This window comes from Vigna angularis, chromosome 2 (assembly GCF_016808095.1).
Source record: "Vigna angularis cultivar LongXiaoDou No.4 chromosome 2, ASM1680809v1, whole genome shotgun sequence".
Taxonomy (NCBI): domain Eukaryota; kingdom Viridiplantae; phylum Streptophyta; class Magnoliopsida; order Fabales; family Fabaceae; genus Vigna; species Vigna angularis.
This window is the reverse complement of record NC_068971.1, coordinates 28,214,247-28,358,425: the sequence shown is the minus strand read 5'-3', so window position 1 is coordinate 28,358,425 and position 144,179 is coordinate 28,214,247. Positions and strand designations below refer to the sequence as shown.

At 33.5% G+C, this 144,179-nt stretch overlaps 7 protein-coding genes and 3 long non-coding RNA genes across 22 annotated transcripts in view; 5 read left to right on the top strand and 5 right to left on the bottom strand.

The window, feature by feature from the left end:
- LOC108329346 (protein ANTHESIS POMOTING FACTOR 1) overlaps positions 1-5,623 on the top strand; it is an 18,332-nt gene extending 12,709 nt beyond the window's left edge. The window contains exon 11 of one of the 5 annotated variants that reach the window (XR_008247211.1): positions 5,223-5,361. Coding sequence is in view for 2 of the 5 variants with exons in the window: in XM_052873542.1 (XP_052729502.1) it covers positions 4,221-4,517 (297 nt within the window). In the remaining 3 variants the exon portion in view is untranslated. Of the gene's footprint in view, positions 1-4,220; positions 4,630-5,222 lie in introns of those variants that run through there. The other 4 variants (XR_008247212.1, XM_017563516.2, XM_052873543.1 and 1 more) reach the window with 4 other exon arrangements.
- A 2,386-nt stretch (positions 5,624-8,009) lies between these two features.
- On the bottom strand, positions 8,010-9,061 carry LOC108327808 (P24 oleosin). The gene has a single exon (XM_017561521.2). It carries the CDS (start codon positions 8,937-8,939, stop codon positions 8,286-8,288), a length of 654 nt encoding a protein of 217 aa, XP_017417010.1. The 5' UTR covers positions 8,940-9,061; the 3' UTR covers positions 8,010-8,285.
- A 33,560-nt stretch (positions 9,062-42,621) lies between these two features.
- On the top strand, positions 42,622-45,824 carry LOC128195560 (uncharacterized). Its single transcript, XR_008247210.1, has 2 exons — positions 42,622-42,705; positions 45,227-45,824. It is a non-coding gene; the product is annotated as an uncharacterized LOC128195560 (long non-coding RNA).
- LOC108328620 (LOB domain-containing protein 25) lies at positions 43,385-45,216 on the bottom strand. Of its 4 annotated transcripts, XM_052873541.1 has the most exons (3): positions 45,149-45,186; positions 44,927-45,062; positions 43,385-44,127 (listed from the first exon to the last, which is right to left on the bottom strand). In XM_052873541.1, the coding sequence occupies exon 3, from the start codon at positions 44,117-44,119 to the stop codon at positions 43,631-43,633; it is 489 nt and encodes a 162-aa protein (XP_052729501.1). In that variant the 5' UTR covers positions 44,120-44,127; positions 44,927-45,062; positions 45,149-45,186; the 3' UTR covers positions 43,385-43,630. The 4 variants fall into 4 exon arrangements, with proteins under 4 accessions (XP_052729501.1, XP_017417993.1, XP_052729500.1 ...); XM_017562504.2 differs by lacking the exon at positions 44,927-45,062 and having other exon boundaries at positions 45,149-45,216; XM_052873540.1 differs by lacking the exons at positions 44,927-45,062; positions 45,149-45,186 and adding an exon at positions 44,567-44,894.
- A 20,397-nt stretch (positions 45,825-66,221) lies between the features above and the next one.
- On the bottom strand, positions 66,222-83,617 carry LOC108327682 (uncharacterized). Of its 4 annotated transcripts, none has more exons than XM_017561366.2 (24): positions 83,280-83,595; positions 82,648-83,160; positions 82,018-82,521; positions 81,388-81,891; positions 80,758-81,261; positions 80,128-80,631; positions 79,498-80,001; positions 78,868-79,371; positions 78,627-78,741; positions 77,772-78,253; positions 77,524-77,668; positions 74,576-75,057; positions 74,315-74,459; positions 73,132-73,634; positions 72,863-73,004; positions 71,838-72,562; positions 71,416-71,713; positions 69,332-69,504; positions 68,898-69,180; positions 68,550-68,722; positions 68,178-68,460; positions 67,534-67,812; positions 67,111-67,286; positions 66,222-66,940 (listed from the first exon to the last, which is right to left on the bottom strand). In XM_017561366.2, the coding sequence occupies exons 1-24, from the start codon at positions 83,547-83,549 to the stop codon at positions 66,464-66,466; spliced, it is 8,688 nt and encodes a 2,895-aa protein (XP_017416855.2). In that variant the 5' UTR covers positions 83,550-83,595; the 3' UTR covers positions 66,222-66,463. The 4 variants fall into 4 exon arrangements, with proteins under 4 accessions (XP_017416855.2, XP_017416856.2, XP_052729494.1 ...); XM_017561367.2 differs by having other exon boundaries at positions 71,838-72,559; positions 83,280-83,594; XM_052873534.1 differs by lacking the exons at positions 66,222-66,940; positions 67,111-67,286; positions 67,534-67,812; positions 68,178-68,460 and having other exon boundaries at positions 68,614-68,750; positions 83,280-83,615.
- Positions 67,161-68,942, top strand: LOC128195559 (uncharacterized). The gene is made up of 2 exons (XR_008247209.1): positions 67,161-67,300; positions 68,530-68,942. It is a non-coding gene; the product is annotated as an uncharacterized LOC128195559 (long non-coding RNA).
- Positions 83,618-83,716: 99 nt separating the features above from the next.
- LOC128195557 (uncharacterized) lies at positions 83,717-101,581 on the bottom strand. Of its 3 annotated transcripts, XM_052873536.1 has the most exons (17): positions 101,342-101,581; positions 97,283-97,592; positions 97,001-97,179; positions 96,614-96,857; positions 96,302-96,430; positions 95,737-95,958; positions 95,200-95,372; positions 94,725-94,998; positions 94,211-94,386; positions 93,794-94,061; positions 87,293-87,690; positions 87,025-87,169; positions 86,202-86,677; positions 85,945-86,089; positions 84,873-85,285; positions 84,602-84,743; positions 83,718-83,854 (listed from the first exon to the last, which is right to left on the bottom strand). In XM_052873536.1, exons 1-17 carry the CDS (start codon positions 101,381-101,383, stop codon positions 83,754-83,756), a joined length of 3,837 nt encoding a protein of 1,278 aa, XP_052729496.1. In that variant the 5' UTR covers positions 101,384-101,581; the 3' UTR covers positions 83,718-83,753. The 3 variants fall into 3 exon arrangements, with proteins under 3 accessions (XP_052729498.1, XP_052729496.1, XP_052729497.1); XM_052873537.1 differs by lacking the exon at positions 87,025-87,169 and having other exon boundaries at positions 86,202-86,662; positions 87,523-87,690; positions 101,342-101,580; XM_052873538.1 differs by lacking the exons at positions 93,794-94,061; positions 94,211-94,386 and having other exon boundaries at positions 83,717-83,854.
- Positions 95,816-96,610, top strand: LOC128195558 (uncharacterized). The gene is made up of 2 exons (XR_008247208.1): positions 95,816-95,952; positions 96,377-96,610. It is a non-coding gene; the product is annotated as an uncharacterized LOC128195558 (long non-coding RNA).
- Positions 101,582-130,557: 28,976 nt separating the features above from the next.
- Positions 130,558-132,312, top strand: LOC108327868 (F-box protein At5g51380). The gene has a single exon (XM_017561590.2). The coding sequence runs from the start codon at positions 130,708-130,710 to the stop codon at positions 132,088-132,090; it is 1,383 nt and encodes a 460-aa protein (XP_017417079.1). The 5' UTR covers positions 130,558-130,707; the 3' UTR covers positions 132,091-132,312.
- A 9,099-nt stretch (positions 132,313-141,411) lies between these two features.
- LOC108328416 (germin-like protein subfamily 1 member 7) lies at positions 141,412-142,285 on the bottom strand. Its single transcript, XM_017562282.2, has 2 exons — positions 142,143-142,285; positions 141,412-142,054 (listed from the first exon to the last, which is right to left on the bottom strand). Exons 1-2 carry the CDS (start codon positions 142,258-142,260, stop codon positions 141,504-141,506), a joined length of 669 nt encoding a protein of 222 aa, XP_017417771.1. The 5' UTR covers positions 142,261-142,285; the 3' UTR covers positions 141,412-141,503.
- Between the last annotated feature and the right edge of the window lie 1,894 nt (positions 142,286-144,179).

Here is a 144,179-nt window from a genome sequence, read left to right as displayed (position 1 = left end):
TACAATGTTGTACAATGTTTATTGGCCTGCAACCTCATTCTAAGTTGTGCCCTCGAAAAAAGCTTCTTCAATTGTCTCAAAGCTTCACCTTTATCCATGAGCTCTCTTTTAACAACTTCTACTCTTACTTCCCTTGGTACAACTCGCACTATTTTTGGGGTTGATGCCGATAAACAACTTCAAATGGCACTGTACCTATTGAGTCATGAAATGTGGTGTTGAACCAAAATTCTGCCCATGGTATCCATGTCGTAATAAAAAATTGCAAATAAGTGTTAAGGCATCTTTTAGTCACTTCTGTCTGTCCATTTTATCGAGGATGATATGTTGTACTCATTTTCAATGAAGTCTCCTGCATTTTGAAAAACTCCTTCCGAAATGAGCTCATGAACATTGGGTCCCTATCACTCACCACTAAATTAGGAATGCCATGGAGCCTCACTACTTCCACAAAAGCTTCAGCAATCATCATAGCACTGTAAGAATGCTTCAATTGCACAAAATGGGTGTATTTAGTTAAACGGTCTACAACTACCAATATAGCTTCAAATCCACTAGATCTCGGTAATCTTGTAATGAAGTCCATGCTTAAGTCTCCGGAATTGGGAAGGGCTACAGTAGTCCTCCCGGGGATGTAGAGATGTATTTTTGCCTTTGACAAGTATCACAGGCTTGGACAAATTTGAGAAACTCCACACTTATACGTGAAATGTGTGAAACTGAGTGCCCTGCTTGGGGGGAGGCATGAAACTCTTCTAACAGATTTGGGATCCAATAGGAATTCTAAGCAAGCTCCAATCTTCTCTTGTATAGAAGAACTTCACACTTGTACATTAGCCCAGTGGAGACCTTATCATTGTTTCCTTGTTGCAACTCCTCTATCACTTTCCTCCACTTATTATCTTCATGCACTTTTGTCACCAGCTATTGGCAGTCCAACCAAACAGGGGTATATATCATACTCTTCAATTCTGATTCCTCAACTTTTCTTGACAAAGCATCAACACCTTATTCTTATTTCTAGGTTTGTACACTATCTCGAAATTAAAATCCAAAAGTTTGTGACGGAATTTTGTTGAATTTTATTTGTAATTCGCTGCTGCAAAAACTGTTTAAGACTCTTTTGGTCGTAAACGTTAAATTTCCTCCATATTAAGTAGTGCCTCCAATGTTGAATGGCTAAAGCAACAACCATTAACTCCCTTTCATATGATGACCTTGATACGTTCTAAAGCTCAAGGCTTTGTTGAAATACGATACAGGTCTTCCATCTTGCATTAAAATTGCCCTATTCCAACTCCTGACGTGTCATACTCCAACGTATTCTTTTTCGAAATCTGGAAGGCATAATACTGGTTCTGTAGTGATTTTTCTTTTTAGCTCTTCATACGGCTTCTGAGCTTCACTCCACCCAAAACTCTTTTTCTTGCTAAACCATCGAGTGGCCTTGCAATTTTACATTAATTACTAATGAATTTTCAGCGGTATCTCATAAGGCCAAGGAATCCGCGAACTCCTTTCATGTTTTTCGGTATGGGCCACTACACTGCTCACCTTTTCCGGATCAACAGTAAATTTGTGAATAGAGATTATGTGTCCTAGATACTCCACCTTCTTGATGTCAAAACTACAGTTGTCCTAGTTGGCATATAACTGGTGTTGTCTCAGAATTTCAAGCATCTTAATTAATTGCTGCAATGTTCTTCCCATCCCCTGTTGTAAATAAGAATGTCATAAAAAAAACACTAGGACTTCTTTCCTAAACAAGTCTTTAAAAACCTCATTCATGAGATATTGAAATGTCGAGGGTGCATTCATGATGAGCCCGAAGGCATTACAAGATATTTGTAATGACCTTCGTGAGTTTGAAATGTTGTCTCGTGTATATCTACGTTAATAGTCTTGGTGACGTTCATCAATCTACCCTTTGCTATGGGATTTGCAACTTGTAGATTACAAATTTGCGCTTTGATTTCGTCATAGAGTCTGAGTTAAATGAGAAATACTGCTCTTCATGAAGCCTGGGCACTTGTTCAATTAATAACTCAAATCGACTTATGTACTCCTCCATGGTCCGTGTCTGATGAAGGGTAGTCAGTTGATCAAAGACACTCCCTTCTCCCATTCCTCCATACTTGTCCAACAACTCTTTCTTCAGTTCATCCCATGTCAAATCAATGTCATCTTTCAATAGAAAGTTGAAGTGTATCGATCCTTCCATGAACTATTGAGTGAGGTTCACTCTCACAACTTCACTGGTTTCTTGTACCTTGATATCCAGTCAGCAAGGTCTTCCCGACTAAACATTGGGACTTCTATTCTTTTCACTGATTGATGGAACTCAGTGAGTTAATCCCCTTCTAAGGATTTCAACCCAGATGAGGTTCTCCCAGTGTTCATTTTTTAGCGTCTTTTGAGCCAACAAAGCCCTCTCCGACCTTGTTCATACTTTTGCTAAAGCTTCAAGTCATAAACTCCTTCAATTTTGATTGATTATCCACCACTTCATTCCTCATTAATTCTATTGTATTTTGATTCTGAATCCTTTGAAGACGGATCTCCTCCATTACTGCTTTCATATTCGTCAGTTCTTGTTTAACGAGATCAACTTGTGATTTCATTGCGACTACCTTTTTTCTCCTTGTTCCCTTTCTTCCTTGGTGGCACTCATTGATCGGTAAAGGGTATATGGAAGGTCGAACCAATTGTTACAGATTCACACCACACAACAAGCAACGAAAGAGAATAGGGGAATGAAATATAAGACAAATCTGAGATTTATTGGCAAAAGAAGAAAATACAACAAGATAACCAATCTTATTGTCGGGAGCAAGTCTCCTTTAGAGTAACCAACAAGGTTTCTCTATTCAACAAAACAACAAAAGAACCACACCCCTTGACTCCACACCTGATACTAATAACAAAAAATCATTCCCCCTCTTTCTCCTCGAACTAACTATTCTAGATCACGTCATTACCCTTGCTCTTCTTTCTCATATATACCCCTCCGCATCTTGAACTGTGCTTCATGGGCTAGAAGCTCGCTGTGCCCGTTTGCTCTTTGGGTCCTATCAAGGAGCGACATTGCTTTGGTGAGAGGAAGGCGGCGTCTGGACATCACCCACCTAGCATTATAGCACAGAGAATGCGTATGTGGTGGTGAGTGGAGCTGATTCAACCTTCGAGACTGACAAAGTTGGTCGTTGCTTGGAGAGATGCTCCAGATCTAGTGGTTACCGAAGTTAACTGTGACAATGGACTGGTGGCGGACAATGACAAGTGGTATACAATGGTGGAGACTTTGCAAGACAAGAAAGAGGCTACCGAGCATAACCGACCAATCTTATACCAACATGAAATAAATAAAAGAGATCACCTCTCTTATGTTCTCACAAACTTATGTTCTCATATAAACGCTGAGTAGAGAGAAGCATGATAGTTGAATCACGAATCTTATCGCATATAAGAGAACTTATTTTTTACATCGCAAATTGTTTCACATATTAAATAGTAGGATTTATAAACATTCAAAAAATGTAACATACAAGACATGCAAACATGTAAAGATGTAATTAATAATAACAACCATATTAAAAAAGATTGGTTGTATAGTGGTTAAATTGAGTTAATATTATAATGGTTGGATGCTCAGTAACGGATAAAAGGGACACAGTGGTTGCGAATGCTGTTCATCCGTAAAAAAGAAAAAGAAAACTGGAGATTGAAGATCGAAACTCTAATGTGGTTATGATACCATACAGTACCATATAGAAAGGTATATTTGTTGAATGTATTGTAGGTCTATTGCATACCGCACAATATTTATTTATATTAATTTATATAATCAATTATATAAATTTATACTTAATAATCAGGAATCAATCGTCTTAATTTTTTTAAAATATGTAACTATTAATTTTTTACAAATTTGTATCAGTTAATTACGTCTAACGGGATTGGCTTAGGATGTATGACCCAACTCTTCTGTTAAATGAAAAAAGAAGAATGTGTTGATAAATATTTGTGCCAAAGAGAGTAAGAAAGAAAGATGACAGTTTTTAGTGTAGTGGCAGTTTTTAGAGTTTCCTTTTTTAATTTTGTTAGGTGCTCTTATAATTTCCAGAGTCACCCTTTTTTTTGTGTATTAGTAATTTTAGAGCGAATCACCATTTACTAATTGGGCTTTAAAATGTCTTGAACAAAATGGGTTAAAATTTCAGGTTAAGAACGGGTTCAAATTCCAACCCACTAAAAGTCGTAGGGTTGTCTATCCTTGCTCACGTACACACACGAGACTAACGTTGAGGTCCTGCCACCGCGCCAGATACGTTGATGACATAAGAGTCGTCGCCGTGAGTAGCCACCGAGGGACGCATTGTTGTCGCAATGTCTTTCGGCTTCTTCTCGCTCATCACTGGAGGAATTGCACCGCTAGGCAGCGAGAGGGGTCACCGCGAGAGGCGCCGTCGCGAGAGTCGCTACAGCAAGAGAGCCGTGAGAGGTGCCACAACGAGTAGCATCTCTACCAATGAATGCTACGATTCGGGGCGATTCATGCAATTTGGAGATCGAATCGTACTATACGAACACGATACAGGAGCCAAAACGAGTCTTCAAGCGATTCGTATCGTGTAGGTGAAGATTCGTATCGTATAGTATCATATTATACTTACTACCATGAGTGTAAAGTCAAAGGACAAAACTAGAGTTCTAAATTCAATTCATAAGTAGAACACATAGCAATGTTCCAATAAAAAGTAGACGAGAAAATAAAATGAGCTTAAATTAAGAGATTACAATTTTATGGTTTAGGGTAATGTTCCAATAAAAATAGATGAGAATAAAAGATTGAGCTTAAAATTAAGAGATTGCAATTTGTACCAATATTTTTGATAAAATTCAAAAGAAAAACAAATACAATAATGAAGGGATCAAATCAAAGTATACTAAGAAAATAAAAATATGTAGTATTGAAGATCACATTTATTTATACATAAAAATTATCAGTAAAAGTCCTAAGGTCACAAGTAGGTAAACTATTTATACATTTGTTTTGCATTGTAAAAAAAATAAATTCTCTATCTTTAATAAACTTCAAAACAACATTATTTGGCAGGGTACATAATTTGTCAATAAAAAAGAAGTCACTTTAAACCAGTATTTTATATTTTATCAATGTATTAGCGCGAAATATGACAAGCATCTGGTTTTCTTCCATGCAGGTGGCAAGTTGGAGCAGCTCTATTGGCGTGCCTTCGTGCTTGAAGTGGGCGCCTCGCAGAGCCATGTTCGCTGCAGCTTCAAGTGTTCTCACGTTTTGGATACCTAATAATGATTCAAAGTTGAAAACTGATAATGGTGGTAATGACGCTGAAGGTGGATCTCAACCCCAAACACTTCTCCATTGAACTGAATATTTCCTTCCTCTCCCACCCCGCGACAATTTTGTTTGGCTGTTGTATCAAGAAATCAACTACGGCCTTGTTAATTTCGTAAGCTTTCTAGTCTGGTTTCCTTTCTTGAAAATTTTGTGATGCTTGAGGATGTCGCCCATTGTAAATTCCATCACTGAATGCAATTTATTTTGTTTAATGTCTTAACTACATTGAATGTTCTTTGATTAGACATTTTTTTCCTAGAACACTCTAGGGTCTTTCACATTTTAAACACGTTTTAACAAGATAACGTGGCTAAGTTTTGTCCGTTAGGGCTGCTTTTTATCACTATCCGGAAGAACTTTTATAAAGTTTAAAACATTAACTCTTGTGGCGGATCTTGCGTGGAAGATCTTTTAAGCTTTTGATTAAACTTCAAAACATCAAAACTTTTAGGTTTATAAACGATTTTGTCTTTAACCTACCTTACTTGGGAGGACTTTTCTCACTCGCTCATCTGCTCATCTTCATGTACTTCCTTAAATGTCCAGCCTGATAGTATGTCTAGGTTTTGATGGTACCGTCAATACTTCCTACTGTCAGCATTCCTTAGGATTGGATTCTTACTTAGCGGTCTTCCAAAATCTTGGCCCTTGAAGTGATTAGCGGTGTATACCAGTTAAACTTGGGTTCCTTGGGAAGATCCCTAGGCTTTGGACCACCTCCTACATCTCCTTGGTTGAACAACTTCTTACCTTCCCTTCGTTCCCTCTACACGGATGAAGCAATTGCCTTGCTTGTTGCCCCTTGCTTAAAATGTGCATCTCCTCTATACGCATGAATTAAGCTGCCCTTTCTTGCAACTCACATGGTTTTTGGGGTCTGGCATACATACTATCTACAAATGGGTCAGCCCTCAAGGCTATTAACAAACTATTCAATACAAATTCCTTACTCACCTCATTTACCTATCGAACGGTCTTGTTGTAATGGTCCGTGAAGTCTTTTAGCGATTCATCCTTACCTTGCTTAATGTTTATCAATGTAAGATAAATAAGGCTTTGAACTCGTCTGGACGCATACTATTGGCTAAACAAATTTGGTGTGGTGTTGAAGTAATTCATTGTGTTTAGTGGTAATGTATAAACCATGCCAATGCCTCCCATTTTAGAGACAGAAAATGCCTTGCACCATACCGTGTTGCTGGATGAGTAAAAAACTATTGCATTTTCCGGATCGGTTAATTCGTCATATTTCTCAAACACGGGGGCATCTTTTTTAGCATTGGTGCCTCCATTATCATAGTCGTGAACGGTGCAAACCCTTTGCCTGATTTGCTTGGACCGAACAGGTGGTCCTAGTTACAACACTGCTTGCTTCCTACCCTGTTTTGCCTTACTCTTCTATCTGACCATTCTCCCTCTAGGATCATGAGTAAGTGATATTGACTACCGGGTGGATTGTTCTCTCTGTCCAACAGTATGCTCTACTCTTTGTTTTTGTATAATACCTTCTTTGTATTTCTAGCATTTGTTTATGCATCTCTCGAACTAACTTCATTGGATCTTCATTGGATCTGGTTACTCTGCCATACTTCTTGTGGTTGCCATAAGGTTTCTTCTCTCGTTCTCGGGTCTCACGATGGTGTCAAAATGTTTCTATTTTAAGGGGCTGAGAATCAGTACTCCTTTTTCTGTATCCTGAGTCTTAATCACCAAATATGCTAATTGCTGCTCAAGGATTGATTGGTCTGCATCAGGGTTAACCTATAGAAAATTAGACCATGATATTTTAACAACTTTTTTTAATAATTTTTTGACAACATTAGACCATGATATTTTAACAACTTTTTTTAATAATTTTTTGACAACAGACGATGTGTTATTGGTCAGTATATTTGGAACGGATCAATCACAGTTGTTAAAAAATTTAAAAAATTGTCAAAAAGAGTATTTTCCTATAAAATTCTCTAACCTATCTAAAAAACTTTTTATATTTCCAATTTTAATTTTTCTAAATGGAATAAAGATTATTATATATATCAAAACAGTACTAAAAACAACTTTTTAAATGATTTTTCAGAAAACTCAAATATTTATAAAAAAGTAAAACCTAATTCTAAAAATTTAGAAACTAATTAAAACTGAAAGAAATTTTATTAAAGAAAAAAAAAGAAAAATGGAAGGTTAACATGGCCCAACCATATTTTAATAAGCATTAACAGTCTTTTTGTTACCGTTTAGTCAAGATGATCGATCGTTCGGTCATATCAGAATGGTGAGTCACGGGGAAATGTCCAACGTCTCGGCCGGTCAGGGTGATCAGTCACAGCCTGAAATAATGTGTGAAATAATGGGTCCAAAAAAAGTTCGGCCTGAAAACTCAGCCCGAAAAGTCATCAGTCTTAGATTATGGTTGTTAGTTCAAGGTTGACCGGATAATAATTGATATTTCTGCATCTCAAAGCTTGTGCTGAAAAGATGTTAGTGGCAAATCTAAAGGGTTTCTGGTTAAAGTGCTATTCAGTTAAGAAAACTTTCTTAGGTGGAATCTGTACGTGCTTTGATTTTTATTATGCTAAAATAATTAACAAATCTGTTTAAAATTATCGTTGTTTTAGAAGAAAGAAAGCGATAACCAAGGCAAAACAAATTTCACATTGAACTCAACAGTGAAGTGAAGACTACAGAACACATTTCCAGCGTCCATATACACCAGAGTGGCAACTAGTAGTACCCCTTTATATGGCATGAACCAAAGTACATCCCTCTACAAACCAAGCTAGACAACAAAAACTACAAACCAAGCCAGACAACAAAACACAGACCTACATACAATAACTGAAGACACAGCACTGACAAGTGCAAACCAAGAGGTACATTATTATTTCCGGACATAAACCGCATCATATCACATTACTAAGTCTGTTGTGGCTGTTGCTGTTAGTGGTGTTCTCTTCATCTCCTTTGCATCTTTTGCTTCCTGCGGACTCTTTTCCTTTGCATCCTGAGCCTTGTTCTGTATATCCTGCCCAACTTCCTTTGTCTTCTGCCCCACTTCCTTTGCCTTCTGCCCCACGTATTCTGCAGCATCCGCCAGCTGATGCTTCGCCGCTACGGCCAGGTTCACCGGCACTGGCCCCTGGCTCTCCCGGATGTAATTCAAGATCCACGAGAACGACGACACAGCCGTCAGCTCGAAAGCTCCCGCCGTCAAAAACCCCGCCACTGCCAGCCCGATTACCATGGTAGCTGGAACCAGAATTGGGCTGAACAGAATGAAAAGCGGGATCGCCACCGCCAGCCCAGTTAAAGTTCCTGCCAGAGTAAGTCCGGTCAGAAGAAGGAGGACGCCACCGACTGGAAGGCCGAAGACAACAGCGAGGATCTGGGAGGCGGAGGGAACTCTCTCGGCAGGGTAAGAACCAGTCTTACCTCCAGATTCATAAAACTGTGGGGGAACACCAGCACGCTCATATCGAGGTCCAGGAGCGACACCAGCTTCGTAGCTTTGGGTTGTGGTGTGGACCTGGACATGGTGGGGTGCTTGTGTGCGAACACTCATGATGGATGGTGAAGTTTTGAGTAACAATGAAGAAGATTCAAAAGATCAGGAATAATAAGTCTTTCTAGAGAAAGATTAGGACTTGTGTATTCGCGTTACTGAGAGAGAGAGACAGTGTCAGAGGTGGTCTTATAGAGAAAAGTGAGGGCTGCTTTTCTTGACACGTACATGATACATGGTGCGTAGAGGTTTTGCATGAGGAACAGGTTTCATTCTGCCCTCGACTGTCCAGCGCATAAATACTGACAAACAATGAGAAGAATAATATTATTTTTCTTACAACTTATATAACTATGAGAATTTAATTTTCATTTTCATATTTTAGTTTAATTTTATTTTCACCCTTAAATATAATTGGGATAAATTTGTTTCCCATATTTTAAATTTCAGTATACATTTTTGAAAGTGACCAATTTGATCTTCTAGCTGGTCTTTAAAGTTCTAAGAGTTTGACTTCAGCTAATACCATTAATTCATCGTGATCATCAAATTTTTAGACCATGTATCACATAATTTAATATGAAAATTGAGAAATTTATTAAAGATAACGTATTATTGAAAAAAATGCAATTCAACTTCAAACAGAGTAGGTTACGAGATAGAGTGAAAATTATATTGTAAGATGAAAAGAAGTAAGCAATGTTGAAAGTTTAAGGCGTGCAGGTATATTTGTGGAAGGAGGAAATAATTTTTGTGAGGCCACGAAGGTGTGGTGCAGAGAGTTGGTGTGTTGTGCGCGTTAGAGGCAAACAAGTGCCAAGTTTGGGTTTGGCTGTTGTCCAACATGCATGCAAGTATCCAATGTGGGCTTCCCTCGTAAATAATAGGTTATCTGCATTACTCCGGTCGGTTTGTACTGCCTCCGTATTTGTTAGCGGTTATAACAATAATTCCATATACTTAAATTAATTTAAATATTATTTAACATATATCTGATGGTAGAAAATATTCTATTCAACTTTCCAATAATTCTTAATTTTTTTATTTTTTGAGATTTTTCTGAAATATAAAGATTGACAACTTTAGAGATTATCACTTGTATTGTCATTAAGTATAAAATTTCATACTTCAACTCGGAATATAAAGATTGATAACTTTATCACATATTCAAAAGGTAATAAGATGCTTACGCAAAAGTCAATAACATGTATACACAAAAATCAATAACATGTATATATTCAAAAGCCAACAACATGCGAATCCAAAAGTCAACAACATACAAATTCGAAAATTAATAGCATCATATTCAAAAGTTAATAACATGCATATCTAAATGTCAAAAACATACATACCGAAAAGCCAATAAAATGCATAGACAAAAACTTTTAAACAACAATGCTACCCTTCTTAACGGATTACAAACGTAGTGGAGAAATTGGAGGAGTGGAAAACGCAAAAAAAAGATGCCCAAAACGCAAGAAATCGCCGCCTAAGGAAACGAGCAAAACTGCACCAAAACATAGCGAAAACTCATTTTAATCGGTTCAAATGGAAGATAATCCATCAAAGACTAATTTAATCGAAGTAAAAGTAAGTTTAAACAGTCCAAAAGAGAATAAACGAACCTGAAAATGCAAACGCGAGACAAATTGCGAGGAGGAAGATGATGAATAGTGCGCGTAACTGCCCCGAGTTTGTGCAAATGTAATAAAACAGCCTTAGACATCGGGGCCCTCCCCCATTGTACGTATATAGAGACATCAAACGTCCGACATATGGGGCCCGAACATCTATGTGTATTTAAAAAATTAATTTTGGCGAAGGCTATATACGTCCGATATATGGGACCCGGACGTCTGTAGGGACATCAGACGTCCGACATAGGGGCCCGGACGTCTAAAGCAATGGAACATGACAACTTTTGTCCTACCTATCAGGTCATTAGGCATCTGACATAGGGGCCCAGACGTCTATAGAGACATCATATGTACGACATAGGGGCCCGGACATCTATACTGCGAAATAAAATGACTTTTGGTATTCTTTGCCACCATCAAACGTCCGACATAGGGGTCCGAACGACTAAAGTAAATGGAACAGGACACCTTTTCACCTACCTATCACGTCTTTAGGCGTCAGGGCCCGGACGTCTATAAAGACATTAGACGTCCAACATAGGGGCCTGGACGTCTACACTGCGAAAATAAAATGACTTTTGGTATTCTTTGCCACCATCAGACATACGACATAGGGGACCACCCTGGTCGGACGTCTACAACATTAACTTATTTATAGAAGTGCCACCGGTTATTTTTTACGTGAGATATTCGAGGGTCGGACGTCCAAAGAGTGACATTAAATGCCTTTTCTGAACTAATGCGAGGGCTTTTGTCATTCAAAGACAAGAAAATGGTGTTTTTTTATCTGATTTTCGTTGGAAGAGAAAACCTAGTCGTCGGATGACTACAAATTTTTGTAACGTTGGACAACTTTGATAAGTTTGAGCTTCTTGTTAACTATTAGATTATGTTGAAGTTTTGATAACTAATATGTAACACATAATTCTTTAGTTTGATATGTGGAATCGTTGATTGAAGATATGTACTTAGAGATATGTCATGCATGATTACTATTTTTTATTTATGATGATAAATTTGTTTGGAAATTTTGGTACAATTATGTGTTAAGTTAGAGGCATTGAGTGTTATGAGAAAATAAAGCATGAAAATTGTATATCTTATTCAATAATAAAGAGAGAGTACAATTTATATATATAGTTGTTTAAAACAATATAAAAATAGAATATAAATATAAAAACATAATATAAATATATGAACAAATATGAACGTAAAATAAATTAAATCCAATACCCCCCTCAAGCTGCAGCATATATATCCTTAATGCTTAGCTTGGACAACAAAGATTGAAATTGTGCTGGATGCAAAGCTTTAGTATGAATGTCAAATGGGCAGGAGTTTAATTACACCAGCTTGAACTTTATCCCTTATGAGATGACAATCAATTTCAATATGCTTTGTCCTCTCATGCATGGCTGGATTCTGTGCAATTTGTATAGCAAATTGATTATCACAAAACAGAGGAACTGATTGTGGTAGAGGTTGTTTCAAATCATGGAGCAAATACAAAAGCCATTGAATTTCACATGTTGTGGAAGCTAAGGCTCTATATTCTGCTTCGGTTGATGATCTAGATATAGTACCTTGCTTCTTGGATTTCCAGCTGATTAATGATGCACCATAGAACACATTAAAACCAGTCACAGACCTTCTAGTGTTATGGCAAGCAGCCCAATCAGAATCATTAAAAGCCTTGAGATCATGTTTTGTGTTGGAGGGAAAGAATAATCCTTGTCCTGGATTATTCTTGATATATCTCAGGATCCTTATTGCTGTTGCATAGTGATCTTCCAAAGGATTGGAAAGAAATTGATTGAGAGTAATAACGAAACATAAATCTGGTCTTGTGTTAGTTAAATATAACCTGCCAAGAAGTCTTCTATAGGCATGCACATCTGAATAGGGTTTCCCTTTTGTCTTGGAAAATTTTTGTGCCTAGCTATATGGGAGTAGAAACAGGTTGACATCCCAACAATCCTGCATCTTCTAGTAACTTTAGAGCATACTTCCTTTGTGACAAATTAATGCCCTGTTGAGATCTTGCAATTTTTAAGCCCACAAAATACTTGAGTTGGCCTAGGTCTTTAATATTAATATTTGCATTCAACAGAGCCTTCACAGTTTGAATTTCCTGGATGTCATCACCTGCCAAGACTATATCATTTACATAAACAAGTAAGATGGTAATATAAGCAGAATCACTTTTGACAAAAAGTGAATAATCTGATTTTGATTGTATGTAGCCCAAAAAGAGTAAAGTAGTTGTTAACTTGTAATTCCATTGTCTAGAGGCCTGTTTGAGTCCATATAAAGACTTTAACAACTTGCAAACTTGTCTTGGTTTTTCAGTTTTGTAGCCAAGAGGAAGAGACATGCATACTTCTTCATCTAGATCCCCATGTAAAAAGACATTATTTACATCTAATTGATGTAAATACCAATTTTTGGAAGCTGCTAAAGCCAGAACCAATCTTACTGTTGTGAGTTTGACAACAGGTGAAAAATTCTCAAGGTAATCTAAGCCTTGTTGTTGTGTGTAGCCTTTGGCTACTAACCTTGCCTTGTATCGTTCAATACTCCCATCAACATGCCTCTTTATTTTGTATACCCATTTACATGCGATAGGTTGCTTTCCATAAGGTAGATCAGTCAAAACCCAAGTTTTGGTATTTTCTAAAGCTACAATTTCTTGATCCATGACATTTCTCCAACAATCATGTTTGATGGCTTGGTTATAGGTTTTAGGTTCACTAACTTGGGAAAGATTAATGACATATGATTTATGAGGAGATGATAATGCATCATATGAGAGATATGAAGAGATAAGATATAAGGTACCTGTAGATAACTGAGTGGCGGAAGAAGTAGATAACATGTTGCAATGATAGTCCTGCAGATAAGATGGTTTATGTTTTGGCCTGGTTGATTTCCTTTGTAGAATAGGAGTGGCAGGTTCAACAGAAACAGGTTCAGAAGAAAAAATAACAGGGTCAGAAACAATAGAAGGAGGAGATGTAGGTGGTAAAGAGGGTTGATCAATAACTTTTGAGAAAAAAGATGATGGAGTTGAAAAAATTTTAGTGACAAAATCCAAGAAATTTTGTGTATCAATAGGTGAGTGTTTGTCACTAGTAAGAAAAGAAAATATGTTTTCATAAAATACTACATTCCTTGACAGAAAAATTTTCATAGAGTTGAAATCTAACAAAAGGTAGCCTTTCACTCCTTTTTTAAAATCAAGTAAAACACATTTTCTTGCACGTAGTTGAAATTTTGTTTTATGAGCTTCAAGAGTTGAAGCATAGAAAAATGAGCTAAAAACTCGTAAGTAAGTAATGTCAGGTTTAACATTGTGTAACAACTGAGATGGAGAAAAATATGTCAAAACTTTGGAAGGTAAAATATTAATGAGTTCCGCAGCATAACGAACAGCTAAAGACCAGAAATTATGGGCAAATGAGATTGAAACATTAAAGATCTAGCAACATTGAGAATGTGTTGATGTTTTCTCTCAACGACTCCATTTTGTTGAGGTGTTTCAACACAAGATAATTGATGTTGTATCCCTTTTTGTCTATAAAAATTTGTCATTGCAAACTCATTACCATTATCTGATCTAACAGCTTTTACATCAATGCCAAATTGTTTTTTGATATAAGAAACAAAGACAATAAGTTGTGATCTTGTATCTGATTTACTTGTCATCAATTTAATCCATGTATATCTAGACATATCATCCACTATAGTTAAGAAATATTTGAAACCAACAGAAGAGGTACAATAGGGCCCCCAAATATCAACATGAATTAAATCAAAAGGAGCTTTTGAAATAGTAGTACTTAATTGAAAAGGTAATTTTCTTTGCTTAGAATAGTGACAAGTATCACAGTGAGTGTATTTTGTATCAGGTAAAATGGCATACATGTTACGTAATTTGATATAACAAGAAAAAGAAGGATGTCCTAGTTTAGAGTGCCAAATATCTATAGAGTTAAGTCTTATTGTAGACCAAGCAATATAATTCTCAAGAGTAATAGAAGTTGGTGAACCAAGGGATGTGGATGCAGGAACTATAATGATATACAAGCCATCTCTTTCTTCAGTTTTCCCAATCATCTGCAGGGTTGACTTGTCCTGTATTTCACATGGAAATTCAGAAATGGTAATTTTACAAGATAGAGATTTAGTTAACTTTGTGACCGAAATAAGATTATTGACCGAAAAATTAGGAACAAACAAGACATTATGTAAAGTAAGGTGTGGGCCAAGAGAAACTGTGCCAGAAAAAAGAGCAAATGAAGAGTTCTTGTTGGGTAGTGATACTGTAATTGGTGAGATTCTATGATAAGAAATAAAATGAGACAAAGAACTAAATATATGATCAGTAGAACCTGTGTCTAGAATCCATTGGGAATAGATATTACCTTGATCCTGAGAAGAAGTGAAAACATTATGAGAACTTACTATACCGGTAAAATGTGTGACTATGGGATTAGATTGAGGAAGAAGTGTCAATAGACCATGAATTTGCTCTTGAGAAAGTCCTAGAGTTGAGGAATGTGACTGTACCTGAGAATTATTAGAAGAAAGAACAACTGCAGAAGCCATTGAATTTTACAACCTCAAATTGAACAAAAATTGCACAACTTGAACCTCTGGAAACTCCTCCAAATTCCTCAAAAATCAATCTAGGGCTACGAGTGATTAAAGCACCCAATTGTTTTTCATTGAAAACCCTAGAAAGTAAAGTCCAAACATGAAACATAACAATGCGAGGGTAACAGAAGGAGTAGCCATAGAAGGAGAAGAAATTGTAGGAAAGCCAAGATTGAAAGGTAGAAGATGAAGATCTTGGCAGTAACAGAATTGGTTGCGGAAGAACGTGATCAAGAATGAATTTTCTTCTGATACCATGTTATGAGAAAAGAAAGGATGAAAATTGTATATCTTATTCAATAATAAGAGAGTACAATTTATATATATAGTTGTTTAAAACAATATAAAAATGAAATATAAATATAAAAATAAAATATAAATATATGAATAGATATGAACGTAAAATAAATTAAATCCAATATTGAGAGTTATTTAAATGGTATAATCTATGCAATGTTTTATGGTATGATGGTAATATATGTGGATGATTGGATAAGATTAAATTAGGTAATGTGGTTATTGCATTAGAAGTGTGTGTCTCAAGAAGAAGGGACGGATCCCTTGAAGTCTCTAGGTGTAAGCTTGGGCAAACCGTATAGATCTCACATGTAAATTCTCTGGGAGAGTGTTGGAGAATGGTTGACATGGTGAAGCTATACCAGGTTAGACTTCACTGAATTACTAAAATAAGAGTAATGCGAAGTGTACTCTATTCAAAGACTCCAAGGAGTATGAAGGAAGAGTTAGTTTGGCTTTAGGGTGAGCTGGCTTGGGTGGTAAACTACATGCGAGAAATTTGTTGTTGTTGGTATCCAACGTTGAGACCACATAGAAGGATGCGATTTTTGGTATGAGATAACCAAGTTTGTGAATTAATATATGATATAATGTCTTGGGTTGTAATATCTTGAGAGAGATAGTATCCAATTTGTTTTAATTTTATTGAAAGTTGGTGTTTTGTTTATGATTTGCTCAAAACCTTGCATATGTGTGTGTATGTGACTACGATGATCATATTTTATATGGGAGCATATGTTAGTGCAAATGAAGGTTTGGATGCACAGAAGTGAGAAGCATAAGGTCGTAGTGGGAAGATAATGTTTTCTTTATTTGATAATAAATCAGATTATGTATTCTGGAACTTTTTATATTCATTGTTAAAGGTTATTATAGGTTATTATGGATATTAGAAGTTGGAACTTATTTTGAAGGATTCAATAAATATATTTGTTTCAGTTAAGTGTTACGTTACACTTTAATGTTGTTATAAGAGTTGTGAATTAAAAGTTTTTGAAATTCATGAATTTTACAAAGGAATTTAGTAGCATTCTCTATGGGGTGTTACAAAAAGGTGGTTGCATGTTGAACAAATTTTTGTCGCTTAAAATCTCAACAAACCTAAATTTCCCACTAATGTAGTATAGGGACAACCTAGGGTCTAATCCGTGGACTTGGTACTTATTAAGCTAGAATTGTAGAATTAAGCCTATTTTATTTATTTACTAAAACTATCTAAAACTAGATGGGGAAAAAAATTAAATCTAAAGAAAGAAACTAAAAGACTATGCAATGCATGATACTTAATATAGATCGATGCATAATGCAGATGTGAACCTAAGCTGGAATGAAGGAATAATATGTGTATCAATTAAAATGCAATGCCAATGAAGCAATGACTATGATGAAACAGAAACTAAACTACTAAGCAACTAATAAAAAGAAAACTAAACTAATGAAAACTGCTACTCGTGCAATTCAATGACAAAATCCAAACCTAAATCTATGAATGACTAAAATAAGCAAAAGAAACTAAAATGGAAAACTAGGAATAGATGCAAACAGAACATAAATGCTAAATGCACACTATCTATATAAATGATCTAGAAATCAAAAGAACTCAATTTAATAAATATAAAACTTCATATAACAGAACCAATTAAAAGGAAACAAGGGATATCAACATTCAAACTAACCTAAGATCTACTCAACATTGATACAAAGAAATTCAAATGGAAACAAAACTAAGAACATTAGGTAAAAGCAAAATTCCGGGGCAAATGTGCATTAGACTAGACAAAGAATCTCAATTACTCTCAGAAAGACATTCTGAAAAGTTAAGCCCTCTTTGGGGTCTTTTTAGTTCATAGAACTTACAGTGGTAATTCTCATTCAATCATCCAATTTTATGCACATCTAACTCAGAATTACAACTTTAACCAGAGATATTAGAACCTATCTACAATACACAACCCAAATGAAAATATCTTATACTAAGTTCAACAAGAACAACCAAAACTCAATGAACATATCAAAGCAAAACGTAAATTCAGAAAAGTAAATCAAATTGAACAAAATAGATGCGAGAAACATAAAGGTAAGAGATAAAAATCAAACAATAGCAGTGCTGGAAATTTAAAGGTGCAAAGAGAAACGTAAATTGAAAAGAATTTAGAAAGATCAATTTTCATTAAGAACTGGAAATCAAAAGTACAAATACCAGAGTCAAAGATTCCATCGTCTGTCACCCAATGAAGAGATCAAAGAACCCCATCGAAGCAAATATCAAAGTTTCTACTTCTATGAAAACAGTAAATCTAAAACTAAAGCGAGAATTTGTAAAAACCTAGTCTAAGTATAGTGTATGTCACCCACTACATGTCTAAACCTAAGAATGGTGCCTGTCACCCACCACTCGTGCTTTACAAAGTTACAAAACCTCCCTTTTATAGGGAAAGTTCAAAGGCAGAAAAAGAAAAGAAAGAAAGAAAGGGGGAAGAATCAATTACAACTTTGGAAGCTTCTCGAATCAATCTTCAACTGACTCTAACCTCTCTTCTCTTTAACCGTAAACCGCTTCTCGGTTCGATCAGCATTCTGGTCCGATCAGTTTCTGGGCCTGCTTCCGTTGGGCCTTGGAGCTTGCGTTTGGTTCTGCTCTACTTCTTCTCTTTTCGGAGGGTTACTCCCTACACCACCACACATTGCTCCCTACACCACCACACTTTTTTTAAATTCCAAAACTATCCTTTATATTTTAAAATATCCTACACTTCCTCCATTTCTCTTGAACGGATGTCGACATCTGTTGAAGAAAAAATTCTTCAATGGATGTGCCACATCCGTTTAGTTTTTTTTTTTAAGTTTTTAGTTTTTCTAAGTTTTTAAATTAATATATAAATATTATTTAATTTTTTTTAAAATTATTACTTAATTATTTATAAATTAATTTTATTTTATTTAATAAAATAATTATTATTAATTTAATTTATGTATTATTATTTTAAATAATAATTAAAATACTTTTTAAAAATTTATTAAAACGGATATGGATGTTACCACATCCGTGAAGTTTTTTTCTTTTTAAAGTTTTTATTTTTTTATTTTATTATATTTTAAATTAATATATAAATATTATTTAATTTTTTTAAAATTATTATTTAATTAATTATAAATTAATTTTATTTTATTTAATAAAACGGATGTGACAACATTCATGAAGTTTTTTCTTTTTAAATTTATAGTTTTTAATTTATTATATTTTAAATTAATATATAAATATTATTTAATTAATTTAAAATTATTACTTAATTATTTATGAATTAATTTTATTTAATAAAATAATAATAATTATTTTAATTTATATATTATTATTTAAATAATAATCAAAATAGTTTTAAAAAATGTATTAAAACGGATGTGGCAATCTGTTAACGGATGTCGCCACATCCGTTGAAGGTGAAACGGATGATGACATCCGTTTTAGAGAAGGGCAAAATTGGTGTGGGATGGTGCAGGGAGCATTCGGTGGTGGTGGAGGGAGCAACTGCCCTCTTTTCGCAAGAACCCTGGCCATGAGTGAGAGAGTTGGGAGAAAGCCCTAAATTGATTTAAGCCTCCCTGCGTAGAATGAACTCGAGAAAGAAAACCCTGTCAGCTTTGCCTCTTTGCAACAGTATGAAACGTTGTGTTTCATTAAACTTCACTCTAAAAAGGCTTCAGCCCATTCCAACGCCAAGCCTTATTCAGCCACTGCCAGCCCACTTTGCTCCATTTCAGCCCAATCAACCGAAGACTTGATCTGTAGAAAAAAAATAGGATTTTAAACAGCAAAAAGAAAAGATAAAAGCCTAAAAAATTATTTATTTTTTTCTGAATATTTTTCTAAAAGAGAAATTACCTAATTATTTAAAAACCTATTTTATTTAACTAAAAAGAAAAAAAACACCATTTTTACAAAACTCTAAAATTAAAGAAAAATCTAAAAACTATCCTAATTCTAGAAAATAAGAAGTTAAAAGAAACTAAAATTACCTTCTAAACACAGAAAAATAGGCAAATTTAGAGAGTTAACATTGCACCACTGGGCTACTAAGTCACCAAATATAAGTGGTGTTGTCACCACTTGAACCCTGGTTCAAGATAAGACTTTGGAGCTTAAGAACACTCTAAGCTATCTTAGCTCGAGAATGGTTGAATTTGGTAGCATCCTCTGCGGGGTGTTACACAAGGTGGTCGCGCCACTTAGGGTACTAAGCAACCCAAGATTAGTGGTGGTGTCGCCACTAGAACCTTAGTTCAAGGTAATGATTGGAAGCTCAAGAACAGTCTAAGTTATCTTAACCCTGAATGGTTAAAGCATAATAACTTTACTATTCAAATCTTCAACCATTTACAAGTGGTGGGTAGACCGTTAACACTCCTTTTTTCTCTTTTTTCCTTCATAAAAATCTCATTTTAGTTTAAATTAGTTTGTAAATTTCTAGAATTATGTTAGATTTTAGATTTTGTATAAAAATTTGAGTTTTCTAAAATTTGAATTAAAAAGTTGTGAAATTTCAATTAAATTATAATTCTTGTTTCTTTTTGAAAAATAAAAATATAGAGTAAATTGAGTTTTGTGTTGATAGGTTCCATGTTTTACAATTTAGACTTTAACTTTTCTCTAATTTTTAATTCTTGCAAATAGGCCCCTAGTCAAGGAGGCTTATTTGGGAAAATTCAAGGTGTTGACCCATGTGCTCTTGAGCCCACAACACACAACTATTGGAAACCTAATTAGACATAGTGAAACATGCAACACGGACCCATGGTGCTTGGAGGTCTTGAGCTAGCTACAAGTGGTGTTAGACAAAACCAACCAAATCAAAAGCATTGAACATATTCATTGGCTTGAAGTCACGACCTACGCTCAAGATTTCCATATTTTCTAATTCCATAAAAAAAGGGGGCGTTTTGGAGATAGAGATTTCCTTATTTTCTAATTCCATAAAAAAATGAGGTGTTTTGGACATAGAGTTGGGACCACAAGCAACACCTTTATTTACCTTTTTCTTCCTTTTTTTTTTGTAATTTTTCCTCATTCTTAGAGTAGAGGAGAAGAAGGGTTTGGAGCGAGTTTAGTTTTCTTTTGTTCGTCTTCATCTCTTCTCCTCAAAAGGTCTTGAAGAAGTTCAACAACAAGATAGATTCTTCTCAGCATCGTCAACACAAAGCGACCAAGAGAAGGTGGATTTTATTGGGTACAAGAAGATTGCGCAATTTGCCTCCAAGATCACAAAGAGACCGGAAAGGTTCTTTGAGTAATATTCCTTGTACTTAATTTCAATTCTTCGAACATGTTCACTATACACTCCTCTTCTTTGAAAAAAAATCTATCTTTTTTAGTTTTTTATTCAATTATTTGAAATGTTCATTCTTTTAAGTTTTCTTGTGCGGTTTATTTTCTAGCATCTTTAATTCTCTTGTTCTTGCAAATTTAGATTTGTTAAGACAAGATCGTCTATAAGACACTGCCTAACACTTTTTGAAGTTTAACAAACAATGATAAGCGAAATGAGTATTTGACAAATTGTAATCCCTATAAAAATAATATTGTTGAATGAAAGACATGTATGAAACATGTGTTACAACATCTTACTGAACAAAGAAAAAGTTTCAGTAAACACGCTAGGACCAAATGATCCTATTAATAGTAGACATACTATTAAAAGATGTATTACTATGAGAAGGTCAATGCATGATAATTCAATAAATGCGTTATCAAATGGTTTTTTAGTAATTGTGCTATCATGACAACAAACGCATTATTAAATGATATCTTTGCTAAATGCACTCCTTCAATAGCTTGCAAAATAATCCAACATGTGATACACAATGTTTTTGGTAAACACGCTAAAATTGTAAACAATGCTCTAAAAACATTATGTTGAAAAAAACTTTCTTAAATGCGCTCTCACACTAAAGAAAGATTACTAAATGAAGCACTGTTAAGTAAACGTTTGGTAAAGGCTAAATAATGAAATCCTTATGAATCAATACTTGGTATATTGTCAAAACTGCTTAAACAATTTACAAAGTTGTTTTTCAACATGCAATGTAAAGCATTAAATGCACAACATTTCAAAAAAAAAGTAATAAGAAAAAGGACATATCTGGCAGCACACATTTCTACTCTACTTTGTACATATGCCTATTACGAGTATCGACCTGATCCATCATGATCAACATTCATGGAATGTTCTCTCAATCAAAAGTCGTGCAAAGGAGATCGTACAATCTACTTTGGATAAAGTATTGCAAAAAACATGTTAGCTTTAACACATTGACATCAACCTATGGCTGCTATCTACAAAAATGCTATGAAGATCCGAGGTTTAAAGACAAGCATTGTCCAACGGATCTTTTCCTATGAAGCCTATAAATAGAAGAATCCTTGGAAAGAAGAACAAGAAGGATAAACACACGAAAACTGAAAAGATCAAAGAAAAACTCTTACTCGTGTAAGAAAAAAAATTCGCTAAAAATATACTTCGAAGCTTCATGGAGTCATAAGCTTACAATTGTAATAAGAGAGAGAATCCTACAATGTCGATTACATTGAGTTGTATTGTAAAAACATCATCTTTGTGAGAGTTATCGTCTAAGACTTATAAATAATCTGAATGATTCTACATTCTGAAGTGATGGAAGAACACTCGAAGAAGAGGCCGATTAGAGCTACGTGAGCTGGATTGAGGCTCCTAGAAGCTTCCTCAACAAAGAACGCAGTGAAAAAAAAGAATGAGAGCTCTAGATAGAGAACGGATTCGAAGGAACACAGTAGAAAACCCTAGCTCGAAGTTTGTTTGGAGTAAGATCAAGGTTTGGTGGTTGGAGACAAAACAAACGGTGCAAAACCTTAAATGATGAAGGAACCCTAGGTAAACTGGTTAATAGGTGGAAAAAGTAAAATTATCTGGTAGAGATGAGGAAGAAACGAATAAAAGGCATTTAATCGGGGCAAAGGTGGATTTATTCGGTTAAAAACGAAGTAAAAGGAGAAAGAAGGAAGAAACCCTAGCAGAGGATTTGCGATTGGCTAATGGATCGGTGGAAAACCTAGTTGATAATAGAAACCCTAGGTACGAAGGTTGAATACTCGCGAGGTAGTGAAAGCTTTGCAAAGGTGGGTTTTGGTGCTACTATGATGATGAAGTGGTTCGCGAACGGAGGAACTCTCGAGAGAAGATGTTGAGGTCTCGAGACCGTGAACGAAAATGAAATTTGATTTGAGATGCATCAGCTCGTGAGAGGAGTGAATGAAGAGAATTCAAACACTTGGTGATTAACTCAGTTGAGTTAAACGCCTACTAGACAATGTAACAGATGTTACTAGGATTGTCTAGTGGAAACCAGGAGTGGGTGTGATGAAAGAAGCTCCAAGCTCCAAGCTCAAGCAACTCCATAACTCAAAGTGACGCAGCAGAATGAATTGATGAAGGAAAAGGAGGTGCACGCCATGTGTTTGATGAAAGGTTCAGCAAAGGTTTAGTGAGTGTATGAGGTTTCTCAATCTCAGAAACTCTTCCAAAAGGAAAGGAAGCTAGAGGAGGAAGTGCAGAATAAGCACAAAGAAGTGAACTCTGAAAGATAAACCTGGAGAATTCTCAACAACGTTTCTTTATCAAATGTAAAGTTGGAAATTACAAAAGGGGAGAGTCTCTCTTTTATATGTGAAGATAGGACTCTTAGGCCTTGCTAAGCTTCTCTAATCACAAAAGAAGAGTACTAGGTACGCTTCAGAGCTTGGGCTACAAGTCTCAAACGAAACACATTAAAAACGTGTTTAAAAGTGTAAAAGCTGTCAAAAATGGCTGAGCTCAGGAAGGTTGTGGCTAGGCGCCCTGCATAATCCAGAAGGCAATTTTGCCTTGCAATCTCAATCCGGAAGCCACTGGATGCAATCTAGAAATGATGTTTTCTTCTCCATTTTTGACCTCCTTTGCTTCCTTTAGCTTAGCAAGCCTCCTAGGATGCATAAGCATGGTTTCCAACCTTTATTTGTGACCTACAAAACAATGTAAATGTTATTTAGCAAAGCAAATCCATCTAAGACTTAGATAAGAAAAGAACTTTAGAAATCCTTATTCCATTTCCCTTTCTTTAGTCTTAGTTTAAGTTGTTACTTCTTGGATGGAAAGTCCTTAAAAGAGTTGTCATCATTCCCTCCCTCTTTAAAAACGATTTGTCCTCAAATCGGGAACAAAGAAAGAAGCACAACTCTGGTTTTTGTTTTCCTCCTGGATCAAAATTATATCTATAAAAGATAGCAAAAATTAGTATGATTAAGAAGATGTATGCAAAGATAAGTAGACAAGATGAAAGCCTTTTGACAAAATTTTTATTAGAAAGAGTCTTGGCCTTTAATTTATTTTTGGTTTCACTTTGTTTTGAACATTCCCCATGATGAAATAAAAAAAAGGGATGGTTTTGAAAAGAAGAGTCAAGGTATTTACCTGTTAATGAAGAATTTAACAAAATGTATACCTGTTTCTTCTCTTGAGAAGGTTGCTTTTCCAACCTATGTTCTTTCTGTTCTTTCCTTTTCAATTTTCATTTTTATTTTTATTTCATCCTCTTTCACTTGTTCAAGTGTAAGAGGAATTAATGTGATTTTATTTCCCTTGTGGAGAAAAGTTATTTTGTTGATGTAACCATCATGAGTGGAGTTATGATCATATTGTCATGGCCTACCAAGTAATACATGCCCAGCATCCATTGGAACAACATCACATAAAACATTTTATTCATAGTTACTAATGGATACTGGTATGGTTACTTAAGTTTTAATTATTATTTCTTCATCCTCTTTGATCCACTGAAGCTTGTAAGGCTTAGGATTAGGAATAGTAGGTAAGGACAATTTATCTACCACTATAGAACTACAACAATTGCAAGAAGAACCACTATCCACAATTAATGAACAAGGGTTTTCAAAAATTTTGCATCTTGTTCAGAATAGGTTCTCCCGTTGTGATTGTTCTAGTTCTTTAGATTGACTTCCAACAAGTCTTCTTACTAATAACAATTCTCCTTCACAAGGCAAGGCTTCTTCCTCAGATATGGAAGTATCTGAGTCAATAGAAGAATCCTCATCTTCACTTTGATGTTCTAAGAGATAAGTAGACCTTTTGTTAGGACACTCAGATGAATAATGTCCTCTCTCTCCACACTTAAAACATTTAGTCTCTCTACCCCTTTTTTCCCTTGAAGATTATTTGTGAGAGGTATTTCTTTATTTCTCTCTTTCTTTTCCTCTTTCCCTCTCTTTCTCTTTTTCTCTTTCTTTTTCTCGAGGTTCTTCATACCTCATTTGACTACCCTCCCTCTTAGGATCTTTCTTATACTCGGAGGAGGTGGTAGGTAATTCCTTTTAGTGGAAGTTTTTCTTCTATTTTACTCTTCCACTCTCACACATAGCTGAACAAATTCATTCAGCTCGAAGTAAGGTAAGAGTTCTACCTTATCACGAATCTCATAGTTGAGACCACTTTGAAACCTAGCTATGGTGAATCTTTCTTCTTCCTTAATTCCAGCCCGTAACATGAGTAACTCCATCTTTTGTCGATATTCCTCGACACTTATGTTTCTTTGTTGGAGTCTATGGAGCTTGTCCATGATCTCCCTAGCATAATATGCTGGAACATGTCTTCGATGCAAGGCCGCCTTTAGTTCATTCCAATAATGGATGGTGTATTCTTGTCACATCTTTTGTTCTCTGATCAAAGATGTCCACCAATATAAAGTTGCGCCTTGGAAGGTCAAAGTTGCTAAGGTAACCCTCTAGCATCATCAATGTGGTAGTAGTAAAAAATTTGTTCCACCTTCATCTCCCACTCAAAATATTCCTCTACATTGTCTCGGCCATAAAAGGGGGAAAGATCAAGTTTAGGCTCCATATGATGATCCCTATGATTGTGGTGTCTTCTAGGTGGCTGTTGATAGTAGTCATACTGATGACTACCACAAACATCCTTCACTCCTCCATTCCGCTGCGTCTATTCTGAGTCTAGAAGAGAAAAATTTGATGCAGGTTTTGCAAACTGGAAACTCTCGATCAATGCTCTAAGCTTATTTAATCAAAGCTAGACAATGTTTCATTGCTTTATATGATCAATATATAGCTAGCAAATGCACTTAACACAAATTAAAACGAAAAATGAAAGCTGAACATAATCAAACACGTAATGACAGACTTGAAAACTGCACAAAAATCACTAAGGAAAGGTGAAAGCACACACACAACAATAATAACACGAACATAAGTCAAAACAGAAGTGAGAAAAAAAAATCAAAACACAAACAATGTTGAACAGCACAAGACAAAAATGAAGAACTAAGTAAAACGTGACTTAGCTCTTGTAGACAAGAGTGGACGTGCTGACTCTGACTACCAAATGATGGAAGCAGCTCCAAGCTCCAAGCTTCAAGCTCAAGCAGCTTCATGACTCAAAGTGACGCAACAGAATGAATTGATGAAGGAAAAGGAGGTGCACACCATGTGTTTGATGAAAGGTTCAACGAAGGTTTGGTGAGTGTATAAGGTTTGTTAAGCTTAGAAAGTCTTCCAAAAGGGAAGGAAGTTAGAGGAGGGATTGCAGAATAAGCACAAAGAAGTGAACTCTGAAAGATAAACCTAGAGAATTCTCAACAGCATTTCTTTATCAAATTCAAAGTTGGAAATTACAAAGGGGAGAGCCTCTCTTTTATAGGTGAAGAGAGGACTCCATTTCAGGCCTTGCTAAGCTTCTGTAATCACAAAAGAAAAGTGTTAGGTATGCTTCAGAGCTCGGGCTACCAGTCTCAAACGAAACACATTAAAAATGTGTTTAAAAGTGTAAAAGCTGTCAAAAATGGCTGAGCTTAGGAAGGCTATGGCTAGGCGCCCTGCACAATCCGGAAGGCAATTTTTCCTTGCAGTCTCAATCCGGAAGCCACTGGATGCAATCCGGAAATGATGTTTTCTTCTCCATTTTTTACCTCCTTTGCTTCCTTTAGCTTAGCAAGCCTCCTAGGATGCATAGGCATGGTTTCCAACCTTTATTTGTGACCTAAAAAACAATGTAAATGTTATTTAGCAAAGCAAATCCATCTAAGACTTGTTAAGACCTCGGCAAGCGTACCGGATCGTTCAAGTAATAAACCGGTAAGTCCGGAAATCGTTTTCCCAAGAGATTTGTTTTAATTCACAGATTGATTAAAGTTTACTAATTTAGCAATTAATAAACGTATTTTTATAACACAATTAAGATTTACATACAGATGAAATTAAAGTGGTAAAAACAGATGAATTAAAGTTCACTGGGGTTGAAATTCAAGTTCATCACTCCGGTAATTTTCTACTAACACAATTCCTCAAAATTAGGCATCGACATCCTAGGCGCATGCAGCCTTTGATCCCTCAGATGACAGTTCAGAATCACTCAAACTAAATTACTAATCCCTTAGCTAATTCAATTATCAGATTTGCCTTAAACACAATGTCACAAATGACTAAAAATTCCATCCTATGTCTAGGACTTGAAATCCTTTAGCAGTTCTATCCTAGGTCCGCGGTCTCATACATTTCCCAATGATTTAACCGTTCAAATAGCTCAGATTCCCATCATAGGCATGAATAATAAAGATAGAACACATAATTCAAACAAGTTCATGCATTAATAGAGAAATTACATAAAAGTTCAGAATTTTACTCTCAACCCCAGTGAAATGGAGTTCTAGCTACACATATACATCACAGAAGCGATAAACAATGGATTGGATGGTAGAAAGTGGTGATTTTCCACCTTGGAAGCACCCAAAACGAGCTGGACGTGAGCTGCAGAGTCCCCTCTGGACTTCTCCCCTCCAAGAGTGCTGATTTCTGCCTCTGGATCGCGTTTTTAAAGAGAAGGGCTGTAAGTGATTTTTCGTTGGGCGAGCAGCCTCTTCTCGCTGGGCGAGCGTCCACAGCTCGCTGGACGAGCGTCCACTGCAGGGTCACGGGCGTCCACTCGCTGGGCGAGCGTCCACATCTCGCTGGGCGAGCGTCTCGCTCTCTGGACGAGCGTCCACTTGCTGGACGAGCGTCCACTTGCTGGACGAGCGTCCACTGATATTCCTCGCTGGACGAGCGTCCTCTTGTGCGTCCACAGAGCGACGAGCGTCCGCTTGCTGTTCGATGAGCGTTCGTTCTCTGGACAACGAGCGTCCGCTCGCTATGTAACGAGCGTCCGCTCGCTATGTGACGAGCGTCCGCTCGCTGGGCAACGAGCGTCCTCTTGCTGGGCGACGAGCGTCTACTCGCTGGGCGACGAGCGTCCACTCGCTGGGCGACGAGCGTCCGCGCAGGCTTGGTTATTTCATCCTTCTGACAGGCAAATGACGCGCTCCAAGTCTTTGATAGTATCCAATCCTTATTCTACTTCGAAATAAACAAACAAAAGCATCAAAACACATTTAAACAGTCAAAATTATACTTATATCAACAATTATATACTTTTCATTAGAATTAACACTAAAACTTACTCAAAAGCACAACAATTTAAGCAACAAAAACAAGTAAAGTTTACACCTATCAAACTCCCCCAAACTTATATATTTTCATGTCCTCAGGAAAATAAACAAAAACAATAGAAAAACGAACCCAACAAAGCAGTTAGTATTCCATCACATAATCTCTGTTACAAAAGTAAGGATTGTACCTACACCTCCAAATATTCAGATCAAATGTTATAACTTCTATATTGACAAGTTCTTGAATCCAAAATGATAAGACAACCAGAAAAAGAATAAAACAAATATGCTCAATCAGTGTTTACCTCCACCTGCAAGTGTTTACACTCTAATTCACGCTTAGAGTGTCATAAACTACTTCATCAACTTTTGCAAGTCATCTCATAAACAATTCACACATTCTGATTTAAATCAAAAGGACTTTCTCAGGTTATAACTTGGCTTGGCTAGAAGAAACATGGTTTTACAGGGAAACAAAACAACACTAAAGAAGAGGAGAACAAGAACATAACAATATTGAAACTTATTTATCAACTACCTCTTCATTCATCACATAACGCATTGAAATAATTTTTTTTTTTAACATTATACAACGTTTTTCATCAGTTTAAGACTCAACTGATTATGATTTCTCCCAAACTTAATTTCTACCTATCTCTTGACAAATATGCTTCTTGTTCTCTTCTTCTGGAGTGTTGGATAAGTAGATTGTTCTGTAATAAGCTCGGGGTTCACAAAAAATATATATAAGGCTCAAATAGGATAACAAAGGATGAATATTCACATATGGGTAGTCATCTGGCCAAGTAGCTAATTTCATCAAACAAAACTGCCTTTCTCATTTCTAAACCAGAATGTATTTGTATTAATAAGAATTATGCAAAAACCAAATTCATAGCAATAACAACTTCTCACTTGCTCTCAAAGCTTTCTCAGTACACTCAGATATTCAACTTCTGGGTCACAATCACTCAGATTCAAGAACAAATCATATATAATCATAACACAAGTTCTAAAACTCAGATTTTGCAATAACAATCTCACAATCATGCCAGTTATCATGGACAAAATTCAAAACTCAAAATCAAACTTCCAACAAACATTACAAAATCAAATCAATGCAAACAACATAATTCAAACCATACAACTAAACAGATTCAGATTCAATCCACACAACCAAAAGAACTGAAAACATAAATAGATAGAGTTAGAAAGCTGGGTTGCCTCCCAGTAAGCGCTTGTTTAACGTCTTTAGCTTGACACTAAGAAGCTCTCTATGGTTGAGCCAATGGTTTGAAATCATCCTTCATGAATATTATATGCATGGAATAAGAAGAAGGACTTATTCCTTTCAGATCAGAATTTGACCAACCTACAGCTCCTTTGTCCACTTTCAAGAATTCAATTAACTTTTCTCCCTCCAGAGTAGATAAAGCATTGCTGATGATCACAGGTTTATTGTCATCTTTGTCAAGAAAAGCATACTTCAAATGTGAAAGTAGCAACTTCAAGTCCAACTTCTTTTCTTTTATCTCTTCTTCATCAGATGGAATCTCCTTCAAAACATCTAGACTCTGTATACATTCATCAATTAATTTCTCTTCATCTACAAGTAAAAATTCACAAGCATCAACAAGAGTTCTTTCAAGAGGTGATGATATATGCATCGTCTTCTGTGCCATCATGCAGACTTCCTCAAGTTCATCAGTTTGAAAGCATGTATCTTCATCATTTGGGTGAGACATTGCTTCAAAAACATTGAAATTTACTTCTTCATTCTCAACTCTCAATTTAAGTTTTCCATCATCAACATCAATCAATACTCGAGCAGTCTTCATGAATGGCCTTCCCAAAATCAAAGGAATTTCTTTATCCTCTTCCATTTCCATGACAACAAAATCCACTGGAAATAAGAATTTGTCTACCTTTACCAGAACATCTTCTACTACTCCATGCGGATATTTGATTGATCTGTCTGCCAATTGTAGAGTCATGCGTGTGGGCTTCAACTCTAATTCTCCAATCTTCTTAAACATTGACAGAGGCATAAGATTGATGCTGGCTCCAAGATCAATTAACGCATTCCCAATAGCCAGTTTACCAATGGTGCATGGAATTGTAAAACTGCCTGGATCTTTAAACTTTGGTGGAAGCAACTTCTGAATGATAGCACTGCACTGGCCCTGTACTTCTATAGTTTCTTCCTCAATATACTTTCTCTTCTTTGTGAGCAAATCCTTCATGAATTTCGAGTAAGCAGGTATTTGTTTCAGTGCTTCTGAGAAGGGCATCTTGATTTCCAACTTCTTGAAAATATCAATGAAACTCTTGAACTGTTTTTCCTTCTCGTTTCTAGAGAAAACCTTTGGATATGGAAGAGGTTTCTCATACATCTGTTCTTTCTTTTTCTCTCCCTCTCTCTCTTTTTCACTTTCTCTATCCTCTTTCTCTTCTTCTTCATCTCCCTGTTTACTCATCTCATCTTTTTCTTCACTCACTTTTTTCTCAATCTCTCTTTCTTTCAGAATTCTTCCTGACCTTGTAGTAATAACATTGCAGTCTTCCTTTGGATTTACTTCAGTGTTTGCCCCAAAGTCCTTCTCTGGTTTTTCTTCCAACTTCTTAGCTAATTGACCCACCTGAATCTCCAAATTCCGAAGTGAGGCTTCTGTACTCTTATGGTTGGAAATTGATACCTGCATAAACTGCTGAAGAGTTTCTTCCAATTTTGAAGTTCTGTCTGTTAGAGTAGGTTGTTGCTGAAAGTTCTGTGGAGGTGGTCTGTTGAAAGGAACAACTTGTCCCATACTCGGATGAGGTCTCCATCCTTGATTAAAACTTTGACCTTGATTGTAATTCATCTCAAGACCTTGATTTCCCATATAATTCACTTCTTCATGAGACATTCTTTGTACTACACATTGACCATTATTATGATCTCCTCCGCACAATTGACAACTCTTTAGGTAGCTGAGATAACTTCTTCATTAATGTCTCAAGTTGCTGAGTCATAATCTTGTTCTGAGCTAGTAAAGCATCTTGAGATTGAAGTTGAAGAACACCTTTTTGTTGAAATTGAGCTCTCTCACTCTGAACTTCATTATCATTTGCAGCCATATTTTCAATCAGATCATGTGCTTCTTCAGGCGTCTTCCATCTGATACTACCTCCAGCTGATGCATCTAACATTAACTTTGTTTGAGATTTCAGCCCTCCAAGAAATAGATTTAACATTGTAGGCTCATCAAATTCATGAGTAGGGGTTTTTCTCAATAGGCCTTTGAATTTATCCCATGCTTGACCTAGAGTTTCATCAGCATCTTGATGGAAAGACGAGATCTCCTGCTTTCCCTTATTGACTTTGGACTGAGGGAAGAACTTATTCAGAAATTTAGCAACCACATCATCCCAGATTGTCAGACTATTCTCTATAAAAGAATTCAGCCACATTTTTGCATTACCAGCCAATGAGAATGGAAATAAGCTGAGTCGGATTGCTTCATCTGGAACCTGATGAATCCTCACTGTATTACAGATTTCCATGAAAGTAGCTAAGTGAGTGTATGGATTCTCGTGACATAATCCATGAAACTGATTGTTCTGCACCAGATGAATAAGAGTTGGCTTCATCTCCATGTTGGCAGCATTCACCACTGGTCTTGCAATACTATTAAAGTGCAGAGGTCCTGAGAAAGTATTATAATCTGCAAGAGTACGTCTTCCTTGCCCAGAACCTTCTCCAGTACGATTATCTTCCATTTCTTCTTTTTCTTGATCAGATGAAGAGTTAAGAATTTCTTCAGAAATAGCAGAGGCTTCTCTGGATTCTCTACTTTGTCTTCTCCTTCTACTGTTGTTCCTTCGCGTAGTTCTTTCAATTTCCGGATCAAAAAGTAGATTTTCAGCCTGTTCTCTGCTTCTCATACAAAACACAAACTAAAAAGAAACAATTTCTACAGATGACAACAATTATGCACAAAAATTCAAATATGAACACAATAACACTTAAACAAAAAATAGCTAAAATCAACTAAACCAGATAAACAACAAACAATCAACGAAAACAAAAACAAATCCCCGCCAGCGGCGCCAAAAACTTGTTGAGACCTCGGCAAGCGTACCGGATCGTTCAAGTAATAAACCGGTAAGTCCGGAAATCGTTTTCCCAAGAGATTTGTTTTGATTCACAAATTGATTAAAGTTTACTAATTTAGCGATTAATAAACGTGTTTTGATAACACAATTAAGATTTACATACAGATGAAATTAAAGTGGTAAAAACAGATGAATTAAAGTTCACTGGGGTTGAAATTCAAGTTCATCACTCCGGTAATTTTCTACTAACACAATTCCTCAAAATTAGGCATCGACATCCTAGGCGCATGCAGCCTTTGATCCCTCAGATGACAGTTCAGAATCACTCAAACTAAATTACTAATCCCTTAGCTAATTCAATTATCAGATTTGCCTTAAACACAATGTCACAAATGACTAAAAATTCCATCCTATGTCTAGGACTTGAAATCCTTTAGCAGTTCTATCCTAGGTCCGCGGTCTCATACATTTCCCAATGATTTAACCGTTCAAATAGCTCAGATTCCCATCATAGGCATGAATAATAAAGATAGAACACATAATTCAAACAAGTTCATGCATTAATAGAGAAATTACATAAAAGTTCAGAATTTTACTCTCAACCCCAGTGAAATGGAGTTCTAGCTACACATATACATCACAGAAGCGATAAACAATGGATTGGATGGTAGAAAGTGGTGATTTTCCACCTTGGAAGCACCCAAAACGAGCTGGACGTGAGCTGCAGAGTCCCCTCTGGACTTCTCCCCTCCAAGACTGCTGGTTTCTGCCTCTGGATCACGTTTTTAAAGAGAAGGGTTGTAAGTGATTTTTCGTTGGGCGAGCAGCCTCTTCTCGCTGGGCGAGCGTCCACAGCTCGCTGGGCGAGTGTCCACAGCTCGCTGGACGAGCGTCCACTGTAGGGTCATGGGCGTCCACTCGCTGGGCGAGCGCCTCGCTCTCTGGACGAGCGTCCACTTGCTGGACGAGCGTCCACTGATATTCCTCGCTGGACGAGCGTCCTCTTGTGCGTCCACAGAGCGACGAGCGTCCGCTTGCTATTCGATGAGCGTTCGTTCTCTAGACAACGAGCGTCCGCTCGCTATGTAACGAGCGTCCGCTTGCTATGTGACGAGCGTCCGCTCGCTGGGCGACGAGCGTCCTTTTGCTGGGCGACGAGCGTCCACTCGCTGGGCGACGAGCGTCCACTCGCTGGGCGACGAGCGTCCGCGCAGGCTTGGTTATTTCATCCTTCTGACAGGCAAATGACGCGCTCCAAGTCTTTGATAGTATCCAATCCTTATTCTACTTCGAAATAAACAAACAAAAGCATCAAAACACATTTAAACAGTCAAAATTATACTTATATCAACAATTATATACTTTTCATGAGAATTAACACTAAAACTTACTCAAAAGCACAACAATTTAAGCAACAAAAACAAGTAAAGTTTACACCTATCAAGACTTAGATAAGGAAAGAACTTTAGAATCCTTATTCCACTTCCCTTTCTTTAGTCATAGTTTAAGTTGTTACTTCTTTGGATGGAAAATCCTTAAAGGAGTTGCCATCAGGGTGAAACTTAACTAGGTTGAATATGTCTAGTGGAAACCGGGAGTTGGTGAAACTCAGACTAGTCAGTGTAACAAATGTTACCAAGATTGACTAGGGTTACCAGGAGTTGTTTAGACAACTCAACTAGTCAGCATAAGAGGTGTTACCAAGAGTGACTCGGTGTAACCAAGAGTGGTGCTAATACTTAGTTGTAATCTTGTTGAGATTAAAGTGGAACCCACTAAGGACGCATGACAAAGTTCATGTTAATGTTCTCCCAAGTTTACGATAAAAATAGAATCAAAACACAAAAAATTCAAACAACACATCAAACAGCTCGACCAATATCTCTAGGAGGTCGGCCAACATCTAGAACCCCCAAAACAACTCTAAAAACGTCCTAATTTAAGCTCTAGAATCCCGAAACCGAGGTCTCAAACAACTCAAACAGACAGCTCGGTCAAACCACAAACAACCCAGCCAATACCTCAAACAACTTAGCAACATCACCAAGAGGTCAGCCAACATCAATCCCCCTAGCCTAAACAACTCTAAAAATGTTCAAATTCGAGCTCTAAGACCTGAAAACTGAGGTCCAAAACATCTCGGTCATGAATAGCGTAGCCAGCTGGGCCAGACACCATGGACAACTCAGCCAGCTTGTAAAAAAACACCTTAAACATCAAGAACATCTCATAATATATGAAATCATCCAATAAAAAAGCATGCTGAACAATTCAGTCATAAAACATCATTACAACAACATAAGATGCATGGAAATCAACTATAATAAGATATATATCAACATCGCATTACACATACACAACCCGACAACCCTATAAAATATCTTATACTAACTTAAAAACCCTAAAATATTTCATCATAATTTACGAGTACAAGGATGAACATAACTCCACAAAACACATGTAACACAATGACATTTGGTGAAAACAATTAACATGACTCACATGATGCATATCATCCCCTTCACGACAGACACACCATATAAAAGAGAAATGAACTCACACATAATTTCTCAAATATAGACGTTGAGGGCTAGCTCCCCTTACCTTTACTCCAAGCAAACCTTTATCCACACTTAACCTCCAACCCCTTCAACTTCTTGACCTTAGCATGAAAAACCTGAAAGCCCTTTCTCTTTCTCTGAAAATTCCCTCAAGGTGGCAAGGTTTTAATTATGAAACTAACCCTCAACAATTTAGTATTTATACATCTAACTAGGCCCAAATTTGTCATCCTTTGGCCCATGAGCCTAAAAGTACATGCACTTAATGATGCTCACCGTATTGAGCCTAAAAAAAATAATAACTTATTTTTAATGTTTTGGACCACTTCCCACCTTACATAAACGAACTATGCAAAACCATACTACCTTGGCCCAAGCCATGGACCAAACAGGTCTAGCAACGCAAAACTGACAAATAAAATCCCAAATTGCTAAAGTGTTCCAAGCAGGGTTTGAATAGTGGGTCTCCACACATGGAGTCCTGGACTAGTGCTTCCACCATTAGGCCAGGGCGCCTCAAACCAATATATATCGCTAAAACTAATATATAACCCCTTTTTAATTCTTTTGGTAACTCTCCGACATCATAAAATTTAACAATCACTTATATAGTATTACATGCATTCATCCAACACATTTAACCTATGGTAAATTCATACAAATATTATTTATAAATATTCTTAATCTTTTCCCGGGTTTTATAGGTCACATGGCAAGCTCTTAGTGAAGATATTTCACTAAGAAAGGTAGTATTCATGTGTCATTTTTCTAGTGGAGAACTTTTTCTAAAGTGACTTTCCACAAGGTAAGATCTTAGTGGAGAATTTTCTTACAAATGTAGTGGCCATGCGTCCTTTTTCTAGTGGGGAACTTTTGTTAAACTAGTTTTCTACATGGCAAGCTCTTTGTAAAGAGTTTTCTTACAAAGCTAGTGGCTATGTGTTATTTTCCTATTGGGAAACTTTTGCTAAAGTGGTTTTCCACATGAGACTTTAGGAGTGAAGAGTTTTTCTAAAAGTTAGAGTGCCTCATGTCAAGCTCTCCTTCACTAAGATAGGATTTTTAGGGTTTGGTGCAAGATAGCATTTTAGGGTTTTGGTATATTTTGGAGACACCTTCATCTATTAAGATTTAATTTAATTAATTTGAAATAAAAAATAATAATCAATTGAACAATGATCAGTAGAAAATGATGATGAATTTATTTTTGAAAAGCAGTGGAATTAGCTTATTTTACTATAATCATTTTAAAGTCTTTTATTAATTTGATATTTCATTTATTGCTATCAAATTCACATTTATATCTTTTTTCATATTAATCTTAAACATTAATCCCATTAGGTTATATTTTTATTTTTATCTTTTAGTATTTGCATTTTGTTTTATTAACCATACGTGCAAAATTTTATAAAAATCAATTGTTGAAAATAATTTTTGTATTTGTTGGGATACGACTCAAGGTTAACTTAATCATATCTAGTTTGTTAACTACTAACTTGGCAATACTGAAGTTGTCTTGGTCATGTAGTGATCATTTGTTGTCATTGCTTTTCGAATTCTACACATGTTCTTTTGATAGTTGTCTCTACAACTTGTTTGTTTAGTGAGCAGTGGTTTCTTAGTGACTTTAGATTCTTTGAATTCTTGTTAATATGCATTAGTTTTAGGCATATATCTAGTAATTCATGAATGTTTTCTTTGTTTTTTTGCATCTTTTCTCCACTATATAATATAGGTTCCTTAATCTCATTTATTATTACATTCATTTGAATTGTAAAATATGCATTATTTACATCAATTTGCATTGTCCCTCGCATCCTTAATTTCATTTGCATGCATTAGGTCAAAGTAGAAAATTTGCATCATCATACAATTCTAGACTTTTCCTCATTTCTTCTTATTTTGATATGCATTATTGAGCTTATAAAATGCCAACCAGTTCTGATTTTATTATCCATGCATCAAGTTGAAGTGCTAGGTTTATTTTTTTATGCATCTAGTGGTTAATATCTTCATGCAGAATTCTGACTTAAACATAGTTGGAAAAACATAGTATCTTCAAGTGATTTTTTTCCAACAGTTACTAAAGGAATTGTACAAAATCAAGGTTACGCTCGACTACATATTCATAAGTCAAAAAATAAGTTATAAAAGGTAAAAGGAAGGAGATGAGTATCAAACAAAATACAACTTCCTAGTCAGACCTTATATCACATCATTCAAACCTCTTTCTTGTTATGTTCTTCGAGGTAGAGGGCTATTATATGTGTAAGGGTACAACCAAAGATACAAAGTTTCTTTGCAAAACTCCATAAGACAATTACCAAATACCGACATCATGGTTTTACAAGTTAGTTAAGAACCAACTACTACTATTTTACTGAAGCTCTTTACTTGTCTTCAAGTCATGAAAAGACTGGGGGGTTGGTGTACTGTATATGGTCGAGCACCTTCGACATTATCAACATTAATACAGAGCACACCATGGTTTCTGTTTACAAAGGGTCGGGTGCTACATGCTGAAGGGCAAGTACTACCTTTTGAAGGTTGTGTACCACTTACTGAGGGTCGAGTGCTACATGTTGAAGGTTGAGTACTACTTTTTCGAAGGTTGTGTGCCACTTACCGAGGGTCGAATGATACATGTTGAAGTGCGGGTACTACCTTTGAAAGGTTGTGTTCCATTTATCGAGGGTCGGATGCTACATGTTGAAGGCTGAGTACTCTCTTTTGAAAATTATGTGTCATGTACTGAGGGTCGACAACTTCCTGTAAAAGGTTATCTATTACTTGCCAATGGTAGCATGCTGTCTACCGAGAGCCAAGTGTCGCCAACTAGGTACCGCCAACCAGAGTGAGTTACTGCTAACCAGAACCAAGTGTTGTCTATCGAGAACTAGATATGTCGCTTATCGAGGTCTATATGCCGCATATCAAAGCTAATGGAGAACCATCAAGCCACAAGCCGGCTTGTCTTATTGTTTCTACCTGGTCACAAGTTGACCTGTCTTATTAATTTTATCCGGTGACAAGTCAGCCTACTTGACTACTTCACCTGGACACAAGCTAGCTAATCTAACTAACTACTTTTTAGACTAACAAAGCTAATGACGTATTACTCTGTAATTTAGCAAAATCTGAATCAAACAATCGACTGATAAGGTAAATATAAAGTGATACATAAATTTTTTACATTTATTTAATATTATTTTTTTATTTCTTTTTTTAATATATAAAAGTTTATTTTTTTATAATTATTTTATTCGTAAAATATATGTGAAATGAATATAAAGATGCGTATCATTTTATTTTCTTAGTGTAAAAAGAATTGTATTGATGACCTCCGTAGAGGTAATGGTAATGATTGTTTTAGGAAGAAGCATTGTTTAGGGAAGAAGAATTGTGCTCCTCCTCTGAAAAGTACAAAATGAATTTATTAGAATTGAATGAATGAAGCAGGAATAAAGACTTTTGTGCTCACCTGGCATGTGCCTGAGTTCACTGGGCTTTAATTTTGGGCATGTCATTCGTCTCATCAATCAATCAAACTAAAGTGAGCAAGTCATTGTGATATAACTTTTGGGATGGAAACGATCTTGGGCGGTTAAGGGTGGCCCATTAGGTTTCAGAGTGAATTAGCATCATTTCCACACATTTTGTCGCCCAGTGAATAATAATCAGCGGAACTTATCTAGGAACAGATTTAAAATATCCATTTAGTTATAAGTGGAGTATTTTAGACATTAATTGCAAAAAAGAATAATTTCCTTTAAAGAAGGTGATAAGAAAACAACATCCCCGAAGCAAGCTTAATCATACACGTACTAAAATAACCTATTATGGAAATGTTGATCAGTACGCGTGCTCAGTTTTGCATGACAAAGGGAAACATTTGGTATCTTTTCCATGCCAATGTGTTGCCTATTCTTTAGTTCTCTAGTCCCTCTCTCTCCCAACTCTTCACCTATTATCTCTCCCCGTCTATTTCTACCACCAAATTCTACTTCATACCCTCTTTAATTCACATGTCTCCACAAAGAGGAAAAATAAAATACCTATCGTTAGATTCCTCTATAGAACCATGCTCACTATCAAATTCAAACCCCCCAAAACCATAAGTCTATCCTTCTCATTATATCCTTAAAATTGCTATCATGAAAATAAATTATATTTTACTAATTAGTTGGAACCATTACCTACATTAATTGCTGAGATACCTTAATGTTTCATGTAAATATATATATATATATATATATATATATATATATATATATATATATATATATATATATATATATATATATATATATATATATATATATATACATGTCATTTAAAAAGAGATATGTCCAATTAGGCAAGTAACAAGTAGAGGTATTTAACAGATGGAAGGGAGCGGATTTAGTGAATTGTTTTAATAACTTTTAAGTAATTTTTATGTGTTGAATTATTAACTTTAATTATATATATATATATATATATATATATATATATATATATATATATATATATAACTAAAAGTTGAATAAAATTAACTAAACTTACGTAAGTTTTTTTGAAAAACAAATCATTGAATTAGTTTTTTTAAACAGATAGATCATGCTACATGGACTAATAAATCTATCTAAGTTGGATATCGAAATATATACTAGTTTTGTTTCTAAAAGTGCGGTTATTATTTTACATCGTATATCATAATTTATAGATATAAAAATGAATTTAAATTTATGAGTCAACTCAGTTCGTCACAAATTTAAATTAAATTAGATTAGAAGAAAAGCACTAATTCGCTTAATTTACTAGTTAAGTGAATTTAAGTTGGATTAAAAATTAATTGATCTATAATTTATCAACAATTTTGTTATTTTTTTCACAAGTTATTTTATTATAATTATTTATTATTTCTAATTATATAGATTACTAATTTAATTTTTTAAATAAAATATTATTCAATATTATTTAAATAGTTTAAATTATTAATTATTTGATTTTCAAATTATATAAATTTAAACTTTAGTTTTTAACATCTTTAAAATATTTTTTATGAAATTTGTGATAGTGATATGAAAATTAATCGAATCAATATTTTTTTTTATAATGTAATAAATATATGTATATTAGAAGATTGAAACATATTTAACTTAATCTACAGTATATAATGAATCGAATTACAAAATATTTAATTAAAAAAAAATAGAGTTGAAGAGATCCAATCTTAACTCAACCCTTAATTATCCAACCTATGTGAGCAAAGTTAAAACCTTCCATAATTGTACCAATTCTAAATCTAGAACTAAAGATATTGAAACAAAAATACTCATTTAGTTTAGGCCAAAATTTATTTGATTTGAATTTAGAGACTTTCAAACCTCGTAATCTGACGAAGCGATATTGAGAGTGACAAGGAAACATATTCCTACAATTAATAGAATTTCTAGAATATAAGAGGAAGCCTAATTAAAGAGAAAAAAAAAATCCCTTTTGTTTTCTCAACAGCAAACAAAATAGTTTGACATATATAAGTTGATAATAGAAATTAAGATTGTTTAAGAGTAAAATTAAATCTGAAAGCATAGAATTTTGTGAATATAGTGATTGAGTTTAAGAATAGGATCTTAACCTAAAATTAATAATGGGAGGGAATAGCAGAAGGAAGTAGATGAGACAGGAGCACATTGTCATGATAGTTCCATTGGGTCAAGGAGATAAGTTGTTGAAGAGAAAGGACAAGTATAATTTTTCAAAGGCGAATTCTCAGGCATGCATAAAGCTTAACTTTCTCTTCTTGTTCCCTAATTTAAATCAATGCATTTTTGAGACATGTGCAAAACTTAAAGGTTTTGAGTATGCATTTACCCCTTTCTCTTTAATTCACAGTAAAAGTTGACGTCAATCATTTTCCCTTTTCTTATTTAAAACAATAGTAAAAACTGTATGTATCTTGCTTAATTTATTTTAAACATTTTACACAACACAGACATTTAACTTATATCAAGTAAAGGAAAGATGATTTTGTAAAAATGGATATATTATTAGAAACAAGTTTTTGTGAAATTTATTCTATTTTAAAAACTCTCATGAAAATGAAACTTCATCAGTTTAAGTGTTAAATGGGAATGTTTTCATTAAAATAAATAAATTAAGTCTGCAGTTTTAAGAAGTCTTTTACCAATTTACTTTACTTTAATAGATACATAAATTTATATCCACAAATGTTTAATTCTATTGATATTAGTATATATAGTTCTCTAGATACTATCATGATTAAATTTGTATTAGATAAAAAAGCTTAACCGGAGTAAAATTTTTTAGAAAATGTTAAAAATAAATATTATAAAAATAAATAAATTTGATTATTTATCATTGAATGATAGTAGCTTTTTATGTATATATGGTTCGATTAAATGTTATTAAACGAAGTCAGTTTTATTACTCGTGAAATAAGTGCCGGCCAAAAAGAAAAAATAAAATTCGTGAAATATAACAAATTCAACGTTCAATTTTACCTAACTTCATATAATACTATAAGGGATTTATACTCATTTCAGCCCCACTTGTAATTAAATCATCGTATAACTAACGTATGTACGGCCATATTAATGTTAACCACTCTAGGTTGGCATAACATTCACAAAAATTCGTTAGCCACAAAATAAATCGAAAAATTTAATAATAAACATTACAGTAAAAGCTACAATGAGAGTGCATCTCTATCTTTGTTTCTTCTTTTGTTTTTTTATTGAATGTTTACTGATCATAAAATGCACTGTTTAAAAATCACATATTTATAATTTTTTTTTAGTTTTGACATGACAATTAGTCTACCAGAACAAATTTCAAGTTAAAACCAAGTGATTTTGTTCTCTTTCTAACACAAATGTTTCATTTCAAAACCAAACAAATAAAATACTATCTAATTTAAAATTTGATAATTTTGTTAACACATGAATCTCGATAGATTAAAACAAGAAAATGCTTATTATAAACTATTAATAACCTAAATTCTTAAATGATATGATTATATGCTTGAGACATTACATGGTTGAACATTACCCAAAAAATTTAGAGAAAACAAGTACAATCATGTCGAGCCGTAGTTAAGATATTGTTCATATATAGTCGAATTGTTGTCAAACGGTAGTCGAATTGTTGTCGAACGAGAAGCTGTAGCCCAAGTTGTTGCTGAGTTGTAGGTAAGTTTATGGAAGTGATCATGTTGCGAAACTGTTCATATAATCAAACTCTTCATGTTGGCGAGTTTGACGAAGTTATGAGATCCTGTGAGAACTAATTCTGCTAGCTATAAGAATGGGAGGTATGACCTAATTAGTTACTAAACTGAAATGAGTAGTAATGGAGAAGAATGTTAGGCTATAAACGAAGGAGGGTTAGTATGAGGAAGATGAAAGGAGAGGAATGAGCAATAAGCATAATATTCACATGGCTGAGCGTGAGAGAAGGGGGCGAAGAAAATGCCCCGTTATATCCGCACCATGCACACTACTTGTCTAAAAAGGTTCCATGTACCCTCATCACATGCCGTTGAACAGAACAATCTCCATCCCTAGGCACCAGTACCAGTACCACTTACACTTGATACTCATCATAATCATAATGTTCTAATGAAGAGACGACATGGAAATGCAATCACGGAAGCATCACAAATAATATATTCTTTTCTTCATAATTTTTACAAGCACACCAAATAATCAAATATGCATATAGAAAGTCAACAATATTAGCAGGGAAAGTAGCAGTACACTTTGAACAAAATGTCTTATCCCTCTTCCATTTGTTCTCATTAATAAGGCTTTTAACTTATGATGAAAAAAGTGAAGCACACCGGGATACGAGGTAATCTGTCTTCTCTTTATGCCCATTTCAATGGCCTGCTATTATTAGGCCATATACACACACCCATTATAAATACATAATTCAACATCATAGGTAACCCATTACATTTTAGTGAAGCTTGGTATTTTCTCAAGATCGTTTTGAGATCATGGCTTCTCCATAATATCTAAGTCAGTAGTACATAGGAAGAGGGAGTTCATGCTCGAAAAGGTAGCTTCCAACTAGTGCTATATATATATATATATATATGTTTTCATTCTTTCAATATCAAATTATTTAGTTTTCTTTTTTACCCTATTTTTATTTTTATTTTTTGTCGAGATGCAAGTTAGATATAAACATTTTTTTTTACACAAAAGTTTAAATATTGGTTTATCATATTACCTAATTTCATATAATAGGCTTGATACCGTTTGAATAAAAGTAAACTATCTAATTGGTAAGAAAATAAAAGTCCAATATATATGATTATTTTTAGCTACCAATTTCTCACAATTTATTATGATAGATGGTTTGGAATGCTACGTGGGGCCATTTCGGGTATATTTATTAGTTAGGTTTCTTATCAGAAGAAAAGGAAAAATATAGTGCGAATTTAGTGGTCTCAAAGGTGAGTATAATATGTGTAGTAACATGCTTCCGAAATAGTGAAACATTTTTATCATTTTCTTTTTCATTTCGATGTTAACTAAGAAACTATATATATTTTCTCTAACATAAAGTTTTTTAGTCTGTATTGCCTCAGTATTTCTAAGAATGACTTATTACATGTTGGTGACAATTTTTCTATCAACAACAGAATATCGTTAAAATTACATAGTATAAAAAGTAGTGCAAACATTACAAAACAAATATTATATATACATATTTGTGTGTGTGAGCTGAAAAATGAACAGAAATTGAGTTTTATTATGAACCGAAAATTTCACTTATGAACTGCAGAGAAGTAGTAGTTCAGTTACATTTATAACAAGAGAGACATTTTATGAAATATGAACGGCACCCTTACAATAACATACAATATATTTTATTCATAACCACGCTATGACTATATATACCACCCCATGATGATAATAAATACTATACAATAAGAAACCCTAGAGGGATATAAGTGGTAAACTAACAGGAATTTTAATCACATATTATTGTCACCTCGGTGATAACCATCCCCAAGTGGATCATTGTTCCAGGGAGAAGGGTAGTAATAACCAGGAGACTGACCCAGAGAGGAAGCTCCACCTTCAGCCATTCTTCTCCCATCTTGAGTTGGCATTTCATTGCAAGTATAGCGGATCAAATCAGCGTTTGTGGCATCAAGTTCCTTTTGGAGCCTAATCACTTGCCTTTGGAGCACTGAAATTGCCCCAACACACCCATAAACTGGATCTTTTATCCTTGCCTCAGCTTCATAGGCTAGAGAATTCACTGCATCCTCCCTTTGGTGGGGTTGGACTTCATTCAGGAGTTTGCTCACGTTGCTCGCACCAAATATCTTGTGAACATTGGCAAACTTTTGAGGCTCTTCTGGTGGGAAATATGGAGCAAAAATGCAATCCGGCATGCATTTCCTTCTCAAAAACTTGCACGCAGCACAGGGAGAGTTAGAGTAGCTAGAAGAGGCCATGATCTTCACTGCAATTACCCAATATTTCATACCCAAAAAACAATACAAAATCTCAAATTTAGAATAATTTCATCATGATTTATTATTACAGTTTTTCTTATATCAGAAACAAGGAAATTCATAAAGGAGAGTAGAGTACAAAAGGTACTCCAACTCATGAACAAAAGACATTATCTAACATGAAAATCAAACACAAAAGAATCTATTACAGTTTGAATACTGTAAAAGCACGTATATGCTGTGATTAAATACAAGCATCTCATGAATATAATTTTAAAGTGGGAGCAAATAAAGCTATATATAAAGAAAATTACCAACAGACCATTTTTTGAAAATGATTAAAAGCTAAAGCGGGCTTAGTTAATCGTATAGTGATCGTATAGAATCTAAAATTTAGTGTCTAGACTTGCTTGAACATGGAAAAAACTAGGGTTAGGGAGACTTTACTTGCCTAAAGCACATCCTGCTACTTCCTTTTTTGGTAATAACATTTTCAACTACTGTTCTAACTTCTCTCACTTTTTATCCCGAAGCCGTCTTTATGTTGAATCAAAGTCCACTATTGAATTAGTGGATTGGAAAAACCGAAAAGAGGAGGCCCTATTTATAGATTTTCTCACTACACTACCCAGAACCCTTATTTCTACATGTGAGACGACAGTATTATTAATTGGGGTGTGTTTGATTTCCTCATCTCAGACTAATAAATTTCTTCCCTGAATTTCTCTCCCTGTCTCTCCTCATCTCTCCTTAGGTCTAGCCTTCTGTGTTTTTCAGTTGGAGAGGCTAAAAGAAAGGTACACCTACCAGGAATCTTTTCAGCTTATTGGTGGATATGACGCGTGGAAGTTTTCTCAATTTTCAACTCTTTCAGTAGGATGATATATCTATCATTCACACACCCAGAATTTCATTCCTTTCAAAAATTTCCAAAAACCAAAACCTGGATCAAGCCTCAGAACATAAATTTATTAGGAAAACACCAATCAGAAAGAAGAAAAAGAATCATATAATTGGAAAAAACTATACCTTGTACAGCTAGCTAGGTTTAATTGAACAAACGATATTGTAATTTAGATCAATACCTTTTTTTTTTCTCTCTTGCAGAAGGGTCTTTCAAGATCTATTCTTTAATAATGCCAGTGAAAAAGAAGTCTACAAGCACCGGGATAGAAGTCTTGGGAATTCACTATTGGATGTGAGAGTTCAGAGAGAAAACGGAAAACCCTAGTTACTTGCAGGACAAGATGAGAAAAACCCGCAAATACAATGACAACTAGATAAGCAACAACAAAGAGTATAGGAGAAAAAGAGCATTTCCAGTGAGAGAGTGGAAAAGAAAGCAAAAGACAAGTGCAATAAATGGGGCTACAAGTGAAAAAGAATGACTATGACACAACCTTTATAATAATACCCAATACTGTAGCCAAGGTTAACTGTAATAATCTGTCCCACTAACAACTATATATATTCTGGGATATCATATACCTTTGTATTTATAACTAGTTTATTTGTGGTAGTTCAATGCAAACCTTCTTCTTCCTTCTCTTAAGCAAGGGTTTAGGAATTGACCCATTAGTTTAAGTAGTTCCTCATATATATTTCAGAATAAGTGCAAATTGGACAGAAAGTGAGCCAACGATGAACATACTCCTTAGCATTTGTTACGCAGGTGTAATGAAACAGAAGGTTGGTTTTATTTTCATCTCTTCGGTTCTGTTTTCTTCTTTTTATTTATTTTCTTTTAGACAAGGCACACATATAATCAACTTCACATGGTACTTAACTTTTCATTCTAGTATGTCTGTATAATTGCACTCAGCTTTTACTCCCAGAATATTCAAATGGATAGCTTGTTCTCTCTCCTCAAATTCTATTGAAATAGAAAAAACTAAAATTAAGAATATATATAAATGAAATTATGGAAATGGAAAATAATATTTTCCACAATAAATTATCCGTATTATTAAAAACATACATAACAAAAGTGTTAGCCCTAATTATTATCACTTAAAACAGTTTTTCTTTATATATATATATATATATATATATATATATATATATATATATATATATCAATACTTATGATACATTAAGTAAAATATATATATATATATATATATATATATATATATATATTACAATTTTTACCTTCCTGTATCTTTATTTAAGTCCGTTTCACAGGACATACAGTCATCATTTTGTTCTTTGTTATACCAATCCCTCTTTGTTTACCAAATAGGTTTAAGTATATGATTCTGGTTTTTTGTTTCCATGTAAGTCGAAGTCACAAATAGCCTACCGGGTCCAAATTCTTGGAACTCAACACCAAATTGTTGGGTGTATACAACTCCAATAAATACGATTTTCGGAATATATATGGGCAAGCTCCCAAATTACATATATATTATTATCTTATATATATCAGTTAAATCATAATATTAAGAAAGTATTTAATTCATATATTTAATACTCATTACTACTATAATATTTCTGACTTAAATTCTGCAATGGATCTTTCCATGGATTGCACTTCAAACTTGAAACTTTGTACATATTGTTCAATAGCAAAAATTTTGCATTCGGGAGTTTCACTTCGCCACAAAGAATTCTCAGCGGATAAACACACACACACACACTATATATATATATATATATATATATATATATATATATATATATATATATATATATATATATATATATATATATATATATAATTTGTTTCTTATTTTTATCTTACAATTTTACTGAAATTTTGAGCGTGAATTTATGAACATATGGCATGATTCTAATAGTGACTTGAAAGCTTTTGTTGATCGAAATAGAATTCCTTGTTCAAAGAAAAAAGATCTACCTACAAAAGACTTTCTGACACTTGAAACAATAAGAAAGTTTGGATCTTTATAAATATGGTGACTATATATGAATGATTATTAAGTGAATATTCCTTGAAGAATACTAGATGTATTTACATGATCCACATAAGTCATGGATCTATGTATATCATTATAATAATACTTACCGCAAGTATAATAGCAAAGTAGTTTAATAATAACATAATCATAAATAATAACAGAATCATAAATAATAATTATAATATCAAACTGCCGAGATTAGTTATGATACGTGGACATTGTCCCAGTGGACATAGGTTTGAGCTACTCTAGAACGAAAAAGCTTAATGAACTTTGTTGGGTCATACTCTTTAGCATGACTATTTTGGTGAGATAAGAACATAAGCCCCCTTATCCCAAGAGTTTGATTTGGTGTATGTGGTCGTGTCTCATATCTTTGTTACCAATGACAAACGTTGATGCTTTGAAGAGATTTTGATGATGATATACTTGAAGACTAGAAGAAACAAATACAATAATTGTTAAGAACTTTGTAGAAATCATTTGTATAGGAATAATTTTTAAATTGTAAGCACTTAGAAGTTTTATAACTTATTGATTTCTTGTGGCAATAATTGATTATCATAGGAAATAATCGATTATTACAAGCAAAAGTAGAAAAGGGTTTGCCTCAATAATAATCAATTATCATAGGGGATATTATTGCAAGTTTTGATATTGTCTAGGGTTCGGCAATAATCGATTATCACTAAGGATAATCGATTATCACGTTTTCCAAAAACTCATAATGACCTAAAATAATTGATTATCACTCTTGATAATCGATTATCTCTTCCAGTTGGGAGGTGTCTTTTCATTTTCTTACTCATTGCTTATAAATAGAACCCTCATAAACCTTTTACAAGTCACAAAAAACTTGAGAGAACAAAATTGGTTATGAGGAAGTTCTTAATTAAGTTTAAGTTTTAGCTTAATCAAGTCTTTAGAAAGGAGAAGCTTGTGTTTAGTGTGTCTAAAGGTGCAAGCGGTTCTCTGCAAGTTGAATGAGTTGGTATTCATTCCATCATGTGTTGAAGGAAGATGTCTTCTGCTTTTATTGTTTCATCATTCTTATTGTAATCTTAATCTCATTTTTAGTGAAAAAGTTAATCACTCTTTTATAGTGATTAACGACTAGACGTAGAATCTTTTGATTCGAACCAGGATAAAATCATTTGTGTGATTTTCTCTATCCCTTCATCTCTTTACTTTATTCTGCTCAAAGAAAATTTAAAAAGGGAAAACGAAGATTTTAAAAGAACCAATGCACCCCTCCCCTTTTGGTTATTATCTGTTATCACGCTCTTTAAACATTCTGTTGCGCAATACTAATTTCAACAATTGGTATCATAACTTGTTTTAATAGTTTTTCAAATTTTATGAAAATGGCCAAACATAACCAAGTATATGTTGAAGGTGTTTCCATCAATTGACCACCACTTTTTACTAGTGATAACTATGCTTTCTGGAAATTCAGAATGCAAATCTTTATGGGGTCTGTTGATAGAGACATCTGGGAAGCAGTTGAAAATGGTGATTTTATCCCAACTCGGCTTATTGATGGTGTTGAACAAGAAAAACCTTATTTGTCTTAGATTGTTGAGGAATATAGAATAGCACAGTTTGATATTGTTGTCCTTGATGAATTCATAAAATATCTGTTTGTAAGACAACATAGGAAATGTGGGAGGTTCTTAGAGTCACTCATGAAGGTACATATGATGTAAAGTGTAGAAAACGTTATGCAAATATCTTAACCAAGAGTAGGAGGTTGAATTGGTTAGCCCTCTAAAAAATTGTTCTTTTAAAAGCTTTTCAAAATCTTTGATGTTTTCTTGAAATCAATTTGACAAGTATAAGAACAACAATTAACCTTAGTTGAAGAAAACCACTATAATGATAGAGTTATACAAGCAAGAATACAGAGAACACCCCTCTTAGTGCATTCTCCTTCCCTAACTCAATATCACCTATAGTACGAAATGTGAATCACCTCACAATCTCACAACCCAAAAAGCAATCCCAACTCTTTGTAACCTTTAGAGCAATCCCAACTCTAAATGCAGAACACACAGGTTCTCTTCCTGACTCTCAGAAATAGGGAACACAACCCTCTTGATTGTAGGTAGATATTGATCCTTAGTACACCTCAAGTACAGAATATGATCAGCAATGTGTAAGCACGACTAACTTGCAAGAATCTTGATGAATTTCTTTCCAAATGAGTAATTTTGATTCTCCAAGAAGTGTAGGACGCTCCTGCAATCAATTCTTAACAATCAAATCAGTTGTGAAAGTGTAAGTACATGAATTCATATTGAAGCAACGCACAACGCGTCTATTTATATAATTTTCAAACACTGACACAGTTTAATCGATTAAGCACATAATGTAATATGTTAAGCTTTTCCTTCTACTTTAACAGTTTTACATCTGTTTCAGATTTAACAGATTAAATGGCGCATGCAATTGATTATGTAAATCATATAAGACAACAACAAACAAATATAATTGTTATAGGCAGTTATGGCTTTCAATGAAAATGATTTTCACAATATAAACATTTTAACCTATTATGAAACTTATGTAATCGGTTAAGTTCCATACTTAAGCAAATTTCAAAATCATTTTCCTTTCAAAACACATCAATGCACTTAACAAACACATGTTGGCATAACAACATGTTTTAATCGAGTATACAACTAATGTAATCTGTTAAAACATGGTTGTTTTGCCCTTGATAAGCATATAATAAAATTTGAATAAATTTAATAGATTATATAAACAATTTAATCGATTATTTCTTCCAGATATGCAATGTGCAATATGTTTCAACTTAGGATTCATTTCATACAATGAATGCATATATCAATTCGTTTAAGCACAAACACAGATATGATCAAGCAATTGTTTTGTCATTTATTGTGCAAGAAACTATAAAACATTTCTTTTGTTCATCATTGAAAACACACATGTGAGATGGGTATAGCTAGATATAGCTCTCCCCATCAACAATATCCCCCTTTTTTGATGATGCATAACAAGAAATCTATTTTCTAGTTACTCTCCCCCTTTGGGCATTAGCAAAAAATGGCATAACAAGTAACATGAAAATAAAGTGCTAAAAGAGACATCAAAATGAAATCCTTAAAAACCAGTTGAAGAATGTGATATTCCCCCTATCACTAATCAATGTAGCATTATACCAGTTGAGCAGTATAAGATTTATCATAGTGTAAATCAGAACTCAAATTATTAATTGAAAATAGTATAACAGTATATAATATTATATAGATCAGAGTATATATATTGTTTTCAAATGAATGTATCAAGTGATATCATGTGCAATTTGCAAATACTCAATATGATTTATGCAAATAAAATGAAGCACAGAGTATGATTGCATTATTAATGTATGCAACAATGGTGCAATATAGTAGAAGAATATGTGTAAAGTGTTTAAGATTTTCTACAACAGTGGTGCAATTTTTCATAATGAAGCATATATATAGTTTTTCAAACATTTTGGAACAATATGCAACATATGACATGAAAGATATGTCAATTATGTATATAAGAACAGTTAAAACATGTTTAGCAATGAAGATCAACAGTTATAAACATGTAAACCAATGTAGTACCATTTAATCGATTACATTATGTATGTAACAAATTAAAATAACTGCATAGCGAATTCTTTAACAGATTATGAATCCACTTAATTTGTTAAAATGCGTAGAGTTGATCAATTTAACAATTTTGATCATATAACCTGTGATGATCATAAAACAACCTATAAGCACAACTTTCTCAACCATGTTGAGTGTTAGTAGCATGATAAACAATATAAAATCAATAATTGTGAAGCAATGTTTGATCTAAGAATGATTATGAATGAGAAATGATAAAGTAAAAGTGTAATATAAGATTGTGTTCATACAATTTCATTCATTCAACCACATCCAATCATTCACATAATGATTCCAATAATTTCAATCAGATATCAAACATCTAATCAATCATTTAGATTTACATTTAAATAATAAGCACAAGGATATTGATTCCAAAACAAAATATCATTAAACCAAATAGCATTCAAACATGACAGTACCAAGAAAATAAAGTGTTCATAACCAAAAGCCTTATGGATTAATTACATCATTAAAAAAAAACTTAATTCTAATCCCTATTCTAGTCTGAGATATCTATGAACTCTTCTTCAGCTTGATCCTACTCATCAATTTCCTCCTCTTCAGAAGAATTCCCAAAAATGTTGTCATTGTCAAAGCCATCATCTAGCTTTCTATAAACTCTAGAGAGGGATTTCTCAATCCTTGTAAGCTTGGCAGATTTCCTCTTCAACTGATTCACCACATACTTTTCAAATTTAGATTTTGGCTTGAAAGAGTACTGGGATTTATCAACCTCCAAAGGTTCAACCTCCTTAACAACTAGTACATGTTCATCCTTGAAAGACCATCCATTCTCATTCTTTCTCAGCCCATGTGGTGTAGTGCTAGCTTTTCAATTGTATTCTTCCTACTACAACTCTTAGTAACTTCATTTGTGAGATAAGTGTAGTGATGATGTAGGACCTTGCTTAGTAAAACAGCATAAGGAAGGTTGTCAATACGCTATTTAGAAACCTTGACCATATGATCACTTACCACAATAGTCCAATTTGTTTGAATTCTTCCTTTCAGAGCATGGATGAGGTACACATCCTCAATGGTCAATATGACATGATTTCCTCCTTTAGGAAGCATAATCCAAGCTATCACGAATGCGCAAAGTCTCTCATCTCTCTTCATTTCGCCAACCTTAAACAAAGTAAATCTCTTGGTTCATCAAGAAACCTCAAACAATCCTTGTAGATTTCCATTGACTCTAGGAGCACCCAGATGAGACTTGTGCCCATTTGGTTTAAAACCAGATATGGTAGTCCATATGTCTACACCTTTTACCCTTGAACAAATTAACTCATTTTTGACCCTTAAGTTTGCATAGAACACTTTAACTAGGTTAGGATACCAATCCCCAGACATTTCTACAAAGTGCTCAAGTCCCTAATATATTAACCAGTCTTGAAACAAAAACCCTTCATCTCGAAAATGTAAAAGACCCATGAGCTTGTGCAGAATTACCATCTTGAACCCCTAGAAGCAAACAAAATTTGTTTGCATTTCTTCGTCACTTATCCACTTAGTGGGGTTGACATGTCTAACAGTAGGAGCAACTCCCTTTCCACGTCTTGATGTGGAAGCCATTGAGAATCAAAGTTCAAGATGGTCTCTTTCTTAGAAAAGGACTTTTGGATTCAGTTGCAGAAAATGTACGGCTCAAGAACAAAATAATCGATTTAACCAATTAACCTAGTTGATTAAGGTCTAGAAGAAGCCCGTTTGAAAATTTGAACAAGCCTAAATCATTGAGACTTAATCGATTAACCACTTTATATAATCGATTAATTCATTGCAATACACATATTCATCAAACACAGCAAACAATGGAAAAATCTAATCGGTTATATTAGTTTTCTAACCAATTAAATCAAGACAGATCTTAGATTTTGAAAAATAAAGAAAACACTGAGAAAATTATGCACTTGTAGTCAAGTCTTTAGAAACAAGTTGGATGAGGATAGTCACATCATAAAGAACAAAGAAAGGCTAGTTGCTAAATGTTACTGTCAAGAAGAAGGCATAGACTATGATGAAACCTATGCTCCGGTAGCCAGGTTAAAACCAATTAGATTATTACTTGCTTATGCGTCATCAATGAAATTCAAATTATATCAAATGGATGTGAAAAATGCATTTTAAAATGGTTTCATTACGGAGGAAGTTTATGTTGATCAACCTCCTAGTTTTAAAGATTTTAAGTTTCCAAATCATGTTTATAAATTAAAGAAAGCTTTGTATGGCCTTAAACAGGAACCTAGGTCTTGGTATGAAAGACTTGGTAACTTTTTGATTGAAAATGACTTTTCTAGAGGAAAGGTTGATTCAACCTTATTCATAAAGAAAGTAGGAAGTCGTATCTTACTTGTAAATGTCTATGTAGATGATATAATTTTTGGGTCAACTGATAATTCCCTATGTGAAGGGTTGCTAGTATAATGCAAGGAGAATTTGAAATGTCTATGATGGGTAAGTTAACATTTTTCTTAGGATTACAGATAAAACAAATGAATGGGGGAACCTTTATTTCCCAAACAAAATATTGTAGAGAAGTCCTTAAGAAATTTGGAATGGATACTTCCAAAGAAGCCAACACTCTCATGGGCACCTCTTGCTATTTAGATAAAGATGAATAAGGGGTAGAAGTAAATCAAACTATGTTTAGAGGTATGATAGGATCTTTGCTTTATCTTACAGCCAATAGACCAAACATAATGCAAAATGTTTGTGTATGTGTTAGATATCAAGCCAATCCCAAATAATCTCACCTTGTAGTTGTTAAGAGAATTTTGAAATATCTTAAAGGCACTACTTCATTTGGGTTATGGTATCCTTTAGATGCAAAACCTAGTCTAATAGGTTATTCAGATGCTGATTGTGAGGGTTGTAAAATTGATACAAAAAGCACTAGTGGAACTTGCCACTTCCTAGGTTGTTCCTTGGTTTCTTGGCACTCAAAGAAACAAGCGTGTGTAGCCTTGTCTACCACAGAAGCAAAATACAAAGTTGCTGGGAATTGTTGTGCCCAAGTACTTTTAATGAAACAACAACTTGAAGATTTTGATATCTTTCTTGAGCACATTCCCTTAAAATGTGACAACACAAGTGCCATAAACTTAACTAAGAACCCCATAATGCATTCTAAAACCAAACATATTGAGATTAGACATCACTTCTTAAGAGATCACATTCAAAAAGGTGATTGCATCATAGAATACATAGACATAATGCATCAACTGACTGATATTTTCACTAAGACATTACCCAAGGATAGATTTTATGACCTTAGAAGAGATTTGAGAGTGTTAGATACATCTTAGGATTGAAATTTGGGTTCAATTTGTGTTTTTCGTAAATCATCGTGTAATAACCGATTATGGAAAGGTCATAATCGATTTTCTTTGAACTAAGAAACATTTTTTGATTTGCAAATAATCGATTTTTGCAGGGCACAATCGATTACCTCGAGACTTTATGCCTAACTGGGTTTTCATTTGAAACAATAATCGATTATTTGAAACAATAATCGATTATCTGTGCTTTTTCTAGAAAATTTTTGAAGCGATAATCAATTATCGTTAGTGATAATCGATTATCACTCGACGTTATTTCAAAAAAATAGTTGTTGTAACGGTCCAAAACGGCTATAAACGACTAATTTCCTCTTTCCCTCTATAAATATTGACTCATAATCAATTAAAACCCACATTTGCACCCAAACTCTGCCTAACTTAAGATCTTCGAAGCTCTTTCATCTCATTCTCCTACATCCTCTTTGCATTCTCTTCTTTCCATCTCTTTACTCTTCAAACTCCATGGCATATGCTTGTAAGAAAATGCCTACCCGAAGAAGAACTAGAGGTTCTTCCTCTTCTCGTCCTCATGCCACTCGATCCACAACAGTTGAAGGATGAATATCTGACCCAGAAAAGCAAGCAAAATTTTCCCATTTCTGGAAAGAGAGGAAAATCATGTCCTGCAAATATGTTCGATTGGGTTGATATAGATTTTTTGGGTTTCGATTTCCCAACCTGTTTGAAGGTCAAGGTTTGCAACACCTTGTTGAGAAGAAATGCTATATATATCCAGATATTATCAGAGTGTTCTACTACAACCTTCGTCTTTGTGATGGAGTAGCAACTTCCAAGGTAAAAGGTGTCAATATCATCCTTGATGATGATATTTGGGCCAATGTGGCCATGATGCTTATTCGAGATGATGTCGTTAAAGTTCATCTTGGCGTTGAAGGCTTCAATCGTCTTCTCCCTTTTCAATCTTTTCTTAGGAATCCTCAACAACAAACCAGGTGCCAACAACTTTTGGTGGGAGGATTCAAAGTGGAAGAACGATTGATTCACTACTTGGTAGTTTTGGTTTTATGCCCTCGTGCCACAATTCATGCTAAGTGCTTCGAACAAGACCTTCTCATCATACATGGGCTTCTAAATCATATTCACATTGATTGACTTTCTCTTATTGTGGACACCATGATGAAGGCACAAAAGTACCTTGTCTACCATCTTCCTTTTGCAATTCTTGTATCTCGCATCCTTGAGTACAAAGGAATCAATATCGAAGGAGAAAACACTATTACCATTCAAGTTGCTGGCTCAGAAATTGAAGAAACCACACTGCAACAAACGAGATTTGTCGAACGTGGTAATATTTTTCTTCCCAAAGATGAAGCCAATCAAGATGAAGATATTGATGTCCACATGGCGAAACCAGTAAATAAAGTTGATCCATTTGCAATTGGTCCTTCAGCCATTCCTTCATTCTAATTTTTCTCCATTGAAGAGCATCTTGCAAATCTCTTAAGGAAAATGGATGAGATGAGCATGCTTCACCAGACAAGGCATGAAGAACTTCTTGAGATGCATCAATCTCATTATAGCTATGTCACTTAGCGTCTTGAATATTTTGATGTTAGGCTTAACATTCTGGATCGTCTTAACATTCAACCTCTTGATCAACCACTGAGTCTTAACTTTTAAGTTTAGCTTATGTTTTGAATCCTTCTTTCCTTGTATTTCCTATTTTATGATGTACTTGACTTTGATTTTATGACTCTAAAATTCTATTATCTTTGTGTTGCATCATTATTTTGTTGAGGGGGCATAATTTGAGGGGGGGAGGTCTCTCCTTCTTGTGGCCTTTTTGTTATGATAAAAAAGGGGGAGAAACATTATAACATGTGTTGTTATTGTTTAAAGTTATTAACCTCTTTATGTTGTTTGTAAGTATAAGATAGTGTAGATAGACAAAAATGCTTTTAAAAAAGAAGATTCTTTATCATCATAAAGAAAGGGGGAGATTGTTACCAATGTGAAGCATTGATGCTTTGAAGTGATTTTCATGATGATACACTTGAAGACTTGAAAAACCTATATTGTAAATGTTAAAAGCATTCATTATAGAAATTGTTGTATAGGAATCATTTTTTAATTGTAAAGCACTTAGAAGTTCATTAACTTAGTGATTCATTACGGCAATAATCGATTATCACAAGGGATAATCGATTATCACAAGCCAAAACAGAAAATGGTTTGTCGCATCAATAATCAATTATCACAAAGGATAATCAATTATCATTGCAAGTTTTGATATTGTCCAGGTTTCGGCAATAATCGATTATCATTAAGGATAATCGATTATCACGTTTTGTAAAAACTCATAACGGCCTGAAATAGTCGATTATCACTAATGATAATCGATTATTACTGACAGTTGGGAGCAATCTTTTCATCTTCTAACCCTTGGCCTATATATAGACCCTTCCTAAACCTTTTACAATAAGTACCTAAACCATTTGAGAGCACATAATGGTTCTAAGGAAGTTCTCTAAGTTTTAGTGTGGTTCAATCAAGTCATATGAAAGGAGAATCTTGCGGTTAGTGTGTCTAAAGGTGTAAGTGGTTCTCTTCAAGTTTATTGAGTTGGTCTTCATTGCATCGTGTGTCGAAGGAAGGTTTAATCTGTTCTTATTGTTTTAATATTCTCTTTGTAATCTGATATTGATTTCTAGTGAAAAAGGTTAATCACTCTTTATTGTGATTTATGAATGGACGTAAAATCTGTTGATTCGAACCAGGATAAAATTACTTGTGTGATTTTCTCGATCCCTACAACTTTTATTTATAAATTGTTTGATAAATGTTTTGAAAGAGAATCATAATTTTGAAAACAACCAATTCACTCCTCCCCTCTTGGTTATTGAGCGTTTATCACGCTCTTTAAACTTTCCACTGCGCGATGCCAATCTCAACACATACTCCCTAGCCATGGCCAATCACTTTCAAGAAGAGTTGAATTCATCTAGAGATGATGAGCCTAGACTCTATCTCTTGGGTCATCTTGGGCCATCATGAAGTTTTCAGAGTAAAAATAATTTTGGGTTTTGCATTTTGGGCCAAGTAGTCTAGGATTTATTTGGGCTTTGTATTATGGGCCTACTAATGTAAGATTTATTTTAGGCCAAGTAGAATAAGGTTTTAACCACTCAAGTCAACAAAGAGCCAAGGCCCAAAGTTGACCAAATTGGGAGGAGATTTTGGGCTTGATGACCAAGGGGTCAAAATTTCATCTAACTTGGTGGACAAAGAGGGTTGGGTTGTCCATGCCATATGTCACCCTTCCTTTGAAGAGTTTTTCCATCATAGGTAGTGGTCACATGTCCCCCTCTCATTGGAGAGGATTTTTGCCACTTGTCCTTCTCCTAATGGAGAGGATTTTCTCCGTGCTCTCAAAGTTAACCAAGGTAGGTTTTTCTAGTCTAGCTTCTACAAATTAGGAGATACCCTTAGCGTATAAATAGAAGTGTCTCCCATTCTTGTATTCACCTTTGAATTAGAGTAAAGTTATGCTACCATTTTTGTGCCACACTACTCTTATTAGGTCACCCTAAGATAGAGCAACCCAAGTCGCCTCCTTTAGCCACCTTCCTCCAAGAGTCAGCAGAACCTCTCTTAGAAAACCCCTAAACACATCATTCAACATCATATTGCATGGAGGAGAGAAATAGAAATGCATACAGTAGTTGGGAAATGCAAGCAATGGGGGCGCGAAGAAGAAAAGTAAACATGGAGCGAACCAGAGAGGAAGTGGAGGTTGGACAAAATGCTTGAAGACATTGTAGGAAAGGCTTTGGCAAGTGGGAACTATGCTAGGCTTAGGGAGTTAATGTATTTCTGCTTTTGTTGAATTGTGTGAGTGCGTGTGTGATGAGGGACTATGTTTTTGTCAGATATTTTGACTACATAAGCTTATTGCTCTATTTTTAATGTGGTAATGGCTTTCATGTAATTGCCATGTTTTTTCGCTTGTTATGAATACTAAAGAGAAAACTAGACTATCATTTTACAATGATTGTGTCTCATACTGAGTTATCACTTTTATGAGAAGGAGGAAATAAGTTGTGTTGATTCTTTATTTTTATTTCTCCAGTATGTTATGGGTAGTGTAGAATTTATTAGAAAAATTAAACCGCTACATAATATGGTGATACTGTTAGTGTAACACCATGTGTTTAGATGTCACGAGTAATTCTAAGAACACTTAAATTTATTAAAATGCCAATAAAAGAAAGCTTATTCCAATTCTTGTAACTTCCAAATACAATTCTGAAATAACTATTGCAAGTAAAATGGAAATATTTAAAAGTAAAACACTAAGAACTCAAGCTCTCCTCACATCTCACTACTTTATTCTTCAATTGGAGCATCTATATTAACATTTGCTCCTGTATAACAACGCGAGTTATACGATCATCGCAACACATAACAAAAAGTAAGGGTGAGCTACAAAAAAACATCCAAATAGAGAGTATAAACAATATCCAACATACATCAAACTAATGTAATCAACATATCACACCAACCAAATTAGCTCAAACACATGTCATACCCAAAAAGTACCAGTACTAACTAGTTACAACTTGTGTGTTGTTCTCCCATACCTTACCGTACTAAACCTGTTCACCAAAATAGAATAGTTCTAGTCGTTCTCCACCACAGCTTTTGGACCTATCTCTCCTGGTCCTCCAAGACTTATGAGTAAAAACTCCATTACTGTCACAACAGACACTACACTCAGCTTGAACTGAAAACCTACGAGCAAAGCATCCTTCCTTTATACCCCCTCGAAAGAGGAAATGAGCAGTACTTGAACCTCAGTCCCTTCCACCACCCTTTATAGACGAAGAGACTTATCTCTTCTACTACCTCTCAAAGGCGAAGATATATCATCACTCCATCGTCCATTAAGGACGAAGAAACAACCCCTGAATTTAGAGGGTACGACCAGAAGACACACTAACCAAACGACCATCACCCATACTTTCGTCAATTTGTTCACTACAAAAATATATAATTTTTCCAGGGATTATTTTTAGCGTTATCGGTCGTTTTAACCCCTAAAAAATGTGTTACCCGCGTTTGAAAAAACTGCTATAGGAAATGTGGCGCGTTAAATATTACTAGCGATTTTTGGCTAAAACTGTCTCAATTTCTCAGGATTATGCTAAAATCGCCGCAATTTCCCGGGGTTTCAAGAAACCGCCAATATTTGTAGGGGTTCCATTAAAACCACTGAAACTAACCACGATTTTATAGAAACTGCTGGAAATGACCAGGGTTTTATAGAAATCTCCAGAACTGACCAGGATTTTATAGAAACCGCCGTAAATGGTCGGGGTTCTATATGAACAGCCGAAAATTTATTGAGCATGTCTAGGTTCCCAGTCTCCACACCTCTGCTAGCTTTGATATTACTGTTAAATAATTTTAGAAGAATATTATTACTTATGATTCTTAATGATATTATGTTGTGTACCTAATTAAATGTATATTTTTTTTTAAAGCTATTGAAATTTCAAGTCATTACTACATATTATCTGTAGTTATATAAATTTTAAGAAAATATATATGATTAAATATATGCATGTGACAGTTTTTTTCTCTCTTTTTGTTGATAAAGATAATTGAGGTGATGTTCCATGTTTTCATTTGATGTTAGAAGGAAGCCTTTGCTTGTCATTCCTCAACTCAATCTTCATGTTATTCTTGATTTGCTCAGTGTACTTTGTCGCCACATTTCCATAGCCCATTCTACCGCTTTAGTTAGGACCACTCTAATCTTTTTCTATATTTCATTTCTTTACACTTATCTTTTCTTCTTTTTTTCCCTCTCATTTTTAGTCATACATTGAAACTAATATCTATATTTTCATTTCTTCCTTGTATGAGTTTATTCCTCAATATTTGAAACATTTTTTTTATTTTAATGAGAATCCCTGGGTTTGAAAGAAATTAAGTTGTGAAAGGTGATTCGAAAAGGGTGTAAACAATAAAGAGTGGAGGTCCCTCCTCTTCCTAATAAAGTGAAAATGGCATCTTATATCTTTCTTTTAACACATTTTTGCTTTTCAACCTTACAATACAATCTCTATATGCCTCTTATACGTACCACCACTTCATCATCTAACCCTTCATCTTCCTTTTCATAATATCCACCTATCATTTATAACTAATTTTAGAAAACAAAATTAAATGTTAATTTATAAACTAAAAGTTATTGGTATGTAACATAATCTCTATTATTAATAAAAAATTGTATATATCTTTACCCTTGTCCAATGGTTTCTTGAATGGATGAACCCTTTTTTTCTTTCTGGCATTTGCTTTTACTTGCTCCATAGCTGAAGGTGTCTAAGGGAAACAACGACACTGCCTCATAATCAAGCCAGCACAGATGTGGAGACCGGAACCTGGCCATGCTTTTTCATATTGAAAAATAACTCCTTTGCAGTCAAAGGCTTTCTCACTTCATAGAACCCACCTATAAGAATGATATTTGCATCCTAAAAACTTCACTAACCAATGTACATTGTTTTTCTTTTCAATTCTCACTACAAGGTTCTTTTGTGCGTAAAAAGAAACTTTCTCGTTTAGCCTCTTATATATGCTAACCTGAACCCTTTAACTTCCCATTAATACTTGCTTTTAGGAAAAAAAATCACTTGGTTCAATTTTAGAGATTTCTTCCCCGAAAATCCAGGTTTCACCCAACAGAAACAAATATGCACCCAACAGGGTTTGAACAAAAAACCACCAACTCCGCATAGGGAGCTTTCACCAATTGGACTATACAACACCTTATGAAAGCATAAGCCTTTTCATAAAATCACTAGTGGAAAAAGAGTTTTTCATGACGGGTTATTATGACAGGTGAAATTCATCTCTCATAATACATTGATTGGTGGTAATTTTATAATAAAACTAAGAGATATTATGACGATTCCATTGCCTCCACGCCATTGACTCCATCTCCTCCACATCGTCGATGTCATTGCCTCCCGACATCCGTAGTACCATTGTGTCGTCGTCTCCCACACTCCGTGAACAAAAGACGTTATTCTAAGGTAATGTCTACTGAACTCCACGATATTTTCTATCTCTCCCTTTCAATCACAACAACAATTTGATTAGGCACATAATTTTCCTTTGATTATAAAAATTGCACATTCACTTGCATACTCATCACTTATCAATAGTGGAGAGTTGAAGTTGTAATTAGTCACACATGTCGATGCTTAGTTTCTTGTCCTATGTTTGTTTCAGCATAAATAGAGAGGAAGGAAACGGAGATATCGGGAGATAGAATTTAAATACCAAGTTTTATAGTTTGTTTAGTAGGTAGTTTTATTGAATTCCTATGTTAATTATTAATAGACTATATAATTGACTCGTTAGATCATTTATATTCTCTTTTATAGGAAGTCAGGCTAACTACCGATACAAATGCACACTGTATAAACCTGTTAGAAACAAGTTTCAATGTGACTAATGCTCATATCTGCTTAATCCTACTTTCACATCGGGAAATTAATAAGACTGCTTCTCTAAGTATCCTTATAATTGTTAGACTTTGTGTCTCATACAGGTGTTGAGGGATGCTCTATTTCTAGAAAGAAAAATGATAGGGTGGTTAACGAAGATCTTCTGAAAGATGAGATTGTTTCAGAACAGCTAACTAGGTATTGCAAGTGGTTGCGAATAAATTTAATTTAGCATTTTCTCTGAACTTATTCCTGACTGTAATTCTGTTCTACATTGTTGAGTTAATTGGTAAAACATGATCTAAGAAGCACCTGCAATATTGTTTCAATTATCAACTATTATAGTTTACTTAAGAAACTGGAGTTATCTCAGAGCTGATTGATTTCATCTTTCAACTATGACTTTCTCTGTCCTCACTCAGTTTTTCCTTTCTAATATTAGCTACATAACTCAGAGCTCATTGAATCTATACATATTGGAATCATATTTATGTTGGAGAAACTGTTCTGGCTATTGAATCTATACATAAACACAATTATATACACAGGTATGAATATACTTGTTCATTTACTTCGAGAGAAGTCCGATTTCCTTTGTTATTCCACATTTAACTTTTTTATGCAGGGTTATCTTTTAATTGATTCTCGTATAACAGTTAATTTCCAGAATATACTGTTAAAAATGTGAGACTTACATATTTGCTACTAATTTAAAAAGGATCTGGCTGTGAAAACTGTTGATGTATAAAGCCATATGTATTTGTTTGTGTTTATGTTTGAAACTAAAGCAAACTTAATCATTTATATAGTATAAGTCTGTCTCTTCAATATTTTGTGCTACAGGGATGGAATGTGAATGGAACTCCACAAAACTAAGAGCGGACAACTCCTAAACGTTCACAACAAGAACATCTTCAACATTATCTATTTTAATTTAACCTGTGATTAGTGTGATAAGATTTATATTTAAATCCGTTTTATTTTTAATTCTTGTGAGATTTTAATTTTTTTAAGAATATTTTTTATCTTAATTATTGGATTTAAAATGTTTAAAATTGCAGAAAAACGGTCTTGAATTCCTATATAGAAAAAAAGTATCACAGAACTGATAAAACAACTTCATGGATAAAAAACATTCAAATTAAGAAATCATTATTTCCTAATCTTTGAAAAGAAGAGACTTCTGGTAACGCAGATATGTTAGGACTCAATAAAAAGAGAAAAAGAAATATCAAATATAAGGCAAACAGATCTCCATTATCAATTAATAAAAAACATGATTGACGAGACTTTAAAAGTAATTTTTATAACACTAATAAACTTAACAAAATTATAATTAAATAACATTATAAAAATAATTAACTTTGTAATAAATATATATACCTTTTTTATTGCAATAAAATGCCATTGGAATCAATTAGAATTTTCAAAGTAATAGATAAATGATTTAAAATATAATTCTATTGACATATGTATCTTTCTTTGTCAATTCTTGAACGTGATATGTATTTCAGAATCATTACAGTCCATCGAACGTATAACTGTATGTTCTCATTTGTATTAAACTATTGTTGAGAGCACTCGTGATTTCTAATTCCTTAAGGGAAGATCATTAATTTCTGTGTTAACTTTCAAGCAAAAACTAGCCCTGGAGTTTCTCAGTTGGAATCTCCACCAGGTAATTAATCTTGATTTGCTATTTCTTCTCTACAATTACCAAAATATTCTAAGTCAAAATAGATAAGCACAATGAAAAAACGAAAATAAACGGCTTCATTAAACTAATGGTTAAAGATGGCATTGGTGTACATCTTTTTTGTGTGCTTGTAATTTTTAAATGTATAAACCTTTGTAGGCTTATTCCACAATTGGTACACCATTATATTGCTCCAGAAGTTCTTTTGAAGAAAGGTTATGGATGGAATGTGATTGGTGAGTTTTATAGGTGTGAATGTCGGCATGTTAAGTATTAATTTCTTTATGCTATAATGTATCTATATCATAACAATTGAGTTTGTCATTTTATTCATTTCTGGTGATCTTTTCAATAATTTTCATGTTCCAACCTAATTTCGCATTCAAATTTCTTACTTCCATCATTGGGATGCAATCTGGGATAGTTTTTTTTTTTCCTTTTCAAATGTTCTAAAAACATGTCACATTCTGTTTCATTTATGTGGAATTTGTGAACATAAGTCTTAGGTTACATATTTTATATTGATGCAATGATTGAGGTGTTTCAAAGTGATTTGTGTCTGGTTGGTAGTGTTAGTATCAGGTTAGTTCTAGGTAGGAAAGTATGGCTAAGCTCTATTGCTTAAAGTATGTTAGATTGATAGGATCTGATATAGAATTCTAAGTTTCTTTGTTGGATCTTAATACATTAGGTATTTCTGAGCATTGTAATATTATTTTAACTCTATTATTTTATTTGTAGATTTTTAATGAGTAGACTTTTTTTTATTTTGAGTGTTAGTAGAAATTTGATTACAATTTATTAGTGTATGTACGTTAGTGTAATGTTTGGATTTAATATATAGTTTGATGTAGAAATAATGTATTAAATATTATTAGACAATTTAATGTTTGAAATGACTTCTTTTTTTTAGTTCAATTGAATCTGTTGCTATATTGATTATATATTGATTGGATGAGATAATAATACAAGAAATTGATTGTAAATTGATTGGATGTCAAATGTAATAATGATTTTTCTTTTAAAAACAATTTTTTATGACATACATGACAATGATATTTTTTTTTTCTAAAAAACCTTAGGTTCTAGATACTATATTAATTATAGTAAAAATTATGTATGGAATTAATCTCCCTTGAGTTAAAGGATGACTCGTCTGAGATTCTGTCCAAAATTTGATTTTGGAAAAACAACATCATTATGGAAATGTACATACAATAGAAAAATTATGTCAATCCATTGAGATATGATATGTTACAAGTGAATATTTTCAACAAAAAATAATCCTAATTTTAGAATGATTGATCCTTTTAATCCAATCCATAAAATGTCCTTTTCGAGAGCGAAAGGAAATGCATCTCATCTCAATTAGTAGGTATGAGGATATTAATGTCTGATCTACAATGACAAATAATTGATTTATATGTTAAAAACAATTTATATTATCTAAAGAACAATGAATATATAATTTTTTGGTACGAAGCTCTTAAAGAGATTAAGTACTCTGTCTATAATAAAAAATATATAAATTAAGTTTAAAATACAAATAAATAATAATAATTAATTAATTAACTAAAAATAAAATAAAAATAATATATATAACATTTTTCTCATTTTTTTCAGTTGTGCTATGCACTTCCTTGATGTAAATGTTTTGCCTCACACTTTATTGATATAGATAATGTGACATTTTTTTGATTAGATAATGAGGTGGTGTAATGGAAGAGTTATTCAGAGATAGCGGCATAGGCGTTGGTGATGGCGGAGATGTACGTGGAGACATATATGTAATATTGTAATGTCTTTCGGGAGAAAGAAGCATGTATAGAAGAAGTTGGGGGAGTTTTTGTGTACACTGTTGTTTACATTGGAGACGCTGGTGAGGAATAAAGGAAGAAAATGAAGTTACAGAGGTGGGGTCGAAAACATCTTCCGGATTCATCATTCCTGGAAGATACCTATTCGTCATCTCTCATTTTTCAAAACCTTTGTTGCCTCTTTCACTCTCCAAATGTTTACAAATTCATTATTTTAATTGTTATTAATATTATTTAAAATAAATATTGCATAAATTTTATTACTTTTATAAATAATAGATTATATTCTTATAAATATTTAATAAAGTTTTATTGTAATAAATTTGTGTGCACGAGTCAAAATAGTACTTAAAAAATCTTATTTAAGTAAGTATTTAGGTGTAAGAGTTTTTCATGTGAAAAAGATATTGACACTACACCATTGGCCGTGGTTAGTATTTTCAAGTTCTAATTATATCAACAAGTTTTAACAAACAACCAAACATATGACTATATAAAACAAATACAAAAAATAAAAAATAAACAAATATACCGAGAAATTGGAATCAATGAAGTAATTTGTTATAGATTAAAACTAATAAATTATTTGATTCTAGAACTTATTTTCAAAGTTTTATTAAATGAATCTAATTTAGTTAATGTATAATATGGACCGACAAGTTAAACATTCAACGTTTGGTTGATTAAACATCTCTCATTTTTATCTGTTTTCCACCGAGTACATTTTAACTTCTGTTCTGTTTTTTCTATTTTAACTAATATTTTATTTATTTACTCTCTACCCAACAAACAACGTGAAAACAATTATAAGAAATAATTAGATTTAAATAGTGTATTAACCCTGAAAAACACGCGCACCAACACAGCTCGCTATTATTTCCTGACCCACCATTGATTCGTTGAAAGGTACAGGTGGTGGTGTTTGAGCCAGGTATGTTCTTTTTTCCTTCTATGGCAAAATTTTCTCACGTTTCCGTTTGGTTCTCGTGAAAACAAAGTTAAGAAGTGGAATTTCGTCAGTTTGCTCTGTTCTTTCGATGCATTTGTAGTGTCTAATAATTCTTATCAGGTGTCCCTTTGGTACTTGCTTTCTCATTTTTCTTCTCTTCAAAATGTTGTTTACACACACTACTTTATCCTTTCCTTGTGTTCTCAATTATCAGCTATTTGTACCTGTGTTTTGAAATAAATACTAAATCCATAAAAAGAGAATAAGAATACATTACACCGATTAGAAGGATAGTAGATCATCCGTAAGATCAAATTTCAAAACCAATGACAAACCAAACAATACATCAATGAAACAAATCAATCCAATTACTCAAACATAAGAAATAAGCCCTCTAAAATCCCCAACATGAGCATATTATATTTTCAACAGCAGCATGTAGTTGTCTAATGAGCACTTATTTTTTAATTTTTATGATGGTGGTGTCTTGGGGTGTGAAGACTTGCCCGTAATGACTTTCTTCACTTTGGAAATTGAGTGCTTCACCTTTGATCCTACACCTGACAGGATGCCGTGAGATTTTTTGTGCAAAACTTTGGTGCCACTGTCTTGAGAGTCTCTGGATATGACACCAACACTCGATGACGGGCTTATTTTTTCGAATTCTTCTCCTTCTTTTGTGTTGCCCGATGTACCAGTTTCGGCCTCTTGAGTTTCCAGTTTTCCAGTGTCTATATGTTCTGTGATATCTACGGAGACAGATTCAGAGACACCTCCAAGTTTGGCAACTTCACGTTCCTTTCCAAGTTCTTTAGTATCACTACTTGGACTTATTTCTGCAGTCTCCAGTTCTTCTAAATTTGGATGTTTTTTAATGGTCTTCTGGTTATTTGCTTCAGATTGGACTTCGACTTTCTCGTCATTTTCCACGGAGGTGTTGCCTGGCCCCTTTTTTAAATCAAATGTTTGACATAAAATTGCATCAGAACTCAGATATTTGTACGTTGGGAAAATGAAGATTTGGTTTTCTAGACAAACATTAAATTAAGATGTGCAAGTCTGACATGCAATGTGGCATATGTCAGTGTCTAGTTTTATTTATTGAATTGAAGTCAAACCTCGAGAACTTCCATGTTCCTCACAAAATCATTTTCTGGTCTCTGCTCTGCTTTGGAATTGATCACTGCGGGTTGAACATCCTTTTGTATTTTTTCTTGAATGCTTTCATCAACTATCCCAATTCTTACAGATGGTATGGTAGATAAAAAGGAGATGGCTTTATCCACAGATTCATCTGTCATTGTACAAGTAAGATGTTAAACACAATCTACTACCTGAGATTGGCTAATATAATTCATTTTTGGTACATTTATACGTTTTCTTCAAAACTTTTAAATGATTCAAAATGTCATTTAGAATTTTTTTTTCAAGAAACTTAATTTTAGTATTTGTTTTTTGGATTACATCACATTGGGTAAAAGTAAAATAGAAAGTTATCAAAACATAACTACTTTCTGTTTTAAGCTTATGTAATTCAATACCTGTGGCTTCTTTTATATCAGATGCTTCTTCTAGCTTGATTATTCTGCTATCCTTGATTTCTGAATTTTCTATAGTGTATGTGTTTATAACCTGTTCTTGTTCTTCCTCAGCATAACTTGACTTTGAACTGTTTTCAGTTATTTCCATTCCTTCTGAATTTACATTCTCCATGCTAGATTGTGGTGTCTTCTTGCCTTTGGTATATGTCTCTGAAAAATCTTCTTCTGGTTGCATCTCTTCTTGATTACTCTCATCAAGTGTTTTATTTTCGATCAATTCTGCATTGTTTAATGTTTTCGCTTTAAAATCAAACACACTATTCAAGCACAAATGAGATATTAAAAGAGTGATTTACGCAAGGCTACATATGTTTCTATTTTAGTACAACAATGTTCATGTTCTCTTCAAAATTAAAAAGTCCTAGAGCTACAGCAAATTCTTCATGGGGGCACAAAACTACTACTTATATTTTACCATCTACACACAAATGTGAATAATTTTTTTGCCATCTAAGGAAACTATTTTTGTAAGTGGATTAAAAGAATATTTCCTACATCCGAAGTCATGTGCTTGTTTTTCTTTTCAGGTTCTTGTTTTTGGTTATCAAGGCAACTTGTATGGTAAAATTTCAGAACATAATTACCTTCGTTTTTTGTTTTTTCTAACTCCACGCCAGTTGGTTGTTTGGCATCTGTTACTTCCTCTGTGGTCGTTTTGCTTGCATACATGATCCCTAAATTCTCTACCATCTGCAAGTTTACTGTCTTCTGTTCTTTCTTATCATAACTTAATTTTGAACTGTTTTCAGATGCTAAATGGCCTTCCGCTGTTATATAATCTGTAATCAGACTTTGCATGCTAGGTTCGTGTGATTGTTTGTCTGATTTCTCTTCTACTATGTTGATGTTTGCCTTGGTTTCAGGTTCCTATTTAAATAAATACAATATAAGTTTTAATAATAAGTTAAGGAAATAAATGAGTTTTTTTTTTCTCAGCAAATGCAGATGCTGCCAACCTCAACACTAGTGGACATTCTGTCAAGTTCATTTTCTGGAATGCTTCTCAAGTTGTTATCAATTGTGTCTAATGCATCACTGGGAAGTGTTTGTTGCTGTAAGATTTGATCAGTGTCACCTTGGACAGTTGCAGGATCAGGCAATTTTGGCTGGACTTCTTCTTCTGGTGGACCTGTCATTGTTTATCTGAGATTTTTCAACTGCTAAAGTATTACTCTTTATTGATTTTGATAAGCATTGAATCTCAAAAACATAAAATTTCAAATTTCTGTTGTTTAGGGTTTAGGGTTCCAAGGCAAAATGAATCTCACTAAAAGTAATGAAATTTGTGAGTTTTGAGCACATACAGTCTGTTGCTGAATTTAGTAATTTTATTTTTGTCATTTCTTCAATTCCTTTTGCTTCCTCTTCATTGAATATACTATCGTGGATCACTAATTTCTGCTTGGTGTGTGATTTTGGATTCACTTCTTTCTCTATATCACTAATGGCGTTTGCGTTTTCTATCTCTCCATCTGAATACCGATTATCTATGAATGTGGCCTCCTTGTTTAGTGATGCCAGCTGGGATTCTAACTTCTGTTCATTTACCACCCTGGTCTGACATGTATCTTCCTCTACCCCATATACCTGTTTCAGCAAACACTGTGTCAGAGGTTGTAGATGTTCTATTTCATGATAAGAAATAATGTCCTTTGTGTGTGAATGATCAAATAGTTGTACAAGTGTGAAAATGAAAGGTTTTATTTTTCTGCTTTTGTTTGTTGTAGTTTGCTCACACCTCAGGAATATGTTTTTGCATATTAAATTCATAGTGTGGCATCTTCACTTCTTTGATATGCGTCTCAGCATATTCTTCTCGTGGTTGAATCTCTTCTTGACAACATTCATTAATTGCATAATTTTTGACTGATGTGCTGGACATTGTTTGCATTCCTTTATCTTCAGCCACACCTATTGTTGTAGATATGAGATATTGAAATAAACAATTTTGTGAGAATAGAGAAACAATTATTGTTTTCTGATTATGTTTGGGTGAGTTTACACTTGGATAACTAAAGGGAGAAAATAAATATTATATTGATCACAATAATGATAATTGCATACTCAACTCCTCTATTTATAGCAATCACATTCTCTTAAAAAGGGAAATAAAGTCATCTGGAATGAATGTATAGATTCTGGGAATATTTTCTTAGTTACTAATGATATTAGGATATTTTTATTGTAATAATCCCCTGTTTACAACATTTACCACTCAACATATTCATCTATTTTAACAATGATGATCATAAAGGTAATAAATAAACAACTATTTTGAAGAGAACAACTATAACATTACAATTTCATGGTTGACAGGATCACCAGAATTACAGAAAACCTTCAAGACAGGTTCTTGAAAGACTTTCTTTAGAAAACAGAACAGTTGTCAATGTGATTGGATTACAACAATGCCTCCTAGGTACAAAGGTCTTTTGAGAGGACCTTAGCTCTCCCAAAACCCCTTTTCCTCCAGAACTCCAAAAACTCCTAACAACAACCTAAACACAGACCATATAGACTAGTATGTTACAATCTATAACAGTTACAAGATGTTATAACTAACTCCTTTATTTATTTCTTCTAGTATAGACTTTCCCACTGAACCTATTTATTAAGAAGTGAACTTTAAGCTTAACTTAATCCCGAAGAAACGGCTTATAAGGTGAGGTTTGCACCCACTTATATATATTCTAAATTGGCCTTATTTCTAGGCAATATGAGACTTCCAAGACATCCCCTCATACCGAGGTATATACATTTCGAGCGTGAGACTTGACATTAAAGGATGATGCGATAGCTGTTCGATAGGGGTGGAAGTTGGAACAATATGCGCAATACAAAACAATGCTCACTAGGATAGACTTTTACAATGGTTTTTATACCATGTTTAGAAGTGGATTTTAAGCCTAACTCAACCTTACAAAACCGACTTGTTCTAACAATGTTGGAAGTCCCACATTGACTAAAAATAAGACCAATTTAGAATATGTAAGTGCGTGCAAACCACACCTTACAAGTCGGTTTTATAGGGTTACGTTAGGTTTAAAGTCTATTTCTTAACATCAAAGCCTATTATAACGAAATTTGCTATTTGTTGGGCATATTGTTCTACTCGATATCGGATCACTATCGGACCAGCCAATAATGTCTTGTCCAACACACGAGATGTATATACCTCAGCGTGAGGGGTGTGTGTGTTGGAAGTTCTACATCAACTATAGATAAGGTCAGTTTAGAATATATAAGTTGGTGCAAACCTCACATACAAGTCGGTTTTGTAGGGTTGAATTAGGCTTAAAGTTCACATTACATAAAACCTTCAAGACAGGTTCTTGAAAGACTTTATTCAGAACAGAACAGTTTTGTGAATGTGACAGGATTACAACAATGCCTCCTAGTTACAAAGGTCTTTCGAGAGGACCTTAGCTCTCCAAAACCCCTTTTCCTCAAAACCTCCTAAAACAACCTAAACATAGACCGTATATACTAGTTTGTTACAACCTGTTATGGCTACAGGAGGTTATAACTACCTCCTTTATTTATTTCTTCTAGTATAGATTTCCCACTGAACCTATCAATGGAATACATTGAACTCAACTAAACACAATAACTAAGATACTAGGAAGGGTAATAAGAACTTTATGCTTCAATTTCCATTAAGATTGTGTATGTTCCTTTAAAACAAGTTTAAGAATCTTCTTCATAGCATGGCAAAATTACTACTTAAACTCACATAGAGTGAAAAAAAGTGTTTGTCATCTAAAACAAGTGCGTTTTCATTATCAGGTCATATTCTATGCTAAAATTTCAGAATACAATCACCTTCAGTTTCTGATTTTTTTATCTCCACATCAGTCAGTTGTTTGGAGTGTATTCCTTTTGCTCTGATTTCACTGGCATCCTTAATCTCTAAAAACTCCTCCAAGTGTGATTCTAGTTTCTTCTGTCCATCAAGGTCAACATCATCACTTAATTCTTTATTGCTTTCTGATGTCGTATGTCTTTCAACTATTATATAGTTTGTAATGAAACTTTGATCCCTCGATTCTTTTGATTGATGGTCTGCCTGTTCTTCTTTCACTAAGTCATCATTTGCCTTGGTTTCCGGTTGTTTAGATTCCTATACAATATTTACAATATGAGTATACTTGTATAACATGTTAAGAAAATAAATTATATCTTTTTGTTCATAGCAAGCTAATATGTATGTAATTTTTTACTTCTTTACTTCAATACCGCCTAACCTCAACAACTATAGACTTTCTATCAAGTTCAATTTCTGTCATACAGCTCTTGGCATTACTAATCACTTCTATTTCATCATCATGCAGTGTTTGTTGCTGTGACATTTGATCAATATCTTCTTGGACAGATGTTGGAGTGGGCAATGTGTGTTGTATTTCTTCCTCTGCTAACTGTTTCTCTATTGATTCTTCAATATCCTCTGCTTCTTCTAATTTGTCAGGATAAGATGTAATGTTTGTTTCTGTGTTCGCCTTTGTATTGCGCTGTGGTGTCTGCACATCTTTGTTCAAGTTCTCTGTAAATTTTTCTGGACTAATCTCATCAAGTCCTTCATTGCCATTTGATGATGAATTGAGCCTTGTTATCAAGGCTTTATCTTCTGGCTCACCTATTGTTGTGCTGATGTCTTTGTCTTGTAACTGTGTTTTTGTTGATTCTTCGATCCCTATTTTTTCTTCTTCTTGTTCAAATTTGTCATCATCCTTGTTTCCTGATTTCTCTTTAGGCTGAGATGTTGGAACCTCTTCTTGTTCCTCAGTGTCATTTGTGGTCTCTATTTTTTCCCTATCCTCAGTAAAATACTGTGGTGTCTGCACCTCTTTGTTAACTTTCTTAATAAATTCTTCTTGTGGCTGTCTCTTTTCTTGACTCACACTAACCGCTTCCTTTTCAACAGATACTGTGTCAGGCATTGGTTGGAGAGAGTCATCTTCAAGCACACCTGCTATAGAACAATAAATATTCAAAGGATTCATTTACACATTGGCTGCATATATTACTATTTTAATACAGTAATTTTGTCCCAGGGCCAAAAAAGACTCCCATGTTGGCCCAAAAGTTTCATATACTTATTTATCATCCTCATATAGTTGAGTAAAACTGTTTGTGTCATCTCATAATGCTAATTTTTTTTATTCTTATGCGGATTAAATAATTTTTGTTTCAGGTAAAGTCATGTGTTTATTTTTATTTTCCTTGCTTAAATATACACTTCGGCATCTACAAAATTTCTGAACACGATTACCTTTGGTTTCTGACTTTGGCATCTCCAAATCAGTCAATTGGTTGACATCTATTCCTTCCTCTGCTCTGTTTTCACTTTCATCCTTGTTTAAATTCTCTCTTACTCTGTCAAAATTGTCCTTGGTTTCTACTTTTTCACTTTTCTGGTGAATATATACAAGTATAAGTATAAAATTTGCATAAGAGGTTGCAATAGTAAATGATTTTTGTTTGTTCACAGCAAGCAAATATATATGTAAATTTTTATTTGTTTACTCACTAATGCCTAACCTGGACAACAATGGCCTTTTCATGAAGTTCAATTTCTGGGATGTAGCTCAGCTTGGCATTATGAATCACTTCTGATTCATTAATATGCAATGTTTCTTGGTGCAGAATTTGGTTAGTATCACCTTGGACAAAGCCAGGAGGGGGTGATCTTCTCTGGATTTCTTCCTCCTCCACTGAGTGTGTTTTTGTTGCTTCTTCAATTTCTTTTTCCTTTTCCTTTTGGTTGAATATATCCTCAATCCCTTCTTTTTCTTCTGCATGAGATGTCCCTTCTTTTTTTTCTGCATTAGATGTTGAATTTTTGTCCTTTTCCTCAGCCTCATTATTGATGTTTATTTCTGCACTTCCCTCTGTAATATATTCTTGGCTTTGCACCTCTTTGATAGATTTGTCTGAAACCTCTGCTTCTTGCTGTTTGTCTTGTTGACTATTCTTCTCAACTGCTTCAGTTCTAAGCAAAACTGCATTGGCTGTTGGTTTCAGAGTTTCATCTTTTGGCACACCTGAATGTTATGAAACTGAGTTATTGAGAGTAATCATGTACACAAAGATTGCATATGTTACTGAACATTGGAGATCCTACATTGACTAGTTACATGATCAAATTATATCGTAAAAAGGATGCAAACCTCAGTTTATTAACTTGTATTGTAAGGTTGAGTTAGGCTTAAAATCCAATTCCTAATATAGTATCAAAACCTATCTTAGCAAGAGTTGTTGAACCTATTGTATCACATGCTATCGAATCACCCAAAAATATCTAATTCTAAGTCAAGATGTCTAGTCCTTGGCATATGCTCATTATACTAACTATATAAATAAGTGCAAAGTTCATTTTAGCGGTCCATTTTGGAGGCTTGAGTTTAGCTTAATTCATATTCTAAGAATGTGTAAGTCATGTTTATATTCTCTAGACAACTAATAGAGTCCCAGTGCCTCGAAAGGCTCCCATATTGGGCCAAAGAATTACTATATACATGTTATCATCCGCATATAGTAGTGAGCAAAACTGCTAGTGTCATCTAAGGACACTTGCTTTTAAATATTTATGCACATTAAATAATATTTTGTGCATGCAAAGTTGTGTTGGTTTTTATTTTCGTTGTACAAATATACTATTGGAGTTTGTCTTCTGGTTCTTATTTTTGAGTCAATCAATTATAAAATTTCAAAACTAAGTTACCTTTGATTTCTGACTTTACGATCTTTACATCAGCCAATTTTTCAGCATCTGTTTCTTCCTTTGCTATGATTTCACTTGCATCATTGGTGCCTAAATTCTCTGTTACAATGCTGACATTGTTCTTGGTCTCAGGTTTTTCAGTTTCCTGGTTGAATTTATAATATAAAAATTGTATAACAAGTTAGGAAAATGAATGATTTTTAGTTTGTCCAAAGGAGATCTTGCGTTTGTAAATTTTTACAGACACCAGTGAGGCCTAACCTGAACGACAGTGGACTTTCTGTCAAGTTCAATTTCTGGTATGCAGCTCTGCTCAACATAATCAATAACTTCTGGCTCATCAACTAGCAGTAATTCTTGCTGAGAGATTTGATCAGTGTCGCCTTGAACAAAGGCAGGAGTGGGTGATCTTATCTGGACTTCTTCCTCAGGTAATTGCACTTTGTTCGTTTCTTCATTACCTTTAGCTTCTTCCACTTGACCAAAATTTTCATCACCCTCAGTCCCTTGGTTTACTTCAGCATGAGATGTTTGAACCTTGTCATGTTCATCAGTATAGCTATTGGTCTTTATTTCTGTAGTGTCCGTAGCAACATATTGTGATGATTGTTCATCTTTGTTAGATTTTTTCTCTGTAATGTCTTCTTCGATCTTTATCTCTTTTTGATTAATGTCGTCAACTGTTTCAATTGCTGCTGCCACTTCTATTGGTTGAGGAACTTCATCCTCTGGCACCTCTGTGTCTGCAAAAATGAGATATTGAAAGCAATATTTAACTTGAATCTAACCATTGAAATGAATGCATAAACTCTTACGGAAACTAAAATAGTCTTAGGTGCCACAAAAAGATTCCATAATCACAGTGCCATAAAAAAGACCTCGTGTTTGGCCAAAGAATTACTATATACATTGTGTCATGCACATTGACTAAAACATCTTCTATCATCTAAAGACACTTTTCCAATTTTTGTACATTAAATAATATTTATGCATATAAAGTTATGTTTTTTTGTTTTTATTTTCTCTATGAATATATTTGTTAGATATTTCCCATTCAGTTTATTATATTTCTGTTATTAAAGATATAAAGGGCTTAGATTCATTTCTTTGTATTTTCCTATTTATATTGATCTGCAACCCTACATGCTTCATAAACATTAGGGATTCAACCTATGTCTCTTTCACTTTTATTTCAAAATGGTATGTAGTGCTAGGGTTAATCTTGCCTCCCTGGTAAACCCACTGTTCGCTGGTGCTAAATTTTTATTTTTTATTTTTCTGAAAACTTTGTTATTTCCAGCATTGTTTTTAGTTTTCTTTTTCCACCCATTCTCACAAGCTTGGTCACGGAATTGACCATGTTATGCATTACATGGTCATCCTTCTCAATCTTCTATGGTTGCCCTAGTTGCTCCCTTGCCATTATCTGATCCTTCAGAATAGGATGCTATTTTCAATGAATTTCTCAAATGATATGAGGATCTTCGTAACTCTTGGTTCCATGAATTTTGTTGTACACACAGGTACATCATTTGCTAGCCTCACTCATTCCAACTCTCTTAGTCCTAGAGTTGTTGTCTCAGGTGCCATAGATCGCATTACTAGTAATAAATTGTTTTTCTCTTCTTTGACTACTTTGGGTTATTTACCTTTTGTTACCATGGCCAATGGCTCTAGGGCCTCCTCACATCTTGTTGGTATTATTTATGATAGGATATAATATAATAGGTTATAATGGGTAATAGGTGTGTAGGAGAGAGAAAACAGTTTAGGAATTAATTGTTGTTGGGTAGTTAGAAGTGGGTTGACTATATAAGAAGGCAAGGGGGGTCTGGTAGAGGAAACAACTTTTGAGTATTCTTTTGTAAAGACAGGAACATTTGTCCTGTGGAGAGGGATTAGGCTCCCTGGGTTTTGCCATTTGTGTACATGGTTTGAATAGTCAACATAGAAACCCATTCTTTTTACCATTTGAGTTCTTGATTGTGAGTGATTGTTTTAGATATGTTTCATACCCAGAAACCTATCAATTGGTCCGACCTGCCAGATATCCTTAGGAGAGGAGTGTCAGATCTTTGGAGGGAAGGATGGATGGAAGAATAAATGCCCTGGAGGGAAGGATGAATTCTGTGAAGAGGTGGGCCATCTAATAGAGAAGGGAGCTAGCAGAATGGAGAAGAAATATGCAAGAAATGAGAGAAATGCTGCAAGAAATCAAGATCCACATAAAGGGCTTAGAAAGAAGTGAGAAATCTGTCATGAAAGGATAGAAGGAGGGTTCAGAAGAAGAGCTGGAGGAAGATAGGGGTGAACAGACCTGGAGGAAGCTCGTAGCAAGGTTGTCAAACACGAGAGTTTACGTAAACTCGTGAGAGTCCAGTAAAGTTGACTCGTAAACTCATAAGAGTTTACTTTACATAAAAAAAAATATTAGTTCATAGATGGTGCTTAAATCTAGATATGTCTCCACTTCTCAAAACATTTTTACTTCTACTTTTAACTGAGAAAGATACTTAGATTAACTTGTACTGAATTTGATGCATTTCTGGACATAATGAGATAAAAATTTTCACTACAAATAGAAAAAAAATAAAATGTCAGAGCATAAAATGTTGTAGCAGCAAGGGTTTTTCAACAGTGCAGGGAACTTTATTTTTGAAAAATTAAATAAATGGTGCAGTGTTGTAAAATGAAACCCATTAATATTGTGCTATGAAATACTTTGCTGTTAAAACATAAAATCAATTTCTATAGTTTCTGTGGTGACATATTCTGGTGTTTTCACATCTTTGTTAGATTTCTGTGTAACATCTGCTTGTGGTTGTATCACTTGTTGACTACCCTCATCAATTGCTTCGGTTACTTTTAATACTATGTTTGCTATTAGTTGCAGAGCTTCATCTTTTGGCACACCTGTTATTATACACGTGTTATGGAAATCAATCATTTACATAAAGCCTGCTTTTCTTACTCTTTTAAGACAAGTATATGTTCTCTTGTATTTGCATGAAGAGTTGTTAGTTCTGTTATGATCCTCATATAGTAGTGTAGCAACTAAAATTGTTTGTGCATGTGAATTCAATAATTTTTTTTCTGTCATTTAAAGTCATGATTTTAAGTTTATTTTCCTAGCATGAATATAACCTTTGTTATTTTTTCATTTATGGTTTTGAGTCATGTTTGCTTCTAAAACTTGAACACTTAATTACCTTTGATCTCTGAATTTGGTATCTCCACATTAGTCAATTGTTTGACATATGCTCCTTCCTCTGCCTGAACTTCAATTGCATCTTTGTTGTCTAAATCCTCTGCTCCGGTACTGATGTTGTCCTTGATTTCTGGATTGTTAGTTTCCTGGAGGAATATATGCACCGTAATATAAGTATAATATTTGTTTGTTCAGATGAAGCTTGACATACATGTAAATTTCTGCTCTTTTACTTCAGTCATGGCTTACCTGAACAACAGTGGACTTTCCATCAAGTTCGATTTCAGGTATGGATCTGTGCTTGTCATTATCAAGAACTTCTGATTCATCAATTTTCACTGTTTCTTGCTGCAAAGTTTGACCACTATCACCTTGGACAAAGGCAGGAGTGGGAGAACTTGTCTGGAATTCTTCCTCTGGGTTCTGAGTTTTGGTTTTTTCTTCAATCCCGTTTGCTTTTTCTTCATGTAATTTTGCACCATCCCCAGTTCCTTCTTGTTCCTTGGCAGGAGATGTTTCAACTGTGTCATGTTCCTTAGTACAATTATTGGTGTTTATTTCTGCAGTCTTCTCAGTAATAGCAAATTTCTTAATTAGCACCTCCTTGTTAGATTCATCTGCAGTCTCCTCAGTAATATCTTTTTTTTGCTGTGTCTCTTGTTTACCACTCTCCTCAACTGCTTCAGTTCTGACCAGTTCCGCATTGGCTATTGGTTTCAGAGCTCCATCTTCTGGCACACATTATTTTATAATATTGAGATATTGAAAGCAATCATTTACACAAATACTGCATATCTTACTATTTAAGTACGTATCAAAGTTCTCTTGAAAACTAATATAGTCAGAATTCCAAAAAAGCTCCCTTATTCGGTGAAATAATTACTATGTCGGTTATCATCAACATATAGTATTCAGTAAAGTAATCTCCCATCGAATGACACTAGCTTTTTTTTTTCCTTTCATCATTTTAGGTGGTTTGAATAATGTTTCAATCAAATATCCCGTGCTTATTTTTATTTTCCTGGCATGAATATACACTTTCTGTTTGCTGCTTGGGTTAGAATTTTCAATCCAAGTCATTTCTAAAATTCAAAAAGTTATTACCTTCAATTTTTGGCTTTGGCATCTCTGAATCAGTCAACTTTTTGGCATCTATTTCTTTCTTTACTCTGATTTCAGTTGCATCCTTTTTGTACAAGCTCTCTGATACTTCAGTTTCCTGGTTGAATTTATACAATATAAGTAAAAAAATTTCTAACAGGTTATAAAAATAAACAATTTTTGTTTGTTCAGAGCAAGGAAATGTATAGTAAATTTTTACTTGTCTACTTCAATAATGCCTAACCTGAAAAACAACGGCCTTTCCATCCAGTTCAATTTCTGGTATGTAGCTCTGCTTTGCATTATCCATCACTTTTGATTCATCAGCATGCATTGTTTCTAGATATGGAATTTGATTAGTATCACCTATGACAGAGGCAGGACCATGTGTCTGGACTTCTTCCTCCTCTGATTGTGTATTTGTTGTTTCTTCAATTAATTTTTCTTTTTCCGCTTGTTTGAATATATCCTCAATCCCTTCTTTTTCTTTGGCATGATGTGTTGGATTTTGGTTCTTTTCCTCAGCATAATCAGTGATATTTATTTCTACATTTTCGTCAGTAACATATTCTGGAGTTTGCACCTTTTTGTTAGATTTGTCTGTAATATCTGCTTCTAGCTGTTTGTCTTGTTCACCACTCTCATCATTCAGTTGTGTGGTGTCTGTTTTTTCATTTTCTCTGATTTCAGTTTCTTCCTTGTCCAAATTCTCAATTACTCTGTTGACATTCTCTGATACTTCAGTTTCCTGGTTGAATTTATACAATATAAGTAAAAAAATTTCTAACAGGTTATAAAAGTAAACAATTTTTGTTTGTTCACAGCAAGGAAATGTATAGTAAATTTTTACTTGTCTACTTCAATAATGCCTAACCTGAAAAACACTGGCCTTTCCATCCAGTTCAATTTCTGGTATGGAGATCTGCTTTGTATTATCGATCACTTTTGATTCATCACCATGCATTGTTTCTTGATGTGGAATTTGATTAGTATCACCTATGACAAAGGCAGGACCATGTGTCTGGACTTCTTCCTCCTCTGATTGTGTATTTGTTGTTTGTTCAACTAATTTTTCTTTTTCCTCTTGTTTGAATATATCCTCAATCCCTTCTTTCTCTTTGGCATGATCGGTTGGATTTTGGTTCTTTTCCTCAGCATAATCAGTGATGTTTATTTCTACATTTTCATCAGTAACATATTCTGGAGTTTGCACCTTTTTGTTAGATTTGTCTGTAATATCTGCTTCTAGCTGTTTGTCTTGTTCACCACTCTCCTCATTCAGTTGTGTGGTGTCTGTTTTTTCATTTTCTCTGATTTCAGTTTCTTCCTTGGCCAAATTCTCGATTACGCTTTTGACATTCTCTGATACTTCAGTTTCCTGGTTGAATTTATACAATATAAGTAAAAAAATTTCTAACAGGTTATAAAAGTAAACAATTTTTGTTTGTTCACAGCAAGGAAATGTATAGTAAATTTTTACTTGTCTACTTCAATAATGCCTAACCTGAAAAACAATGGCCTTTCCATCCAGTTGAATTTCTGGTATGTAGCTCTGCTTTGCATTATCCATCACTTTTGATTCATCATTATGCATTGTTTCTTGATGTGGAATTTGATTAGTATCATCTATGACAAAGGCAGGACCATGTGTCTGGACTTCTTCCTCCTCTGATTGTGTATTTGTTGTTTGTTCAATTAATTTTTCTTTTTCCGCTTGTTTGAATATATCCTCAATCCCTTCTTTCTCTTTGGCATGATGTGTTGGATTTTGGTTCTTTTCCTCAGCATAATAAGTGATGTTTATTTCTACATTTTCATCAGTAACATATTCTGGAGTTTGCTCCTTTTCGTTAGATTTGTCTGTAATATCTGCTTCTAGCTGTTTGTCTTGTTCACCACTCTCCTCATTCAGTTGTGTGGTGTCTGTTTTTTCATTTTCTTTGATTTCAGTTTCTTCCTTGTCCAAATTCTCGATTACGCTTTTGACATTCTCTGATACTTCAGTTTCCTGGTTGAATTTATACAATATAAGTAAAAAATTTTCTAACAGGTTATAAAAGTAAACAATTTTTGTTTGTTCACAGCAAGGAAATGTATAGTAAATTTTTACTTGTCTACTTCAATAATGCCTAACCTGAAAAACAATGGCCTTTCCATCCAGTTGAATTTCAGTTATGTAGCTCTGCTTTGCATTATCGATTACTTTTGATTCATCATTATGCATTGTTTCTTGATGTGGTATTTGATTAGTATCACCTATGACAAAGGCAGGACCATGTGTCTGGACTTCTTCCTCCTCTGATTGTGTATTTGTTGTTTGTTCAATTAATTTTTCTTTTTCCTCTTGTTTGAATATATCCTCAATCCCTTCTTTCTCTTTGGCATGATCTGTTGGATTTTGGTTCTTTTCCTCAGCATAATCAGTGATGTTTATTTCTACATTTTCATCAGTAACATATTCTGGAGTTTGCACCTTTTCGTTAGATTTGTCTGTAATATCTGCTTCTAGCTGTTTGTCTTGTTCACCACTCTCCTCATTCAGTTGTGTGGTGTCTGTTTTTTCATTTTCTCTGATTTCAGTTTCTTCCTTGTCCAAATTCTCGATTACGCTTTTGACATTCTCTGATACTTCAGTTTCCTGGTTGAATTTATACAATATAAGTAAAAGAATTTCTAACAGGTTATAAAAGTAAACAACTTTTTTTTGTTTACAGCAAGGTAGTGTATAGTAAATTTTTACTTGTCTACTTCAATAATGCCTAACCTGAAAAACAATGGGCTTTCCATCGAGTTCAATTTCTGGTATGTAGCTCTGCTTTGCATTATCGATCACTTTTGATTCATCACCATGCATTGTTTCTTGATGTGGAATTTGATTAGTATCACCTATGACAAAGGCAGGACCATGTGTCTGGACTTCTTCCTCCTCTGATTGTGTATTTGTTGTTTGTTCAATTAATTTTTCTTTTTCCTCTTGTTTGAATATATCCTCAATCCCTTCTTTCTCTTTGGCATGATCTGTTGGATTTTGGTTCTTTTCCTCAGCATAATCAGTGATGTTTATTTCTACATTTTCATCAGTAACATATTCTGGAGTTTGCACCTTTTTGTTAGATTTGTCTGTAATATCTGCTTCTAGCTGTTTGTCTTGTTCACCACTCTCCTCATTCAGTTGTGTGGTGTCTGTTTTTTCATTTTCTCTGATTTCAGTTTCCTCCTTGTCCAAATTCTCGATTACGCTTTTGACATTCTCTGATACTTCAGTTTCCTGGTTGAAATTATACAATATAAGTAAAAACATTTCTAACAGGTTATAAAAGTAAACAATTTTTGTTTGTTCACAGCAAGGAAATGTATAGGAAATTTTTACTTGTCTACTTCAATAATGCCTAACCTGAAAAACAATGGGCTTTCCATCGAGTTCAATTTCTGGTATGTAGCTCTGCTTTGCATTATCCATCACTTTTGATTCATCAGCATGCATTGTTTCTTGATGTGGAATTTGATTAGTATCACCTATGACAAAGGCAGGACCATGTGTCTGGACTTCTTCCTCCTCTGATTGTGTATTTGTTGTTTGTTCAATTAATTTTTCTTTTTCCTCTTGTTTGAATATATCCTCAATCCCTTCTTTCTCTTTGGCATGATCTGTTGGATTTTGGTTCTTTTCCTCAGCATAATCAGTGATGTTTATTTCTACATTTTCATCAGTAACATATTCTGGAGTTTGCACCTTTTTGTTAGATTTGTCTGTAATATCTGCTTCTAGCTGTTTGTCTTGTTCACCACTCTCCTCATTCAGTTGTGTGGTGTCTGTTTTTTCATTTTCTCTGATTTCAGTTTCCTCCTTGTCCAAATTCTCGATTACGCTTTTGACATTCTCTGATACTTCAGTTTCCTGGTTGAAATTATACAATATAAGTAAAAACATTTCTAACAGGTTATAAAAGTAAACAATTTTTGTTTGTTGACAGCAAGGAAATGTATAGGAAATTTTTACTTGTCTACTTCAATAATGCCTAACCTGAAAAACAATGGGCTTTCCATCGAGTTCAATTTCTGGTATGCAGCTCTGCTTTGCATTATCCATCACTTTTGATTCATCAGCATGCATTGTTTCTTGATGTGGAGTTTGATTAGTATCACCTATGACAAAGGCAGGAGCATGTGTCTGGACTTCTTCCTCCTCTGATTGTGTATTTGTTGTTTGTTCAATTAATTTTTCTTTTTCCTCTTGTTTGAATATATCCTCAATCCCTTCTTTCTCTTTGGCATGATGTGTTGGATTTTGGTTCTTTTCCTCAGCATAATCAGTGATGTTTATTTCTACATTTTCGTCAGTTAGATATCCTGGAGTTTGCACCTTTGTGTTAGATTTGTCTGTAATATCTGCTTCTAGTTGTTTGTCTTGTTGATCACTCTCCTCATTCAGTTGCGTGGTGTCTGTTTTTTCATTTTCTATGATTTCAGTTTCTTCCTTGTCCAAATTCTCCATTACTCTGTTGACATTGTGCTTGATTTCAAATACTTCAATTTCCTAATTGAATTCATTCAATATAAGTAAAAGATTTGTGTAATAGATTGCAAAAATGAATTTGCTTTTTTTCACAGCAGTACGTTTGTAAATTTTTACTGTTTACTTCACGAATGCCTAACCTGAACAGCAGTGGGATTTCTGTCATGTGCAAATTCTGGTATGCAGCTTTGTTTGGCGGTAGCAATCACATTTGATTCTTTAAAATGGAATGCTTGTTGCTCCTGAGTTATATCAGTATGACTTTTGACAAAGGTAGGAGTGGGTGATGTTGTGTGGACTTCTTCCTGTGGTGTTTGCATTCCTGTTACTTCGTCAATCTTTATTTCTTCTTCCCTTTGATTGAATTTTCTGTTGTCTTGAATCTCTTCTGTTAGAAATATAAGAAACATCTGAAGATATTATCTTTTAGAATATTACCTGTATCTTAGATAATCTCTTTAGATTTATTCTTCTTTTATAGTTTGATTTATTTCATCATTTATTAAGAATCTTTATAATTATAGGAATATATTTTTAGAATCAGATTTATTAGAATATATTTACAGGCATATCATATCATGTATTACAATTAACTTATATTGAATTGACTCTTATCATGTGTGGACTTCTTCCTGTGGTGTTTGCATTCCTGTTACTTCGTCAATCTTTATTTCTTCTTCCCTTTGATTGAATTTTCTGTTGTCTTGAATCTCTTCTGTTAGAAATATAAGAAACATCTGAAGATATTATCTTTTAGAATATTACCTGTATCTTAGATAATCTCTTTAGATTTATTCTTCTTTTATAGTTTGATTTATTTCATCATTTATTAAGAATCTTTATAATTATAGGAATATATTTTTAGAATCAGATTTATTAGAATATATTTACAGGCATATCATATCATGTATTACAATTTACTTATATTGAATTGACTCTTATGAATTCCACACACAGTTTCTCATCTCTTCGATCTACTTTTCTCTCTTTCAACACCTTTGTCCCTGGAAAGAGATGTTGGAACCTCTTGTTCCCTAGTCTAATTAGTGGTTTTATTTCTGCAGTTTCCTTAGTAAAATATTGTGACATTAGCACCTCTTTGTTAAATTTCTCTGTATCATTTGCTTTTGGCTGTATCACTTGTTGACTAGTCTTATCAATTTCAGTTTTGACTGATACAGCATTGGCTATTGGTTGCTATAATTTACACAACATATCTTTCTATTTTATATGAGCATTATAAAGCCTTGTAAAATTTAAGTAGACCCAGGGCCACAAACATTCCCATAGCGGCACAAAAGAATACAAGGTTTATGTTGTCATCCACGTATCATAGTGAATAGAACTGTTGATGTCATCTAATGATGCTAATTTCTTCCTGCCACTAATATATGCTGTTGTGTTCCTTCTTGGTTTTGGTTTTTGAGTCAATTTCGATTATAAAATTTCAAATCTTAGTTACCTTCGGTTTCTGACTTTGACATCTCCAAATCAGTGAACTGTTTGGCTTCTGTTCCATCCTTTCCTCTGATTTCACTTGCATCCTTGTCTAAATTCTCTATTATTGTGCCGGCATTGTCCTGTGTTTCAGATACTTCCCATTCCTGTTTGAATACGTAAAAGTATAAATTTTGTACAACAGGCAAGGAAAAGAAATGATTTTTGTTTGTTCACAACAGACTGATATATATATATATATATATATATATATATGTACTTCACTAATTCCTAACCTGAACAACAATGGCATTTTCAATCACTTCTGATTCATTAACGTGTAGTGTTTCTTGCTGTGGTATTTGATTAGTATCACCTTGAACTGATACAAGAGTGGATGATCTTATCTGAACTTCTTCCTCCAGTAACTGCGTGTTTGTTGCTTCAATTCCTTCTTCTTTTTCTTGATTGAATTTATCCCCAATCCTTTCTCCCTCTCCGACATGAGCCTTTGGGACATCTTGTTTCTCAGTATAGTTAGTGGTGCTTATTTCTACTACTTCATTAGTAACAGATTCTGGTGTTTTCACCTCTTTGTTAGATTTAACATATGCTTTTGGCGGTATCTCTTGGCTACTTTCTTCAAGTGCTTTGGACCTGACTGATACTGCATTCGCTATTGGTTGTTGAGCTTCATCTATTGGCATACCTGATTTTATTAAATTGAGTTAATTAAAGCATTCATTTATAAAAAAGGCTGCATATCATACTGTTTTAATAGATTTATGCGCTCTCTTGAAAATTAAAGTAGTTGCAGTGCCACAATGCTCCCTTACAAGCCAAAAGAATCCATGTGTGTCATCAAACACATAGTAGTGAGTAATATCGTTTGTGTCAACTAAATAACATTTTTTTAATAGAAATGAGAGTATTTAGGCATCACAAATAACATCAATCATATGCAGCACCTCAAAATATCATAAAAGAAATCTAAATAACATAATATTTTAATCTTTTACATGGATTAAATAATTTTTCTGACTTTGAGCCGCATTTTTTTCCTGGCATTAATATATCCGTTGTTTTTGTTTTTGTGTTATAATTTAGGGTAGAATGATTCATCTTATTATGCCGAGAATACAATCTATATATACAAAGCTATTTTAGGAAGTATAATAATAGCTCTTAGACAACCAGATCCCTATGATTTAGGGATATTCCCATCATATTCTGTAATTATAATATGCTAAATAAGGAAACAATAAAACACAAATCATGACAGAAATAATACAGCTAATTAAACAGATTCTAATGTTTTGGGATTAAGTTTGAGTCATATTTGATTCTAAAATTTCAAAACCTAATTACCATCTCTCTCTGACTTTGGCATCTCCACTTCAGTAGATTGTTGGGCATATGTTCCTTCCTCTGCCTTGATTTCTGTTACATCCTTGTGGCCTAAATTCTCTGCTACTGTGTTGACTTTATCCTTGGTTTCTGGATTTCTTGTTTCCTGGTTGAATACATGTAATATAAGATTTGTGAAACAAGTTGGGAAAATAAGTGATTTGGTTGCTCGGAGGAAGCTGATATACATGTAAAATATTACTTCACCAATGCCTAACCTGTGCAACAGTGGTGTTTTTCTCAAGTTCAATTGCTGGTATGCACCATTGCTTGGCATTATCAAAAGCTTCTGATTCATCAATGCACAGTGTTTCTTGCTGAGGAATTTTATTAGTGTCACCTTGGACAAAGGCAGGAGTGGGTGATCTTGTCTGGCCTTGTTCGTCCTGTAACTGCATTTTTGTTTCTTCTTTTACCCTTTTTGATTCTTCTTCTTTAATGAATTTTCGAATATTCTCAATCCCTTCTTTCACACTGACAGGAGATGTTGGAACCTCTTCTTTTTCAATTGTATAATTAGTGGCTTTTATTCCTACAGTTCCCTCAGTAACATATTCTGGTTTTTGCTCCTCATCGTTAGATAGTACTTTAGCATCTTCTTCTGACTCTGTGTCTTCTCGACAACCCTCATCATATACCCTGGTTCCCACCAATACTGTATTGGCTATTGGTTGTTGAGCTTCTTTTGGCACACCTATTGTTATAAAAATGAGTTATTGAAATTAATCATTTACACTAACGTCGCATATCTTACTATTTAAATACATTTATATGCTCTCTTGAAAATTAGAAGTCACATGCCACAAAATATTCCCATGTAGGCCCAAAGAATTACTGTTTATATCTTATCATTCACATAAAGTGGTGAGTAAAACTGTCTCATCTTGAGATGCTAATTTTTTAATTTTGTGTGGATTAAATGATTTTCTTTTTTCATTTAAAGTGGTGTTTATTTTTTCTCAACATGAATATACACTTTTGTTTGTTTCTTGGTTTAGGTTTTTGAGTCACATTCAATTCTGAAATTTCAGAACTAATTACCTTCTATTTCTGACTTTGGTATCTCCACATCAGTCAATTGTTTGGCATCTGTTCCTTCCTCTGATCTGATTTCACTTGCATGCTTGTTGTCTAATTTCTCTGTCACTATTCCAACACTGACTTTGGTTTCTGGTTTTTCAGTTTCCTGGTTGAAACATACAGTATGAGTATAAAATTTGTATAAGTGGTTAGGAAAATAGAAGAATTTTATTTGTTCATAACATGGTGATATATTTGTAAATTTTTACTTGTTGACGTTTCGCCTAACCTGAGCAATAGTCAATTGTATGTCTTGTGCAATTTTTGGTATGCAGCCCTGCTTGTCATTATCATTTATTTCTGACTCGTCGATGTACAGTGTTTCTTGCTGCCGAATTTGATTAGTATCACCTTGTACAGAGGGAGGAGTGGGTGGAGGAGTGGGTGATCTTGTCTGGACTTCTTCCTCCTTTAACTGTGATTTTGTAGGTTCTTTAATCGTTTTTTCTTCCACTTGACTGCACTTTCCAGTATCCTGAATCTCTTCTTTCTCTATAACATTAGATGTTTGCACCTCTTTGTTTGATTTCACTGTAACATTTGCTTCTAGACTACTCTCATCATGTGCTTTGGTTCTGACTAATTCTGCTCTAGCTATTGGTTGTATAGGTTCCTCTTTTGGCTCACCTGTTGTTGCAGAAAAATTTCGAAAAGCAATTTGTTAGGTTTCCGAGTTAGAAACCTAATTTTCTCACAATACCCAAACACATAACAGCACAGAAACAAGAGATAACAAATGATTTGTATGTATTGTATATATTTATTGCAACAAAATACAAAGATAATCCGGGAGCCTAATCCCCCTCCAAGGTCCAAGACCTGTTTCTACCAAGTAAAAAGCTACCCTCAACAAAAATACAGAGGTTTATTTATTCTCTCTCTCCCCCTAACAACCTAACAAACTTTCCCGCCCTTTTCTATTCATCCTCTACCGATCGGTATTAGCAACACTATACCGTTCGGTCCTTCACTCTATCCTCCCTTACCTCCTCCGTTCGGTATTAGTATAGATACTGTTTGGACCCCCATACCGTTCGGTACTCTTCTTCTGCCTCCTTTCATAGACTTTCCAACTCCTAACATTACCCTTCCCTTGAAGATCAACCTTGTCCCTAAGGTTGAACTCAAGGAATTGCTCCTGTATGGTTGCCCGATCTTCCCAAGTAGCTCCATCAGTCCCTCCTTCCTGCCATTCAATCAAGACCTGCTCAAGCTTGTCTTCTCCCTGCTGGTGAATTCTTCTATCCAGAACTTTATGCGGCCAGCATGTTGGGCCCTCCATCTGCAGATCAGCTGGCAACTCCTTCTCTACCCCTTTTTCTCCTTTTGCCAGTTTTAGCTGGGACACATGAAATACAGGGTGGATCCTCGCATTCTCTGGCAGTAACAATCTGAATGCTACTTCGCCCACTTGCTGAATCAGTCTGAATGGCCCATAGTACCTTGATGCCAACTTCGGATGCATCCTTACTGGCATTGAGGATTGCCGATTTGGATGAATCTTCAAGTACACCCAATCATCCACTTTGATAGTTACTGGTTTTCTGTTGCGATTTGCCTGCTTCACCATCATGTCTTGAGCTCGCGCCAAATGGAACTTAAGTTGTTGAAGAGCTTCATCTCTTGTTTGGAGCTCTTGAGTGACAGCTTCAACTAAGGTTTCTCCTAGAATAAACCTCGCTAATGCTGGTGGAGCTCTCCCATAGACTGTTTCAAATGGGGTACACTTGGAAGCCCCCTGATAACTTGTGTTATACCAATACTCTGCTAAGGGAAGGATCACACTCCAGCTCTTCGGTTGCTCCGAGCAGAAACATCTCAAATACCCCTCCAGCACTCGATTCAACACTTCTGTTTGGCCATCAGACTCTGGATGGTACGTTGTACTCATTTGGAGGCTAGTTCCCTGCAACTTAAACAACTCCCTCCAGAACAAGCTCAAGAATAAAGGATCTCGGTCACTAACTATGGACTTAGGTACCCCATGTAATTTCACCACTTCTTTTACAAGCACTTCGGCCACCGTTCGCGCTGTATATGGATGCTTCAATGGAATGAAGTGCCCATACTTGCTTAGGCGATCCGCCACTACTAATATGGTGTGAAACCCCTAAGACTTTGGAAGCCTAACAATAAAATCCATACTAATATCCTCACATACTGCTTGGGAATGGGCAGGGGTTGCAGTAGTCCTTGTGGAGATGAGGCTAGATACTTGTGCTGCTGGCACACTAAACAGTGAGCCACGAAATCTGTCACCGCCCTCTTCATCCCTATCCAATACAAGGATTGCGCTACTCTCCTATAGGTGCGATACACTTCTGAGTGCCCTCTAGTGGGGGATGCATGAAATTCTGCCAGGATTTTTGGGATCCATTCAGATTTGGCTGACAACACCAACCTTCCTTTATAGTGCAACCTTCCATTCTCCAGGGTAAAAGCTGGATGCTTTTCTGGATCCTTTGTAATATCCTCCATAATTCTTCTCAGCTCTTCATCTCCTGCTACCTCCTTTATAACCTCTTGAAAATCTCTCCAGTAGGGTCTGGCTACTACCTTCAGTTCTTTCTCCTCCCTTTCATCTTGGCCCTCGGATATTTCTTTCTCCTCCTCCACAGCTTCCATTTCCTTCCTTGACAAAGCATCTGCCACCTTGTTTGTTGTCCCAGACCTATACAAAATATCAAAATCATAGCCTAGGAGCTTGGCAATCCAATTTTGTTGATTTTGAGTCGTTTTCCTCTACTCCAACAAGTATCTCAGACTCTTTTGATCAGTGTGTACTACAAACTTCTAGCCTAGCAAGTAGGATCGCCAATGTTGTATGGCCATCACTAGAGCCATGAGCTCCTTCTCATATATAGATTTCCCAATGATCCTTCTGATAGTGCCTTTTCAAAGAAGGCAATAGGTTGTCTATTCTGGGTAAGCACTGCCCCAACTCCTACACCCGAAGCGTCGCACTCCACATGGAACGGTTGGGAGAAATCAGGCAGGGACAACACCGGGGCTGTCGTCACTGCTTCCTTCAATTTGGTCATTGCCTTCCTGGCCAACTCGGTCCATACAAAATTACCCTTTTTTAACATATCCGTCAAAGGGCAAGCAATCTTGCCATAGTCTCTCACAAACCTTTTGTAGTACCCCGTCAACCCCAAGAATCCCCTTAGGGCCTTGATGGTTTTTGGTTCCTCCCACTCTAGGACTACCTCTACTTTCTCCCTATCCATTTCCACCCCTTTCTCCGTTATTACATTTCCCAAATACTGAATATGGATCTTTCCAAACTCACACTACTTCCGGTTTACTACCCACTATTGCTGTAACAGCATGTCCAACACGCTTTCCACATGCTGCAAATGATCTCTCCAAGTAGGGCTGTAAATTAGGATGTCATCAAAAAACACCAGCACAAATCTCCTCAGGTAAGGTCTGAACAACTCATTCATGGCACTCTGGAAAGTGGTAGGAGCATTGGTGAGGCTAAAGGGCATCACCAAGAACTCATAGTGCCCCAAATGCGTCCTAAATGCAATTTTCTGGATATCTTCTTCCCCCATCCTAATTTGATGATACCCTGCCTTGAGGTCCACTTTTAAGAAATAACGTGCCCCCCTCAACTCATCAAGTAACTCCTCTATTACTGGAATGGGGAACTTGTCCAGGATCGTAGCTCTATTGAGGGCTCTATAATCTATACGAAAACGCCAACTTTCATCCTTCTTCTTGACAAGAATAACTGGGCTGGAATATGGGCTTGTACTGGGTCAGATGATTCCCCTTTTTAGCATTTCCTCAACTTGCTTTTCAATTTCCCCTTTCAGCAGGTGGGGATATCTATATGGACGAACATTTATAGGCCCAGCCCCCTCTTCCAAAGTTATCTTATGCACCCTGTCACGATCTGGAGGTAATCCCTGAGGTTCCTGGAACACTTGCGAATACCTCACCAACATCTCTTCCAACTCTTCCTGTTGTTTTCCAGTTAGTCCTTCCTCCTTCACCTCTTTTCTAACTACCTCAAACTCCAAACGATCGTCACTGCCTCTACCTCCGTAATCTTGAGCAGTGCTTCTAGAGCAACTACTTCTCGAGCTAACTTTGGGTCCCCCCGAATAGTTATCTCTCTTCCTCCTTGCTTAAACCCCATAGTTAACTTTCCCCAGTTGGTTACCACCTCCCCTAATTTGGCTAACCAGTCTACCCCAAGGATCACATCCACACCTCCCAGCTCAAATACATAGAATTGCTCCGTGAACTCTGCTTCTCCCAACCTCAACATCACTCTTGTACATCCACCCAAAGTCTTCCTTTGTTGTCCGTCTCCCAGGCCAATATGATAAGTTTTGGTGTCGTCCACGGCCAACCCCATCTCCTCTACCACCCTTCTCGATATGAAGTTGTGACTCGCGCCACTGTCAATGAGGACCAACATCTCCTTCCCTCCTAGTTTCCCCAGTAGCTTCATCGTTTTAGGTTGCGTCAACCCCCCTGTAGAAAACGTTGACAGTTCCAATGGTTTTTGTTCTAGCACTTCCTCTGTTTCATCCGCTTCCCCGTCTTCGTCCTCACCCAGAACTACCACCCTCAAACTTCGTTCTAGGCATGGTGGCCAGGGCTAAAGGGGCCCCCGCATCAGAAACACTGCCCTTCTTCCCTCTGTTTGAGGAACTCCTAATAGGGCAAGTTCCTCGTTCCCCGTCCTCAAAAGTCACTCCCCATGGTGTTCACAGTCTTCCCAGTACCACCCATGTAATTTCCCTCCTTTCTTATGGAACCAACACTCTCCGCACCTCTGTTCGATTCGCGATATTATTACTGGGTTCACTCTTCGTCACCACTCGTGTCGGCCGACCCCAAGATGTTTGGGTTCGACTTGCGTTCCCACTCCAAGCCTTCGCTCCCCCTGATTCTCTTCTACGTCCCTCACAATTCATCGCCACCATTAATTCTTGCGATCGTGCGGCCTAATACGATTTCTGAAGTTTTCTTGCAATTCTGTAAGAAAGTACCCCATGAGTTGCTCATCGGACATGCCCCGCGTCTGACCTACCAAGACCTCAAAGTCTTGGACGTAATCCTCCACTGTTCCCGTCTGTTTGTTCGCCGCGAGTCTCTCGAAGAGCGACCCGCGCCTTCTTTCTCCAAACTTCCCGATCATCGCATTCTTCAGTCCTTCCCAGGAGCGGTCCCTCGCTTTCTCCTGCCAGAACCGAAACCAATATCTTACACTTCCCTCCATACTGACATAAGCCAAGCGTATTCTCTTGTTCTCCTATACCCCTTGTAACTCGAAGAATCGCTCCGCCCGATATATCCAGTTCAATGGATCTAGTCCTTCGAACACGGGCAACTCCACCCTCTTCCTCCATTTGAACCGCTCACCTTCTCCGCCCCCAATTTTGTCCTCACGTCTCATACTCCTATTGTCGTTTACAAACGCTTGATTGCCATCGGATTGTTCCTCTTGAGTACGGTGTCGTCCTCCCAGTATCCGCATCACTTATTGAATATCTTGACATATGGTTGTCGAGTCTTGTCGAATTGCCGCCGTTTCAGCCTTCATTCCTTCGACGGCGATCTCCACCAAATTGAGTCGTCCATCAAGTCTTCCCTCCATCGCACTTCCCTTCAAATTGGATCCGGTAGGTCGGACCAATTTGTTAGGTTTCCGAGTTAGAAACCTAACTTTCTCACAATACCCAAACACACAACAGCACAGAAACAAGAGATAACAAATGATTTATATGTATTGTGTGTATTTACTGCAACAAAATACAAAGATAATCCGGGAGCCTAATCCCCCTCCAAGGTCTAAGACCTCTTTCTACCAAGTAAGAAGCTAGCCCCATCAAAAACACAGAGGTTTATCTATTCATCCTCTATCGATCGGTATTAGCAACACTATACCGTTCGGTCCTTCACTCTGCTCCCTTACCGCCTCCGTTCGGTATTAGTATAGATACCGTTCGGACCCCCATACTGTTCGGACCTCCCATACTGTTTGGTACTCTTCTTCTTCCTACCGTTCAGTACTCTTCTTCCACCTCATTTCATAGACTTTCCAACTCCTAACACAATTACTTACACAGATTCCATGTCTTACTTTTTCAATACAAGTTGTGCTGTCTTGAAAATTAAAATAGTAACAGTGCCACAAAATGCTCTCATATTGACCTAAAGAGTTACTATGTATTTTTTTATGTCAACAATCATATTTTATTAGTCCATATTTCGTGATTATAATTAGAAGTGTATAACGAAAATATTCCTAAATCATAGTATCTAATTGAATTCACGAATAATAGGGATCTGATTACATCCTTTAATAATCGGGATTTGGTTATATTCCTAAATCATAGGGATTTGATTACATTAAGTGCTGTTGTTATATTTCTCGAATTAGTTTTCCAATCTTGTATATGTATCTGATGTACTGTTAGCAATAAATTATTTTATTATACCCTAATATTAGAGAGTTGCAAAGCTTAAACTGGTGGCATTCCTGATGTTATAAAAGATCAGATATTGTAAGGAATCGTTTGCACAAAGGCTGTTTGTTTTATTATTTTAATTCATTTATATTATTTTTGAAAATTAAAGTTGTAATAGTTCCACTACAAGTTGCTTTATTGGGAAACAATAAGCTTTTGAAATAGAAGCCTACCATTTTTCAAGTCAAAATGAAACTAAATAGTAGTAGAAATTCATGATTTTTAAAAGCACATACTTTCTGTAGTGTCTTCTAGCTGCATGTTTGTTTCTTTTTCTGTCCCTTTTTCTTTCTCTAGATTGAAGTTCTTGTCATCCTCAATTGCTAGTTTCTCCTTCGCATGAGACATTGTAATCTCTTGCTCTATAATATCATTAGTGGGATTTATTTCTGAAGTCTCTCCATCCAAATATGGATGCTTAATGCATGTGGTCTCATTGTTCTGTGCTACAATCTGGGGTTCTGATTTCGCTTCACTTTCTGCAATGAGCTTGCATGCCTCTTCCTACACCCATATGTCGGTTTAAAAAATACTGTCGGTGTTAAAAAAATTTATTCTAAGATATAAATAATATTTTGTGGATTTACATGTTCAAGTGTTAAAATAAAAGGTATTATTTGTTTGTTATTTAGTTTGGTTTGTTTGGTCCGAACCTCTGGAATTTCTTCTTTTGTGTCGAACTCATGTTGCAGTGCTTGCTTCTCATTTGCATATGTCACTGCAAGTCCTGCTTCTGGTTTTATATCTCCTTGAAAACACTCATCATTTGCTTTGTTTCCGACCAATTCTGCACTGGGTAATGTCTGCAGGGCTTTATCTTCAGACCTCCCTATTGTTAAAGAAAGATTATGTGGAAAGCAATCATTTACCTGAGGCTGCTGTTACTATTTTAACACTTCCACATCTCCGCTTAACAATTCAAAAGGTCAAAGTGTCCCAAGAAGTTGCTTTTGGGGCCACAAAATTGCCATGTATGGTTATCATCCACATATGGAAATGAATAAAACTGTGTAATCTAAAGAAGCAATTTATTTTATTTTATGTGAAAAAAAATTGTTTTCATTCTAAATTCATGTGTTTATTTTTCTTTTCCTGGTTTAAATATCATTGTGTTTGACTTTTGGTTTTGGCTTTCGAGTACATTGTCAAACTTCAAAACATAATTACCTTTAGCTTCTCTTTTTGGTATCTCCACATTAGTCGATTGTTTGACATCCGTTGCTTCCTCTTCTCTGATTTCATTTTCATCTTTCTTCTCTAAATTCTTTATTGAGTCCGATTTGTGGACATCATCAGCTACTTTTATGCTGCTTTCTGATGTGACATGTCCTTCTATTATATAATTTGTAGTGACATTCTGCATGCTAGTTTCTTCTGATTGTTGGTTTGCTTGTTCTTTTAATAAGCTGATGTTGTGCTTGGTTTCAAGTTCTACAGGTTCCTGCTTGAATATATTTAAAGTATGAAACTAGTATAAAAAGTTAATAAAATAGTTTGTTTTTTTTCACTGCAAACATACACACATACATATATATATATATACATATATATATATATAACATATATACATATATATATATATATATACATATATATATATATACATACATATATATACTTGCCTACTTCACTATGGACTAACCTCAATAACTGTGGATAATCTGTCAGGTTCCTTTTCAGCTATGTAGCTCTGGGCATTATCAATCATGTCTGGTTGATCTTGATTAAGTGGTTGTTGCTTTATGATTTGATCAGTGTTTTGTTGGACAATATCAGGTGTGAGCAATCTTGGCTGGACTTGTTCCTTTGGGAGACCTGTCATTATGCATTTGAGATGTTTCAATAGCTAAAGCATTAAAATTTATTGTGATTCTAACAGATTTTTTTCTAGAAAATTTAAAATTTCCACTGTCCTGCTACACCATTCAACAATAAAGGACAAAGTTATTCTAGTAAGTTACTAACTTATTATGCAGCCTCCACCATAAAGTATTCCTTCTTACTGTAGTCATTGTTTTCCTTTCAAAACTAAAGGTGCCAATTTCCGTTTCTCAGAAACGATTGTGCTCTTAAGGTATTGAGAGAAATAAGGATATTTTGAGATAGAAGCCTACAGTTTCTTGGGTTAAAATGAAACTGAATACAAAGTAATAGAAATTAGTGAAGTTTGAGTACATACTTTCTGTTTCAGTGTTTACTAACTGTGTTTCCATTGCTGCTTCAATTTCTTTCGCTTCTTTATATAATTTATCATCATCCTCAGGTTCTGTACTGCTCTTCTCAGTGTCAATAACTGGTGTTTCATCATTTTTATGTGTTTGTTGCTGTGAGATTTCGTCAGTGTGACCTTTGACAAATTCAGAAGTGGACACTGCAGGCTGGTCTTTATTCTCAGGTGGACCTATCATTAACAATTGAGATATTTCTTTGATATTACCCATGCAAAGTTAGCTAAAGTAGCTGTTTAGTAGTCATTCGAATAAACATCATGTCTGGAAAAACTAAAATTTTTACTGGCCTTTCAAGCTACTAATAAGATCAAAGTTAAGTTAATAATTTAAACATAATATCATACATTATTTACTTTTAATTCGAGTCTTTTTATCCGGATCTTTTAATGCAAGTTATTCAATTTAATAATGGCAAAAATTCTGGAGGCCATAATATTTCTTTTATTTTATTTTCTAGGGCCAATATTTATTTGACTAAAGTAAAAAAAATGTTGGTAAACTTTGACCACATACTATCTGTTGCTGCTTCCATTTCTTTTGCTTTCTCAAGTGTGAATTCTCCTTCATCCTTGTTCTCTAACTCTGCAGCGCCAACACATGCTGTAGTTGATAAAGTTTTCATGGTCCCATCTACAGGCACACCTGTCATATCCAAAATAGATATTCAATGCAATGATTGACACAGTGTTGTCTATTTTAATATTTTGTTCTACGATCAGTTTGTTTCTAGGATGTAAAACAAAAGAGCAGGTTGTAAATTTTCAGTACATAATTACTTTTTTGTTTTAGATATTTGTAATTCCAGTTCAGTGGCTTTGTTAATACCTATTTCCTTCTCTGACATGACTTTTCCGTCTTTTTTTATCTCTGAATTATCAACAGAGTATAATTCAAGAATCTTTTCTAGGGGTTCCTCATCACATTTTGATTTTATGCTGCTTTCCGTTGGGAACTGTTCTGAGTTGGAATGCTTTGTAATCACATTCTCCGTGCTGGGTTCTTCCAATTGGTGGTTCGCATGTTCATTATCTGCTGTATCTTTGCCCGTGAATTGGGTTTGATCAATTACCTGTTTGCATGTTGCATCAGAATCAAATTTGTATTACAAAAAAGAAGAAAATAAATGATTGGTTGTTTGCATGGATGCAACATGGGTATATTATGTTAGAATGAAGTTATCTGCATGTTTGTTCTATTTCATTACTGCCTAACCTCGAGAGCTTTACTCGTTTGCTCAAGTTCATTTTCTGGCATGCAGCTCTGGTCATTATCTATTGCTGTTAATTCTTCTTCCTCCTTGTATGTTTCTTCCTCACTGATTTTTACAGCCATCTCAGTGGGGTTAATTGCCAATTCAGGTATTGTTGACATGTGCTCATCCTCGTGCTCACCTGCCATTATACAATGTTAGATGTTTGTAGATATCATCCCCTTAAAGTTGGCTAAAGTCATTTTTTAATTTCTAGCACATATGATAGTATCCTGTCTCAAAACCTGGAACTTTTCTTTGTTCTTTAATACTTGATTCTGGTATTGATTCCATCATAACATGTCCTTCTGAATCTCTTTGCTTTGACCAGCCTGAAGGCACTTCAGCTTGTTTTTCGCTTCCCACACTGACCTTACATGATTCTTGATGTATTTCTTGAGGTCTTGTTTCGGAGACTTCATCAGTCTTGCTACTATCTGCTTTCCCTTTTTCTTCTACCAATGGATATTTAGAATTTACGTCATTTCCATGTTTTTGCGGAAATATTATCACTTCACTTCCAATATTTTTAATTGACTTAATTAATGGGGCACTCTGCAAAAAGAAAGGTGATTCAGCTCATGATTTTCAATTTAAACAAAATATTCTTATTATTTAAAGTATAACATAAATACTAAAAGCTTATCTAAATTAAATAAGATCTCATGCAAAGTTTAGGTTTTCCATATTTTTTAAACAATATTACATCATTACATCTCCTAAAACTATAATTTTTCACTGCTTAGACCTCCAAGTTGATTCAACTTTCTCTTATTTTTCTACATTCTTTTCACAGGATCCCTTTCTAGTCTTCAATACTATTTCAGCTCTTTTTCTCGAAGTTTCCACTTCACTCTTTATGGAGTCGGAATTACATGTCCACGATGTTTTTCATGTTTATTCATGTTTTTCTGAATTAGTTTTTTTTTCTTTTTTTTCCGATAATCTGAACCCTATTGAGTTCTTTCCTCTTCATTTTCCTCCTCTTCCACATATATTTACCCCCACCAGAATTTTTGTTTTGTCCTTCCCATCATCTTCTGGAACTGGTATTTTTTTTTACGCTGCTTCGGATAACTTTCAGAGTGTTTCCTTTTGAGACCTCTAATTTTCTTTAATCTCATCCTCTGCATGCGACACTTACAGTTACACTTGTCTGTGGTCTCCATATCTTTTATACGTGGCTTGGGTTCTTGGTTTCCAAGTCAAGAGTTGAATTTAATCAGACTGTCACTATATTCATGTTGTTCATGTATTTTCCACTTTCACACATAGCTTTGCATTCTTTCATCATTGTTTCTAGCTTTTTGGTTTCCAACTATGGTTGGAAATTTATACTTGATTGATCAGTATAAATTTCATCGGAAAATCTCATGGTTTGTTCATTGCATTGTAGATCAACATCTTTTTCTCATATTGGCCTTGTGTTATCAACTATCTGGGATCATCATCTGCTTTCCGATAGATGCATGTTAACTACAGATTACTTGAAGATGTTGATTAAGGTACTTGACACTGTAATCTTCGGAAGACTCCCCTTCATGAACTGACTCTTGGTTCTTCTGCACATGCACTTTCATGAACCAGCAATCCCCAAAACTCAAGCTATTGGATGAAGACACACGAATGATTTTATATCATATCTCTAACACGCACTCACAACAACCCTTTGGATTTGAAGCATGGATAACGTATTAGCACACTGAATCGTGTCCAAATTCAACTTTTCATTAGGAGAATGAAGTTCACAAGGATATAATAATTGACCATTTACTCAGGATGTAATATCGTATCATAAACCAACTATCTTAAAAGCTTAAACTATTAGGTAAAGTGAGAGGAATGGTTTACTAAACACCATACTTAAAAGATTTTGCTAATGTTGTCATGGTAATAGTCTTCTTTGTTCGTGTCATTCTTATCATGAATTTTATCATTTGAATGTTATGTTATGTTTTATTCCGGGTTATATGTTATTGACTTTCGAGGAGATACTATTAATCATTGACTATTGACATATTGTAGGGATACGATGACTTACTATAAATTATTTTATTTATCTCTAGGGCTAGTAGAGTGATATATAATATATGTCTGGAAAAATTTACATTATGAATTTGAATTTGTTTCCCCATATAAGTATAAGATTTTTTTATCTTAAAAACCCGACTCAGTTTGTTGAACGATATCAGATTTTCAAGTTCTTGTTGATTGCACATCTTAAAAATGAATCTATTGGTCGAAGTGAAGAGACTAAATAAAATGATCATGATGAATGAGTTGTTCATTAAAGAAGTTGCCTTGCATTCTGGAATTTCAAACTTGGGGCCTCAAACCTTATGAATTTGAAGATAAACTAAAATAAGTAACAGGGAAGGTCTATTACCTCATAAGCTTGGGAATCAAAGGCATTGGATCAAATTTCAGCAAATCCAACATTATTCTAAGTGATTTTGATTAAGTACTTTACAACAAATATGAAAAAAAGAGCTTTATTTTAAAGTATAAGATCTTGATAGATGCAATTTCTTCATCTCATTGATCACATGCAAAATAAATTGCAATGTCTTCGTTTTCAGAAATCTGTGCTTAGACAAGTTATAATATGTAATCTTTAGTAGTATATAGCACAATTTATAATATAAAATGTTTATATCATGGTTTTGTAAAGAATGTTCTTCCATCTAATTATCAAGATGATATTGTTAGAAATGTAAAATAAATCTTTTGAAGAATGTGTTGAAGTTGTCGAATGTCAACAACTCCTCTAAAAAACTATTTAACACTTGTGCATTGACCATCTTCTGTGTGTAGTCTTGAGCTTTACTCAAAATTATAAAAGATATATTACCTAGGTTTTGATAAGTCATGTTGACTATCACATATAACTTCACGAAGAGGTTTGCATTTAATGTTACATGCAAAACATTTATTGCAGCTCTCATCAACTATGACAAAAGCACATTGAAGAACAAAGAATACATCAAGAGTACACAATGAATAGAAATAACTTGTAAAAACTACTTTTTTAAAAGCCTATGAAGATATCTTCAAGAAGAAAAGTTGATGTCTCACATAAGAATTTTTAAGTGAAAAACAATCTTGTACTATAGTCTATGCAATACGGTTGATAGAGCACTCTAGTGTTCTTTTGTACTATATCTAAATAATTGAAATTAATTAATGATAACAATGATTTATAAATTTTTAGTTTAGAAATGTTTGAGAAATAATGCTGTTTTAATTTGGATTTGTACAATTACTATTACATATTTATTATGTTTTGAGATGTAATAATACATTTTAAATACGTATACACGTCTAGTTATTAACACACTAACCTTAGACCTCTAAAACTGGATATTATTAGAGCTTAAAGTTGACACAATTAGACATTTAATATTGACTCAGTAGTAAGACTAGAACAATAGTTCCATCTCCCCTTAGTATAAACTTCACTTCTTCCAATGTCCAAATCAAATTTATTGACATTGGAAGAATTGTGGAACTCAATTAAGTCTAACTAGAAACTATAAATAGTCTTAGAATTTGTCCTAAATTCATTAAAATTGTTACTTATCGTATCAGTCATATGTCAAGCCTACGTGGTGAAAGGGTGTATTTAAGAAAACGCATGTTCCACATTGACTAGATCTAGGAATAAGCTTCAATAATGTATTAAGTGGAGAACAGCTCTTATCACACAAGTCGGCTGTGAGATTGAATTAATTAAACACAATCCAAAATATAAAAACTAATAATTTTTTATTTGAAATCTATTTTACTAAGTGGAATATTTTGTAGATAACTGCAAAATTTATAGTGCTTAAGAAAATGTTACTTGTATTCCTTCACTATTCAGAAGGTATGCATCTTTAATATATTGAGATAATTGTTATCATAAATAATCTTCAAACATTTGTTTTTTTGGTGTCTAAGTATGATATAATACATAGGTATTGATCCTAGTCATGTTACATGAGAAGATGATCTAATATGGGAAATTTGAGGCTCACATCGAGTGTTGTGAGATGATTGGTGAAGTATTTAAGTACTCGGTTCTTGCCATCAAGGTGTCTTAAAGTAATTTTGTTTCCTTTTTACTAGTTTCAACTCTGTTTCGTCAAAATACCTCATAATCAAAGGCAAAAGGAAATATTACTGCATAATCAAGTTTACCAGAGGAACATCAAGCAGAAGAACACAACTTTTGACAAAGATAACTAATCTAAGTATTTGCTTCAGATAAAGCAAGATAAGTCTGCAAAAATTCATTGATTAGAAACCTGTATAGAAGGACATACCACAGAAGATGCATCTTCTGGAGAATTGGTTTCAGCTTCCATGTTGCAGACCTGACCAACTCAGCTGAAGCTGCAGTTGCATAAAGAGTATTGATGAATTGAACACGAACTATCTTCTACAGTGTTCTTTCACTTTCGTATCCTAAAACATTATATTTCTAGCACAGTTCTGTATGCTCTGTCAGAAGTTCGTCAGATTCCAATCTGAACTCAGACTTGGAGTACATAAGCGTGTGCATGTGTGTATTAATACAGTTGGATATGAGCATTACTAATTGCCATAACAGTGACAGTGCCACTTGTAATTCGCTAAAACATATCAAGAGCAGTCCACGAATGCAATGGTCCTGCTGATAGATTAGTCACATGAAAAATTAATCAATTTCTAATTTTTATTATCGGGACTGTGGTATTTGAACAGTTCTAGTCAGACACCGAAAGCAAGCATAATTATTTATCTTTATGAAGCTGGCTTATGTGCAGTTGAGATTCTTGTCGATCGAATAGATATATTAAATTCCATGATGTCACAAAATCCATTAAGCTCTTCTTTCAGTAATCATCTAAATTTATTATTGGAACAATATCTCCTGTAATAATTAATTTTGACAGTTTCGTTATTATTTACAGTGAGGTGTGACTATATTATTATTAATTTCTAACACTTGTAAATAAAAAATAATGGATTTATAAATGTCAACAACACTTCTAATTCAAAAATAATGATGTTGTTTTATATGTCAGTGAAGCTTCAGGATCTTACTCAACGTGAACACCTGAATTTCTACCAATGTAATTTTTTTGGAGCTGCTATACTTTAGTCAATATAGGCATATCTTCCCAACTGCAAAAAGTAACTTCATGCACCCTATCAAATTTCTGACTGCATTCCATCAAAAAACCTCCTAAAAATCATTTTATAATAAAAGTAGGATAATTATCTACTGAAAAAAAATTTCAGATTTGATTTAATATGTTCCGGAAAATGAATTCCGGAATGACAGTGTTATGATATGGTGCCGGAAGCAATAGCCAAGTAACTTTTAGAATCAATAGTTCCTCAGTTTGAATCAATTTTGAACAAAAGTTGGCAAGTGAACGGGATTGTGATCTCCAAATACGTTAGTGTTGTAAAATCAGATTAAACCAGTTTCTAATGTTGTAGAATAATTTTCAATATTTTCAAATAGATTTTATTCAAAATTTGTTGACTGATTAAAGTTTTATTTACCCAGATATAAGTACAAATTTTTATATTAATATTAGGTTACTTAGTAATTTATTTAAATAAATTAATATAAACGTAATATTTAAGATATACTAAATATGATATTAGTTTATTTTCCATTAAGAACAGTCTAAGATGTTTTTTATGCTTTTAGTCTTCGTTGAAGGTAAGGTGGATAGTGAGTTTCAGAGTATTGATCTCTATTAGAAAAATTTAATTTAATTTTATTATATTAATTTATGAATAAATTAAATTAAATTTATATAACTATTTTAATTGGAGGAAATTTTTTCATATAATTATTGATTTTTCAAATTTTTAACTTTATTTGTATATAAAGTAATTTTAACTTTGAAAAAAGTGAATTTTATCTTTCATACTTTTTCTTTAAATCCATTCCGCATAAACTGTTTAAAGAAATTCATGTCATGTATTAATTGTCGTAAGTAATTACTAGGAGACAATGCTAATTAAGTAACAATGTTTCTAATTGATTGCTTTGGAATATGCGCAAAGATTACGTAGTTCCTTTTTATAAAAAAATCTAGAAAGAAAATACAGTAGACTTCTGTATGTTAAAATTAATTTATAGCAATGTTAAAAATAAAAATTTAAATACGTTTATATGAATTAATTTGGGGATATAAGTTTTTTTGTAAACTAATTTTAATTTACGAAAAAGCTAATTTGATTTTTTTTTTTCGTATTAGAAATCTTTATGCGTATATTCCTCCGAAAATATCCATATTCATTAATCATGATAGCATGGTTTGAGTGCTATAGCACATGGATATGAATAAATGGCTCCAAATCTATCACATTAGTGGCGACATAAATATGAATTGTGATCACTGATCAAGCATTTCAACTCAAAGGCGTGCTGCTATTTTGGGTATTAAAACCTTGATGCCAACTGTTTTTCGGTATTCATAAATGGTGACATTCTATTGCAAATATAATTTTTTTTTATTTTACTAAATTATTATTTGGTAAAGTGTAATGCGTTATCTCATTATTTATTAAAATTGATAGAAGATTATATGTTTTTTTATATAAGATTAATTTTTTATATATAATGAAATAAATATAGTTTTATTAAATCGATTTTTATTGTATCATTCACTATAAGATTTTCTTTTACTTTTATATTTGATCCACAATTTAAGAATATAAGTTAGATATCACATTGATACGATATGAATATAAATTATAATATATAAAATCAAAACAAATGTCTCTTATTGTCATTTTAATGAGATCAAATTAAGTTTAAATTTTATTGCCAAATGTTAGGTAGTAGACACTGTTTAATGCATAATTAATAATTATTAATTTCATTATATTTATATTAAGATTTGAAATAATTAACTTTATTAATTAAAATATTATAAATTTATATAATTAATTTTTTAAAGATAAAATTAAATTTTTGTTTTTTTATTTCAATAATCGTTTTCTAAACACAACATGAGCATTTTAATTATAAAAAATAACTATTAAAAATAGTTGTGGAACGTGTAAAGGTACTATACATTACATTGTTGCATATCCCTTAATTGTTCAGAATTTTGATCATGCAAGAAAAAAAAAGAAAAAGGCAAGCTGGAGATGCAAGTTTAAATTCAATGTCTCACTTAAAAGTTTAGGTAATGGTTCATTCTTCACTTATCTATTATATTAAATTTCTTATATTGCTAGTTTTAAGTCTTTATAATTAGTAACGTCAGATATTAAAGTATTGTTTGTTTCTTTCATATAAGGGATTTTGTAAGTATTGTTAGTGTTTTTACATGGTGTACACTTTTGTTAGACATTTCCTTTTGTTAGACTCGGTTTGTTTAAATATTGTTTATTAAACCATGTATGCCGGAAAACACTATCTTCATAAAATGTTATTTTCATGGTTTGTATAGAGATAAACACTTATTCCATTTAACATTATTTTTAATAAACACATCTCTTAGATGTTTTACTCAATAAAAAATATTTGATTAAGTATTATATATTAAACTTCAAAACATGAGTTGTTAGATAGTCTAATTTTCTCTAAAAGATCTTATCTTATCATTTAATAAGTCGACAAAAAAAATCTGAATGAAGTATCAAATTCATATTTTAATTGTTTTTTTTAATATTTAACACTTTATTACTTGTTAGTTGATATACTGGGTTGTTTATTTTTTTTATTTTCGTTTGTTGCTTTCTACGTTAATTTAAGATTTTTTACGTTTAGTTATATTTTATTCTTATTAACATTAAAAAAATAAAGAGAAACTATAATAAAAAGAAAGAGAAAGATACAACAACGTTAAAATTATTTTATTATTTTTTTTGTGTATATCAAATAAATTATCGATTTCAGTTCTATAACACTTTGGATAACTTTGTCCTCTAAATAGAGTAAAATGATTTTGTAAGGACAGAATTTATTTAATATTACAACTAACTATAAATTTTTGTAAAATTCAATATTTATTAATTATTCTTAACTAATGTCCTAAGAGCACTAGTTACCAAAGATTCGTTTAATAATGCATTGTCCTTTTGATTTTAAATAATTTATTATTATCACTTAGGTATACACTTTCTTAAATTTTATACAAATGTGATTGGTGAATTGTAATTTTAGGAATTTAAGAAAAGTAGTTTCATAATTATTAGAAATAAAGAGGAATAATATCCTAAATTAAATACTTTATTTTGAATTAAATTTTGTCTTAAGTTGTGTTTAAAGTATCTTAATTTAATCCTAACTATGGATGCCTCAAGGGTTTTGGAGCAAATTTGGAGCAAATTTATAAACGAGACATTTTTATTTACTAATAAAAAAATTAATTTTAAAATATATCATAATTTTATTTAAAATTTATTCTTAAGTTTTTTTATACAAAAATTATCAATTAAATTGTCATAATTAATTTCATTTAACATTTCTTCTTCAATGATAACAAGGCTAATCCTTTTAATTTTTTGTTAAGAAATTATTCATCTTAAATAAGTTTTCGTTATCTTTAACTTGAAAAGTTTCTTTCAACTAAAACAACTGTTAACATCATTCTCTAAGTTATATATACATTTAGAATTTTTTTTATATAATTAAGAATTTTAATTGATTTATCATTCTCCAATCCTATATTTTTTTTAAGATATTTAATTTTAAAAATAAATCCAATCTTTCAATACCCAACAAATTATTATGTTTAAAAAGTTTTTCAAAGTTTAAACATTTTTCTTTCAAAATTATACAACATAGTGATTTTAATTTGTTATCACTAAATAAAAAAACAAATTATATATATATATATTATTAAATAATTTAAAGAATATTTTTACATTTTTTTTAATATATTTTTTATATTTGGTACCTCAAACAATTTTATATATCTATAGATTTTGATACTCCTAAAATATTTGTTGAAGGTCTCTCTCTAACGAGTATTGACTAAGGAGGAGAAAAGAAATTGATTTGTTTGATCTAATCCAGTTTTGGTATGATATAATCCACTAAATATTCATATTCCAAAATCTGGTTTCTAGTTTTGATCCATACTTTATAATTTTTCTAAACCAGATTTTCTATTTTATTTATATGGATTATAAAATCTGGAAAATCCAATTTTCGCATCTGGATCATCTTCAAATCCAAACAAATATGTATTAAACGTACGATTATGGCATGTGATTCTCTTTTAATCGAGACTAGGTTTATGCGTGTGGGAAAGAAGTATCTAATTGTGAACTCAAGAGTATCTGCAATAATTTGTTATAGAACCATTCAACAGTTTTATATTATCTTTAATTTTAATAATAATATTATATTTTTTTATTATTTTACATATTTTTATTTTTTTAAGTATTTATTTATTAGGTTTATTTATTTTATTTTTAAAATATAAATTTAAAATTAAAATTAGATTTATAAAAAAAAAAGTTAAGTTTCATTAAAAAGGGATTTGGATTTCCATCTTGATCCAAATATTTGGATCTGAATTTACACCTTAATCCAAGAATCCAAATTAGTTTTTCGCAAAAAGTAGATATAGATCTAAAATCTGATCTACATATTTGAATTTAGATTGATTCTGGATGTCTACTCCTAATATTGACTAATGTATCAAACTAATTAATGTTCAAAGAAAGAAGGAATCACCGAGTATAATGACTCTACGAAAAGTCACATATAAAGAAAAAAACAAGATATAAATCAGAATAGATTAGTAAGACAATAAAAATAACTAATTATAATTTTTTTCTTAAAAAAAATATTATTTATAGAAAATTTTTATTAACTCATTAAATATAATGTTAATACCAATAAAAATTAAAAATAATCCAATTAAATTTTATTCTGAAATATACGTTTACGATTAATCTAATAAGATATATTACTATTAAATTTTTATTTTTTGAAGACCTTTTATTGTAAAAAGACTAAAACAATGATTTTTCCTACTTGAACTTTAAACCGGAGTGGTCCTAATAATTGTTTTCCTATACATAATTTGAAATCAAATCTCTTTCCCCGTAATTAAAGAAGAAGCTATAAAATGATAATGTTTGGATACTGATGAAGAGAAAAAAAATAATAAAGGACTTTATGGTTTCTCTGTACGATTTGTTAATTTTTTTATCAATATTTATTTATATACTAATCTTTTCAAATTCTAAGATAAATGGTTTTAGTTCCTCAAATTTAAAAAAAAAGAACTCACTTTAGTGGCTCAAATTTAGTAAAATATAATTTTAGTGTCTAAACACTAAATTTGAAAGTCTAAATATGATTTTAGAAACAAAAATATCATTTTTAAATTTAATTTTGGGAACTGATTTTTTTTTTTCAAATTTAAGGATTGAAACTAAGTTAGTATTTATCGGAAAGTTCGGTTCGTTATTTGAAATATATATATATATATATATATATATATATAGAGAGAGAGAGAGAGAGAGAGAGAGAGAGAGGTATATAAATGATTTTACCATAAAATTATTAGAGAAAAATAAGAAGAAAAAATTTATCAAAAACTTAAAATTAATTTATCTATAAGTTAATTGTTGAAGCTTTATATATTATCAAAATTTTTATTTTAAAATTTTGATATAAACTAATTTGAAGTTATAAATATTTTCTAATTTTAGAAATTTGTATGAAAAAATGATCGAAATATTTAAGAATTGAGAATCATTTAGCTGTATGATTTGATTTGATTATAGTGTAAGGGCTGATGTGGACGGTGGAGGTCGGTAGCAATACCAATCTGTCTGTCCCACAGATGAGGTGTATTCCAAGCTGGATAAGTTTTTCCCACAAAAACTTTAAGGAATCGCCTTGTCTGCTATCCAACATAGAGAACTGCAAATGGGAAAGGCTGGTTTCTTTGTCTAAGCAACAATGAGCTCATTATTTTGGGTGCAACTTATTGTCATTTTGTGATGATTTGCGTGTCCATACATTAAAGAAAAAGTTGCTCAACAAAAGAAACAATCATTTTCAGACCGACCACAGGCTGAATTATTAGGACATCCTTAGCCGCCCATACGTCAAAGGTTGGAATGTTATTACAAGTGGGTTTGGGCATTTATTAATAAATTATTCTTGCAAAACAGAGAGGAGTTGCGTTTCTGCCCAAAATGTGTTTGCTTTTTGGATAAACTACGAGTTGTGATTCTATGACAAGCTGTGTCACTGGTGATGTGGATAGGTTCCTCACTACTCTAACTTAAGTTTGGAATGTGTGTATACTGAGGTCTTGCAATAGTCCCATTTAATAATTTGGGACCAACTAGTATATATTTTGCTACAAGAATTTGGAACTACTATTTGAAATTGGTACTTGAACGACTCATGAAATTGCTTGTTGAGCGATCTCGTGATCTTGGGCCTGACCTGAGAATTATGGAATCCATGAAACTTCAATATTAAAAAGTGTAAAACTTTCAGTGACATCTATAATGTATGGCACAAGATATACGTTTCTATTTGACTCAACCATCTATATGTACAAATAATTTTGTTAGTTTCAAGTGTGTTACCAGAAAATTGAATGATTTGAGGTTCAATAAATCCGTACATGAAAAACTGACCTTAGTCCAAAATAATTGTGTCAATGTACCTAAAACAACAAAGTTAAGTTGTTAGAAACTAAGAATCTAAATTATGGTCATGCATATACCGAACATGAATAGATGGCCACACATATTGTCTAAGTCTTGATTAAGACAATAAACACAAAAACAAAAATATGTACCATTCTCAGACTTTGCATTTTGTTCAACATATTGCAAGAACTCTAAAACACCCTTTTCATATTTTTCACTAATGCGACGTTCATTCATCCAACTTCAATCCATACTATATTCATAATATATTTCACTAGTCTCAACTTTTTAACTCTCACAAGGTTAGGCCCTACCCATTTAGAAAATTATTTTTCATAATTTGTTAAGACACATGCAAAGGAGTTTAACATGATAAATTTGATAAGATTTCGGCAGCATTTCGCATTAGTCTCAAAAATACATGAAATGAGAGTGGTCAAGGATGACCACAATCAAATCTGTGTAGTGGAGGGAAATGAAAGAGTGGGAAAGCGTTCTAGAGACTGCACCACCGTTCAAAAATGCGAAAAAAAATGGCCTACATGTTCCGCCCAAGAACACGCCAAGAATTGCACTAAAACACAATGAAAACGCATTTTAATCGATTCAAATGAAAGATAATTCATCGAAGAATAATGTAATCGGAGTAAAAATGATTTTAAACAGTGCAAATAGAAGAAAATCGTACCTAAAATGCAATCCGGAGGAGAGAAAATGCGAGGAAGACGATGAACAGTAAATGTTCGTAACTACTGCCTCACGTTCGCGGGTTGGTAATAGCAGATCTTTAGATGTCGGCCCCCCTCCCAGCCAACGTCTAAATGCCTTTACACATCGACTCCCCTCCCTAGCCAACGTGTAAGGGGTTTAAAATATTAATTTTGGCGAACTCATTTGGCGTCTAGGTTGGGGGTGCCGACGTCTAAAGCCTATTTAGACGTCAGGGTTGATTGACAGACGTCTAAGGACAATGGAACAATGACTTTTGGGCTACTTCTGCAGGCCATTTGGTGTTCGGGGGTGGCGGGCCGACGTCTAAATAGTCTTTAAACATCGGTGAGGCGGGATCAGACATCTAAATGAAGTCAAAAAGTGACTTTTGAGCTTTTGCAGTAGACCATTTTGGCGTTCAATGTGGGGGACCGACGTCTAAATAGGCTTTAGACGTCGGCCCCCTTATCCCGGACGTCTAAAGCGAATAAAAAATAATATTTTCTATTTTCTAACATGTCTTTGGCGTCCATTTGAGGAGGCCGGCATGTATACGTATTTAGACGTCGGAGTCCCTCAATAGCCGACGTTTGAATAATTTTTTTATTTACGAAATTTCCAACGGTCATTTTTAACGTTGGATTTTCGGTGGTCAGACGTTATACGCGTGACATTAAAGACCTTTTCTGCACTAGTGATCCTGCGGCTGTGGAGAAAGTGTGCGTTCATTATGAATTGGGTGAGGATCATCACATTTGTGAACTCACTATTCATCAATGTTTTTAACAAAACTAAATGATGTTATAATTTTTCAATACCAATTTGAAAAGACCTTTTAACTTTTAAAAAAGGCTTATCATCAAGAGGAATGTCAAAATGATCGAAAAAGATGGTAATGAGGTCGGGATACACTAGAGATGCGTTGTATGTAAATTCAAATATGAAAAAGTTACTCTAAGGGGGATTCTTTGTTTTTTTTGTCCTTTCCTAGAGTTTGATTCATATTCTTTCTTGTTTGTGTTGAACTAGAAATATTTTAAAAATATTAATAATATAATATTTTTTAAACCCTTCCCTAAAAATTCTATAAAGCCTTTTTCATATGATGTCTGATTAGATGAGCTCGGTTAATCTCGTTTCTAGTTAAAGTGTCCACATCAAAATTAAGACTTCTCTAGTTGCTTGTGCAAGGTTAGTGGCATGGGGAAGCAGAATTGGACCAATGAAGGTCATCATAGGGGAATGATGATGTTGTCGTTGAAGTGATCAAATTAATAATACTTATATAACAACTTCAAAATTGCTTAAATAATAGCCAAAAGATAAGTAAAGGTTAAGTCACCCCAAAGTCGTCTCCAAACGAACACGATAACAAATTAGTTCTTATAAAAACTATACAAAAGGGTTAATAAAATAAAAATAATAAATAATATAAAGATAAATAAAATAAATAACAGATTAATAAAAATAACATAAGAAAGAAATAAATAACATTATAAAAAGATTTAAAAAGATTAAAACAATGATAAAGAAAATAGGTTGATTTTGCTTCTTTTTCAAAATAGTATTCATCATTTGTTATTTAAAGATTATTTTTAAATTAATTATTGTCGTAGATTTTCAAATTAATTAATATAAATTCTCAATTAATTTGTTGGCAATCTCACTATTAAATAAAGTACATTCTCAATTAAAGACAATAATTTTGTAGGTTAATCATAGTAAATTTAACTAAAATAAATTCTCAATTAAATATTATGATGTCTAATCATGTTTATTCTTTTACCTCTTATATCAAGTAAAAAGCTAATTAACCAAAGTAAATTCTTGATTAATTATTGTTAAATTTTTCACCTTTAATTAAAGTACATTTTCAATTAGTGGCAAAAACTTATTCAATCACATGAAAGTTTCTAAATTTAATCAAAGTAGATTCTCAGTTAAAATTAAAATCCCTTAGACTCATATGATTGATATGACTCATATGATTGATATGTTATGTAGATTTATCGTGTAAATTTGCTACAATGTAAAAAGCATTAATTTTATTTGATTAAAAGATAAAAGACATAGAAAAATATAAATCACAACAATAACAAAAAAAAATAACAAGCCAATTATTGCATTCTAACCTTAGAATCCATTAAGAAATTAGAGCATAATCAACCTAGAGGCTTAGTAGTCCATGGAATGTAGAAATAACATAAAATACAGGAAGAAAACGTGAGTGATGGTGGAAAGGAAAAAGTTAGGTTCCCCTAAGGATTCCTAAGCTCCCTTAATGTCCCTAAGTCTCTTTATATATAAATTGGACTAGGCTTTGTTTTCAAATTTTCTGTTGTTGTAATCTTCTTTTCTGTTTTGGGCTTCCCTAAGTCACTTTTTCACACTTTTCTTGCCTTCTTCATCCAATGTTTGGCTTGACTTCTTATGATTTTGATTTTTTCTATTCTTAGACTTATCTTTAAGGTGTCATGAAACTTTAACCAATTTATTTTTACACCTCCATGAGTTCGACTTAGCTGCAACTGTATTAAAACATATCAAAATATCAAAATAACATATGCAACTAAAAATTTATTTTTAACATGTTTTTGTATATCATGCTCACTAAACTGAATTATAACAAATCCTAATAAAAACATTCTTTTAAAGTACAAAAATCAATAAAGAGTCCAAGATTAAAGGTTAAGTGAAAGCATAAATATGCAATCATAAGAGAACATATCCATTTCGTCAATAACTTTTACATCTCAATATTTTTTATTTTTTCTATTATTAATTTACTCTTGTATCTTCCATTCTTAATACATTATTATTAATATACATCACAAATGATTTAATCAATTATTTTGTCATATACAAGATGTCTTCTATGTGATATATAATAACCAAAACACTCAGTGTAATCGATTATAATTTGACGTTCTATGAAAATATTTCCCCTGTAATCAATTATGGGATATTAATGATTGATTACATGCGAAGAAATTCATGCAAGAAATTCATATGTAATTACATACAAAAAAATTTATACGTAACCCTGTGACTTCATAAAAATGATTCCATATTTACATTCAATAGTTAGGAGTTTCATATAACTCATAAGATTAAAACACAACTGTCAAATTGTCAAACACAATGCCAAATTGCAAATTAGTAAAAACTGATTATCTTTTAGAGTTGATGCGTTACATAAATCAATCATAAACTACTTAAAAATTACAACAAAAAAACATACACAATTGAATATCTTTCTAGTTTTAATAATAGCAAACTATGTACCACCATAACTGGTTAAGTATGAACATCTAAACAAATTAACCATAACGTGTATAGTAGTTGATCTTTATACTGTATATAAATATACAATTAAGTTGCTAAGGGTAACATTTTTAAAAGCTAATTAACTTCCTCCAACGCCTATAATACGCCTAAAATGGAAAAGCAGAATAAATCTCCTTCCTAAAAGAAAATTTCATCCCTTTACCTTTGCCTTCGTTCAGAATCCGATTTCGGAAATCATTAACCGTGAGAGGCAACCATTTTTTAAGTGGGATTTTTGGCTCCCAGTCCAACACTTCTTTCGCTTTGCTAATATCTGGCTTCTTCATATGTAGATCTTGAGTAGTGTTTGACTTGTATTCTATTGTAGTACTAGAATCAATTGTTTCCTTAATAACCTGCGTGTTTATAAAACATGACAATGACAAAATATCCATAATAAAGTCATTTCAATCTCACTTCACTCACCAAAAGTGTGAACACCACAACTAATTTGCTATATGTTAGGCTATTCATTAAGGAGTGAATAAAAATAAAATGCAGATGCCCCACACCATATTCTGACAGAAATAAGGAAAACACGTAACGAGGAAGAAATGAAGCGAGAGAAGAAAATAAGACTTCAGATACCTATGAAAGCTCTAACATGGTAACACTCAAATATAGATCTTCTCTCATTATTTAAAATTTGTTTATAATCCAAAGACAAAGGATGCAGTGAAATATACTTTCCAAAATAATTACAAAAAAAAGACATGTTAGTTATATACCAAATCAGAGACATATTGGAAACTTCTTGTTAGCTTCTCATCACCATGTTAGTTTAAATTCCTCTTATATAGGATTAAATAATAATTTTCTCTGAATAAAAAATTTACGCATATAAAGTCATGCATTGAATTAAAAGTCTTTAAAAACCTACATATAAACAAGACGTGATCAATCTCAAAAGATTTCATGGAACATATATTGCTAGCAACCAATAGTTTAGAATTAAGGTTTGTTTTAGTACGTGGACTTGCACACACATTAAAGAATTTATCTGAATCTGTTTATAGTAATAAGTCCCAAATAGTAGCAAAGCATTCTTTTTAACCATTCTTGGCTGCAACATTGAAAAAGGAAAGAAAACCAACAACTGCTATAAACATTGATGTGAAAACCAAACATTAAAACTTTACAGGGAGTCCAACACAATGTGTTTCATGTCTTTATGGTGAAACAAAGAGAATATAACACTAATTTTGCATATTTTCTAGAGGACTTAATTGACATAAAATCTTGGGAGAAAAAATTGCACATAGTCGAAACTAGGGAATCCATATTGAAACTATATAAAAAAATTCATTAGGCTAACAACATTATTTAACCTAGTAGATTAGCAAGGGAGTTATTGTTGATGTTGTTGTAAGACTAACACAACTTTGCTACAAGTTCCTTCACCACCAAGTTCAATCACAGTATACAAGGTAATAAATATTTTTATGTTCTTGACCACATTCAAGCCTCCTCTAGTAAATGAGGCTCTAAAAGTAAAGGGATTCATTCAGTTATAGTAATACAATAAAGGGAACTGGAATGACTTTGCATATGAAAAAAACATGTCAAATTATTATTATTTTTTTCTATTCAATGAGTGTTTATGAAGAGACACAACCACACGTTGCTTAAATCCAAAATTAGATGCCAGCAATTAAGAATGGACCTGTCTTCGAATGCATGCATTTTCTAATTTTAAATCCTCTTCCTCAGTCTATCCACCCCATTTCAAAGAAGGATCCAGACTATTGAGTTATTTGTAATAAGAATGTTCAAGAATTTTAACAAGAACCTAAGATCGTAAGGAAATTTTGTGACCAAAATTTTTAAATAAAACACAATACAGTACCTGTAACCAAAAAGCATGACTGCTACTGCTAAGTGTATATCTTTTTCTTGTGTAAAGCTCCCTTTCTTCTCAGGACAGAGGGGTATTTTCCATCTGCATCAGTACACAAAATGAAGCTACAAATAAATTTAACTTCTCCAATAAACTTTAACTCTGTTAATTTATTGAACCAGACATAATTGCATTGCAGATATTTAACCTTTTAATATCAGTGATCATATAGTCATTTCATTTCATTTTCAAAAATTTCTCTAAGAACAGTAGCTGAGAATGTAAAATATTCTATAAGGATGACTATAGTAAAAATAGTAAGGTAACTGAAAGCAAACCTAGGCCCAACACATTGATTATGCCTGGATCTGTAACCTGAAAGCAAGTCTTTCTCGTACTGTGCAACACTCACTCTTGTTAAAATGCACTTCCCAGTCAACTCGTTACCTATGACAGAACAGACAAGAATCAGTTCCAGTGAAGCAAAAATTGAACAATTGACAACTTTTATATTTAAGCAGCTCTTGACTCAGCTCTCTGATATGAGAATTGTCTTTTGGTCAAATCTTAAACCTTTTCAATCCACTTTTGAAATTAAAAGATGTTTGAAGAAATCATTATTTTTCAACAAACCAAGAGAGAATAGAAATGAGTAAGCGTAAGGACATATTTTCCCAATTCATGAAGAATCAAAATAAGGGTAAACAAAAGGAAGAATCTTTATCATAGTTATCAAACTCTCGAGTTAACTCAGTAAACTCAACTCGTAAGAGTTTATGTTCCCAGACGTGGCTTCTAATTTAACTAAGAAGTAAATTCGTTTTCTACGTAAACTAGGTAGAATCAACTATGAAATCGATAGGATCGTGTAGAATCGCGAGTTTGGAGCGATTTTGCGAGCTTGAAAAGGGGAAAAATGAAGAAAAAACGAGGTCGTTTGAGATTTAGGGTTTCATGACCTGATTGTCAAAATTAATAAAATGCATCAAAATTAATGACAATAATCCAAGTATTTATGTTTTACCATATTTATTTTTATGAACAATATATCTATAAATTTTATTTATTTAAAGTTATATAATTTTGTAAATTTATTTGAATTAAGATACTATTTATATAATTTTTTTCATCTGAAGTAAACTCTTACGAGTTTACGAGTTGAGTTTACAAGTCGAGTTTACGTAAACTCTCGAGTTTGATAACCTTGATCCTCACATAGGAGGAAGAGTGAAATGTATAACCAAGCTAGGAGAGATATTCCATTCTTTGGTAAAGACATCAATGCTTTAACATACTTAGCTTGGAAAAGAAAAATTTATACGATACATCCCTTCTTTGCTAAAGATAGTGAATTCTATTTTCTAGATTAGAAGAATATGCAAGTGAGTGGTGGAATCAAAGTCAATCTAGTGTCAAAAAATGTAGAAAATCCTTCATTCATGATTGGTATGAATTAAGATATTGCATGAGAAGAAAGTTTGTACCTCCTTCAATTAAAAGAGAACTAGAGTTAATGAGAGATCTCATTCAAGAGGGAAAGACATTCATTAAAAGACTAGATGGTTTCTTTCGTAGGAAAACTGAATTTGGAGAAAAAGTTGAGAAACTATTGGATGAGAAAAGAAAGAGAGAGATTCAAAGGAGAGAAGAGGAATTAAGAGAAAAGAAAGAAAGAGAAGAAAAGAAATAAAACGAAGAAAAGAAAGAAAACGAAGAAAAAGAGAGAAGAGAAGAGAAGAAGAGAAGAGACGAGAAGAGGAAAAGAAGAGGAAAAGAAGAGAGAAGGGAAGATAGAATAGAAAGGGAAGAAAAAGAAAAGAGAGAAAAGGAGATATTGTTACCCTTGTGAAAATAAGTAACTCAAGACAAAAATAAAGTGTCTTATGAAATAGGACTTCGGATTTTTCTCAAAATTATAAAACTAAATATAAGAAATCTTTATCCTAAAGATACTCTTTTAAAAGAATTTTTTATTAGAACAATATTAATTAGAAATATGTTTGATATGTATTGCATATTAATATTTGATTAAGAAGAAAGTAATGTGAATCCCAAAGAAATAAAAAAATAAGATATTCTAAAATGGGCAGCTCCCAAGATTGTGAGGAGCTTTTTACACAATAAAGATGTCATCTTAATAAAAGGTGATATGATTTGTGGACAAATCCTTCTCAAGAGAAAAGGAATAATGGAATAAGGCCAAGCTCTAAGATCATTAACCCTTTGTTCACTTGAATGGATTTGGGGGAGAGTAATTTAGTGGATTTGAGAGGATTTGAACATAAATTTTGTTGTTGTTTATTTCAGTGAATTTGGAGGTAAGTAAGAATGAATTTGGAAGCACCGTTTGTGAGAATTAGTGTAGGATTTGATTGATGTGACAGACTAAAAAAATTTACTTCCAAATTCACTCTTACCTACCTCCAAATTCATTCAAATAAACAACAAAAAAATTTATTTTCAAATCCTCTCAAATCCATTCAATCATTCTCTCACAAATCCATTCAAGGGAACAAAGCCTAAGGGATCCAACACTTTCAAAATGATAAGAAGAATCAAGGAAAGAAACAACGAAACATACAAGAATGAAGAAGTAAGCCAAATCTTCACTTGATGCATTCTGGAACTGCCTAGTGAGCTGTTGGTGGAAGCCCAATGAGAGAAACATTCCAGCAGCTTATTTGAAGCATAATGAAGCCTGACGCCTAACGGAAGGGGGCTTGCGCCCAACACCAACATAGAATATCTAGCAGCTTTCAAAGGAGCATCCAGCAACTTCAGGGACACCATTCCACGTGGCTGCTCACGTTTGTCATACTTTGCACAACCGACACTTTTTCCTTGTATCATAGTTGAACATCAGCCAAGTAAATGCTTTGACCAGGAGCTTTGGTTTCTTTTAAATAGCTTACTCCTTGCTTATAATATATAGCACCTTTGAGATGAATGAAGAATTTACAGTGTTGAAATTTCCTGAGATTTCTTCCCTGCTTGAAGGTCACCGTGAGAGAGCTTGAGGGCTTCCTCTAGCCTCTCTCCCTAGCTAGGGATCCACTCCTAGTATCATCCTCACCAACCGCACGACTATTCGATTCATCTTCCTTTGTTTTCAACTTCAGATTCCAACCACCGAACTCCACTGCTTGATGCGTTCCTTGTTTCATTTTAGCTCCTTCGGTATTCATCATCAATAATCATTTCATTCCTATGCATCAATTGTCTTTCATCCTCCATTCCAGTTCAGATTCCAGAAGCAACTTAGGTTGCTATCCAAAACAGAGAAGAAGTTCGGTTGATTACCTCTTTCACTAGAATCAGCTGGATCTTCTTATATGATTCTCCCTCCCAAGCATGGAAATGAGGTGCTTGGAGGCGGCATTATATAGCCATACTGCACTTGCTAATGGAGTTTTTGGAGTGTGAAGGAGATGAGAATGAATGTAAAAGGTGGATAATGTGATGAATAAAGTTGATGGAGTAATTGAAGGCGATGAGAAATAGCGAAAGTTTTTCTATAGACAAGTTGGTCAACATATGTGGAAGATCTAGAAAGATAGTTAGAAATGTTACAAACATTCTTTTTTAGATTACAAAATATGTCCAGAATTGGAACTTATATAGTGAGAATACTTAGATTGGCAAATCCATAACATAGGTATGATTTTTGGATTGGTCAATCTGAAATGCATCTGTGTATGGTATTTTGAATGAGCCAATCCAAAACACGTTCGAAACATTTTTTATTTCAATTTGGTATACAATGTGATCTTCTCTGTGTCCATGCATGAAAGGCGATAAAGAAGTCTCACTACAAAAATAATTAATTTTAGGAGGGGTTATTTTCCGGCGGTTCTAGAAACCCCGAATAATTCCCGGCGGTTTACGGAAAACCGCCCCTAAAATATTTTTTTTTTTAATTTTATAATACTTACACACCCATATCCCCTTCCCCGCGCCTTTGGTAATTCGTTTTAGTAACATCTCTTCTAGTTTCAGATACTTTAGTTTCAGATACTTTTGAACCCTAAAACCTTCTCCTCGTGTTCATCAAAATTTTCCCCAAACCCTACCCCGTACCACAATCTTCTCCTGCTTGGCTTCTTCTTTGGCTTGGCTTCGTGTTCGTCTTCTCTTCTTGCTTGGCTTCGTGTTCGTCTTCTTCTGCAAGGTGGAGCGTCGAGGTGGAGACGTCGAGGTTGAGGCATCGAGGTGGAGGCGTCGAGGCATTTGTGGGTTGAGCGAGTTCGAAGTGCTCTGGTGGGCTCCTGCACTGACCGTCAAGGTAAGACTGTGTCCTTTCGTTTTCTTACTTTCTCTTGTTCACATAACATGCAAATGAATGGAGATTGGGTTGACTCTTCTGATAAAGATGATTTAGAACAACATATGTTTTGCTTATTGAGAAAAAGGTTCGTTGTAATATTCAATCCATTCCGAGATTAAATTTGCATGAATTACATTTGCACACACTTCAGACATAGTCAAGGAACGCAAAGACCCACTGAATGAGACACAGAACACATCAACAGAGGAAGTTAATATAATTGAATTTTCCAGAACTTCCATTTCCAAATATTCTAGGCAACAGGAATGTTTATATGGTTGAATTCTAATACATCCAAATAAAGAACATTAAACTAAATTATCCCATTTGTTTAAGTGATGTGGCATGATGATACCCATTGAAAGTAAAATAAGACTTCATGAGAGTTTATTATAAGATCCTGGCATTGTAGTTGTTGTAATGCAATCTTTATAAAGGCCTACATATTGATGTTCAAAGTTGTTCTTTAACAATTTAGATGAGGCAAGGTAGTATCACTCTTGGTTAGGTGTGTTTGTTCATTATCTGAAATGTTAATTGATTGTTAAATATTGATTTATTCAAGATAGTCCTGCTTAATAATTCTGAATCTGTGGCTGGCAGTAAGTCTTGGATTCTTTGATGATATTTATGTCCCTGCACATCATATGCCCTACCCAAACCACTTTGTTGAGGAATACTTTTGTTATTAAACTTACTTATAATTTAAGCATTTTCAGAAGATATCTTGTATTGTTTCTAGTTCTACTTGCCATTTCTTATTTGTGAGTTTGGTTTTTCCCATATAGGCAGCAAAGTTCAATGTTCAAGCAGTTCAACAAGGGATTGTTTACATTGATGAAGTGGACAAGATAACTAAGAAGGTTCTTTTCTAATTTTAATGGCTAAGTTCATAAATGCAATATATAACCAAAAATTGTATATTCTTTTTGCTTGTTGAGAACTTAGTTTTTAGATTCAAAGTACTATTTATGGGGACTATTCATTTAGAGGATGTTGACTTTTTTTATTAAGGGAAACTTGTACTGCAGAGATTTAAGATCGACAATGTTGTAATGATACTAAATGTTGAGTGTAAAAGGGCAATAAGAGAATATAATGTAGTGGATATCATCTATAAATAACAGAGGTTGAGAGAGAGATCTGTTTGTCATTTTAATAAATGATTATACTTTCAGAAAATAGAGACCAGTAGGAAACATGGTCTCTTGAATACCCTAAATATTATTAAAGTTAATTTCTTTTATACTCAGTGTCTGTTAGTGAAAAAAAAGAAAAGGTGGCTAGCTATTCAGTCCCCAGATGCATTTGTTTTTCATTCATCTGTTCAAGTTGATGTAAGTGTTTTGTTTCCTTCAATAGTATAACTTATCTCTAGATGGTCATGTGTATAATTGAAGCTGCTTTCTATTTGAATTAGTTTTGCACTTTATGTCTTTCTTCAAAGTATAAGTGAGGGGTGGATTTAAATAAGTGAGGCTAGCATTAAGATGTTGCTATTGGGGGACATAAGGGCAAGGTTCTTTCAAATTGATATAGTTTATGATTAAGTGAGTGAATAATGGAAACCATGAGGTGTTGTGGTGACAGTGGATTTAGTGATATTAGGAGACAGAGGGGGCAATCAACAGTGATGTTTCTTCTACCTTGGAAATTGATTTCTTAGCATAATGAAAACATTACAACATATAAGTTCTGGTGCTTCTGTTGGGTTGGTGGCTTGTATTAGGAGTGAGAAGGGAAAAGGGTTCTTAAGGAGTTTATTAAGGAGTAAGGGGAGCAGTATTGGAATCACATGTTAATTGTATGGCTGGGAAGGTGATTCTTCTTGTCTCCTGTGTTTTTTTTTTCTGCATGCATCTGCACCTTAAACAACATTTCGTTTCAAGAACAATGTACTTAGCAAACATATTTTCCCATAGACAGCATAACAGAGGCTAGAAAGTCGTGATAAATACATTTTAGCTCGGCCATAAACTTCGAGTGAGTCAATTCTAGGAAGTGTTGAGCCATTAAAGGTTGGCCCAACTGATATTGTAAATTCTTCATCAGCAAGAAGCGACTCTGCAACAGTGAATGGAATATCATACCAGGACCTCATTCCCTCGTCTAATTTAACAACTCTTTTGGAAAATAGAAATGCTAGATGGTATGTGACTTGCTGATGTATTTCCCACATGAACTCGAAAACCCACCATGACTATAAATAAAATGAACACAACAAGAGCATTTTGTATGGCAAACACAAACAATATCAAGCCTAAAATTATATAGCTCATCCACATAAGTTTAAGTTTAGTAAAAAAATTAGTGATACAAAGATCTCCCTGTTTGAGAAGTGAATATAACTTTGAAATGCAAAAGAGATGTCCCTGAAAATATCGAGACACAAACCATTGAAATTGCCTTTAGCCTTGTCCATCCTACTAAATTGCTATTGAAACAGAGTGAACGATCCAAGATCCAAGAAACTCAGTATAGCTAAAAAAAACTTTAAATCTCACACTAAACACTGTATTGAACACAAAAATTAGCCCAGATTTTTTCCAAATGATATCAGAAATTACTGTACCATCCATTCACAAAAATAAAATTTTAGCCTGTGGTAGTCTCAGACACACGGCTATTAAAATTTTGGCAATATTTTTCTATTAAAATTAAGACCTTATAATCTTCCGTAACAAACTGAGCATGTTGATAGTCCAACTTACTAGATTAATTTTGGCAGCAGCCAGATGTAAAATTTACACAGCATCCACAACTTGCAGACTTCATTCATACTACTTTTATTGCTCTTTAACACCATACGAACCATACCTTTGTAGAAGCATATTCACATTGCCTTATTGAATTTACATATATTCACTTGAATTCATACTACTTCAATTCATACTACTTCAATTCATACTGATGTATTTCATACTACTTCAATTCATACTACTTCAATTCATACTGATGTATTTCAAAATGCTTTATTGAATTTATTCGCATGAACATGTTAATTAACCAGACTATCTTAACTTGAAATGGTAGAGTTAACAACTTCCTATGCAGATTTTTATTTGAAATTTGCTTCAAATGAGAACTGTTTTTATAAAATTTAGGTGATAACCAAACAACCTACACCTAAAAACAAGCCCCACTGTACATAAATACTTGATTTTAGGAAGTTGTTAATCCCCTCGGCCACAAAAAGAGTATGTCACAATGTAAAACAACTATAAATATTCACTTTGAAATCAAAGTAACTAAAACAAATAAGATACCTTAAAACCAGCAGGACTTGGGCTTTCTAGAAATCTACTAAAATCAGTAAAGCAAACATGTTAAAAGAACCAAATTATCAAAAGGTAAGGGTTGAATTAAACCAGCTGCAACTGAAAGGAGAAAATAAGAGCTGGTAGCTATACCTGCAAAACAGAAAAAAGGTTAACAACTAAATCAAATTTCAAAAACTGTTAGTAAACATGTTAGTCAAAATAAAGTCAGCAAATTAAATCTAAATCTGAAATGAAAATAGCACTAAAAAATAAAAATAAAAGCTACCAGGTAAAACTAACTACTCAATCAAAACTAGAGCAGAAAGTTTAAAACAACAAAAAGAATCAGCAAAAATCATCTATTAAAACTGTAATAATAGTAAAATGTTAGTCAAAGCTAGCAAAAAGTAAATTATTATGTTATATTGTATGATTTGTATGATTTTTTTATTAAATATATTATCGACTAATTATTATGTTATATTGTAGGTATTTGATCAAGGGAGTGGGCCAAACAATGGATGTAATGAAGAAAAAAATTAGATATTGTTATTGAATACTTTTATGAGTCATACTTTTAGTATTGAACATCTATATTGAACATATGTAATGAACCTCTTTCTTTTTAATTTGTATGTATGAACAATTAGTTGTATGAATGATATTAGGTTGAACAATGTAGTTTATTTTATACAATATTATTAAATTTTAGTTCATATTAATTTATTGTTTGTTTTGTCAATAAAATCATTTTTATTATAATCTACTTTTATTACAATAAAAAAAAATGAACTATACAAATTCCCGGCGGTTTTAAAACCCCGGTAAACTAAACCATCAAAAATAGGGGCGGTTTTGAGATAACCCCAGCTAGTTCCGGCGGTTTTTGAGTAGCCCCGCTATTCCCGGCGGTTTTCATAAAGCCCCAACTAATTCCGGCGGTTTCTACAAAACCCCTGGAAATTCCGGCGGTTTCTGGGAACCCCCGCTAATACTGGCGGTTTTTTCAGAACCGCCGATACTTGCTTGGCGACGGACGTTTTCCCACCGGTTTTTCCAACCGCAGGAAATATGATTTGCAGGGGTTAAAACCGCCGGTAATATTTAAAAAAAACCCCGGTAAAAATACAGATTTTTGTAGTGTCTCATGCAACATGAAGAAGTAGGGAGAGATAATGCTGGAGGATGGGGGCATTGGTGGCGTCAATAAAAAAAAGAGAAGATGGGAGATAAAATCAAGGAAAATGATACTTTAACAACAATATTTGACAACATTTTGACACGGGACACATGTTAAAATGTGAGTGGTACACGTGGAAAATGAATTTTTAATATGAGAATGACGTGGCAATGAGAATTGGGGGCAGGTTTCAAATTTTGGCTTCATTTTCTCATTTTCAGATTTGCAATTTGAGGAACATTTGAGAGAAAACCTTTGAGCGCGAAAACTAGAGAGAGACTCGTCTTCCCTCCACCCAGCCACCCGGTGCCGCCGTTCGTACGTGAAACCTAGACGGTCTCGTCTTCCCTCCACCCAGCCACTCATTACTGTCAGAGTGTCGCCATGCGTACGCGAAACCTGCGCTTCCTCCCACCCACCCATTGTCGTCGAAGTGCCGTCGGAGGAACCACTTTTTATACAATTTATGAACAAATACGTGGCAAAGGAAGGATATTTACTAAGAGTCATTGTGCAGGAACAGAATTGGTACCAAAGACAAAATAAGTGGGTACTTCAGGTGAACGTTTTGCACAGGAAGGTCAACTATGATCATGAAACTCACTTATTTTGTCTTTTTTGTACCAGTTTTGTTCATGCACAATGACTCTTAGTAAATATGCTTCCTTTGCCACGTATTTGTTCATAAATTGTATAAAAAGTGGTTCCTCCGATGGCACTCTAGCGACAATGGGTGGATGGGAGAAAGCGCAGGTTTCGCATACACACGACGGCACTACGACGACACTCTGGCTGCAATGGGTGGCTGGGTGGAGGGAAGAGGAGACGTCTAGGTTTTGCGTATGAACGACGACCTGGGTGGTTGGGTGGAGGGAAGATGACACCGCCTACGTTTTGCCTACGAACGCCGACAGTACGGCGGCACTCCGACAGTAGTGGTGGCTGGGTGGAGGGAAGACGAGTCTCTCTCTCTCTCTAGTTTTCGCGCTCAGAGGTTCTCAAAATGAAGCCAAAATGAAGACAAATCTGAAAATGATAAAATGAAGCCAAAATTTGAAACCTGCCCCCAATTCTCATTGTCACGTTATTCTCATATTAAAAATTCATTTTTCACGTGCACCATTCACATTTTGACACGTGTCCCGTGTCAAAATGTTGTCAAATATTATTGTTAAAATATCATTTTTCTAAAATCAAATTGGGGTTTTTATAATGTCCTAAGGGTAAAAGTGAGATTTTAAAAGTTAGGAGGTGCAGGAAAAAAAAGGGTGTTGGAAGAAATGGCCAACGTTATGTTATGTAATTTTATAAGAGAGTTCCAAAATGTTCCAACGTTGAAGTTTTCATTGCACTTGATGGAAAAACAATAAATCATTTGTTGTGTGCATATTCTATCCGAAACACAAAAACAAAAACAATTTTATGTTTTTTTTTAATTGTTATATTTTTGAAAATTTTTAATTTAAGTTTATTATTATTTTATTATTATTTACAAATTTTAAGACAATATTAATTAATATTTTTAATGACGTCTCATTCATTTCATTGATTGTGATAAAACACAATAATTAAAATATTGCTATTTAAGTTGGAATCACAGTTGTGGTGACACTCTCAACCATTACATTTTCATACCAAATGGTGTTAGTATGTATCAATATCCTTTTTCTTTTTAATTTCTTTAAATATTTTCTAATCGTATTTAATGTTTATTTAAGAAATTGGTGTGTATTTTTAATGTAAACATTTATTATGCAAAATATTGATGTAAAAGTTCACTTTTAATTAGAAAATAATATAAAAGTAGTTGTATATACTTTTTTCATCGTTTTCTTCTTGAAGTCCGGCGTCGCGGAGTAGAACTCTGTTATAAAATTACAGACCATTAAACTGTCATGTGTTTTCATATTTTCTATTCACATAAATATCAGTAAAATTTTAAAACAGTTTTCATATTTGAGGATTGATTCTAGAGGCGGAGTATCTCACGTGAAATCATGAGATAGAGTTTCTAAGTGATTTTCTTGCATCAAATAAGGATCTCTAATATGGTTTGAGAAATTTATTTGGTCTAGGGTTGATCAGGGTGTAAGTGCAACACAATAATATTGCAATTAGCACAATTCTATAATCAAGGATTGTTCGCAGAAGCTTTAATGTAGTTTTCAATGTGAGAATGAACTGGGATAAACTTTTTGTGTGTAATATTTTTATTCCTATTCTTTTACAGTTGTAATCTTTTAAATGTCTCTTATCATAATTGTGGTTACGGTTTGAAGAAAAAGGAAATTCTAATAAAGTTTTTTCATGATTAAGAATCTCGGAGAGAGTATATACTTTTACCAGATTGTTTGGCAAGATATTGCAATCAATTTAATTTAAAAAAAAATTACATTGAACATGATAAATAACATAGGTTAGCGAATACATTTATAATATATTGGGATGCCAAAAGAAAGGAAAAATAAAAACAAATAAAGATGAAACCCGATAGTTCTAAAAAACCATAACAAAGACTTTTCTTAAAATAAAACCAGGATTCATGTAAAAGAGATATTAATGTGCCTTTTATACTTCGATTTACTTAAAATCAAAGTATAACATAATGCGGTGATATTTTTGAAATTTTCACGAAAGTATATGTTTTGGTTCTAAACCATACGAAGCAGTAGAGGATCTATGACAGCGAATTCTAAGATAGTCGCTATCATAGACCCTCTGCGCACACTGACATTCTCTTCTACAATTTGATCAAAACATCTATGCAGGGCATTTGTCTCGATTATTTTCATAACCAAGGCCATAAACCCTCTGCGCACACTAACATTCCCCTTTATGCTTTGACCAAAATCTCTGAGCAAGGTTTTTGGCCTCAGTTGTTTTCAAAACCAAGGTCATAGACCCTTTTCCCAAAAAGTTGGCCACTTGAAAAGTAAAATTTTCATATCTATGCAAGGCTTTTGGCCTCGTGTCCATGAGAGTCGATGCCATAGACTTTGCTCTGACCCATTTTGAGTTGTAATCGAGGTAATTTCGATCTTATGCTTTGGTTTGGTGGGACTTGAGGCAAAAGAGTTGAACAAAATTTCAAAATTGTCATTTTAAATTATTTTTGAATTTTTTTTAGATAACTTTAGGCCTCATTTGAGTAGGAAACTAAGGTCGTATCCCCCATATTTCTCGGTTTTATGAAGAACTGAGGTAATAACTTTTTCTAGGTTAAACAAATAAAAGACAGAGGGTGAACGATTTCATCTTTTTCGCGAAATTGTTCTTCTTCTACAAATAGAAATTGCTCCGCTACGTCGATATAACCCATTTTCTTTGCATTTTTCACTATTTACAGCCGTTTTTTATCATCTTCGTGGTTGTCATGAACGTTTAGGAAACATAATCACCGATCAAAATTGTTCCAAACCTCTTCTTGGATTGGTTATTGCGATTCTCCACCTTAGAGATAAATTTTTATGCTTTTTTTTCTGCGTTTTGGTGTTTGTGTTTGTTTCTAAAACTAATATTTTGTTTGTATATTTGTCTAGGTTTGATTTTTGCATAGTTAAATTTCCTATCGTTTTAATCGCGGTTTCTCCATTGTTATTGGCCTTTCACACTCTCAAGTTCTTATTTTAATATTTAAAGTTTACTTTTTAGTAGAATCATATAATTTTGTAGTAGGTTCTAATTTTTTTATGTTAAATATGTGATTATTTCAATGCTTATTAATTGTATGATTGTATGATTGAATTGAATTAACCTTAATTTCCCGTTAAATGGTTAATACAAAAATCCAATATTAAAGGCTAAATGAGAGCATAAATATGTACTCATCAGTCACCCACATGGTCACCTAACGAATTGTTCATGAAGCCCAGCAAGAGGAAATGTCCACAACTTCATTTCTTCAAGTTCCAAAACTGGCGCTCAACACATCACTTTGCACCCAGCGCTGATGATGATCTCCAGAATCTGCACCACATGTCTATTTTGATTTTTTTGCACGAGTCTTATGCATATAAAACATGGCCTTTCAGGTCACAACATCCCCATGTATCATAGCTAATTATTAGCTGCTTAGTTGCACCGGAAGAGCTTTGAAGACTCTATAAATTGAAGCTTTTTTCATGTAAATAACTACTTTTGAGATTAATGAAAGAAATCTCTGTTGAGATTACTCCAGGATTATTTCCCCTTCAAAAGTCATTGTCAGAGAGGGTTCAACGTCCTATAGCCACCTTCCCTAGTGGAAATCTTGCTAGGCTTCATTTGCATCATTCCACCTTCCATAAATCACTTCACTGAGAGCATAGCTTTGTTTCCATTAAACACCTTACCTTAATTCAACTTTTTCATTGCTTCATTCGTTCCTGACCTCTACTGAGTTGCTGAACTTGAAGAATTTACTCAGTTCAGCCTTGGAGGGAGTTAATCAAAATTGCATCTCTATCACAACGCAGATCAAATTTCTGAGATTCAAAACCACATGTAGCTGCAAATCGTGTCTCTCCATTGCAGATCTAAAATCACGAGCAACCATGAGCACTACTGTGTGCGTCACCTGAAAAAGAAAAATTAGACTAGAAAAGTTTCTGATTCAAATAGTTATGATGACGACAAGAGCGAACGATGGCCAGACATGATAGATATAGTTTTCAGTGTCTTAATTCATTTGCAGACCTAGGCTATTTTGGACTGTAAGTAAAAAATCACGATAAGGAAAGAATAGAAAACCACTTTTTATACTAGTTATAATTAAAACCAGCATAGAAAGTTTTCTTGTTTATTATAAACATGTCACAACGTCAACTTTCTATACCATTTATAATTAGAACTAGTACATAAAGTTTTCTTACTTATTATAAAAATATTACTATATCCACTTTCTAAACAATTTATAACTATAACCAGTATAAAAAGTTTTCTTCTTTATTAGAAAAATGTTATCCTACTCACTTTTTATTTTATTATAACTATAACCAGTATAAAAAATGTTATTTTATTTATAATTATGCCACCACATTAATTTTTATACATGGATAATAATTAATATAAGTAATGGAGGTAAAAGTGTTTTTTAATTACTAAATGTTTCATCAAATTGATTTTTACTTAGTAAAAAGTTTAGGTAGGTATGATAACATCCTCCATTACTCTTTCACACCGAACAACCAACCTTATACCTTCAAGAATATAGTTAAGGATGTTAACATCTTCTGTGTTGGGAGGTATGATTTTTTCAAAAAATCGAAACCAACCAGAATGCACGTATTCGACATTTTGATTTATTTATATACTTATTTAGTAAAATATGACAATAATAATAGTAATTGTATTTATTAGTAATACCAACACAATTGCATATATAGTAATTTTTCCCCTAAGTTGTGCACAAAACACCTTAAGGTCAATACTCCAAGAAGGTGACTAAAGGTATGATATAATAAAACAATAAAGTTCTTACCCTTAAACCGAGGAATGTTGCTTCTGCGGCTGTGAATAACACATGAATTCCAGGAGCTTGTGGTTGTGAATAACAAATAATGAATATGTAGAAAAGGATGTTCTATTATAATTCAGTGAAAGAGAGAAATAGTTAGCATGATTTTTTAATATTGAATATTGTTGTGAAAGGTGTCACTAACCGAACCGAACAAGTGAGCGTGGGATGAAGAGCCACTCGCATCCACTAAGATACGAGAACTTCAATACTCTAAGCACCACCAAGTTGGAATACCAACTTTTACATCCTACAAAAAATTAATGTGATTCCATTCTTATAACTTATTTTAATTTTATTTTTAAATTTAAAATCAAATATTTATTTTCTATTTTTATTTTTTTTGGATGTAATTTTAGAAATCATAATTGATTTTGGTAGTTATCCAATTGTACACTTATTATTTTTGTAAATTGCGGACATTATACCCAATTTAACGATAACTCCTATTTTATATTTTTAAAAGGAAATATATTGTTATCCATATATTCTGTGTTTCAAGTTTCATCTTAGATTAACTTGAATTGATTGCCAAATAAATAAAATTTAACAAAGAATTGTTTCTACCTTGGATCAATCTCGATAATTACCTTACTAGACTAAAAATATCCGCTTATGAACAAAACAAATTTAATCAAGAAATTTTTTTGTATATTACCAAAATTAAATACAATTAAATATGTTAATAAAGTGTTTTTATTCTTTTTAGAACTCATGCGTGTATTTTGACATTTTAATTAGGATGACATTTTAAAATAAATATATATTTTTTGTCATCGCATAAAAATTTAATAAAAAAATAAAAAAAATTAAATAAACATAAATAAGGAAGTAAACCAAACCCGTGTTAATAAACAAATTAAGAGTTTCAAAATACTATAATAATATGTATAAAGTGTTTTTAATTATATACGAAAAAATATATAAATTTAAAAGGAAAAATTTATTTGAATGATTTTCATGTTTTATATAAATTAATTCAAAGCATATATCAATGGAGAGGTATTTTGTATGTAAAAATTAAGAAAGTACTTGTTTGACGACCATAAAAGATCAACACTGAATTTAATTTATACTCAAGACCTAGAGTAAAATTATTATAGTTACATGAGACATATACCACTATAATAAGTTATAATTTTTTTATATCATTGATAATTTTTAAAAATCATATTTTTGTAAACTAAATTTTGCATGTTAAACTAACGAATAAATTAACTTCTTATTTAAGTATTTTTAATTAAATTTGACCTTCTAAAAACAATACTTAAACTTAATTTTTCATTAACGTAGTTTTAAACGTGTTATTATATTTTGTTAATAACTAATAAAAAAGTGGAAATTGTTTTCTATTCCATGAAAATCTTTATCGGTAAGAGTAAAAGGAAGATAAATCAAAATTCATTTTGTTTGTTCTATCATTAGTTAACAAATCACAATTCTAATAGCGATTTTTGGTGATAAGTTAAAAGCGTAAGTATATCACGTTATTGTTCTGTTAGCTTTTGAGTTATTTTAAAACAACTTCTTCATCAATTGAAAGTATAGAACTTTTATATTTTGCATAAATATTAAAATAATTATGCACATACATTTAGTTTAAATGAAGCTGTCTTTAACTTTTTTAAGTGGATGTAAATAATAATTATTTTCTTTTCAAATTTTAAGGTGCACTTAACCTATTACTTTCTTTGTAATCAATTTTTTGTTCGGTGTCAAGGACGTGACTTGCACGTCCTCTGCTGCCGCGTGAAAGCAAGGTGCCTTTTGAAACTCACTTCTCTTCTTCTCACCTAATCATCTTTCCTTCTCTCTCTTTCCTACAGAAACCAGACCTTCCCAGAACAATTGGTTTAATTCTCAACAACAGACACCAGAAACAGAAACAAAAAGAGAAGAGATTGGTGAGATGGAGAACGGCCTCTACGATGAGTTGTTGCAAGAAATTTTCCAGAAACTCCCTCCTTCTTCCTCCTCCTCCGTCGCCCTCGTCTGCAAGCGCTGGCTCCGCCTCTACCGATCCTCCACAACCTCCCTCTCCCTCCGCCTCATCCCTCACTCCTCTCTCACCGTCTCTTCTCTCTCCTCCTTCCTCTTCCACCACCCTTTCCTCTCCTCCCTCTCTCTCTCCCTCTCTCCACACTTCTCTCTGTCCCCACACATCCTCTCACTCATCTCCTCCTCCTGCTCCAACCTCCTCGCTCTTTCTCTCGACCCCACCCCTCTTTCTCTCTCCTCCCTCCTTTTTCTCTCCACCTCCTTTCCCCGTCTCACATCCCTCTGCATCACCCTCCCCAGGCCCCTATTTCTCAACTGGGTTCCCTCCTTCCCCTGTCTCAAACAATTGTCCATTTCCCTGTCCTCTGACCAAGAAAATCCAGGTGGGGTCAACAGCGACGAAGAAAGGGAAGACTTTGACGCGGAATTGGGGTTGGAGAGTCTTTGTGTGGTGGGGATTCGCAGCAATGATTGGGGGCTGGGCTGGTTGTGGAGGAGATGCACCAAGCTTAAGAAATTGAAGCTTCACAGTTGCCAGGGTATTGGAGGGCCTTACTCGTCTTTCGTCAGGTGCTTGCAAGGAATTCATGAAATTGAGCTCAGAACTTGCAGGAGTGTGGTGTACGCGGTTCTTTTGGAGCTTGTGGAACATTGTCACTCCCTAGATTTTCTCTTGGTTCATGATGGTGGTAGCAGAGAAGGACTGATGCAATTTTTAACTCAGGGCCGCTCCAATGTTTGCAAATTCGACCTCCGTCTCCCTCTGGACCTCAACAACGACCATCTCTTAGCGATGGCCGCGAACTTCAATAAGCTCACAAGTCTCAGGCTTCAAAGCTGTTGCCTTGTTACCGGGCAGGGCCTAAAGGTTCTTGCCGGAGCTTGCGGCGGACTTGAGGAACTGGCCCTGGTGAACTGTGACGTGGTTGAGAGGGAGCCTGGGCTGCTTGCGACTCTGGGACAGCATTTGAGGCAGTTGAGGAAGCTGGACTTGTCTCATAACGAAATGTTGGTCGACAAGGAGTTTGTTTCGATGCTGGTTTCGTGCATTCGTTTGATTGATTTGAGAGTGAGAGGGTGTAAAGCACTTACTAGTGTTGCTGTGGTTTCTATGCTTAGGAGCTGCAAGCACCTTCAAAATGTGGATATTATGCACTGTTTCCGTATAGACTCTGAGGCGATTGAGCTGTTTGTTAAGAATTCTTCTCGGTTGAGGAAAATGGAAGTTGAGAGCAGCAAGCTCTCTGATGCTGCGAAAACGTGGGCATCGAGTAAGTTTATTGAAGTTGAGTGATTGGAAATTGAAGGTGAAAGAAGGAAATGTATATTTATGAAGTTTTAAATAAACAGGTATACTTCACACCTCTGATCAATGCATTTATGCATTCATGTTTCTGTAATAAAATAAACTATTGCTTATATTATCTACGAACTTGGTGGAGGTTAAAAGAAGCAAAGCAAGTGTCAAAGTGTATGTATATCTGTTTGAAATGTGAATTCTCATATGTACTTTTAATTTTCATCCCATTTTGTGGGATTTGCACAATTTGTACCTTTTGACTTCACTGGAAAGGATTTGTGTAGCCCACTTGTCTAAAAAGCAGGACCCAGTTATATTGGTGATGCGTCATAAAATGGAAATAAATGAGTAGCTTTAATTAAAGGGGATGGTAAACTGCAACTGTAATTTAATTAGGAGTTGAAATCCAGCAATTTTAAGTGGGACATCAAGCTTATCAGCTTGATTGGGTCGGAATTGACATGATACTGTGACATAATTGATAACTTCACGAAATTTTATCGGGCAACTGTTCATTTTATGCGGTGGAAATCAATGTTTCACAGCTGTGTTTTGGATTTCTCGTACGATCAGAGCCTAGTTGTGGCCGCTTTCGTGTGCATTTTTATCCAATTGGAAAATAACTTTATTTAATTCGTTAATCATTCATTTATATTATTATGGTAATATATTTATGATATTGTAATCTGACCGAATTTTCAGAAAAAATGAAATATATTTTCAAAATAATTAATTTGAAAATATTCATATAATTATCAAATTAAATTAGATTATATTATTTAAATAAAATTCTTTTTGAGAAAAGAATTAAAATAGTTAGACAAGTTTTGATTTGAATAATATAAATCAATAATAACTAATTTAGTATCATATTAAAATTACTAATTTTGTTATCGATATTAAAATATTTGAAGTTTGTTAGAGAAAATATTAAAAATTCTATCATTATAATTAAGTACTAAAAATAGACAAATCTAAAACATGATCATATACTTCACTCTACAAAAATCGTTTTAAGAAACTATATAACATTGTGTACTTTTAAATTATATTTAATAAAGCATGAAGGCACTTAATCAATAAAAACACATAATTATGTTTAATAAAACATGAAAACAAGAGTGTACTATAAAAGCACGTGAGTTAATCTAGCATTACATGAAAAATATATACTTATTTTATTATTGTATGGAATGTTTATTATTTTTTATTATTAAAGAGATCCATTTGTAAAAGAAAAAGACGATCACTCGAAACCAGAGTTAAAAGTTATTTTTCTTCATTAAATTCTTGAATAAAACATTATCAACTTTGATAGAAAAATCATAGGAAAACATTTAAATTCTAAGAAATAGAAAACACTTAAGCTAAAACAATCGAACGCATGACAAACGATGTGTTGTCTAAAAACATTTGAGAGAGAACTGAGCTAAAGACGCAATGCTTAAACAACTGAAGTAGGTATTTGGCTTTTCTCAAAAATAGAAAGGAGTCGAAACAATGTCTTTGACTAAAACAATTAAAAGACATGATTGTTAAAAGATATAAGAAAGCTTAAGCAAGCTAAACGTTATCTGTCTACAAAGAGACAAAAGCAAAAGAAGTGTTTACTTGAATCAAGATGATACCATGAGCGAAACAGACACGTCATCTTAAGATGAAGTATCTCTACCATTTCAAAGTAAAAGAACTTAATTGTAAAATCCTACCTAACAGTAGGAAATCAAAAAGTGTGTTGTTTCATTAGGCCTTGTTCTTTTGAGTGGATTTGAGGGAGTGAATTTGAGGGGATTTGAAGATAAATTTTTTTGTCGTTTATTTGAGTGAATTTGGAGGTAAATGAGAGTGAATTTGGAAATAAAATTAGTGAGAATTAGTATAGAATTGTATTCACGTGACAAATTAAAAAAAATTATTTCCAAATTCACTCTCATTTACCTTCAAATTCACTCAAATAAACGATAAAAAAATTTATCTTCAAATCCTCTCAAATCCACTCAAAAGAATAAGGCCTAAATGACATTAAATGTCCGATGTTCAAAAACAACAAAAGTGATAAGAAAAGTCATATTTGCTGCATGTACAATTTACTCTAATTTTGCAGATAAGCTATTCTACATGCATCCACAATGCTACATATTAAATATCAAATGTGGAGGTTAGAGACAAAAAAAAATAATCATGGTATGTTCCTCATGAAGCAAAGTCTAAAAATATCGTACAACATACTTCAAGCAAAACATTGAAAAAACATGTCTGCTCTAACAAAGTTGACTTACACAACGACTAATATGAAAAGAAGAAAGACAAAACACAAGCATCAAGACTACGATCTACAAACGCAGTCTAATGGACAAATATTCGTAAAGCCTATAAATAAAAGATCTCTCAAGAAGAAAATCAAGAGGGTAGAATAGAGGATAACCAAAGTGTGTAAAGCTTGGTAAGTCATTTGGCGTGATGAGACTATTTTTATTTGCATGGATTGAACAATCACATTTGGAGGAAATCAACAAGGTAGAATGATAGGCATTGGAAAGATAGATATAAATTCTCTTCTATTGATATTGTTTTATTAGTAGATAGTCTGAAACATAATCTGTTGAGCACAAGTCAATTATGTGATAGTGGATACAATGTTATATTTGATAAAGGCCAATGCAAAGTCCTAAACAACCAAGGTCTACTAGTATTTACTACAAATAAACAAGGCAACTTGCACAAGATAGATCTAGATGAGTTACATGCTCCAAGCGTCTCATGCTTAGTGTCTATAAAAGATAATGCAATTTCATGGAATAGTAAAAGTGGACATGCTAGTATGAGATTAATCTCAAAAGTACAATGTAATGAGCTTGTGATAGGATTACCTAAAGTACCACTCAACGATACCATCTATATATATAGATGAAAGCTTGAAGAGAAGACAAGAAAGATAATATAGTGAACTCATAAATGCTCAAACAAGTTTACTGTGATCATACATCGACTGAAGCTAAATTTCTGAAAGAGAAAAACCTTTACAAATGTCATATTTCTTTGTATTGTTTCCATCCTTTCTTTAAGAGTTATTAATTTGTACCTTTGCTCATAACACTATTTGTCTTGTAAATTTTGAAGAGAATCAAAGCACTTGGTGTTTATTTAAGTTGAGTTAAATAGTCTAGAAATGTTTTCTAGGGTTGAGCCCAAAAGTGGTTAGAATAGTTTTAAACCAGGAGTTGTTAAACTCGGACTAGTCGTGTTGACTATGTGAATCAAGAATGGTGAGAATATTCGTTGTAAAGCAAGAGAGGTAAAACTCTTGTTATCTTGTTAAAGTTACTGGAACCCCTTAAAAGTTCTTAAGGGGAAACTGGACATAGCTGAGGTTTAGTGAACCAGTATAAAAAATCTATGCTTTATTGCTTTGCTCTTTAAAACATTTTCCATTTACGCATCTCATAAAAACCCACATTTAAACACCTTACAAATTATATATCTTTTACAAACCATTAAACATACTTTGCAAAAGAATTTAAAAACATTACTCAACTAACCCCTCCCCTTCTAATGTTTTCCTGTGATTTCACCAATGTGTATCTAGATTGGGAAGCAAAACTAGGCCAATTATTCAATGTAAACCCAATAGAAGATCAAGAGCAACTAGACTTAGTGGTAAAGGAATATGTCATAGCAGCATCAAGTTTGTATAAATAATTACTAGGGGCCACTTTTAGCTTCTTGGATGCAAGATTTGTTCCTTCCTATTATAACACGAAGCTCCTTTTGATGTTCCTAATGTTTCAACATGGACAAATGTGCGTGGATGATTATTTTAAACAGCTAGAGCCTTCAATGCTTACAGTTGGATTAGATGAATCTAATGTAGAAAAAGTGTTTACGTTTGTTAGTGGTCTAAGGAGAGACATATAATACCAAGTACAGTTGTATGAGTGCACCACTCTTGAATACGTTTTACACCTTGTTCTAAAAATTGAAACTCAATTAAAAGGAAATGATGGGGCCAAGGAGGAGTCACTTACACAATGACTACTATAGTTGTAACACCTCTTTCAGGATATCACTAGTAATTTATAAAAACAACCATTTTCTGAAACCATTGTTAAAAGTGAATTTAAAATAACATTAAACCAACTAGAAAAAAAAAACTTTATTCCAATTCAACTCAAAACACTGTTTGAAAATATTACAATTTAAAACTAAGGTTTAATAGCTTATTTTGTCCCAAATTTTGACGAATTTTTTCAATTAGGTCCTTCCTTTTAAAAGTATGTCAAATTGGTTCTTATTAAGTAAATTTTGCGTCAACGTCGTCTCTTTCGTTAAATACGCATAAACAACATTAACTCTTTTTTTTTCTGTCCTCTGCTCTTCTGTAACACAACAGACTTTTCTCTTTCTTTTATCAGTGCTATCTTTTAATTATTTCAAAGAAAATTACATAAGCAATTTGAACAGGCAATTTTTATTGCGACATCACGATGTACCCCAACTCAAAATCTTTTATCTCCTCTTTTCTTTTTTTCAGTGCTATATTGTCACATAAATCTAAAATCTGAGGTGGCTTAGGAACTTAAGATCAAAGCTTATTCAATAGAATTTCAATTACAATTTTCCCTTGGAACCTAATCAGGATGAGATGTAGTATCCTTGACGCCCAATATATTATGACGTAGTTAATTTGGCACCAAATGGTAAACCACTGAGGAGTGTATGCTAAATTAATAATAAATGATTTGTAGTCAATGAATCCTTGGGATTGAGGATAAATATAGGACAAGTTCTACTCTGTCAATCCTTAGCATTAACTTTGCCAAGAGTTATAAGCCATTTCTATCTAAAATAATTTGTTCCTACCTACACCAAAAAAAAATTCCTATATTGTTTTTGTGAGGTGATGAGATCAGAACCTAATTAATAAAGACAACTCATTTCATGGACTACATGGAAAACATGATAGCCACTGTCGCCACTAGTTAAACGTTGACAACAACTTTACACAATATTAACCCTTCCTTCAATATCTTCATATCCCATGAACAAAGTAATATCTACTGAAAAGAAAAGAGTTGTTGATGATGACAGATAAGCATTGTTCCTCAACATTCTTGATTTTAACTATAATGAGAAAAAGAAGAGTTCTTTAACCTTGAGGCACGTAAATTATGCTAAATTTTCAAACAATTTTTTGTTGGTACGAGCTTCTGCAAATTGGAGATTATCATAGTTCTTACAAGAAGTGTAGCATTAGAAATTAGAAAGAGGCAACAATAAGAAATAATTCCAACCGGAAAAACCAATCATAATTAATTAAAATCATGCCCCAATTCAAAACACCATTCAAATAATAATAAAAATTACAAAACAGATATAAAATTGACTTTGAAAACGTGAAATAGAAGATATGATACCATGGACTTATCATAGAAGGGAAATCCTTGCATTTGTTGTAGAGCATTGGAAGCAGAAGAGACCTCCTCAAAGACCACCAAGCTTGACCTTTGTGTTTTAGGGTTTTAAAAGTTAACACCTCAAGTATCTTTCCAAACTAAGTGAAAACAGCGTTCAGAGACTTCTTCAACTCTACATCCAACATACGCAATTCAAAGAACTTATAATCCATCAAAATCGAAGTTGCGGAAACACTTTTTTTTATATTGCAAAAGTACGAAAAGATAGCACTGACAAAAGAAAGAGAAAAATCTGGTGTTACAGAGGAGCAGAGGAGAGAAAAAAAATGTTGAAATCATTTGTGCATATTTAACGGAAGGGACGACATTGACGCAAAATTTACTAAGTGATAACCAATTTGACACACTTTTAAAAGAAGTGACCTAATTTACAAAATTCAGCAAAACTGGGGACAAATTAAGTTATTAAGCCTAAAACTAAATTGTTCCAAGTACATAAAACAAATCCATAAGATTCCTTAGCGTTTCTCCTAACTCTAGGAAGCTCGAGCATTATCTGAAACAACATCGATTCCCGCATAAGAATATGAGTTATACAATAATCGCACAAATACAAACAAGTAAGGGTTAGCTAACGAAAGCAGATGATAATACACAACAACTCACCCACACTGCTTAAACCAATAATTTTATCAATGAATTAACCCATTTTCATGCAAAACATCAAGAGATATCATCACCAAGAAAATGGCAAACACTATGTCTTTTCTTCCCTGTAACATACCGTCACCTTGACTCCTCACCAGTAAACACCACTGCATTATGTCTATCATCATGTATTAGCCCATCAATTCAATAATTGACATAAAAACACTATAACAATAGACATCCATCCACCACATAACCAAAACATGATCTTTACTAAATTGAAATTTCTGCACAGAAACAACACGTATACAATTTATGTAAACCAGTGGTAACAAGCATATTAACCCGTAATACCATATCATTTATCCATAACCACTCTAGTGCAAAGAATAAACATCTGAAATGCACAACCTAATGAATCAAAAACATACCTGGACATTATTCTCTTGCAATTAGGCCATGAATAATAAAATACAAAGATTTATCTCATACCAACAAGATGTACACATACACAAAAACATCACCAACAACAACAAAGATGTACACCCAATACCACATGATCAATGTATCATCACACAAAACAAAAAGAAAGGAACAACTCCCCTTACATTCATCATACTCATAATCCATACGAGACAAGAACTAAGGTTAGCACCCTTTACCTTATCTGCACATAATGCATCCATTAAGCTCTTGATTTTTCCCTTTTTTTTTTTTCTCTACACTGCTTATCTGTTAGCTTTCCTTCACACACTGAACCAAACCTCCAATTCCAAACAAAAGCACGTTAAATCTCATGTTCTATCCTGTAGATTGTTTTTGCACTTTGAAACAAAACAAAATCTCCAACCCAAAAAAAAACTACAATGCATTCACTCTAACAACCATTTAATTCACCTTAATGACCTATATTACTCCTTGTGCATGCGTCTAGATACATTGAATCTGCCTACATCTTTTCACCTTCTAAAGAAATGCAAAACCTAAAAGAAACTTTTGTTCTGGCCAAAGTTCGAAAACACCATCCCAAGCTTGAAACAACCACACCAAAAACATACTAAAACACATCCAACACACACAACGAGAATCAAACACAGGAACTCCAACCCATAACAAGAAGCTTTAACCAATTGTGCTACACTTCACTCCTCTACAAACTATTATTTCTAATTTTAATTAATACTATTCACATCCAAACTGTCATTCTAGAGATAAAGAAAAACATGATAAATCTCCTTCTAGGTCTCACCAAGAACCACCGATTAGAAGTAAGTTCCCAAGTGATCACACTCACCACCACTCCACTTCTCAAAGGTAAGTTCCATAAAAGGTTTTAATTGTTTAGGGTATGGGCACATTGCTTTAAATTGCCCAAGAAAGAGAACTTATGACCTTAAAGCCAAGTAGTAAGATCACTTGGTGAATTAACCATTGGGAATGATGGATCCACAATCCACAATTAGTCGTTGTCATACCAAGACTACTTTTGAAGATAATCAATAGTGCTCTTGTCGACCTGGAAAGCCTTGGTGAGAACCTCAGAAGAAATAGGTGGATTAGCTTTAAACAAAGCATCTGCGATTGTGATAGTTCCAGGATTTTGGCTACTAAGACCAGCAATTGCAACAGCATTGCCGTATCCAACATAAAGTTGGTAATGTATGAGACCAATTGGGAAGACAAAGACATCACCCTTGTTCAGTACTGTGAAGAGGCCATTTCCATTTGATTGGAGGTATTAGGCAGACACAACTGAGGATGTCAAAGCCAAGATGGCAAGAACCAAGTACACAACTTTCATTTTTTTTTTCTTGTTTCTGCTATATGTAATAATATCTTGTGAGGATTGTTGCTATTTATAAGGATGCATGAAGCATTGAATTGGTTTTGCAGTTCATAATAACCTAACCAATTATTTATGATGATGAACCATTCCATCACAAATTTACATTCGTATGCTTGTGCTCGATCAAAGAGTAGACTAGGAAAATGTTCCTTGTCCACTTGAAAAAGAGAAAGAAATGTTGTGATTAATATTATTTTATCCATTGACTTTAAGTCGATTGTTGTAATTAATATTATTTTATTATGGGAAGCCCGCTAACTAAATCAAAGATTAGTTTTGACCTTTTCTCAATATTACACACTTTGTGATACGAATTATTTCACATATTTACTTTCGAAATTTAACGTATTAAGATATACCTTTTGACTTTGTACTCCTTCCTGCATATTTGTTTTGGTCTTAATTCAAAATGATTCCCTGTGGATATATAAATTTAAGTTAACGCGTATGATGAAATCATACTTCACCATGGATACCCAAAACAAAAAGGTGAGACATATCTAAAGCAGTTTTGAATATGTATTATATTTTGGTTATTTCTTTAATACACCATTTAAAATGCATTTTAAAGAGTAAAAATAATAACGAATATATTGTAAGTATTGAAAATGAGAAAACAGTGAAAATGTAAGAAATTCACTTTCAACTCAATCTAAATTTTACCTAAAAGCATCTTTGCTTATTCAGGGTTTTAATTTTTTTTATTACCCTACGTTATGTTAATATTAATATTATTATTATTATTATTTGGGCAAAATATTAATTTAAAACCCTGAAAAAAATTATCAGAATGAAAAGTTCTTTTTTTTTCTTTCTAATTTTAAGGTTAACAAGTTAATTAACAGACGCAATTATTAAAATTATTATAACTGAATGTTCCTTCTTTAAACGATTTAAGGTGAATTTTCGAGAAGAAATATATACTATTTTTCTTTGATAAAAGATTTTCGTAAGAATCGAATACACATAAATAAAAGTTGACAGAAACTATGAGTACAACTCGCAAGATAACTCAATATATGTGTAAGTTTTAATTTTTAGGTTAAAAATAAAATGTAAATATTTTAAATAAATTCTGCATTACTCATGGATAAAACAAGTTTTATTTATAATCTTCAGGGTTATCCATGATCTCCTAGCTAACTAAAAGAAATTCAGTGCAACTTAACATATTTAATTTATAGTATTACATATTAGGGTTATGTTGAAGTTATTTGATTGAAAAATTTATCTATAATAGTGACTCTCAATCTTTCTTATTACACTCTGATATACATTCAACTTCCATGTTTTATTGTTGTAAGCCCACTTTCGATTCAAAGATTCAAGACATTCTCAATCACATAAAGAAGGATGTTAATCTTATATAACAAATTAAATCGAACTCCAAATAAAGCAGAAACAACATACAAATATAAGTGGGAAGAATTTTTATTTATTGCATAAAGAAATTATATATGGGTAGAAAGAGGAAATGAATACAGTGAATGAATAATGAACTAGTGGTTGTTGTCAGTCCAGAATTGCTTTTGAAGGTAATCGATTACGCTCTTATCAACTTGGAAGGCTTTGGTAAGAACCTGAGAAGAAATAGAAGGATTGGACTTAAACAAAGCGTTGGCAATAGTGATAGTTCCTGGATTTTGACTGCTGAGAGAAGCGACGGCAACAGCATTGCCATAGCCGACATTAAGTTGGAAATGAATGAGACCAATTGGGAAGACAAAGACATCACCCTTGTTCAAAACTTTGGTAAAGAGACGGTTGCCATCTTGATTGGAACTCACAAATCCAACATAAAGAGTTCCCTCAACAACAGTAAGGATCTCTGTGGCCCGAGGGTGAGTGTGGGGAGCGTTTAAACCCTTTGCTGCAAAATCTATACGAGCCATAGATATGCCAAGTGTGTTCAATCCTGCTAGCTCATCAACAAACACTTGACTCACTTGTGCTCCAAGTGGGTTCGATGTATTCCCAGCTTCCACGTGTCTGAAGAAATCTTCTGCTTTCACTGCTTTAGGGTCTTTGCAAACTTTTCCGTTCACAAATACTGCAAATTCACCACAATAACTTTTCAATCTCTAATACTAATAATAATCTTACCCCATTATGTAAATAATTTATTTCTATATACGTACCAGCATTCTTTGTGTCATTCAAAGCCACACAAAAATCTTGCAGAGGGCTTGGATCATAGGCTGAGGCAATGGACGACGTTAAAGCCAAGATTGTCACAAGGAAATACACACTTTTCATTTTGCTTCTGCACTCTATTTCTCTATGATTTTTGCTGATTGATTGTTTCTCACAGCGCTTTGCTATTTATAGGGATGAACCCTTTGTCTAGCTTATCATTCATCTTTACCTCCAATTCATTTTTTATTAGTTGAAGAACCATTCTTTATTACTAGCAAGATGTTCCACGTCAAACTAAATACCTCGTCCAATCGGCCTTTTACCGACTACGTACTTGTTCTTCTCTAATATTCTTAAATTATAATTTAATCAAAAAAGGCATTAGCCTCGTCAATCACAATTTATATTTGGTTGCTATCAATTCAGCAGACTTCATACTAATTATAAAATCCTTTCCCACTGCGCGAATCATTTATTTATTCATCAACAATTTTCTAATCAAATATTGTGCCACATGACAAACTTCTCTTTGCTTTTACTTGCAATCGTGCAATACACTCAAGGAAATATGTTCTATCTTTGAAAGACTCCAAGACAATACAAACCAAATCAACCTTTTATTTCATGATAGGATATACACTGAAATACTTCCGGTTAACAAGGAAAAGGAAAGAATCTAGCACAAATTCACACGAAAAGAAAATCACAACACTTATTCAATTAAAATAATACAATCTCTTGTTTTCTCAAAAGTATTAGTTGCATTTAAAAAAGTTAGAGCAAAGCTATATTTATACAATTAAGAAAACATTTTAAAGAAAGCTAAAAGGTATTTGATAATATATTTCAAGCATTAATCAATTACTTAACCAATTCATAATTACCTAACCAATTCTTTATGATGATGAACCATTCCATCACAAATTTACAATCTTATGCTTGTGCTCTATCAAAGAGTAGACTAGGGAAATGTTCCTTGTCCACTTTAAAAGAAAAAGAAGTGTTGTAACTAATATTATGCTAAATATGTTCAACTTTACAGAACACTGAAATACTTCCGTTTTCAAATTAAATTATCTAATTAGGTCCATAAATAATATATTCTATAAAAATTCTAACTAATACGATTTTTTAATTAAATTATCCAAAACCTTCTAATTAAATTATCAATCCCTCTTTTATAATAATTATAACAATAATAAAATAATATAAAAACTATAATTATATATATATATATATATATATATAAAACTGACAACCAACACATTTATTTTTAAAATATAATTTGTATATCACTAACTACAATAATAACATATATAATAATAATAATAATACATACCATAAATATATATATATATATATATATATATATATATATATATATATATATATATATATATATATAAATCTTATAATTATCATAATCATATATTTTTCTTATATAAAAACTAAGTATTTATATAAACTATAAATATCAAGATTTATAATTGTTTATTTTCAGATAATAATATTTAAATGTTACAATACCACTTAATACAATTATTCATTTATACTTTATTAAAATAATAAATAAATAAAACTATAAATTTATTTATTTATTCACCAACAATTTTAAGACAAAACCCCAAAACAAATTTATTTTATTTTATTATTTTTTATTATTATATACTTTATTATATTTTTTATTATTATATACTTTATTATATTTTTTATTATTTATACTTTACATTGCTTATATAAGACCTGCATTAGCATTCATTCATAAACACGAAATTGCCCTGAACTGCTTCCTGATGAAATGAAGAATCCCAGTTTTAGTTTTCATGCATAACCTTCGTTTTTAAAATCCTTTCTTTCATTCTCATTGCATATTCTATTTTATTAGGACAGGCGATAGTTATTTCATGCATTGATTCTCCAAAGTTCTCATTTTTAGATTTTATAGAATTTTCATCAAACAGTTCTAAAAAGTACTGTACTGAATTATTTCCTGCATTTGTAATTAACCAGGCACATTCCATTGTAAATTCATATTAGAA

What these genes read in the sequence shown, in the direction of transcription:
- LOC108327808 (XM_017561521.2), bottom strand. Translation starts at nt 8,939, where the DNA reads ATGAGTGTTCGCACACAAGCACCCCACCATGTCCAGGTCCACACCACA.
- LOC108328620 (XM_017562503.2), bottom strand. Translation starts at nt 44,610, where the DNA reads ATGTTATTACCAAAAAAGGAAGTAGCAGGATGTGCTTTAG. An exon ending in AGTAGCAGGATGTGCTTTAG is followed by an intron (nt 44,128 to 44,570) that starts GCAAGTAAAGTC and finishes GGGTAATTGCAG; the next exon opens with TGAAGATCATGGCCTCTTCT.
- LOC108327682 (XM_017561366.2), bottom strand. Translation starts at nt 83,549, where the DNA reads ATGTTTCTTATATTTCTAACAGAAGAGATTCAAGACAACAGAAAATTC. An exon ending in GAAATCCCACTGCTGTTCAG is followed by an intron (nt 83,161 to 83,279) that starts GTTAGGCATTCG and finishes GAATTCAATTAG; the next exon opens with GAAATTGAAGTATTTGAAAT. An exon ending in ACTAAATTCAGCAACAGACT is followed by an intron (nt 68,723 to 68,897) that starts GTATGTGCTCAA and finishes AAACAATGACAG; the next exon opens with GTCCACCAGAAGAAGAAGTC.
- LOC128195557 (XM_052873536.1), bottom strand. Translation starts at nt 101,383, where the DNA reads ATGGAAGCTGAAACCAATTCTCCAGAAGATGCATCTTCTGTG. An exon ending in AAACGAGTAAAGCTCTCGAG is followed by an intron (nt 96,858 to 97,000) that starts GTTAGGCAGTAA and finishes ACATGCAAACAG; the next exon opens with GTAATTGATCAAACCCAATT. An exon ending in ACCAAAGTCAGAAATAGAAG is followed by an intron (nt 86,678 to 87,024) that starts GTAATTAGTTCT and finishes TTATAACAATAG; the next exon opens with GTGTGCCAAAAGAAGCTCAA.
- LOC108327868 (XM_017561590.2), top strand. Translation starts at nt 130,708, where the DNA reads ATGGAGAACGGCCTCTACGATGAGTTGTTGCAAGAAATTTTCCAGAAA.
- LOC108328416 (XM_017562282.2), bottom strand. Translation starts at nt 142,260, where the DNA reads ATGAAAAGTGTGTATTTCCTTGTGACAATCTTGGCTTTAACGTCGTCC. An exon ending in GAATGACACAAAGAATGCTG is followed by an intron (nt 142,055 to 142,142) that starts GTACGTATATAG and finishes GTGAATTTGCAG; the next exon opens with TATTTGTGAACGGAAAAGTT.